Source organism: Rhinoderma darwinii, chromosome 8, assembly GCF_050947455.1.
Source record: "Rhinoderma darwinii isolate aRhiDar2 chromosome 8, aRhiDar2.hap1, whole genome shotgun sequence".
Lineage (NCBI taxonomy): Eukaryota > Metazoa > Chordata > Amphibia > Anura > Rhinodermatidae > Rhinoderma > Rhinoderma darwinii.
Genome location: NC_134694.1, coordinates 22,059,522 through 22,203,700, shown reverse-complemented (window position 1 = coordinate 22,203,700; position 144,179 = coordinate 22,059,522). Strand labels below are relative to the sequence as shown.

At 44.2% G+C, this 144,179-nt stretch overlaps 2 protein-coding genes across 10 annotated transcripts in view; one reads left to right on the top strand and one right to left on the bottom strand.

The window, feature by feature from the left end:
• HSPA5 (heat shock protein family A (Hsp70) member 5) overlaps positions 1 to 34,055 on the bottom strand; it is a 39,311-nt gene extending 5,256 nt beyond the window's left edge. The window contains exon 1 of one of the 2 annotated variants that reach the window (XM_075835490.1): positions 33,992 to 34,055. In XM_075835490.1, the coding sequence (XP_075691605.1) occupies positions 33,992 to 34,003 (12 nt within the window). In that variant the 5' untranslated portion in view covers positions 34,004 to 34,055. Of the gene's footprint in view, positions 1 to 647; positions 756 to 33,991 lie in introns of those variants that run through there. The other variant, XM_075835491.1, reaches the window with a different exon arrangement.
• Positions 34,056 to 48,760: 14,705 nt separating this feature from the next.
• GAPVD1 (GTPase activating protein and VPS9 domains 1) lies at positions 48,761 to 123,231 on the top strand. 8 transcript variants are annotated; one of them, XM_075835482.1, is made up of 27 exons: positions 48,761 to 48,866; positions 72,323 to 72,534; positions 75,667 to 76,510; positions 78,296 to 78,382; positions 82,065 to 82,199; positions 82,562 to 82,751; positions 85,094 to 85,174; positions 86,813 to 86,964; positions 88,386 to 88,515; positions 90,650 to 90,775; positions 90,858 to 91,031; positions 96,076 to 96,216; positions 96,710 to 96,841; positions 96,937 to 97,056; positions 100,293 to 100,445; positions 100,923 to 101,284; positions 102,373 to 102,460; positions 102,541 to 102,618; positions 102,707 to 102,829; positions 105,854 to 105,983; positions 106,123 to 106,232; positions 106,790 to 106,949; positions 107,507 to 107,694; positions 110,487 to 110,700; positions 115,669 to 115,741; positions 116,843 to 117,040; positions 117,588 to 123,231. In XM_075835482.1, the coding sequence occupies exons 2-27, from the start codon at positions 72,350 to 72,352 to the stop codon at positions 117,726 to 117,728; spliced, it is 4,515 nt and encodes a 1,504-aa protein (XP_075691597.1). In that variant the 5' UTR covers positions 48,761 to 48,866; positions 72,323 to 72,349; the 3' UTR covers positions 117,729 to 123,231. The 8 variants fall into 8 exon arrangements, with proteins under 8 accessions (XP_075691597.1, XP_075691596.1, XP_075691598.1 ...); XM_075835481.1 differs by having other exon boundaries at positions 96,707 to 96,841; XM_075835483.1 differs by having other exon boundaries at positions 90,626 to 90,775; positions 96,707 to 96,841; positions 100,362 to 100,445.
• Positions 123,232 to 144,179: the final 20,948 nt, after the last annotated feature.

The following is a 144,179-nucleotide window of genomic DNA, read 5'->3' as shown; positions in this document are numbered from 1 at the left end:
TGTACATGCAGATCATCAGAGAACCTCAGAAAAACAATAACGTTCCAAGACAATCCAGCAAACATCTCAGCTTGGAAACATGATGAGCAATAGCAACAGTGTCACTGTACATCAAGTATCTGATGACATCACTTGTAAGGATTTCTAATTGGAGTAGAAGAATTAGAGCTGTAGTCAACGAAATATCAAACCGACTGAACAGGATTTCATTCATCCCATTGATCCTTCATACAACATCACTAATAATAATGGCTTCCAATTTAAAGAGCCCATGTCAAAACAAGACTAAATGTAACGTACAATGAAAGGACTTTATGCACAATCAATGACCCCCATCTTGTTTCGCTACACAAAGGGGGTAAAAGTAATCACTCATCGTACGACACCATGCTTCACCATAGCAACCACAAAATAATACTATGTATAGAACCTATACGTGCTATGCCAATGAATGAGATGCAGTATGACAACCTATGATCACCCCAGAACTAGAATACATTAAAACAGTCAACAGAACCCGCATAAAACCCACCCGAGGGCGTCAACAATGAAATTCCCCCATAGAAAACCAGCATTATCCATTATTATCAGCAGTTTGACCAGTGCTGATGTCCCAGAAACCCCCTCCAGACATTGCAGGCACATACCGATCGGAGGCCGCTCCTAGCTCTATGACTTTCCGTATCTCCTCTATTCACCGGTTGCTGTCAGACTGACGTACCATGCGTCGCTAGCGTTCTTTTATACCTTTCCGGCCGGCCAAAGTCGTGGAGCGCCGCGATTGGTCAGAGCACCACGCGTTGGACTTCTCTGATTTGACGGCTGATTCTAAGCTGTCGGCATCGGATTCGCACACGTCCCGATGACGTCACACCCCGCCCTGGATCTCCTTCGAACTATTCTGACGAATAACCCTGCCTCCACCCATCTGATGCAGCCAATAAAAAATCCCGTAGTGGCACCTCGTCCGGCAGCGATTGGTTGGCTGGATTGTCAGTCTAGTGCGAATACTTTCTGGAAAATTCAACCTCCTGTCAGTTTCGTCAGAATGTCGTCAGATTGCCGCCCGCAAGTGTATGCAACATGGGTGTAATTTTTATGGGCGCCGTAGTATGAGCGTACAGGGAATTACATAGTCCTCTCCTTATTTGCATGTGACTACTAGAATGATTCACACAACTATCCATATTCATTCATTATACTGTGTATGGCCTTGTATCAATAATAATAATAATGGGACATATCCGTCATTATCTCAGACCACAATGAAAACGGTAAAATTGTCTAATACGTGACATGACTAATGGCGAACACAAGTGGCATATCCCGTCTATATATATATATACACATTACATAACCTGTGACTACTGAGTAAACAGACGAATCTGCGAGAAATTATCGCACTAAAGCTTCGTTCACATCCGCGTTGCAGTTCCGTTCGTAGATTCTGTCAGAGGAACCCACGAACGGAAACCATAGCTTTCCCTTTACACTACCATTGATTTCAATGGTAACGTTTCTCCCTGTTCCGTAAGGTTTATTGGCGGAATCAATCAATAGCGTAGTCCACCGCGCTATTGTTTCAGTCAAAAAAACGGAAACCTCATGAAACAAAGACAAACGGAAACCATTAGCAACAGAAGCATCACCATTGAAATCAATGGTAGTGTAAAGGGAAAGCTATGGTTTCCGTTCGTGGGTTCCCCTGACGGAAAGGTCCGACAGAACCTACGAACGGAAACCGCAACGCAGATGTGAACGAAGCCTAATGCACGCTTTATCGCACTGCAATATTAGTCTTCATGTCTGTCTCACAGAATGTCCAGGAGACTCCCGGAAAAAGGGAGGACACCCCCGTCTTCTATAAAGTTATACTCGCCTCTCACCGTTCCTAGAGTCCTCCTCACTCCCTGGCATCACCACCGCAGACAACGCAGGAACAGTATATGGATGTCTGGGCTGGGGTCTTTATTGAGGGGAGTCTGATTTGGGGTCAATATTAAGGGTATGTTCACTCAGCCTATGTCCAGGCTGAAAATTACAAGACTGATTTCAAGAGAAGGCCGCCTCTACCAAGCGTTTTCAAAATGTTTAAATAGTTTTTGAGGCGTATTCTCGAAGCGTTTTTTTGTATCAATGGAAAGTCAGCAAATCAGCTTGTAAAACACTTCAGGAAGTGACGTCACTTATTTTTTAACAAAGCGTATTTTTATGAAGTGTTTTTTAATTCAGCCACGTAAAATACGCCTCATATGAACTACACAGTGTATTTCCCATTGAAATCAACGAGAATCTGTTTGCAGGGGTATTTCAGAACGTAATACAAGTGTTTTACACTTCAAACTACACCTGAAAATAAGCTGTGTGAACACGCCCTAAGGTGTGCGTAAAAACTGCAGATTTTCCAAAATAGATTTCATTGTGGAAAATCCGCAGCGTATTACAGTAGCATCAGAGTGGATAAGATTTGAACAAATATCCCATACATGATGCGTAAAAAAAACACGCAGAAAAAACATTCATTAATTGACCTGCAGTGCGGAAATGCTGCTTTTCGGTTGCGGGTTTTTCCGCAATGGGTAGGTAAAACTCGCAACAAAAAGCAGATGTTGGGATTTTTGCAGCTGCAAAAATCGCAACTCCGAAAAAAAAAAAAAAAAAAGTCTATACTTCGTCCAGCCCGGCCTCCAGGGATGAAGCTTCATTCCATGTGACTGCTACAGCCAATCACAAGCTGCTGCGGTCACAGGGGGTGAAACATCATCCCAGGAGACCAGGCTGCAGGACGTCAGAGGGACAAGTCGCCATGGCTATAGGCAAGTATAGATTTTTTTTACATGCTGTTTTCCGCGGCAGATATTCCGGCTGAAAAACTGCACCACAATTTGGTGCCTTTTTTAAGCCGGAATTCCCAGCGGTGTCCAGGGCAAATACGCTGTGTACCTTTACGCCTTGTGTGAACCCCTAGTGGGAAGGTCTGGTCTGAAATCTGTATTAACTGGTTGACGACACATGACGTGTATTCTCGTCATGAGCAGTAGGACGTTGCGGCGTCAGGTCAAGTATACTCGTAATGTGTACTATCAGTATACAGCCTAATGTACTGGAATATAGATATATGCCAGTACATTACAGTTAAATAGTCTAAATGAAAAAAAAACCTCCTTTGGGATAAAAAAGGTAAAAAAGAATTTAAAAAAAGTTAATAAAAATACATACAAATTTTTGAAAATAAAAAACTTTAACCCCTTCAGGACACAGCCTGTTTTGGCCTTAAAGAGGCTCTGTCACCACATTATAAGGCCTCATTCCCACGACAGGGTTTCCCGGCCGGGTGCCGGCCGTTCATAAATCGGTCGGCACCCGGCTGCATTAGGAATAATAGACCCCTAATGGGGCTATTCACACGACCGATTTTTTTGACGGCCTGGAAAACCGGCCGTCAAAAAATAGGACATTCTCTATCTTCGGCCGGGTACCCGGCCCCCATAGAAGTCTATGGGGCCGGGTAATACACGGCCATCACCGGGATGTGTCCCGAGTGATGGCCGGGTTTTCCGGCGCTGGCGCTCTATCTCCTCCTCACAGCGCAGAGTGCATGTGAGGAGGAGGAGTTGATGCCATTCTGACGAATGGCATCGCTGTACACTGTGTTGAAGGGCCGGGGTGTACAGCAGATGGAGGGAGCGCTGCGCTGGCTCCCTTCCCCTGCTTGTTTTAAAAGCGCCCTGGCCCGGCGACACCTTCGATGGCGCCGCTAGCAGCTGCTGCTGCTGCTGCTGCTGCGGCGGCTGCTACTACTGCAGCGACGCCACTATAGCAGAGCAGGGAGGTATCTCCCCGCTCTGCTATGTGCTAGCCCCACTTTAGCTCCTTGAAGGAGCGGAATCCCCGTGTTTTCGGGGATTCCGCTCCTGGACAGAGCGCTTGATGTCTCTGTCCATATCTGGGCAGTGACATCAGGGGAAACTCCTGAAGCGGAATCCTCGAACACATGGGGATTCCCCTTCAGGAGTTGCCGCTGATGTCACTGTCCAGATCTGCCCGGCCCGACACGGATGCAAAACTTTAAGAAAACCGGCCGGGCAAAATGGGCGATTTTACCGGCCGGCACTCGGGCTCGGGCGGGACCCGGTCGTGTGAATCCCGCCTTAGTGCCCTATCTCCTATACAAGGAGATCGGCGCTATAATGTAGGTGACAGTAATGCTTTTTATTTAGAAAAACTATCTATTTTAAACCACGTTATGAGCAATTTTTATCTTTATGCGAATGAGTTTCTTAATGCCCAAGTGGGCGTGTTTTACTTTAGACCAAGTGGGCGTTGTACAGAGGAGTGTATGACGCTGACCAATCAGTGACCAATCAGCGTCATGCACTTCTCCCCATTCATTTACACAGCACTAGCGATATAGTTATATCGTTATGTGCAGCCACATACACAAACACTAACATTACTGCAGTGTCCTGATAATGAATATACATCACTACCAGCCTGGACGTGATGTGTATTCAGAATCCTGACACGTCTGTAGCGTCTCTGTGAGATTTACAGCAAGGCAAGCGTAATCTCGTGAGATTACGGTAACCTGTCATTTCAAACGAGATTACGCTTGCATTGCTGGAATCTCACAGAAAAGATTCAGAAGTGTCAGGATTCTGAATAAACATCACGTCCAGGCTGGTAGTGATGTATATTCATTGTCAGGACACTACAGTAATGTTAGTGTTTGTGTATGTAGCTGCACATAACGATATAAATATATCACTAGTGCAGTGTAAATGAATGGAGAGAAGTGCATGATGCTGATTGGTCAGCGTCATACACTCCTCTGTACAACGCCCACTTGGTCTAAAGTAAAAACACGCCCACCTGGGTATTAAGAAACTAATTAGCATGAAGCTAAAAATCGCTCATAAAGTGGTAAAAATAGATCGTTTTTCGAAATAAAAAGCATTATTGTCAACTACGTTACAGCGCCGATCTTCTTATATAGGAGATAGGGCACTTATATTGTGGTGACAGAGTCTCTTTAAGGGCAGAATTTTTTTTTCCAAATCTGACACTTGTCCCTTTATGTGGTAATAACTCTGGAATGCTTTTATGTATCCAAGCGATTCTGAGAGATTGTTTTCTCGTGACACATTGGACTTTATGTTACTGGCAAAATTTGCTCGATACATTCAGTATTTAATTGTGAAAAACACAAACATTTTGCGAAAAATTAGCATTTTTCTAAATTTAAATGTGTCTGCTTGTAAGACAGATCGTAACACCACACAAAATTGTTGCTAATTAACATCCCCCATATGTCTACTTAAGATTTGCATCATTTTTGAACATCCTTTTTTTTTTCTAGGACGTTACAAGGCTTAGAACTTTAGCAGCAATATCTCACATTTTCAAGAAAATTTCAGAAGGCTATTTTTACAGGGGCCAGTTCCGGTGTGAAGTGACTTTTAGGGCCTTATATATTAGAAACCCCCGATAAGTCACCCCATTTTAAAAACGTCACCCCTCAACGTATTCAAAACAGCATTTAGAAAGTTTCTTAACCCTTTAGACGTTTCACAGGAATTAAAGCAAAGTAGAGGTGAAATTTACACATTTCATATTTTTTTGCAGAAATTCATTTTTAATCTATTTTTTTTATAACACAGATGATTTTACCAGAGAAACGCAACTCAATATTTATTACCCAGGTTCTGCAGTTTTTAGAAATATCCCACATGCGGCCCTAGTGCATTTAGGCCTCATGCACACTTCCGTTTTTTCCTTCAGGGTGCTATCCGTTTTTGTGACTGATAGCACCCTGAACCCATTCATTTCAATGGGGCCATGCACACTTCAGTTGTTTTGACGGTCCGTTGCTCCTTTCCGATCCAAAGTAGAGCATGTCCTACTTTGGTCCGAGATTCCGTGACCGTGAGGCCCATGCAAGTCAATGGGGCCGTCAAAAAAACTGAAGGCACACGGAAGGCATCCGTGTGCCGTCCGTGTGTGATGGAGCCGTTGCCTAGCAACCTCCGGGCGGGCAGAAAAACATTAGAAAAATATTACACTAATCGGCAGCCACTTGTCTTTATCAATAACTGATAGAGAAAAGAGGCTGCTGATTAAAAATAAAATAAAAAGCATTTCATACATACTCGGTCGTTGTGTTGGTGACGAGTCCCTCTTCTTCCTCCAGTCCGACCTTCTTTTGTGACACGGCACCCTGTGATTGGCTTCAGAGGCCGCGGCAGCCTGTGATTGGCTGCAGCGGCCGCGGCAGCCTGTGATTGGCTGCAGCGGCCGCGGCAGCCTGTGATTGGCTGCAGCGGCCGCGGCAGCCTGTGATTGGCTGCAGCGGCGACATGGATTGAACGTTATCGCTGGAGGCCGGACAGGAGGAATGTAAGTATGAACTTTTTATTTTTTTTATTACATTAAAGTTGTATTTTCCGCTCGCCGAGCATGGTACTGTCACCCTGGACAGTACCATGCTCGGCGCACGGAAACACGGAGTGCACACGGAAACCACACGGCCGCTAAAACGGGTTCACGGACCCGTCAAAAGCGGCCGTGAAAACGGTAACGTAAGTGTGCACGAGGCCTTATAGACTGAAGCACCGGCCTCAGAAGCAAAGGAATCACCTAGATGATTTGGGGGCCTCCTTTTTATTAGAAAATATTTTAGGCACCATGTCAGGTTTGAAGGGCTCTTGCGGTGCCAAAACAGTGGAAATCCCCCAAAAGTTACCCCATTTTGGAAACTACACCCCTTGAGGAAATTATCTAGGGGTATAGTGAGCATTTTGACCCCGCAGGTTTTTTGCAAAAAAGGCCGTGAAAATGAAAATCTACATTCTTTCAAAGAAAATGTAGGTTTAGCTAATTTTTTTTAATTTCCACAAGTACTAAAGGAGAAAAAGTACCACAACATTTGGTCATAAACGGCTGTTTGGACACACAGCAGGGCTCAAAAGGGAAAGAGCGCCATTTGGCTTTTGGAGCTCAAATTTAGCAGGAATGGTTTTCCGTGGCCATGTCACATTTGCAAAGCCCCTGAGGGACCAAAACAGTAAAAACGCCAAAAAAGTGACTCCAACCCTTGAAGAATCCATCTAGGGGTGTGGTAAGCATTTTGACCCCACAGGTGTTTCATAGAATTTATTAGAATTGGGCAGTGAAAATAAAAAAAATCCTTTTTCTTCAATAAGACGTAGTTTTAGCTCAACATTTTTCATTTTCTCAACAAATAAAGGAAAAAATGAAACCCCAACATTTGTAAAGCAATTTCTCCCGAGTACGGTAATACCACATATGTGGTCATAAACTGCTGTTTGGGCACAGAGCAGGGCTCAGAAGGGAAGGAGCGCCATTTGGCTTTTAGAGTACAGATTTTGCTGGATTGGTTTCTGGGCGCTATGTCGCATTTGCAAAGTCCCTGTGGGACCAAAACAGTGGATCCCCCCCAGAAGTGACACCATTTTAGAAACAACACCCCTCAAGGTATTCACCTAGGGGTGTAGTGAGCATGTTAACCCCGCAGGTGATTGGCGGAAATTAGTGCGCACTCGATGTTGCAGAGTGAAAATGGGATTTTTTCCATAGAAATGCCAATATGTGGTGCCCAGCTTGTGCCACCATAACAAGACAGCTCTCTAATTATTATACGGTTTCTCCCGGTTTTAGAAACACTCTACGTGTGGCCCTAATCTTTTTCCTGGACATTCGACAGGGCTCAGGAGTGAAAGAGTACCATGCAAAATTGAGGTCTAATTTGGCAATTTACAAAGTATGGGTTCACAATTGCAGAGGCTCAGATGTGAAGTAATAAAATAAACCCCTGAGAAGTGACCCCATTTTGGAAACTGCACCCCTCAAAGCATTTATTAAGAGGTGTAGTGAGCATCTTCACCCCACAGGTCGTTTCCATGAATGATTGCGCTGCAGTAGGTGCAAAGTAAAAATTAAAAATTTTCCCTAGATATGCCATTTCAGTGGCAAATATGTGGAGCCCAGCTTGTGCCACTGGAGACACACCGCCCAAAAATTGTTAAAAGGTTTCTCCCGGGTATGGCGATGCCATATATGTGGAAGTAAACTGCTGTTTGGGCACACTGTAGGGTTCAGAAGGGAGGCAGCGCCATTTGGCTTTTGGAGCGCAGATTTTGCTTGGTAGTAGTTTTATTTGGCATTTTACAGGTGTTTCCGTTTATAATGTGGGGGTACATGTAAGTTGGGCAGAGTACATCAGGGGCATAGTCAGGTGGTATAATAATAGGGTAAATAAAATGATCCATAGATGTGTGTTACGCTGTGAAGTAATCCTTTCTGCACAGGCCGGTGTCGCGCTGATAAATGTCCTTTCTTATCCCCCTGTTGGTCCACACTCCACAACTTTGCAGTTTGGGGAATTCTGCAGGGAAGTGTTGTCCTGGTAGAATACGGATGCTCTCGCTTCCAGCAGATGATATGTTTGGGCCCTCCCCTTCCTGGTTCCCTAATTTTAGGGGCCTTGATAAATCGCCTCGTGAAACAGAAGAAATGGAAATGTTCCCCTCTGATCTGCACAACTGCATATTTTTTCTTTCCTGACTTATTGGAGCCTTAAGGGCTGTTTTTTTGCGGGATGAGATTTAGTTTTTATTGGTACCATTTTGGGGTACATGCGAGTTTTTGATCACTTGTTATCCTTTTTTTTTTGGGGAGGCCAGGTGACAAAAAAACAGCAATTCTGACATACTTTTTTAGTTCTTTTTATACAACGTTCACCATGCGTTATAAATTACGTTATCTTTATTCTGCAGGTCCGTCCGATTTCGGTGATACCTAATTTATGTCACTTTTTTATGTTTTACAACTTTTTCCACAATAAAATTACTTTTGTAAACAGAATGTATTTTTTCTGTCACCAAGTTGTGAGAGCCATAACTTTTTAATTTTTTAGTCGACGGAGCTTTAGGAGGGCTTGTTTTGCGAGACGAGTTATAGTTTTTATAGGCACCATTTTTGGATACATGTGACTTTTTGATCACTTTTTATTTCCATTTTTGAAAGACAAAGTGACCAAAAAAACAGCAATTATGGCAGTATTGTTTAGTTGTTTTTTTTACGGCGTTCACTGTGCGGGATAAATAATATAATATTTTTATAGTTCAGGTCATTACGGTCGCAGCCATACCAAATATGTATGGTTTAGTATTTTTTTCAATAATAAAGGACTTGATGAGGGAAAAAGGGCGATTGTGTTTTATTTTATTACTTGAAACTTTTATTGTATTTTTTACAACTTTTATTTTTACACTTTTCTTTAGTCCCACTAGGGGACTTGAAGCTCCAACTGTTTGATTGATGTTCTAATACATGTGTAGTGCAATGTATTAGAATTGTCAGTTGTTCACTGACAGCAAGCCGATCAGGCTCTGCCTCCGGACGGGGCCTAATCAGCTTCCGTAATGGCAGACAGGAAGCCATTGTTAGGCCTCCTGTTGCCATAGTAGCAGTCGCCAGCCTTGCCATCGCATGGCAGGCTGCCGATTTACTACATACCGCTAAGATGCAGCGATCGCATTGGATCGCTGCATCGAAGGGATTAATGGCAGGAATCGGAGCTAGCTGATACATCGGTGTGTCCGCTGTAACATACAGCAGACACCCACTGCTGATGACGCCAGCGCCAAGCTGAATCGGCGCCATCTTGACGATGGTACCGGAAGCCTTTCAGGCCCCGCCGCCGAGCGGGGCATAGGAGGCTTTCATTGCTGGCAGACCGGGAGGTAAGTATTAGGCCTCTGATCGCCTTTGCAGCCACCGGCAACCCAGCGATCATGTTGCTGGGGTGCCAGTGGCTAAAAACTCCTCACATGCTGCGATCTCTATTGAACGCAGCATGTGAGGGGTTAATCGGCCAGATCGGAGGCTAACTCCGGGCCTGGCCGATACCTCAGGGTGCCAGCTGCAGCATACAGCTGTCACCCGGCGGTGATGGTGCTGGCTCAGTTCCTGAGCCAGCTCCATCTCCTACATGTACAGTTACGTGGAATTGCGTTAAAACACCAGTTCCCATCACGTAACTGTACGTGAAAATGCGGGAAGGGGTTAATAAATATAAGTTCCAAAACATTAAATAATATACACGTTTGGTATCGTCACAACCGTAACACATGTACAACAAATTTATAGCATCACTTTTGGACGATTGGTGAATACTGTAAAAAAACAAAAACAAAACTGCAGAACTTTTTTCTGCATTTTTGTCAAAATTCAAATTTATATAAACGATAATGTATATGCATAATAAATGGCATACAACTCATCCCGCAAAAAAGTCTCATACAGCTACGTCAAACAAAAAATAAGAAAAAGCTATGAGCGCTGGTATGCAAATAGGAAAAAGAAAAAAAAAAAAAGTTCTGGTCCTTTAAAGGAGTTTTCCCACTATCAGACATCTGATGAACTATCAAACGTATAGGCCATCGGTGTATGATTGGTGGGGGTCTGACACCCGCACCCCGCACCCCGCACCGATCAGCTGCTCCCGCTGCCTGCGGGCACCGGATGTAATTGCACAGTATGCAGTGTACGGAGCTGGAAGCAGTTGGTGAACTACAGCTCTGCTCCTATTTTCTTGAATAGGAGCAGATCTGCAGCTCGGTGGCTATTTTGTGACTGGAGCCATCTGCTTCCAGCATGGACGTCAGGTGCCCAGAGACAGCCAGAGCAGCTGATCGTAGCGGGGTCCAGGTGTCGGACCCCCACCAATCATACACTGATTACCTGTCCGGTGGATAGGTCATCCGTTGTCTGGTAGTGGACAACCCCTTTAAAGGAGTTGTCTCGAGGGAAAAAAAAACCAACATGGCTGCTTTCTTCCTAAAACTATGCCAGACCTGGCCATGGGTTGTCTCTGGTATTTTAGCTCAGGTCCATTTAGTAACTGGGGTAAGCTACAATATCACACACAACCTTTGGTGCCGTTTTTGGGGAGGTGATAAATGTCATATTGCTAGGGGCCCCAACTATCACTAGAACGGGCATACCAAGCACACTGTGCCTCCTAACTACATAATCACAGTGAGGAAAAGAAGCGTGTCCGACCTGGAACCCGCAGTACATTCCGTCCGAAAAATCGCACCACATTGTGTTTTTTTCTAATTGAATATCCGCAGCGGAAGAAAGCCATTCATACTTACCCCCTCCCTCCTCTGACGTCCGCTCCGGCATCCCTTGTGATTGGCTGCAGTGGTCACATGGGATGCAACCTCATCCCAGGAGGCTGAACTGCAGGAAGAAGTATGGGTATGATTTTTTTTCCGTAGTTGCGATTTTTGCATCGTAATCGCTGCGAATACGCTGCAAAAGCTGCAAAACACATGGCTTTCTGTTGCAGGTTTTCCATCCCCATTGAATTAAATAGGGAAAACTTGCAACGTAAACTCAATTAAAACAGCATAAATTGACATGCTGCAGAATTAAATTCCGCACCGCAGGTCAATTTATTAACGTTTACGCTGCATTTTTTCCCCGCAGCATGGCCATTAAATTTTCTAAATCTCATACACTTCGCTGCTACTGTAAATGCCGCGGAATTTCCGCACAGAATTGCGTTGCGGAAATTCCGCACCGTTTATGCTACTTGGGAACCCAGCCTAAGGCTTCTTCACATGGATATATTTTCAGCCTGTGTAGCATCCGTATATTGAAGTAGGAAAACCATTGCTACTATCCCCTGACCACACAATTGTTGTCCGGTAAAAAAATAAAAAAATGGCATGTGTGCATGGGAAATTCAGTTTCTCTGTCTGGCAGTGTTCACATATATTGGTTTTGTCAGGTTTTGGGCACAGCAGACAGATTTAACATTGTAGTGAGTGGGATTCTTCCATAAGATTGAATAAAACAAGCATGTCACCACCAGCAATCCATGCTTAAAAAATAAATAAAAACTTTTGCCCACAGTCCAGGTCAGTATGTTACTCTAATGCGTGAGAATACAGTACACTGCACAGAATTAGGCTAGGGCTACTAGGTGACATTGGCCACGACACAGGTTACACGGCCAAAGATCGAAGTGTCTCGCTGCCTGCATCACAGGTAATAGAAGTGAGTGTGGTCGCTCTGCAACCTGCACGTTGTCACGATTGTGCCGCTACAGCGACGCCACAGTCCAAATAAATGCGAACCAGTTGGACTTTTTCCGACTGTGGTGTTGCAGTTACTTGCAGGTTGCAAAATTACCACATTTAGGGCTTATTTAGACGACTGTGTAATACGTCCGTGCAACGCGCGTGATTTTCACGTGCCTCGCACGGACCTATGTTAGTCTATGGGGCAGTGCAGACTGTGCGTGAGTTTCACGCAGCGTGTGTCCGCTGCATAAACCTCACGACATGTCCTATATTTGTGCGTTGTTCGCGCATCACGCACAGCACACTGAAGCACTTGCGTGTGACGCGCGTGATTCGCGCAACAGCAGTAAAAAGTATGAATGAAAACAGAAAAGCGCCACGTGCTTTTCGGTTTACAAACATACAGAGTGTCATAATGATGCCGGCTGCGCGAAAATCACGCAGCCACGCATCATATGGTGACACACGGAGCGGTTAAGTACCTTTTGCGCGTGCAAAACGCACTCGCTCGTGTAAATCCAGCCTTACTTTTATTACCTGCGATGAAGGCAGTGCGACAGCATTCTTTGGCTGGTGACCTTTGTCACTGCCAGAGCCGGCATGTAAAGAGATTTATGCTTACATAACACAATGTCAGAATGACCAATCACCAGAATGATTATTTTTATGTTTGCATAAAAGATTATTTGTGTGATTGAGGGTTTTTTGCTAGTTTTTGCAGGTGCTACACCAACAAAGCTATTATTGTGTATGCTCATTTGTTAGCATTCGAATCTGACCGATTATCTGCCTGTGTAAATGGGCCTTGAGTTTTTTGCAGGAGGAAAATTCTGCCTCAAAATTCCATTTGGGATTTTGAGGCAGATTTTGTCCTTCCTGCACGTCGTTTGCCACGTTTTTCGCTCGCGCCCATTGAGTGCTACGGGCAAAAAACTCAGCAAAATACGCTTTCTCTGCCTCCCATTGATGTCAATGGGAGGTCAGAGGCGTAAACGCGCAAAGATAGGGCATGTCCCTTTCTCCCGCGAGGCGGTTTTACCGCTCACGGGGGAAAACCGCCCCTACCTCCCATTGAAATCAATGGGAGGCATTTTCGGCCAGTTTTTGACTAGTTTTGCGGAGCGGTTTCCGCGCCAAAATACTCTGTGTGAACAGGGCCTTAATAGGGACGGTCACCAGTTTATCAATTCCCTATGTCCTAACTAATCTAATAGGCGCTTTGCTGCTGATAACTACACCATGTTCCAAATTATTATGCACATTGGATTTAAGTGTCAAACATTTAATTATTAGTTTTTCAATTAAACTCATGGATGGTATTGTGTCTTAGGGCTCTTTGGATCATTGTAATCAATCTCAGACACCTGTGATAATTAGTTTGCCAGGTGTGCCCAATCAAAGGAAAACTACTTAAGAAGGACGTTCCACATTATTAAGCAGGCCACAGGTTTCAAGCAATATGGGAAAGAAAAAGGATCTCTCTGCTGCCGAAAAGCGTGAAATAGTGCAATACCTTGGACAAGGTATGAAAACATTGGATATTGCAAGAAAACTTAAGCATGATCATCGTACTGTGAAAAGATTTGTGGCTGATTCAGAGCACAGACGGGTTCGCTCAGATAAAGACATAATGAGGAAGGTTTCTGCCAGACAAATTAATAGGATTAGGAGAGCAGCTGCTAAAAATGCCATTGCAAAGCAGCAAACCGGTATTTGAAGCCGCTGGTGCCTCTGGAGTCCCGCGAACCTCAAGGTGTAGGATCCTCCAGAGGTTTGCAAGTATGCATAAAGCTATTATTCGGCCACCCCTAAACAATGCTCACAAGCAGAAACGGTTGCAGTGGGCTCAGAAATACATGAAGACTAATTTTCAAACCGTGTTGTTTACTGATGAGTGCCGTGCAACCCTGGATGGTCCAGATGGATGGAGTAGTGGATGGTTGGTGAATGGCTAACATGTCCCAACAAGGCTGCGACGTCAGCAAGGAGGTGACGGAGTCATGTTTTGGGCTGGAATTATGGGGAGAGAGCTGGTAGGCCCCTTTAGGGTCCCTGACGGTGTGAAAATGACATCTGCAAAGTACGTAGAGTTTATGACTGACCACTTTCTTCCGTGGTACAAAAAGAAGAACCGTACCTTCCGCAGCAAAATTATCTTCACGCATGACAATGCACCATCTCATGCTGCAAAGAATACCTCTGTGTCATTGGCTGCTATGGGCATAAAAGGAGAGAAACTCATGGTGTGGCCCCCATGTTCCCCTGACCTCAACCCTATTGAGAACCTTTGGAGCATCCTCAAGCAAAATATCTATGAGGGTGGGAGGCAGTTCACATCATCAAAACTGAAGCTCTGGGAGGCTATTCTGACATCCTGCAAAGATATTCAAGCAGAAACTGTCCAAATACTCACAAATTCAATGGAAGCAAGAATTGTGAAGGTGATATCAAAGAAGGGGTCCTATGTTAACATGTAACTTGGCCTGCTAAGTTTTTTTTGATTGAAAGAGCTTTTGATTTCTGTAAATATGACCTCCTGATGCTGCAAATTCAACAAATTACCATTTTACTTCTCTTTACAACCTTTAAAATGTTTTGATCTCTGTTGTGCATAATAATTTGAAACAGTGCATTTTGAGTTTTTTACTTCTAAAAAAAAATCTGTTATCATTAGGAGATTTGTTCAATAAAATTTGCATTATACCCCAACGGTTGATGGCTTGAAGATTATACTGACTGTCATTTGCATCGACTATTTAGGAAAATCAGCGAAAAATAACATTTGCATAATAATTTGGAACGCGGTGTACAGCGTGATTTGTTTTTAAACAAAAAATGTTAATTATTTGCAAAGTTATGAGCATTTTTCTAAATATGTAAATGAGCCTTTATTAGACAAGTGGGCGGTAACAGTAGCGATTCTCCTGAGGTGGAGCAGGCTGTCTGTCCTATCAGCATCAAGCTGCTTCACACAGTTTGAGTGACTGAGGCTGGAAGGAAGGGGGGAGGATCACTTCAAATACCCATATCTCTCTGTTTTGGTGGTATATGAAAGAGAAGAGTCTAATCATTCATATGACACCAGTATCACAGCTGTGACACAACCAGCGATATAGCCAGTTGAAAACAGTCGGGAATGGAAGCTGTATACTATATGATCACAATGTGTTGCTGGGCAGGGAAGAGGGAGAAGCTGTGTGCTAATTGGACAGAGTCATACAGAAAACATTGCATAGCTCAGAGTGAAAAGAAAGAAAGAGTCCCCTCATATTTGGTTATTAGAAGCTCATTAGCATATTTAGAAATATGCTCAGAACTTTGCAAATAATAAAAGTATTTTTAAACAAGTCACACTGTAGTTATCAGCATCAAAGCGCCTATTAGATTAGTTAGGAGAAAGGGCATTGATAAACTGGTGACAGAGTCCCTTTAAGGCTGTCACGTAGGGTTTGTGGACGCACTGGACCGTACCGCTTTGGCGATAAGGCAGCTTGCCAACAGGGAGCAGATGAGTGTCTATAGTTCTATAGGTACCTGTGGCAGCTCAGACAGCAGCAGGGCAGGTTCGGCTGGGACGTCAGGCGAGGTGAAGCAGGTCAGACGTGGATGCAGCACGGCACGACCTTGGCACAGCTTAGTGCTAGACCAGGAGGGTATGGATTGCTAGGAACAGGAACTGGAAACAGGTATAGGTACAGGGACTGGAACAGGAAACACACTAGGAGGCCATCACATAGACAAACTATAGGGAGCACAACAACGCTCAGGCATAGAACTAGGGGGCTGGACTCCACTTATAGTCCAGGGTACTCACGGGTCAAAGTTCATCCATGAGGTCTGGTGCGCGCGCTGCCCCTTTAAGAGCGGGCACGAGCGTGCACGAGCACCCTACATGATCCGGCAGAGGTGAGTGGACGCGGGCGCTGGCATCTCCTGAGGAGGAGGCTGGGGCCAGCGCTTGCCGACTCATGGCTGCGGCTGTCAGGGGGAGGTTGGAGCTGACAGCCTGCAGCCACGGACATTACAGTATTCCCCCTCTTACGCCCCCTCTTCTTGGGACCAGAGCAAGAGAGAAACTTCTTCAGAAGAGCAGGAGCATTGATGTTCTCCTCTGGCTCCCAGGACCTCTCTTCAGGACCAAACCCCCTCCAATCCACCAAATAAAAAGACTTTCCTCTTACTCTCTTGGTGTTCAAGATCTCCTTGACCTCAAAGATGTCTTGAGGGGCTGCTGGAAGCAACCAAAGGGCTGGGGGTCTTGGAATAGCGGTTCAGGATCACTGGTTTCAGGAGGGAGACATGGAAGGAGTTGGGAATCCTGAGGGCAGGAGGCAGCCAAAGCTTGTAGGCGACAGGGTTGATCTGCTGCACGACCTCGAATGGTCAGAGGAACCTGGGGGCAAATTTACATGACGGCACCCTCAGTCGGATATTCCTGGACGACAGCCAGACCTTAGTACCAGGAAGAAATCGTGGAGGCTCTCTTCTGCTTGTGTCAGCTTTCCGTTTCATGCGGTTCACTGCCATTAGGATGGAGGATCGAGTCTGCTGCCAGATCTGCAAAAAGTCTCTAAACGTGGAGTCAGCTGCAGGTACCTCGGAAGTATCAGGCACCGGGAGAGGAATTCGTAGGTGCTGGCCGTAGACAATGCAGAACGGTGTATTCCTAGTAGACTCGCTGGTGTGATTATTGTAGGAGAACTCCGCCCATGGGAGCAGCTGCACCCAGTCATCATGCTGCTTGGAGATGAATTGCCGTAGGTAGTTCTCCAAAATCTGGTTGATCCTCTCGACCTGACCATTAGACTGAGGGCTCTCCAGAACCTCGAGGTAAACTGAACCCCCGATCAGACACAATATGCTGCGGAAAGCCGTGCAGGCGGAAGATGTGTTGGATAAATAACTTGGCCAACTGAGGAGCAGAAGGAAGACCGGTCAGAGGAACGAAGTGGGCCATCTTCGAAAATCAGTCCACCACCACCCAGACAGCACTGCATCCAATAGAGAGAGGCAGGTCCGTGATAAAGTCCATCGCTATATGCTGCCAGGGAGCATTGGGCACAGGCAATGGCTGGAGCAGACCAGCAGGTCTGGAGTGGGTGGCCTTGTTGGCTACAAATACAGCACAGGAAGAAACGAAGTCCACAATATCCTTGGGCAGAGTGGGCCACCAGAAATGACGAGCAATCAAATCCCGGGTCTTGCGTAACCCCGCGGGACCTGCCAGTCTAGAGCAGTGTCCCCAGTGGAGGATTCTTCCACGATCAGCCAGGCGCACAAAAGTCCTCCCTGGTGGAATGTCCCCAATTTGCAGGGGATTGACCGAGACAATGCAAGATGGATCGATAATATTCTGTGGAGTCTCAATGGTGTCTTCTGTCTCGAAAGACCTGGACAAGGCATCGGCCCTCACATTCTTGTTGGTCGGGCGATAATGAAGCTCAAACTGAAACCTTGCAAAGAACAGTGACCACCTGGCCTGACAAGGGTTCAGCCATTGGGCCATCTGGAGGTAGGTTAGATTCTTGTGGTAAAAACCAAGATCGGATGAGCTGCGCCCTCCAGTAGATGTCTCCACTCCTCCAGAGCCAATTTGATGGCCAATAACTCTCAATCCCCAATCGAGTAGTTGCGTTCTGCGGTAGAGAAGAGCTTGGAAAAGTATCCACATACCCTTGACTTGCCCTTGGGACCTCTCTGGAACAGGAGTGCACCAGCACCAACAGAGGATGCGTCCACCTCCAACGAGAACTGCAGAGAGGCATCCGGATGATAGAGGCTGACGTGAAGGCACTCTTCAGGCTATTGAATGCGGACTCTGCCTCGGGAGTCCACACCTTGCCGTTCATACCCTTCTTAGTAAGGTTAGAGATGGGAGAAGTCAGTGAGGAGAAGTTCGGAATAAACTGCCTGTAAAAATTAGCAAATCCCAAAAAGCGCTGTATGGCCCTCAAGCCTTGAGGACGTGGCCACTCCAGGACAGACTTTACCTTCTCAGGATCCATCTCGAGACCTCGATTAGCGACGATGTAGCCCAGGAAGGGTAGTGCATCCTTGTCAAATACGCACTTCTCCAACTTGGCGTACAGACGATTCTCCCTTAACCGTAGCAGAACCTGACGGACATGTCTCTGGTGCGTCATAGGATCTGGGGAGAAAATCAAGAGGTCATCAAGGTAGATTACAACACAAACATAGAGGAGGTCACGGAAAATGTCATTCACAAACTCCTGGAAGACCGCGGGAGCATTACACAGGCCGAAGGGCATTACTAGATACCCATAGTGTCCATCACGGGTGTTAAATGCAGTCTTCTATTCATCACCCTGGTGAATCCGGACTAGGTTGTAAGCCCCACGCAGGTCTGGTTTAGAAAAAAAATTTGCACCACGTATACGATCAAACAGTTCGGAGATCAGTGGCAACGGATATTTATTCTTCGTCGTGATCTGGTTGAGACCACGGTAGTCGATGCAAGGACGAGAGAGACATCTTTCTTTTTGACGAAGAAGAACCTGGCTCCTGCCGGGGAGGAAGACTTTCCTATGAAGCCCCTTTCTAAGTTTTCTTTCATATAGGAAGACATGGACAGAGTCTCTGGCAAGGAAATAGGATATACCCTACCACGGGGAAGGGATGCACCAGGAATCAATTCAATAGGGCAGTCATACGCCCGATGTGGGTGTAATGTCTCCACCTCCCTCTTCCTGAAGACGTCCGCAAAGGAAGCATAATGACCTGGCAATCCTGCCAACGACCGAGGCAGCGAAGGCTGAGCCGAACGAATCTGCACCAGGCAACGACCTTGACACTCAGGTTCCCACTGGAGAACCCCTCCAGAATTCCAGTCCAGAACTGGGGCATGAAGTCTGAGCCAAGGCAGGCCCAGCAACAGAGGGTTAACAGCTTTGGGCAGGACATAGAAAGACAGAAGTTCGGAGTGAACGGCCCCCACTTGGTGCCTCAGCGGCTTGGTCACAGCTATAACAGGATCTGGCAGAGGTAGTCCATTTACTGAAGCAACTGTCAACGGGCTCTCCAGAGGGATGGTGGGAAATTGCAGAAGGTCCACCAGATCTCTGTGGATGAAATTAGTAGCGGATCCAGAGTCCAGATACGCAGAGACCTGATGCGTTTTCTCAATGGACACTATGGTCACAGGTATGGAATATTTAGACGGAAGTCCATCTTTACCGAAGGTTGTCACTCCTAGCAACCCTAGGTCTTGGGATTTTTGGGGGCACAGGCGCACCAGATGGCCATCGAGACCGCAATAAAGGCAGTGTCCAGATGTGCGTCTGCGTTGTCTCTCTTGGGTAGATAACTTATACTGGTCCATTATTACCAACTTCTTAGGAGGATCGACATCGGAGGACAGCAGGGGTTGCTGCAAAGTAGGGACCAGACTAGGAAGGGCTCCCTCCCATTGAACCTCTTGGAGGCGTTCACGGATCTGTATATCAATCCGGGCAGACAGAAGGATGAGGTCATCCAGGGTAGACGGCAGATCCCAGGCGGCAAGTTCGTCTTTGATTCTGGAAGATAGTCCATACCAGAATGCAGCCACCAGAGCCTCATTGTTCCAGAAGAGCTCTCCCGCCAGGGTGCGGAAGTGGATGGCGTACTCACTCACGGAGGTGTCTCCTTGGCGCAGGTTAATCAAAGATGCCGCTGGTGATGAGACCCGTCCAGGCTCCTCAAACACCATGCGAAAAAGTCCGGAGGAAGGCAGAGAAGTCACGGGTCTCTGATCCTTGTCTCTCCCAGATAGGGTTTGCCCATGCAAGAGCCTTGCCGGTGAGGAGAGAAATGATGAAAGCGACCCTGGCACCATCAGACGAAAATGTCCTAGCATACAGGCTGAAGTGGATCTGGCATTGATTAAGAAATCCACGACAGGTACTTGCTTCTCCATCATAGCGGTCAGGAAGTGGGTCAATACTGCCAAGAGGTGTAGACTGGGGATCCACATTGCCAGGAGGTGTAGTAGGAGGAACGGCAGCTTGAGCCTCCTGCTGACGTGCAAGAATGTTCAACGCCTGGAGGAGTTGGTCCTGTCGAGACCGGAGGTCCAGCATATCCGCTCTCATCTCCTGTGTCGTCGTCATAGTCTTGAAACGACCAGTGGGGTCCATGGCCTGAGCGTACGGTCACGTAGGGTTTGTGAACCCAGTGGGCCGTACCGCCTTGGCGGTAATGCAGCTAGCCAACAGGGAGCAGGTGAGGGTCTATAGTTCTATAGGTACCTGTGGCAGCTCAGACAGCAGCAGGGCAGGCTCGGCTGGGACTTAGGTAGCAGGAGGACGTCAGGCGAGGTGAAGCTGGTCAGACGTGGTTGCAGCACGGCACGACCTTGGCACAGCTCAGTGCTAGACCAGGAAGGTATGGATTGCTAGGAACAGGAACTGTACACAGGTATAGGTACAGGGACTGGAACAGGAAACACACTAGGAGGCCATCACATAGACAAACTATAGGGAACACAACAACGCTCAGGCATAGAACTAGGGGGCTGGACTCCACTTATAGTCCAGGGTACTCACGGGTCAAAGTTCGTCTGACTCGTGGCTGCGGCTGTCAGGGGGAGGTTGGAGCTGAGAACCCGCAGCCACGGACATTACAGTGGCTCTATTCACATCTGCGTTGGGGTCCCGTTCTGACGTTCTGTCAGAGGTTTCCGTCAGAACGGGACCCTGAGAAGACACAAACTGACACAGTTTTCATCACCACTGATTTCAATAGTGACGGAGCCGGTGCCCGTGGTTTCCGTTTGCCTCTTTTGTGCACCGGAACCCGTCGTTTTGCTGGAAGCAATAGCGTAGTAGACTACGCTATTACTTCTGGAAAAACGACTGATCCGGTGCACAAAAGACACAAACGGAAGACGGGCACAGTCTCCGTCACCATTGAAATCAATGGTAATGAAAACGGTGTCAGTTTGTGTCTGCTCAGGGTCCCGTTCTGACGGAGCCTAAGCCGGTTTATACCACATTTTTAGCGTCAGTATGTCTGTGTACCAAAATAACCTATACAGATATATTCTGTAGAATACCCATAGGCGTCTTTGTGGAAAAGTATGCCTAAAGTGTGTCTTTTGGCATACACATAATGCACGGTCCTAACCAGCACTAACTACATATGAATATTGCAGTCAGTGTACCACAACCTCTTAGGGCCTGTGCACATCACGTTTTGGCCCTATGTTTAACATATAGCCCAGTAAAGCTCCCGACGTATACATGAAAGTCTACTGCACTCTTCCATCCTCAAAAAAAAAAAAAAAAAAGGTATTCTGACGTATCACAGCCCGACAGAGGCCCAAAAACTTTTTTGCCTCCGTTGGACTAATGGAGCCCTATGGGCCTGTGTAAACATAGGGCATAAATGTGATTGTTCTAAGGGCATGTGGACAAACGCCTTTGTGTATTAACCCCTTTCCGACATTTGACGTATGCCTACGACATAGCCGGGTAGGGAAAGTATGGAGCGGGCTCACGGGTTGACCCCGCTCCATACAACGCGGGTGTCGGCTGTATGTTACAGCCGACACTTCACAGTAACCAGCGGGATCGTGCTCGAGTGCGATCCTGCAAGTTTACCCCATCAAATGCTGCGGTCAATAGCGATCGTGGCATCTAAAGCAAGAAAGGGGAGGTTGACCCCCTCTAACAGTTCATCGGCCCCCCTGCGATGCGATGGCAGGGTGCCGATGGTTGCTATGGCAGCCTGGGGTCCTAATGAAGCCCTATAGTTCTGCCATCTTTGTGCTTAATAGAAGCCCATCAGAAAGACGACATACTGCAATACATTTTTAAAGCAGTATATAGTGCAAGAGATCTAACGATTGCATGTACCCCTAAATTGTACCAGTAAAAACTACAGCTTATCCCGCAAAAAATATGCCCTCATGCCGCTTAATCGACAGAAATATAAAAAAGTTATGGCTCCCAGAATTTGGAGACACAAATTAAATTTAAATTTTTCAGTTCGTTTTTTCCATGTCAAAGTAGTAAAATATAGAAAAATAAAACTATATAAATTTGGTATCACCGTAATCGTATTGACACGCAGAATAAAGTTAACATGTTGTTTTAATTGCACGGTGAATTCCATAAAAAGGAAGCGCAAAAAACAATAGAGGAATCGCTGTTTTTTTCATTTTCTACCCAACAAATATTTTTCCTAGTACATTAAATGGTACAATAAATGGTTACATTAAAAACTACAACTCATCCCGCAAAAACCAAGCCCTCATAGGACTATATCGACGGACAAATAAAAAATGTATGGCTTTTGGAAGGTGGGTAAGAAAAAATGAAAATCTGAGAAATGCCTGCGGTGGGAAGGGGTGGACTTCATAGAGGGGCCAGGGCATTGAGCTCTGGCAGACTCCACCCACTATGAATTACATAGTTGCCCATTCGTTTGAATGGGCACCATGTAATACTTCATATTTCCTATAGTAGTTGTTGCAGGAAAAATGAGCGGACGCGGAGAGCTTCCCGCGAAAATAACAGCTAATCGCTGGGTGCGAAAGCCCCTAAGAATCTCATATGTAAAACTATTGTAAAGATGCAGCAATTTTCTACATGTCTGTTCATCTATAGAAAGTCCACGACCAGTATATAAAATGTATGTATGTATTCAATTATTCTTCATGACTCAAAGGGTTGTCAAATACACATCATAATTACATAATTAACATGAATAATATTTCATATGCATTTGGCTTTGTGTACACGACTTTCTAAATAGATTGCCTGTGCCTGCTGTATACGGGTGTGTTACATAAAGGGTGGATATAGTTTAGATCACTGTGCATACAAACTATGTAAGGCAAATATTCTTTCTTAGGGCTTATTCACACAAACATTGTATACGTCTATGTGACGGCCGTTAAAAAAACCAACGGCCGTCACACGGACGCATGTATTTCAATGGGGCCGATGTTTTAACAGACCATGTGAAGGGTCCGTTGAAAAACAGAACAGGTCCCATGGGTGCAACTCGGACGTGAAAAACTTGCACTCGGTTGTGTGAATTTGGCCTTAATCACTCGGGCAGCGGATAAGCTATGAAAGCGCCTACAATGGTAAATATAAAAAGAGTTTGGTTAATTACCGATTCTCAACAGTTCCTACGCTGCTGTGCGGACACGGTGGTCTGCGTAGTCATGTGATGTGCCGACACAACTTCAAGCAAGATTGTAAAATTTTTATATTTTACAATTCAATTTTTATTGTGCGCACGGCATTGTCATATACAGTGTCCCTATAGTTCTATAGTATGGAACGTATCCTTGTAGCAGCATGCAATGGCGCAATTCTTCTAACTTCTAAAACGTTTTTTTTCAGACTTTTACGAATGCGGCGATACCAGTTATGCAAAAAAAAAAATCACACTGCTTTTTGGGGAAAAAGTGTAAAAGGTTGTTTTTTTTTTATTTTTAACTTTTAATATATATTTTTTTAAAGTGTTAAAAAAAAACTATATTTATATTTTTTATTAGTCAATTCAAGGACTAATAAATAGTAATGCAAAAGTAATATTTTTCAGTATATCGTACTACAGGCTCCTATTAAGCCGTGCCTCTGCAGCAACGCAAGTGAATGAGGTGGCATTGCGACCTGCAAGTTACAGCAACTGCGACTTGACAATCACAAGAAACCCAAAGTCGCCGTGTAGCCATAGCCTGAAGAGCATGGTAGAGCCGTGTACACAGAGTCCATACACTCCCCAACAAGCAGCCGGACGGCCTCCACGTGCTGCAGTACAGGCTCCATTGGAAAGCGGACGTACGGAGACATTCTCCCCTAGTACAATGGAGAATTCCATTATTTTTTTTTTCTGTTGCATGCGCATGGATTTCAAATTAGGAAGCCTCTGTATGATCTCGTATGAAATAGACATTAATATAAGCACAGGTTTATTCTTACTTATTAAGCTTTAATGTAGATGGCAACCAGCAGGTGGTGCTTGTACACCAGGCACCAAAATCATAGCAGGGGAATGCTGCAGCAAAACTTTCCTATAGTTCCGTCAGTGCCATGTGCTATAGAGGGATATATAAATAACTAAGTAATGATGTCCTTGCACAGTACAAGGTCAGGAGGTAAATCCTTCCTTTTTAGGGGTCATTCACAGAGCATTGACGCATACAGAATCAGTACAGACTTGTGGACACTACCTGCGAGGCAATATGGTGCCTAGAAGCATTGGATACCTTTATAATACAGCCTGCAATGAAACATGGCACAAATTTGTTCTTCGCAGATTCCTTATTAATGAAATTAGAAGCCCATGGAGTTACAGTATGGGTCCATAGCAGGCTAAGGTCGTTGTATTACAAATCCGTACAACACTGATCTGTAGCATATGCATTAAGATGGAAACTTGAAGCCGGCTTTTTATGAATATTTCCTAACCGGAATATACTAGTCAATGGTAGAAGCACATTAAGAGGAAACACTGTGGATTTTCCGCAACAGAATTCATTGCGGAAAATCCACAGTGTAGAATGGATGCGATTTGAAAAAAAATCTCATCCACACACCGCGGAAAATATCCCCTGAAAAAAAAGTTCATAAATGAACCCCCGATGCAGGTTTTTAAGCCGCAGCATGTCAATTTATGTTGCGGATTCACTGATCTTCTGTTGCAGGTTTTCCCCATTGAATTCAATGGGGAGGTAAAACCCCGCCACAAAAAGAGGCATGTATTGCGACTTTTGCAGCGGAAACGCAAATGAATTAAAGAAAAATAAAGATTTTTAATTAGAAATTATTTAAAAAAAGCTCACACTTTCCCCCCTGCCGTAATCCTAGCGTTGCGATCCTCTCTTCTGAGCGCAGCCTGGCCTCCTGGGATGACGTTTCTGTTACTGCTGCAGCAAATCAAAGGCTGCAGCGATCACATGGACTACGTCATCCCAGGAGGCCAGGCTCCTCTCAGAAGATAGCGATGCGTCACCATGACTACGGCCGAGGAAGTATAAAGTTTTTCTTTTTTTTATTGCTGCAGGATTTCCAAAGCGGACATTCCGCTCGAAAAACTGCACCACAATTTGGTGCGGTTTTTAGGGCGGAATGCTCTGCAACTGCTTGGGCATATAAACTGTGGAGTTTTACGCAGTGTATCCGCCTAGTGTGTTTCTACCCTAAATATATATATTTTTTAACTCTTTCCTTATTCCATATATACATTTTTAAAATAGAACATCCATATCATGTATATTCCTAATTATATATATATATATATATATACATACATACATACATACATACATACACACACACACTCATTAACTATCTACTCCTCAAACACCCTACTCCCCCTTCCCACAGAAGGTAAAAAAAAAACTAAAAAAAACGAACCCCCCCCCCCACAGAATCACCCATGCTTATTTTGCCATGGAGACCATCTCTTATTAAATTTACCCCTTGATATTTCCGTTATTCTTAGTTAATTCCTTACACCAGCACTCTGAAACTTCAGTTGGAATCCCACCTTTTACTTTGTGCCCATATTTACAGTGAGCTGCAAGTTCTGCTGACAAACTATTCTCCCTGCTTTCCCATTAACCAAGATTCCCTTCTGCCACCTCACTGATTGCCCCGTCATTCCCTACAGAGCTGCACATACTAGTCCTTCTCAATGAATTAGAGTATCATCAAAAAGTTAATTAAGTAATTCAATTTAAAAAAGTGAAACTCGGGGGCGTGGCTTGGACATGGCGGTGTAGAGACGTTTCTCCTCGGAGCTCCGGACCCACGATATAGAAATCGCCCATTAAGGGCATACTCACCGATCCCCGGCGCAGCATGACGAAGGGGAGAAGCCGTAAGAACCCGCCGGATACCTCGGGAACTCCCTCCGGTCCTCGTTGGACGGAACTCCGCCGCGCTCCTCATCTTTGCCTCCTGTAGGCCGCACTCAGCCTCCGTCACCGCGTGGGGCCTTGCCGCCTCCCCCTCACACAGATCTGGATCTGCCCGGTGGCCTTTCGTGCCTTCCTGGAGGAGAGATGTCGTCCCCAGCAGGAGGTCAGTGTTCAGCAGGGGGTATCGGGTCGGCTCCCCCACTCCAACCCGCAGCTCTTCTCCCTATACTGTCTCAGGCAGCCGTCGGTCAGGGACCGTCAGGGACGCCATTACACGCGACAGCGCAGCAGCAGCATCTACCACAGCAGGGTGCACGGAGCCAGGACACGCCAGCCATCTTTAGGGGGTCACTGGCCACACCAACATGCGCAAGGGAACCCCAGTCAGCCTCTTCCCAGGGTCCCCCGTTATCCATGGAGCGAACCCTGGCTGAATTATGGGAGATGGTCAAGGTACTCCCCACCAAAACCGACCTCGATCACCGTCTTGCCCGGCTGGAAGAGAAACACGATCGGGCCATTGGCGCGGTCACGCAGGAGGTACGTGCATTGACCGAGAGGGTTGAAACTTTGGAGCGGCAGCATTCCATATCCTCACTAGATATCTCCGTCCTATCACAGTCCCAGGCCACCCAAGCTACGCAAATACGGGACTTCTCTTTACACCTGGATGATGTAGAAAACAGGGGGAGACGGAACAATCTGAAATTACGAGGCATTCCGGAGTCAGTCCCCCCAGATGGCCTTTATGACACTGTCCCAAATCTTTAACACCCTCCTTGGCTGACCGCGTGATATGACCATCGAAATGGACAGAGTCCACAGATTAGCGGGCCCCCGGAATAGAGACGGTAATCAACCCAGGGACGTGATTTGTAGAGTGCATTTCTACAAGCAAAAAGAAGAAATCGCCAGGAGAGAATGGGAGAAGGGGTCTGTTCCCTTTGAAGGCGCTGATATTACCATTCTGCCAGATGTCTCGAGGCTGACGCTATCCATGCGCCGATTAGTCCGACCCTTGCTGGAAGCGACAAAGGCTGTGGGCGCAACCTACAGATGGGGACACCCCTTCCACATTATTCTTCGCAGGTTGGGACAATCCTTTGCAGTCCGGTCCCTAGATGACCTAGGAGGAAGCGTTCCGGTTTTTGGAGATCTCACCGGTACGGGTACCCGACTGGACCGAACCTCCGACTTCGTTTGCACTCAGAGGGGGTCCGTTTCCAGAGTTCGTGTCCCGCTTTCCGCCTCGTCGTGGAGCAGAGCAACCCGTGACCCGACCTCCAGAGCGACGATCCCCACATGGAGACCGCCGATACGGGCCCATGGATTCCCGGCCCCCCAGGACGCCGCTCTCCTCGAAGAGACTGATAGCCCCCATTATGTCTATATATGTGGACAGATAAATGCAAATCCCTTGTTTCCCCCCCTTTCTCTCATGCAGGGTTCTCATCAAGCTGTGAATGATGGTGTTGAAGGCAGAACTCTAACGGAGGGTCTGGTGTTCAGGTTAATGGTGGCTTGGGAGATTACTATGGATATTTAGTCTGAAGGGATGGGTGGGTCCAGTTTACTTGATAAGTTGACCTGATGGGTTCGGGGCTTCGATACTAGTTATTTTGGATTTTTTTACTGTTGATTGCTGTGTTTGTGAGACACTGTTTTTCTGCACTCCTGTTCTTTCACGTTCCCCATTGGGTTCCGAGATCTGCGCTAAGGCGGGAGGCTTCCTCTGGGAAGGCGTAGCTCTCGTAGAGTATTGGAGGTCTTAGCACTCTATCTTTAGAGTGTTTGTGTCATTTGCTTCTCTTTTTTTTTTTTCCTTTCCTTTCCTTCCTCCCCTCTCCCCCGTCTGTCCGTACATCTGTCAGTCACCATGTCTGACATAACTGTTATCTCTCTGAACGCACAGGGGCTGAATATTCCCGAGTAAAGAGGTCCTCCATTCTCCGCCTCCTATGGAAACGGAAAGCACAAGTGGCGTTCCTGCAGGAGACGCACTTTCGGGCGGACGGTATACAGAGGCTCACAGATTCCAACTACCCGGACGTGTACCACAGTTCCTTACCTAACCCAATGGCGGAACTAAATAGATATTCGCAACTGTCCAACTTTAAGTCCAAAGCTCTCAACATTTCGTTGCCGCACAATCTGGTCGACGATCTGCCAGAGTCCTTTCCATTCAAATGGGCAAGAGACTCCCTCAAATATCTAGGGGTGCAGCTCCCCGGGGACTTGTCGCGCCTTTACGCGGTGAACTTCCCTCCGTTGCTTCAACGGGTAAAAGGGGACTTGGACTCGTGGACTTCTGGTACCTTCACCTGGTTTGGGAGGTGCGCAATGTTCAAAATGAATATTTTGCCGCGGATCCTATACCTTTTTCAGGCCCTCCCGATACACATCCCACGCCCGTTTTTTCAATCTTTGTTGTCTCTCCTACACAAATTTATCTGGGCCGGGAAACCTGCGCGTATTGCCCGCTCCATGCTCTTTCGTACAAAGTGGGAAGGGGGTGTGGGTCTTCCAGACTTTATTTCCTACCATCATGCCTCCCACCTGGCACGAATCCTAGACTGGTGCAGACATAATGAGATTAAGGAATGGGTGTCTATGGAACAAGCATTCTTAACAGTCCCCCTGCAGACTTTACCATGGTTGGGTACCCAAATTCCCCTGGCAGCAAGGACACACCCGACGATCGGGCCCACCCTAACAGTTGCGGCACGGATATTCCCTAGGGCAGAGATCTCCCCGTCCCCCTCTCCCCGATCTTGGGTAACTCTGCCTTTCCGCCGGGGCGGGAAGGAGGCCCCCTTCCTGCAACGGCGGAGGGCAGGTCAGGGACGTGCTACACACTTCTTGCAGGAGGAGAGTTGGATGTCGGGAGCGCAGCTACAGTCCCTGACAGATCCTGTCTCCTTTTCTACATGGCAGGTCACCCAGCTACGACACTTCCTGGTGAGCTTACCCAACCCAGCGGCGTATGCACGTGATAACTCCCCGTTTGAACTACTTTGCACAGGCACGGGCACGGTGCGACACTCGCTGTCCAAACTATACAGGCTACTGTTTTCGCCCTCTAACCAGTGCATCCCTTCCTATCTGCTTAGCTGGGAACAGGATTTGGGGCTCTCATTCACTCCTGAACAGCGGGATCGTCTGTTCACTATGACACACAAGTCCTCAATGGCCAGTAGATATCAAGAGGCAGGGTTTAAAATTCTGTCACGCTGGTATAGAGTGCCTTCCAGATTGTATGCTATGTTCCCGGCGGTCTCACCTCTGTGCTGGAGATGTGGGAACCATGTGGGTACAATCTTACATTTTTTTGGGACTGTCCACTCTTGGCTGAATTTTGGTCTGAGGTGTGGCGCATTTCCTCTAAATTTACGGATTTTCCCCTTCCAAGATCACCAGACTTATTTCTGCTCCATCTGTGTGAGATACCTCTGTCCATGTATAAGCGCTCAGTCGTGCGCCACTTGGTGAACGGAGCGAGAGCGTGCGTACCGGCGTTGTGGAGACAGACCTGTCCCCCGTCGGTTGGCATGTGGTGTCACAAGATCCAGGAGATTATGAGAATGGAGGACCTCACAGCATCGATGAAATGGTCCCATTCATCCTTCCTCAAAACGTGGCGGGAATGGATCAGGTTTCAATCCCCCGAGGAATACAAGGTCATCATGGCCCCGGGTTCCCCTCCCTAGGCACAAGTAGGTCAGCTCCATGTCTATCCTTCCCCCTCCTTTCTCTTCTGTCCTTGTAATATTCTTTCCTTCCTCATTATTTCTCAGTACTACAAATGGAGTCTTATGCACCGCTGCCGGTACAGGGTGCATAGCTGCAGGTTTTGCACGACCATCCCGAGAGATAATGCACTTGTTTTTGTTCTCACTGAATTTCTGCACTTTATGTAACAGGCCTGAGGCCGATGTCAATACCATATTGATGTGTGTTCTGAAGATTTTTGTATGACTGCCTGTACATCTGTATACTACAAAATCAAAATAAAAGAATTTATAAAAAAAAAAAAGTGAAACGCGTATATTGTATAGATTCATTACACACAGAGTGATCTATTTCCAACATTTTTTTTATTTTAAATGTTAATGATTATGGCTAACAGTTAGTTAATGAAAACCCAAAATTTAGACTTTCAGAAAATTAGAATATTGGGTAAAAGTTGAAGATTGTAGCCTCATGGTGTCACACTCTAATCAGCGAATCAACACAAAACACCCGCAAAGGTTTCCTTAGGCTGGGTTCACACGAGCATGTTACGTCCGTAATGGACGGAACGTATTTCGGCCGCAGATCCCGGACCGAACACAGTGCAGGGAGCCGGGCTCCTAGCATCATAGTTATGTACGACGCTAGGAGTCCCTGCCTCTCCGTGGAACTACTGTCCCGTACTGAAAACATGATTACAGTACGGGACAGTTGTCCTGCAGCGAGGCAGGGACTCCTAGCGTCGTACATAACTATGATGCAAGGAGCCCGGCTCCCTGCAGTGTGTTCGTTCCGGGATCTGCGGCCGAAATACGTTCCATCCATTACGGACGTAACGTGCTCGTGTGAACCCAGCCTAAGGCTTTACAAGGACTGGTCTGTTGCTCAGTGGTCCAGTCGTGTTTTCAGAAGAAAGTAAATTTTGCATTTCATTTGGAAATCTCGGTCCCAGACTCTGAAGGAAGAGAGGAGAGGAGTCAATCCAAGTGTCTTGCGGTCCAGTGTGAAGTTTCCACAGTCAGTGATGGTTTGGGGGCCGTGTCATCTGCTGGTGTTGGTCCACTGTGTTATATCAAGTCCAGAGTCAGCGCAGCGTCTAGCAGGAAATTTTCGAGCACTTCATGCTTCCCTCTGCTGACAGCGTTATGGAGATGCTGATTTCATTTTCCAGCACTGCCAAAAGTACCAATACCTGGTGTAATAACCACAGTATCACTGCGCTTGATTGGCCAGCAATTTCGCCTGACCTAAACCCCATAGAGAATCTATGGGGTATTGTCAAGAGGAAGATGAGAGACACCAGACCCAACAATGCAGACGAGCTGAAGACCGCTATCAAAGCAACCTGGGCTTCCATAACACCTCAGCAGTGCCACAGGCTGATCACCTCCATGCCACGCCGCATTGATAACCCCTCAGCAGTGCCACAGGCTGATCGCCTCCATGCCACACCGCATTGATGCAGTAATTCATGCAAAAGGAGCCCCGACCAAATATTGAGGGCATATACTGGACATGCTTTTCAGTAGGCCAACATTTCAGTATTAAAAATCATTTTTGGAATTGGGCTTATATAATATTCTAATTTTCTGAGACAGTAAATTTTGAGTTTTCTTTAATTGTTAGGGTATGTTCACACGACCTATTTTCAGCCGTTTTTCGAGCTGTAAACGCCCCGAAAAACGGCTAAAAATACGGGGGCTGAATGCCTCCAAACATCTGCCCATTGATTTCAATGGGAAAAACGGCATTCCGTTCCAACGAGTTTTTTTTTTACGCGACTGTTTTTAAAAACACGCCTCGTAAAAACAATAACTTGTCACTCCTTGAGCCGTTTTTGGAGCCATCTCAATAGAAAAACAGCTCCAAAACGGCCATAAAAAACGCATCAAAAAACACCCAATGCTTTCAAAATGGCTGGAAATCAGAGGCTGTTTTCCCTTGAAAACAGCTCCGTATTTTACAGCCGTTTTTCGTTTGCCATGTGAACATAGCCATAATTTTGAACGTTGAAATAAAAAAAATGCTGGAAATAGATCAGTGTGTGTAATGAATCTATAGAATATATGAGTTTCACTTTTTGAATTGAATTACTGAAATAAATTAACTTTTTGATGATATTCTAATTCATTGAGAAGGACTAGTATGGTAAGTCCCCCCACCCACCAGTTGTCATGCCACATAGAGTAAACCAAATCACACGATATATGTATGACCAACTATCAGTGATATGCATATAGATGGCAGGTGTTTATTTATCATTTGTGTGGCTCATTACCAGCTCATGTACTTTACAACTGATCAGTGATATAGTGAAGGGGGAGGGCATTGTAAACATACCTTTTGTCTCGGCCACGCAAGTTCACTGACCGAGAAAACGATGTTTAATTCTCCTGGCACCGCGATTGCAAGTGCCAATAAGACAGGCACATGATGCGCAAGTGCTTCTGCACTGCACGCTGCCAACCCCGTCCCTCTGAATGATAGCTATAGGGGTGTCCTGATTGGCTGCTAGACAGAAGGTACATTTACAATGCCCTCCCCCTCCCCTATATAGTCTTGTCAGCAATTTTGATGCCTCAAGACTGCTGACAGATTCCCTTTGACAATTATATCAGGACAGTAAACAGATTAGACAGCAGAAACATATTTCCGATACAAATTACCCTGGTATCTGGCAGCTCCTCCAAATTAGGGATGTCACGATACCAGAATTTGGACTTCGATACCGATACTTCGTTTAGTATTGCGATTTCGATACCAAAACGATACTTTGCCAACAGTAATAAAAAAAAAGTTCTTCCATTTTCTGATGTGAAGCGCGAGGTGTGATGATGAATTTAACCTCCATGTGCCTCACATTAATAGTAATTAACCCTATTATTTTTCTCAGTCATAATGGGGTTAATTACTATTAATGTGAGGCACATGGAGGTTAAATTCATCACACCTCGTGCCTCACAATAAGTGAAAGAAGTTTTTATTTTATTTTTTTACAGCGTACATATCATAAATGATGCAAAAAAATAGTTGTGCAGGTTATTACGGCCGCGCCAATACCGAATATGTGCATGTTTTATGTTTTGAGACTTATTTTAAAGAGGCTCTGTCACCACATTATAAGTGGCCTATCTCCTAAATAATCTGATCGGCGCTGTAATGTAGATTACAGCCGTGTTTTTTATTTATAAAAACTATCATTTTTGATGGAGTTATGACCCATTTTAGATTTATGCTAATGAGTTTCTTAATGGACATCTGGACGTGTTTTACTTTTTGACCAAGTGGGCGTTGTGGAGAGAAGTGTATGACGCTGACCAATCAGTGTCATACACTGCTCTCCATTCATTTACACAGCACATAGTAATCTTATTACATCACTATGTGCAGCCACATACACACACTATAACGTTACTGCAGTGTCCTGACAGTGAATATACATCACCTCCGGTCAGGACGTGATGTCTATTCACAATCCTGACATTTCTGTAGCGTCTGTGTGATATTTACAGCAAGGCAAGAAAAATCATGCGAGATTACGATGTAACCTGTCATTTAAAACGAGATTACGCTTGCCTTGCTGTAAATATCACACAGACGCTACAGAAGTGTCAGGATTGTGAATAGACATCACGTACTGGTCCGTGAGTTCCCCCGCAAAGGGGCCCACTAAGTCTGTCGCCCAAGGGCCCACATAAACCTGGAGTCGGCCCTGTTCCAATCAATACACAGGTCAGCTACCAGCCGACGAACGTGCAAACGCTCATTCATCAACTGATCGCATCTTTTATGCGACCTAAAAAACTATCGCTAGTCGGCAGCACATCACTCTGTGTAAACAGGGGATGTGCTGCTGACATGATACAAATGCACGGGGACGAACGATCATAGTAACAATCGTTCGTCCCCAGACATTACCAACGATTGCTCCTTGTGAATGGAGCGAACAAGCGCTGATCTATATGCTGTATCGGCAATCGTTTTCACGGCCAGTATCGGGCCGTCTAAAAGGACCTTTACTCCTAATACAGAATAACATTCTCTAAAGCTGCACAAAACATTTGTTTCCTATCACCAATCTGTTCGTTCTTGATTTTCAGGAAATCCTTTCCTTATTATCAGTGATTATTGGCAGACTGCCTATAAAAAGTTTCAACTATTCAGTAAACACTTATTCTTAAAGAAGCACGCTGCTTTATTTTTTTTTATTGCACCCTCCAATTGTACATTGGTGTTTCAGTGGGGGGCTGTGTGCAGAAATACTTACCGATCCCCGCATCTTGTCATTTTTCGGGTCCAGCGCCGCTCACGTGATCACATTCTGACCTGGTCTGGAATCTCTGCTTTTCATAAAACCGGAAGTCAGGCTCTCAATGCATTCCTATGGTGCCTCGTTCTGGCTCCCAAAGGAATGCATTGAGAGCCTGACTTCCGGTTTATTCAAAAGCACAGTGACTCCAGACGAGTCAGGGGGGAGATCAAGTGAGCGGCGCTGGAACCGAAAAATACAAGATGCGGGGATCAATAAATATTTTTGCACACAGCACCCCACTGAAACACCAATGTACAAATGGAGGGTGCAATAAAAACAATAATGTGGAGTGCTCCTTTAACCCCTTCCCGTGATTGGGCGTAACTGTACGTCCGAAATCAAAGTGATTTCCCGCAGACGGGCGTACAGTTACGCCCTGCAGATAAAGCGAGCACAGGAGCTGTGCGCGCTTTATCTTCAGCGGCTGTCAGCTGTTATACACAGCTGACATGCCGCTGCGATGGCTGTTACCGCCGATCGCAGCCATTTAACCCCTTCAATGCGGCTGTCAATGACGTCCGCCGCATTGAAGTGGTTTACAGAGGGAGGGAGCTCCCTCTGTAACCCCCGGCCCCCCCCCCCGCGGTGGATCGCAGGTGGCGATTGTTGCTATGGCAACCAGGAAGCCGTTACTAGGCTTCCTGGTTGCCCAGGTACGGTAGCCTATTAGGTCCTGCCCGAGGCAGGACCTAATACGCTAACTGTCAAATGAAAAATGACAGTTGCGATGCACTGCACTACATAAGTAGTGCAGTGCATCGTACCGGGGGGGCACGACGGCAGAAGTCATCTCTGTCTAAGTGTCATACTGTCAAAGTGTCCTGGCAGTTATACATGGCACAGATCTAACATCCATCTCTCTTCTCTTCATACAGGTATATAATCCATTTCATTCCTGCATGAACCTCATCCCTGCTGTAGCTGCATTTCAAAAAGCTGAAACTTTTTTTTTATGGTATATAATCCATTTCATTCCTGCATGAACCTCATCCCTGCTGTAGCTGCATTTCAAAAAGCTGAAACTTTTATTTTATGGTATATAATCCATTTCATTCCTGCATGAACCTCATCCCTGCTGTAGCTGCATTTCAAAAAGCTGAAACTTTTATTTTATGGTATATAACTCTGCTTTCCTGTCTTGCTATATAGTCTAATGTTATCTCAAAGTTTTGTCAAAGTGTTTGATCGTCGTTAAGTTTTATGAGCATCCAGACCTGCTAGTTTGTTTGTTTATCTCTGCAGAGCTTTTCACCTCATGTGTCTAGTTGATTTGATTAATAGCTGAACGAGCTTAATTAGGCCTAGATCTGAGCATCTACTCCCCTATAAATTTAGATGTAGCATATGGGGAAGGCACTCGTGCAGGGGGGCACGACGGCAGAAGTCATCTCTGTCTAAGTGTCATACTGTCAAAGTGTCCTGGCAGTTATACATGGCAGTTAAGTGTCATACTGTCAAAGTGTCCTGGCAGTTATACATGGCAGTTAAGTGTCATACTGTCAAAGTGTCCTGGCAGTTATACATGGCAGTTAAGTGTCATACTGTCAAAGTGTCCTGGCAGTTATACATGGCAGTTAAGTGTCATACTGTCAAAGTGTCCTGGCAGTTATACATGGCAGTTAAGTGTCATACTGTCAAAGTGTCCTGGCAGTTATACATGGCAGTTAAGTGTCATACTGTCAAAGTGTCCTGGCAGTTATACATGGCAGTTGGACAGGGTCAGTGACAGGTAAGCTGCATTACCAAACCAGACAAACTAGCCCACGCTCTCAATATTAGATTTCTAACTATCTGTAAACAAACATGTTTGCCACCGCTCTCATCATTATAGCTGCACTTGGTTTTCAATCCTATCGCCCATTTAAGACTTGCCCAAAAACAGTCCACATCAGTCCCTCTCTCCTTGCCTCGCCTATGTACAGCTCCCATTCACTATTCACTTTCCTCAGTCAACTTAACCCATCTCATCCCACTGCCCAACATAAAAAACGCTCTCATAAATCACAGAACCATCTACTGTCTCTCTCCATTCTCCTGCTACTAGCTGCAGGGGACATCTCTCCCAACCCTGGCCCTCCCTTTTCTTCTGCCAAGCTCATCAAGATCAACCACTTACCTGCCACACATAGAAACCCTGCAAATCTTCTTGCCATTCCTTGTGTGTCTTCTCCTGTCTCTTTTAACTGTGCTCTCTGGAACTCTCGGTCCGTGTGCAACAAACTCACCTTTATTCATGACTTATTCCTTTCTAACTCTCTCAACCTTCTGGCTCTTACAGAAACATGGCTACACCTGTCTGACACTGCTTCCCCTGCTGCTCTATCTTATGGTGGTCTCCAGTTCTCTCATGCCCCCAGAACTGAGAACAGGCAGGGTGGAGGAGTAGGTATACTTCTTTCCCCACACTGCACTTTCCAGGTCATTCCCCCGGTCCCCTCACTCACATTTCCCTCTTTTGAAGTCCACACCCTCAGACTCTTTCACCCTTTTCCCCTCCGAGTGGCAGTTGTCTACCGCCCACCGGGCTCACCCCGCCAATTCCTGGATCATTTTGCTGCCTGGCTTCCACAATTTCTATCCTCTGAAACACCCACTCTCATCATGGGTGACTTCAACATCCCCATTGATAACCCAATCTCCTCATCTGCCTCCCAGTTTCTATCTTTAACCTCGTCCCTCGGTCTGTCACAACTTACTAACTCTCCTACACATGAAGACGGGCATTCACTTGACCTGGTCTTCTTCCGGCTCTGCTCAGTTTCTGACTTTATTAACTCTCCTCTCCCACTTTCTGACCACAATCTTCTCTCCTTTACTATCAAATATTCTCTGCCTCCTCAGGTCATCCCTACGTATCAGACATACAGAAATCTACATGCCATTAACACTGTGAAATTCATAGACAGTCTACAGTCCTCATTGTCCCCTATCTCTTCCCTCTCCTGTCCCAATCTGGCTGCCAAACTTTATAATAACACTCTCAAAAATGCATTGGATGAAGCAGCCCCCACTACACTCCGAACCACCCGACAAAGACGACGACAACCCTGGCACACGCCTCAATCCCGCTTTCTTCACCGGTGCTTGAGATGTGCCGAACGACTGTGGAGAAAATCGCATTTGGATGCAGATTTCCTCCATTACAAATTTATGCTCAAAACTTACAACTCTGCCCTTCACCGCGCCAAACAAGTCTACTTCACTTCTCTCATCTCCACACTATCTAATAATCCAAAACGCCTCTTTGATACTTTTCACTCCCTCCTTAGTCCTAAAGTGCAGACGCCAATCACAGATCTCAGTGCTGAAGACCTGGCCAATTATTTGAAAGTTAAAATTGACAACATCCGGCATGATATTATCTCCCAGTCCCCTAGTAACATCGATCCCCTTCCCCACCGCACTCCCTCTTCTTCACTCTCAGCATTTGACCCAATAACTGAAGAAGAAGTCTCGAGGCTCCTCTCTTCTTCTCGTCCTACTACCTGCCCTAGTGATCCTGTCCCCTCACACCTCCTCCAGTCCCTCTCCCCGGCTGTCACTAGTCACCTCACTAAAATATTTAACCTCTCTCTTTCCTCTGGTATCTTTCCCTCCGCTTTTAAACATGCCATTATAAACCCATTATTGAAAAAACCAAAACTTGACCCATCCAGCGCTGCCAACTACCGACCAGTCTCTAATCTGCCCTTCATCTCTAAACTCCTGGAACGCTTGGTCTACTCTCGCCTTATCCGCTATCTCTCTGCTAACTCCATTCTTGACCCCTTACAATCTGGTTTCCGCACTCTACACTCCACAGAAACTGCCCTTACTAAAGTCTCAAATGATCTCTTGGCGGCTAAATCGGACGGTAAATCCTCTCTCCTGATTCTTTTGGATCTCTCTGCAGCCTTTGACACTGTAGACCACAAACTCCTACTTAACATGCTCCACTCTATTGGCCTCAAGGACGCGGCTCTCTCTTGGTTTTCCTCCTATCTCTCTGACCGCTCATTCAGTGTGTCATTTGCTGGTTCCACCTCTTCTCCTCTTCCCCTTGATATCGGGGTTCCTCAGGGATCAGTCCTAGGTCCGCTCCTCTTTTCTCTCTACACAGCTCCTATTGGACAAACCATCAGCAGATTTGGCTTCCAGTACCATCTCTACGCTGATGACACCCAATTATATACCTCTTCCCGTGACATCACCCCTGCTCTAATACAGAACACCAGTGATTGTCTGTCCGCTGTCTCTAACATCATGTCCTCTCTCTATCTGAAACTGAATCTTTCTAAAACTGAGCTCCTTGTGTTCCCACCATCTACTAACCTCCCTAAACCTGATGTCTCCATCTCTGTGTGTGGCACTATCATCACTCCTAAGCAGCACGCCCGCTGTCTCGGGGTTATTTTTGACTCAGATCTTTCCTTTACTCCTCACATACAATCACTTTCACGCTCCTGTCATTTTCACCTCAAAAACATCTCCAGAATCCGCTCTTTTCTTACGGAGGAAACTGCCAAAACTCTCATTGTTGCTCTGATTCACTCTCGTCTTGACTACTGTAACTCATTACTAGTCGGTCTTCCCCTCACTAAACTCTCCCCTCTCCAATCTATCCTCAATGCAGCAGCCAGGCTCATCTTTATGACCAACCGCTACACCAACGCCTCTAATCTGTGCCAGTCACTGCACTGGTTGCCCATCCCCTTCCGAATAAAATTCAAACTTATTACTCTCACCCACAAAGCTCTCCACAGTGCTGCACCTCCTTACATCTCCTCCCTCATCTCTGTCTACCACCCTACTCGGACTCTACGTTCTGCCAACGACCTTAGATTAAAATCCTCCATAATCCGAACCTTCCACTACCGTCTCCAGGATTTCTCTCGTGCTGCACCCGTCCTCTGGAATGTGCTACCCCAGACAATCAGATTAATTCCCAATATCCACAGTTTTAAACGTGCCCTGAAAACACATCTATTTAGACAGGCCTATAACATTCCCTAATCTGACTCCTTTCCATGGCCCTCCATTTAGATTAGTCATCAGAATAAGATTCCCTCACACTCCTTCTCTTCATGTCCGTCATACACGGATACTGGCTGGTGACCGGCTCATGCAGCTTTATGTTACCACCGCATGTGTATAAAAATGGCCGGACTATTGTACAGAACAAACACTGTTACACTTTGTGTCTCCCTTATGTCCTCATAGATTGTAAGCTCTTGCGAGCAGGGTCCTCACTCCCCAGGTTTGAATTGTAAATGATCTTTGTCACTATGTAATGTCTGATATTGTTTGTTTCATGTTCCCTCTAAATTGTAAAGTGCTGCGTAATATGTTGGCGCTATATAAATAAAGATTATTATTATTATTATCAGAAGACCAGATCTTCAAGTCCCCAGGTCAGTGTAAAAAAAAAAGTAAAAAAAAAAATGTGAAAGAAAAATAAATAAATAAAAGTTAATAAATAATAAAAACAACTTGCCCTGTTTCCCTGATCAACTCCTTTATTATTAAAAAAACCTGAAAATATGAAAAAAAACTATACATAATAGGTATCGCCGCGTTCGGAACGGCCTGATCTATAAAAATATATCATTATTTTTACCACACGGTGAACACCGTAAATTTTTTTTATAAAAAACAATGACCGCATTTTTTTTTTTGGTCATCTTGTCTCAAAAAAAATGTAATAAAAAGTGATCAAAAACTAGCTGCCTGAGTTGGTGAACTGCTTCACGAAGCTCCAATTGTTATGTATGCTCCAATTTCTTATTTGTTCTGTGTATTGTTTAGTTATGTAAGTTAGGCAGATATGCAAAGTTATGTAACAATGTTTACAGGAATACCCGACAGGTGGGGTTAAAGGAAGGGAAGGATAGAGGAGATAGAGGAGATGAAGGAGGGCTGATAGCCCATGGGGAATAACTTCCAAGATCAAACCTAGTTTGCTGGGAAGCATTCACTATCACATGTTCATTTATACATTTTTTGTAATGTTTATTATTATGGCAATGCATTACTGTATGATTTGTGTTTTTTTTGTGTGGTGAAAAAATTCAATAAAAATATGTTTAAAAAAAAAAAGTGATCAAAAAGTCGCAAGTAACGCAAAATGGTACAAATAGAAACTACAGTTCGCCACGCATAAAACAAGCCCTCCCGCAGCGATATGAACGAAAAAATAAAAAAGTTACGGCTCTCAGAAAATGGCGACACTAAAACATGATTTTTTTAGAAAAGAGTATTATTATTGTGGGAACGTAGTGAAACGTAAAAAAACGATATCAATTTGGTGTCGCTGTAATCGTATCGCCCCGCAGAATAAAGTTAACATGTTGTTTATACTGCACGGTGACCACTGTAAAAAAAAAAAAAAAAAAAGAAACGTGCTGGAATGGCTGTTTTTTGGTTTCCTCATCTCCCAAAAAATCGAATAAATAGTGATAAAAAAAAATTGCATGTACCCCAAAATGGAACCAATAAAAATTACAGCTCGTTCCACAAAAAACACGCCCTCACACAGCTCCGTCAACGGAAAAATAACTTGTTATGACTCTCAAAACGCAATGATGCTAAATGACGGCCCAGACTCATTTTACGGTCCAGTAGAATTTCACTAAATACCCCACATCGTCATCTGCTGGACCCCACAGGTGGACCCCGTAGATGCAGCGGAGATGAGGAAACTTTAGGGCCTTGTGCGGCTTATAGGGCTAATGAAGAAGTCAAATATAAGGCAATACTGGAGCGCAGATATTTTGTATAATACCCTGTGCATAAAGGATTGGTTCAAAGCGTACCACACCAATCCATGGATTATTCATTCACCCCATTATTACATCATCCTATTATGACCTGATGTACTCCGCCCAGTTTACATATACCCTGATGTACTCCGCCCAGTTTACATATACCCTGATGTACTCCTCACATATTACATATACCATGATGTACTCCTCACAGCTTACATATACCCTGATGTACTCCGCACAGCTTACATATACCCTGATGTACTCCGCACAGCTTACATATACCCTGATGTACTCCGCACAGCTTACATATACCCTGATGTACTCCGCACAGATTACATATACCCTGATGTACTCCGCACAGATTACATATACCCTGATGTACTCCGCACAGATTACATACACCCTGATGTACTCCGCCCAGCTTACATATACCCTGATGTACCCGCACATATTACATATATCCTGATGTACTCCGCACAGCTTACATATACCCTGATGTACTCCGCCCAGCTTACATATACCCTGATGTACTCCGCCCAGCTTACATATACCCTGATGTACTCCGCCCAGCTTACATATACCCTGATGTACCCGCACATATTACATATACCCTGATGTACTCCGCCCAGCTTACATATATACCCTTGATGTACTCCGCCCAGCTCACATATGCCCCCACATTATAAGCTGAAATACCACTAATACACCAAGCAAAATCTGCGCTTCAAAAGCCAAATGGTGGTCCAACTGAGCCTGGCAGTGAGCCCAAACGGCAATTTATGACCACATATGGGGTATTCTGGAGAACCCGCTTAACAATTTATGGGATGTGTGTGGTACAAGCTGGGCACAACACATTGGGCACTGAAATGGCATATTTGTTGAAAACAGCCATTTTCAATCTGCAATATCTATTGTTTACTCATTTTTGCAAAACACTTGTGCGGTCAAAATGCTCACTACACCCCTAGATCAATTCTTTGAGGTATCTAGTTTCCAAAATGGGGTAATTTTTCGGGGGGTACCACTGTACTGGTACTATAGCTCAATGCAACATGGTGTCAAAAAACAAATCTTATAAAATCTCCACTCCAAATACTAAATGGCGCTCCTTCCCTTTAGACCCTTGCTGTATGTCCAAATAGCAGTTTATGACCACGTGTGGGGTATTTCCCTACTCTGAAGAAGTTGCTTTACAAATGTTACGGTGCTTTTTCTCCTTTATTTGTTGAGAAAATGAAAAATGTTTAACTAATGCTACGTCTTATTGGAAAATAATGTAATTTTTCATTTTCACTGCCCATTTCTAATAAAATCTATGAGACACCTGTGGGGTCAAAATGCTCACTACACCCCTAGATGAATTCCTCAAAGGGTGTAGTTTGCCAATTGGAGTCACTTTTGGGGAGTTTCCACTCTACTGCTACCTAAGGGGCTTTGCAAAAGCGACATGGCGCAGAAAAACCAATCCAGCAAAATCTGCTCTCCAAAAGCCAAATGGCGCTCCTTCCCTTCTGAGCCCTGATGTGTATTCATACAGTACTTTATTACCACATATCGGGTATTTCCGTACTCTGGAGAAGTTGCTTTACAAATGATATGGTGATTTTTCTCCTTTATTTGATGAGAAAATGAAAATTTTTTACCTAAAGCTACGTCTTAGTGGAAAAAAATGAAATTGTTCATGTTTACTGCCCAAATCTAATGAAATCTATGAAACACCTGGGGGGGTCAAAATGCTCACTACACCCCTAGTTGAATTCCTCTAGGGGTGTAGTTTCCCAAATGGAGTCACTTTTGGGGGGTTTCCTCTGTACTGGTACCTTAGGGGCTTTACAAATGCGGCATTGTGCCGAGAAATCAAACCAGCAAAATCTGTACTTCAAAAGCTAAATGGCGTGCCTTCCCTTCTGAGTCCTGCCGCTTCCCCAAACAGCTGTTTATGACCACATGTTGGGTATTTCCGTACTCTGGAGAAGTTGCTTTACAAATGTTGGGGTGCTTTTCATCATTTATTTGTTGAAAAAAATAAAAATGTTGAGGTAAAGCTACATCTTATTGGAAAATAATGTAATTTTTAAATTTCACTGCCCAATTCTAATGAAATCTATGAAACACCTGTGGGGTCAAAATGCTCATTACACCCCTAGATGAATTCCTCAAGGGGTGTAGTTTCCTAAATGGAGTCACTTTTGGGGGGTTTCCACTGTACTGGTACCTTAGGAGCTTTACAAATGCGACATGGTGCAGAGAAATGAATCCCGCAAAATCAGCGCTCCAAAAGCTAAATGGCATGCCTTCCCTTCGGAGTCCTGCCGCTTCCCCAAACAGCCGTTTATGACCACATGTTGGGTATTTCCGTATTCTGGAGAAGTTGCTTTACAAATGGTGGGGTGCTTTTTATCATTTATTTGTTGAAAAAATTAAAAATTTTGAGGTAAAGCTACATGGTATTGGAAAATAATGTAATTTTTCATTTTCACTGCCCAATTCTAATGAAATCTATGAAACACCTGTAGGGTCAAAATGCTCACTACACCCCTAGATGAATTCCTCAAGGCGTGTAATTTCCAAAATGGGGTATTTTTTGGGGTGTTTCCTTTGTTTCGGCACTACAAGACCTCTTCTAACCTGACATGGTGCCTGAAATATAATCTAAGAAAAGGAAGGCCCTAAAAATCCTCTAGGTGCTCCTTTGCTTCTGAGGCCGGTATTTCAGTCCAGTAGCGCACTAGGGCCACATGTGGAATATTTCTAAAAACTGCAGAATCAGGGCAATAAATATTCAGTTGTGCTTCTCCGGTAAAAACTTTCAGTATTACAGGAAAAATGGATTAAAATGGAATTTCTGCAAAAAAAAAAAATGAAATTTGTAAATTTCCCCGCTACTTTGCTTTAATTCCTGTGAAACGCCTAAAGGGTTAAAAAAACTTTCTGAATGCTGTTTTGAATACTTTGAGGGGTGCAGTTTTTAAAGTGGGGTGATTTGTGGGGGTTTCTAATATATAAGGCCCTCAAAGCCACTTGACAACTGAACTGTTCCCTAAAAAAATGGGTTTTTGAAATGTTCTTGAAAATGTGAGAAATTGCTGCTAACTTATAAGCCTTGTAACGCCCTAGAAAAATAAAACCATGTTCAAAAAATGATGCCAATCTAAAGTAGACATGTGGGAAATGTTAGCTAGTGACTATTTTGTGTGCTATAACTATCTGTCTTACAAGCAGATACATTTGAATTTAGAAAATGCTAATTTTTTGCAAATTTTCACTAAATTTTGGTGTTTTTCACACAAAAATATTGAATATATCGACCAAATTTTTCCACTAACATAAAGTACAATATGTCACGAGAAAACAATCTCAGAATCGCTTGGATAGGTAAAAGTATTCCCGAGTTATTACCACATAAAGTAACACACGTCAGATTTAAAAAATGAGGCTCTCCCATTTGGTCCAAAAGTGGCTCAGTCCTGAAGGGGTTAATAGCTAAAATAAAACAGAAAGGCATACAGTAGCTTCCACCACCATACTAAAAGGTGACATATCGCTAAGATTTGTCATCATGATCTGATCAATGGGTGTACGACCGGTAGGACCACCACAGCACCCTCTAAACCAGGCGCTGTGTAAAAGCTGCAACTCGGCCCCCTTGCATTTCTCTACACACTGTCATGGTCACTTCAGTCCCAGCTGTGAGGGTATGTTTACACGGCTTAGCAAAATATGTCTGAAAATACGGAGCTGTTTTCAGGCGAAAACAGCTCCTAATTTTCAGACGTTTTTTTATAGCAACTTGCGTTTTTCGTGGCGTATTTTAGACGTTATTGGAGCTGTTTTTCAATGGAGTCAATGAAAAACAGCTCCAAAAACGTCCCAAGAAGTGACATGCACTTTTTTTTTGCGGGCGTCTTTTGACAGCGACGCGTAAAATAACACCTTGTGGGAACAGAACATCGTAAAACCCATTGAAAGCAATGGGCAGATGTTTGTAGGCGTAATGGAGCAGTTTTTGTCAGGCGTAATTCGAGGCGTAAAACGCCCAAATTACGTCTGAAAACAGTGCGTGTGAACATACCCTTAGACTCCCATCAGAATTTGACCAACCCTTCCTTGTCTTATTCTCATTCAGTAGGAAACGTATGACTTAATTTTGCTTTAAATGATATAGCTAAGAATTATGTATGCCATATTGCTTAAGAAAGGTGGTATTTGGTTTATCCCTGCCCACCTTACCTTACCCAGATTAGTGCTCCCCAAGCGCCTTGGAGCCATGGTCTCCATATCTTTCACTAATGAAAGCTAATAGGCCTGAAAGAGCTGTATGCAAGTTGGAATAAATTGCTTTGTACTTATTAGGCTGTGCTCACACTGCAGTTTCAACAGGCTTTTTTTGTTTTGGTTGATGTAATCTTATTGAAAAAAAAAAAAAAAGCCACAAAAACGCAGTGTGTTAGGAGGTATCCGCGCTACACACCAGTGGTTCGGGATGAACAGTTAGCCACCTGGGAGAGAATGGAACAATTTGCATGTCACCACCCACAATCTCAGAATAAGGATTAAAGAGGATATCCGGTTGTTAAAAAAAAAAAAAAAGTCACAAATGCTATAAAATAAAAAAAGAATCACTAGTGATCCACCAGCTCCGGAGGCCCCCCCCCGCCAGTCTTGGTTTACAAGCTGCCAGCAATAACATGACGTACCGGCACGTGACTGTTGCAGTCAATCAGTGCCATACTTACTGGCATCACCATATTGATGCATGATGTACAATACCAGTCAAAAGTTTGGACACACCTTTTCATTCCATGGTTTTTCTTGCGTGTTTTTTTTTCCTACATTGTATTATCATATTGAAGACATGATAACTCTGAAGGAACATATGGAATTAAGTAGCAAACAAAAAGTGTTAAACAAACCAGAATGTTTTAAATTCTTCAATGTAGCCCCCTTTTGCTTTGATGACAGCTTTGCACACTTGGCATTTTCTGAGGTTGTCACCTGAAATGGTTTGCCAACAGTCTTGAAGGAGTTACCAGAGATGCTCAGCAGTTTTTGGCTGCTTTTCCTTCACCACAGTCCAACTTATCCCAAACCATTTTAATTGGGTTTAGGTCGGGTGATTGTGGAGGCCATGTCACCTGACACAGCACTCCATCACTCTCCCGCTTGGTCAAATGCCCCTTACATAGCCTGAAGGTGTGTTTAGGGTCATTGTCCTGTTGAAAAACAAATGATGAACCCACTAAGCGCAAACCAGATGGGATGGCAAGTCATTGCGGAATGCTTTGGTAGCCATGCTGGTTACATGTTCCTTGAATTTTGAATAAATCCTTAACAGTATCACCAACAAAGAACCCTCACACTATCACACCTCCTCCTCCATGCTTCACGGTGGGAACCACACTTGTAGAAACCAACCATGCGCTCACCTTTTCTGCATCTCACATGGCGGTTGGGACCAAAAATCTCAAATTTTGACTCTTTAGACCAAAGTACAGATTTCCACTGGTCCATTCCATTCCTTGTGTTTCTTGGCCCAAACAATTCTCTTCTTTCTCAGTAGTGGTTTCTTTGCATCAATTTGACCATAAAGGCCTGATTCTTGCAGGCTCCTCTGAACAGTTGATGATGAGATGTGTCTGGTACTTGATCTCTGAAGTATTTTTGTGGGCTCTAACCTGAGGTGCTGTTAATGTGCGAATTCTGAGGCTGGTAACTCTAATGAACTTATCCTCTGCAGGTAATTCTTGGTCTTCCCTTCGTGGGGCGGTCCTCATGGGAGCGAGTTTCATCATAGCGTTTGATGGTTTTCATGAATGCACTTGAGGATACCTTCAGTTTTCCTGAAATGACCTTCATGTCTTAGGGTATGTTCACACGGCAGCGTCCGTAACGGCTGAAATTACGGTGCTGTTTTCAGGAGAAAACAGCTCCGTAATTTCAGCCGTAATGGTATGTTGAGGCGCTTTTTGCTGCGTCCATTATGGACGTTAAATGGAGCTGGTTTTCCATGGAGTCCATGGAAAACGGCTCCATTCACGTCTGAAGAAGTGACAGGCACTTCTTTGACGCAGGCGTCTTTTTTACGCCCCGCCTTTTGACAGCGGGGCGTAAAAAAAATGACCGTGTGCACAGAACATCGTAAGACCCATTCTAATGAATGGGCAGATGTTTGCCAACGTTATCGAGGCACATTTTCGGACGTAAATCGAGGCGTAAAACGCCAGAATTACGTCCGTAAATAAGCCATGTTAACATACCCTTAAAGTAATGGACTGTCCATTTTCTTTACTTAGTTGAGCGGTTCTTGCCATAGCGTGGATTAGAACAGTGGTTGAATAGGACTAAACACTGTATGGAAGTGTGTACCAATCCTACCTCTGCACGACACAACTGATGGTCTCAAACACATTATGAAGGCAAGAAACTCAACACATTAAGGCTTTGTTCACATCTGTGCTACGGCTCCATTCCGATGGAACGGAGCCATGACAGACACAAACGGAAATGGTTTCCGTTTGTGTCTGTCAGCGCTCCGTCCCTATGGAAAGCTCAGATGAAAGGAAGCCCTAGCGCAGGTGTGAACGAAGCCTAACTCTTGACAATGCATACCTGTTAAATTGAAAACCATTCCAGGTGACAACCTCATGAAGCTGATTCAGAGACTTCCAAGTGTGTGCAAAGCGGTCATCAAAGCAAAAGGGGGCTACATTGAAGAATCTAAAATAAAAACAAATTCTGGTTTGTGTAACACTTTGTTTACTACTTAATTCCATGTGTTCCTTCAAATTTTTTATGTCTTCAATATGAATCTACAATCTAGAAAAAAAAACATGGAATGAAATGGTGTCCAAAGTTTTGACTGCCACTCTGTCAAATTGCTTGAGGAAGGTGGTGTTTGGTTGCTTTCAGCCCTGCCCTAAGGTACAATCATGGAAATATTTCCACGGCCTTGCATGGCAGAACATGGCCAGTAATATGGTCCTATAGGCACGGAGCATACACACAATAAATAATGTGCTAGAATGGGAGCTCTAATAAGACCTAGTAAATGGAGCATGGGTATGAGAATCTATTCATATTGAATTTGCAGGCATACACCGAACGAATCTTTGGGGCCTCATTGGCCTGACATATGCCAAAAGAGTGTCCTTTTGACGTACTGGTGAAGTTATGTGGGGCATTCTGACGAAAGACTCGCAGTGTGAATACAGGCCAGGATCACACAGTTTTGATGCAGTTTTTGGCTCCGTTTTTTGTGTCAAAGTCAGAAGCGGATCCAAAAGGAAGAAAAACTAAAGAAAGGACGCTTGCAAAATACGAAGCATCGAAAAAATATGCTGCATATCACCTTCCAATTTTTGGAATCCTCTGACATTCACGCAACATTGTCACTACAACTGTCGCGTTGCGACAAAACCGAGGCAAAAAGATGTTATAATAATGGCAAGTCTTATCAAAGGGATATGTCATCGCTTCATGCCACAAGTACGGTACACCTAAACATCGAGCTGGATCAGTCCTAGCCAGCTCATTTTTATATAAAAACACAGCAGCCCACACTAGAGTGCAGTGGTCTCCAACCTGTGGCTCCACTGCCATTGCAAAACTACAACTCCCAGCATGCCCTGTGGAGACCACTGTGTGTTATGCTACATTTTGACGCGTCGCACACACATTTGTACAGTAACCAGGTCTTACAATGTATATTAAAATATAACAATCTCATAGTGAATATAGTAACATCGTCTCTACCGCCTCCGACCTAATACGCATGCGCTTACCATTTGCCAAGCCCTGTCAAGCGATTACTTCCGGGTTATTAGCGTCCAATATGAGTTTCCTGTGAGTTAGCCTTTGCACGCCTGCGTACTCACATAAACAAGCCTTTAGACTGCGCATGCTCAAAGGGTCTACGTATATCATGCACATGCACTTTGAAAGTACGGCGCTTCTCATCTCGCGCATGCGCCATGAGGTCTTTGCCTTGCGTTCCCGCGCATGCGTGGAGCTCTGTGACTGTGAGGTTGCGGCTGACAAGGCGTCCGGCAGCACAGGAGGGCGGAGATCGGGCCAGAGAGATCCGTGTAAGCACATCTTGGGGTCGGGTGAGGGTCTTGGAAGTATCTTCTCGTGCTTCATAAATACCGCTTGTGTGCCTATGTGCGGTTTTACGGGTAGCAGTGGATTTGTTGCCTTGTCATTTTTTGGTAGTGAAGGGTCTGTGTATACGGTGAGGGCAGGGGTGGGACAGGACAAGTGTCCATGCTTTATATATGTGAGAGTGCCCGGTACATCAGATGTAATTGCTTAGTAGGAGACTTTGTGTCTTCTTTTCTTTCAGTCTCAATTCACGTTCAGTAGAAAAAAAATACTCAAAATCGACCCTCTATTGCTTTACCTCATGACCTGCAGGGGCTGGCGGGGCTAGTTGTGAGTATCGATATTTGCCACCAGCAATTCCTTCTGTATACTGAGTGACTCCGCTTCATCTTCACAGGAGCATGAAGAGAAGCGTTGTCATCGACTGGGGGCGCCGCTTGTTTCTAGCTAGAAGTTTGTTTGGTTCTGTCTAAAAATCTGAAATGTCAACTTTGGTAGTCTGACTCCTTAATAAATAATTACTATGAAAAACTCCATGTTTTCCTTTTAAATACCGTGTCTGTGGTTTGTCAGGACACTTGTTCTCTTCTGGGATATACCGGACGGACGTAGAGATGGGCTGAGCCCTATAACAGGTGGTTGGAATTATTATCGCCGTATTTATTCCCGGTCCTGTACTCGTATTCCCGGTCCTGTACTCGTATTCCCGGTCCTGTACTCGTATTCCCGGTCCTGTACTCGTATTCCAGTGCTGTACAGAGATTGTCAGCGACGACAAAACGATATTTATCGGAACAGCGATAACGTTATTTTTATTTATTTTCTTCATTTATATAGCGCCAACATAAACCGCCGTGCTGTAGAGATATTGTCATCGCTCACGATGTCCCCATTGGGGTTTGACCATCTCGTTGCAGATAGAACCATATTGTTTATTACCAAAAAATCTGAATAATCATAGCAAAATATTTTTGCCTAATCTTTTGTATAAACATTAGACTCTGGAGGATTGTGGCCGAGCCTGGGGCTTCAATTATACCTCTAGCATAGATAAATGTGTGCCAATGGGGGGGCCGTACGCTGTTGAACACAATGCAAGCATAATAGACCGTCCTCATGACAACAATCCCTGGCAATATCCCTCGTAGAGGGGGCTTCACTGCTCAGGACGTCCTTCTGTCAGACGCTGCGGGGAAATGGTAAGAAATATCACCCCTATTACTTGGTCGGTCATTGGTGGTAAGAGGCTCCATGTAATACTTCACCTTCAGTGGTCGCCACAGCGCCCCCGGTGATATCTGCTCATTGCCGAGGGTTGCAGGGTCAGAGATCAGCTGGTCATTGGGGGTTTTTAGGAGTCAGACCGGAGCAGCTTTCTTCAGGGGCGACCCGTTTTTTGATAATCGTTACGTCATTGACATTGCTGCTGGCCCATTCAGGTTGTTTTGTAGACTGTCCATGGAACGTCTTCTTGCTTGGTGACTAAGGCCCTATTCAGACGTTGCAGTTGAGGTGCGATTACTTATTGCGCGGCAGAATCGGACAACAAATACCACACACGGGTTTAGCGCAAATTGCCACGGTTCTGCAGCTATCACAGATCGTTAAAACTGTAAAACCGCATGTGATTTTTTTTTTTTAGCTGCGTGGCAATAAGTGCACCTCCAACTGTAACGTCTGAAAACAGTCAAATTGGCTCCAACTGGCCATCAAAATCGACAGAATTTTTTTGGTGCGATCATTTCCGTTTACTCATTGTGAGGCGTACTGAAGTGATTGGTTTTGGATTTGTTGTATCGTTACTGTTTCCATTTTTTTTTTTTTTTTTTTCTGAAACGCTCAACAATTTGTTACTTCCACCTGAAGTTTACAGCAAGTGTATCAGATAAGGCTCTGTTCACATTTGCGGTGTGAATTCTAGTTTTACAGTTCTGTCATGGGAGCAGGAAAACTGAATTCAAACTCTGACGGAACAGTCACACGATGGACACAAACAGTGCCCGACGGACCCCATTGTCTTATTATGACTTCCGCCGCGGTGTCCGTCATTTTGACGGAAAAAATAGTCTTTCCGGCAAATGTGACAGGGCCTCCTCGCTGGTGTGAACAGAGCTTTAGTGTACTACTTGCTGCTTTTTGAGTGTGGGGTCCATTATCCTGGAACTTTCCAAATGAAAGAACACCGAGCATTCCTGATCCCGAAATACAAGTCTTCACTTTTCCATCTCATATTTTATTTATTATGCGCACGTTAAGCGCCGATGTTTCCATGTTGCGCTCGGCCGTTATGTTCGCTTCACTGGAAATGCTGCATGTTGTTTAGTCGTTATTCGGGCGCGGAGCTTCGGATTCTATGATCAAGAATGATTTGCCTTTTTCATTTGTGATTTCTAAAATTGAACGTGTGACTGGGAATGCTGTGGCGAGCACTGGTGACTGTTTTTTTTTTTCTGTTTTTTCCTAAGTCCATTAGATGGGACTTGTTTCATAAAAGTATGGGCGGCTGTGTTGAGCAATTTCAGTTTCTTGGAAGAAAAAAAAATCGTTGCAGCTTCGCATTTCTCTGTACTGCTGATGCACTACAGAAAAGGTCGTAGGCCAGGGCTGGCCGATTATGACCTAAATCACGATTAATTTAACATGTAACCTCGATTACGATTAATGAATGATTATTTTGACCACACCTCTTTTTGGATGCCGCACCCCCTATTTGCATGTAATGCCATTGAATTAATATTCCCCGAGCCTGCTGTATACGCCTAGTATATAATCTGCCCCCACACAGTATATTGCCCCCATAGTGTTAACCACAGTGTAATGCCCCCATAAGTGCCCTCCACGCAGTGTAATGCCCCCATAACTGCCCTCCACGCAGTGTAATGCCCCCATAACTGCCCTCCACGCAGTGTAATGCCCCCATAACTGCCCTCCACGCAGTGTAATGCCCCCATAACTGCCCTCCACGCAGTGTAATGCCCCCATAACTGCCCTCCACGCAGTGTAATGCCCCCATAACTGCCCTCCACGCAGTGTAATGCCCCCATAACTGCCCTCCACGCAGTGTAATGCCCCCATAACTGCCCTCCACGCAGTGTAATGCCCCCATAACTGCCCTCCACGCAGTGTAATGCCCCCATAACTGCCCTCCACGCAGTGTAATGCCCCCATAACTGCCCTCCACGCAGTGTAATGCCCCCATAACTGCCCTCCACGCAGTGTAATGCCCCCATAACTGCCTTCCACGCAGTATAATGCCCTCCACACAGTATAATATCCCCATAGCTGCCTCTACATGGTATAATGCCCCCATAACTGCCCTCCACACAGTATAAAGTCCACCATAGCTGCCCCCACTCTGTATAATGCCCCCCAATAGTGCCTGATAAAAATAATACACATACTCGCCTAACCCCGTTCCAACGACGAGTGGAGACCCGTCTGCTCCTCTGGTCTGTGCGGCGTGGATCAGACAGGCGCGATGTTGTCACTGCCTCGTGTCCGGCGATACATAGTGAATGGCAGAGCAGGGACCCTACGGTCCCCTGCTCTACCATTGGATTCAACTGTATCTGCGTCCTCAACATGCAGATACAGTTTAAACCAGGAAAACATAATTGATAAAACCTAAATTTGCAAGGTGACGTCGCTGAATTTCGATTATTTTTAGATTAATTGCCCAGACCTAGTCGTAGCAGTATTATATTATTTTAGAGGGTAAGGCCAAACATTTGCCTTCACAACTTGCTGTACAGTAAAGCTGCCCATACACATAAGACATTTTGGACAGATGCCGCAAACGTAGACCGGATCAACGACTATAGCCGACGTCTCCAGGTTAGGAAAAACTAGGATGGTGGACATAGTTTGCCAGAACGATGATTTATTTGTATTTATTTTTTTGACATGCACCTACTGGATCCTTCTTTTCCTCGACATCTACCATTTGGCGAGTGTCAGGCGACCCCATATACATTAGTCGTCTGATCCAGCTAACATTTACCTAATGGGCCCGTCCATCTTTAGTGCAGCCCTCAATGGATGAAAGTCCTGATTATGGGACTGAACGGACACCTAAAACCTGCAGATATGGGGCCAGCGAGGACTTTAATTGAGAAGAATATAGTAGAATCTGTAAAAATGATCCACACGAGACAATAACAGGAACTAGAGGTGCCTTTCCAGGAAGCGCGTCCTCCGAACATTGATAATTTTAACACATTTCTGAGGGGGACACGCATGAAAGTTTCAGTTTCAAGGGGAGAAATCTTCTTAGTTGGGCTGATATTTCGTTCTAACATATGTAAGGGGGTGCTGACCTGATGTGACTAAGTTCTCGTGGTCTGGGACCTATAAGATTTGGTGACAACCCCAAGGGCAAGACAAACTGAGCCTGTACCTGTCTCTAATAGGAGCTTATGGGAAAACTGAGCTCTTAGCTGGATGTAACTAGTTTCGAGTTGTTCATATTGTAATACTGGTTGCGTGTAATTTTTTTTTAAAATATATCCCCACGTGGTGGATGTGCCACGACACTTTACAGCACAATGCATGCAGAACATTTCTGAGTGGAGTTCGGGGCTTGATCCTTGTCCGCAGCGTGTCAATTCTGTCATGGGTGACAACCTTTGCAATGTGGATATTGCAGTGGATTTCATTGCCAGTTATGGCTCTCCTGAGGAATGGACTATGCTGTTGATCAGGCTGCGTAGCCACTCTGCGGCAGCCACGTTTGGATGAATTCATGCACACGTGCAGTGGCCAATGGCCACACGACAATACTACAGTGTTACCAGCAAAATCGCGAGACCATTGACCCCCACATGTGACGGCCGTAACTTATATCCTCAGGATATGCTATAAATGTCTAACAGATCCAGGTTTCACCTCTGGGATCGGCCCTACGGTGGTCCCACATCCAGACGGAGAGTCAGTTTAGAGGTGGCTGGAAATTCTGGATAAACAGCTGAGCTACGCTGTTTCCATAACTCCTGTACAAGTGAATGATTTACGGTAACGGCGTTACACAGTGAATCTCTCATGCTACTCCTTGCTCAGAGTGGAGGCATAATGAGGATCGGGGACAATTTTAGAAAGTTGCACCCTGTCCTGATTCCAGCCTTTAGGCTAGGTTCACACAGAGTTCTTTGCAGGCGGAAATTCTGCCTCAAGATTTTCCTCTCCCTGCACGCCGATTTTCACTGCGTATTTCGCCCGCGGCCATTGAGCGCCGTGGGCATAAAATGCAGCGAAATATGCTTTCTCTGTCTCCCATTGATGTCAATGGGAGGTTAGAGGCGTAAACGCCCGAAGATAGGGCATGTCCCTTTCTCCCGCGAGACGGTTTTACCGCTCGCGGGAAAAAGACGCCTCCGCCTCCCATTGAAATCAGTGGGAGGCATTTTCGGGCCGTTTTTGACGAGTTTTGCGGTGCAGTTTCCGCGTAAAGAAACTAGTCATAGAACTCTGTGTGAACATAGCCTAAACCATGTTTTTTAGGATTTTAGAACTGCTTTATTATGTATTTTATTCATTGCTATAGATGATGGTATTAGAGGAATTTGTTTATGAACAGAGGATTAGCTAGAGGCTGTCACTTGGGTTGGGTCACATAGTGAGCTGCTTGGGGATGCTGCTTTATCATTATTGCTGTGTGAGTAGCTCCGGCATTTATATCGCTTTGTCATTTCTTGTTAGGGACGTGGTCCTGCTCACCAATCCCATTGTAAAGCCTCGCGCACACATGTCTGCATTTAGGCCTGTAATAGGGTCCTCAATATGTCACGCTGTAAAACGTATCACGTGGGATAACCAGCGTCGCCACTGAGGTGTTAGGCTGGATTCACACGAGCATGTTCGGTCCGTAAAGGACGGAACGTATTTCGGCCGCAAGTCCCGGACCGAACACACTGCAGGGAGCCGGGCTCCTAGCATCATAGTTATGTACGACGCTAGGAGTCCCTTCCTCGCTACGGGACAACTGTCCCGTACTGTAATCATGTTTTCAGTACGGGACAGTTGTCCCGCAGCGAGGCAGGAACTCCTAGTGTCGTACATAACTATAATGCTAGGAGCCCGGCTCCCTGCACTGTGTTCGGTCCCGTACTTGCGGCCGAAATACGTTCCGTCCTTTACGGACCGAACATGCTCATGTGAACCCAGCCTTAGGCAGCCTCTTCTCTCTCTCGTACACCGTAGACGTAGAATTGACTTGCTCCGTCTAACCAAATCTGACATTTTAGATGTCCATTGATAGTTTGTCTGGTGCCAGCTTTATTTTGCAATTTTAAGGCCCCAGTAGGGACTTGAACGGTCTGTTTAGACATTGAAATGCAGTTAAAAGTGCTCTGAAAAAATAAGCATTTTCACCGCGATTTGGTGTGTTTTTCAATGCACTTGCCTTCTTTTTACCCTGGAGTTCATTTAAATGTTGGGGTTTTCGGATGCAATTGTAACAACATCTGAATAGACCCTAAGGCTGGTGCTAAATGATCGCAGATTGCAAGGTACGCGTATCTTTGCCTGCATAGACTTTAAAGAGGTTGTCCGAAATAAAATGACTTTGTGTTAATGCTTGTAATTTTATGAATGTAAATACATTTGTAATATACTTACGTTTTCCAAAGTGGCCCCATTTCCAGATCCTGCCATGGGGTACTTGACGGTTGACGTCACTCTCTGCACTGGCTGCTGTGTTGATCTTCAACTCTCTTCCGGTTTTACGACACTTCACTTGTGACGTGCCAAGGGCTATGTTCACACGGAGTATTTTGGGGGAGGAATATCTGCCTCAAAATTCCGTTTGGAACTTTGAGGCAGATATTCCTCTCCCTGCACGCCGATTTTCGCGGCAATTATCGCGCCGTTTTTCGCCCGTGGCCATTGAGCGCCACGGGCATAAAACAGCGAGATATACGCTTTCTCCTGCCTCCCATTGAAGTCAATGGGAGGTCGGAGGCGGAAGCGCCCGAAGATAGGGCATGTCGCTGCTTTTTCCCGCGAGGCAGTTTTACTGCTCGCGGGAAAAAGACGCCGACGCCTCCCATTGAAATCAATGGGAGGCATTCTCGGGCCGTTTCTGCCGAGTTTTGCGACGCGGTTTCCGCGTCAAAAAACTCGGCAAAATACCCCGTGTGAACATAGCCTAAGGCCCTGTTCACACAGAGTTTTTTGACGCGTTTTTTGACGCGGAAAACGCGTCGGAAAACGCGCCAAAAACGACCCAAAATGACTCCCATTGATTTCAATGGGAGACGGAGGCGTTTTTTTACCGCGAGTAAAAAAAACGCCTCGCGGCAAAAATGGCCCTGTTCACACGGAGTTTTTTGACGAGTTTTTTGGGGCAGAAACCACACCAAAAAACTCCTCAAAAACCGCCCGAAAATGCCTCCCATTGATTTCAATGGGAGGCAGACGAGTTTTTTTTCCACGAGTAAAAAAAACTCGTCGTGGTAAAAAGAAGCAACATGACCCATCTTGAGGCGGTTTCCTCCTCCAAAACCCCATTTCAATGAGTCAGAAAGAGGAAAAAAAACCCTCGACGAGTGTTTTGACGAGTTTTTGTCAAACCACTGTGCAAAAACCTACTGGAGCAGTTTTTGCAGGAGGAATTTTCCTCCTGCAAAAAACTCAGTGTGAACACAATAGTGACTGGTAGCCAAAGGGAATACTTTTTGTTGCCTATTTGGATTGATTGGAGTTTTGCAGAAGTGTCTGCTGACTTGCAGGGTTCCTTAGGTTATGGACCGGACTACTTTCCCCTTTGACTCCTGACCATTAGGTTTAGGCCATGATCACACACGCCGTTTGGATGCAGTTTTTGGCTCAATGTTTATTCATGTTTCGTCAAACTTAGGCAGCTGATGTTCTGTTATTTGCAAATCCACAATAGTTGATTTAAAAAATAAATAAATTTAAATTGTGTGTCTTGATATAGAAAAGCTATAGAGTTCTGCTTCTCACTGTGGGTTCCCAGGCTTGTATACGGGATGTTATACTCGTGCCGGGCATACCTTCTAAACACGGTCTCATTATTAATAATCACACAGTAAAAGATGCCAGAACTGGTTGCTGCGGGCCGTACTCCAAAACCACCGCAACCACAGTTATTCAATAATACATTTTACTTGTATTTTTTTTATTTAGCTCATTGGTAGCCACCTAAAAAATCAATCTAATACAAGACAACTGGGTACGTATGTGTACAGATCGTGTATGTAATCTATAGGCGCCTGCAGTTTATAGAAAAACAAAACCCCACTCTTTTTTTACATGTGCAACATATTATAGAGTTCAGTGGCAATGTTTCTATAGCGCATTCTCAAACTCAAAAGCGTCTGAAAACAGCTCCTGATTTTCAGACGATTTTTTGTGCCACTCGCAATTTTCGCTGCATTTTTTTCGGCGTTTTTTACAGCCGTTTTTGTAGCCTTTTTCAGTAGTCTATGGAAAACGGCTCCAAAAACGTCCCAAGAAGTGTCCTGCACTTTTTCGCTGGGCAGATGTTTGGAGGCGTTCTGCTTCCGATTTTTCAGCCGTTTTTTTCAGACGTTTACGGCCAAAGATAGGCCGTGTGAACATACCCTCACACTGCAGCAAGTCCGCTTCAGACGCTAATGAGGTACGTGGACAGAGCATTTTATGTCTTGCGTTAAAATGTTCCTGGGAATATACATTGGTGGCCTATCAGTCAAACTTAGGGGCCATGCCGGTCCTTTAAATCATAGATATTTATCCAGGCACAGAGGCGCATCTGTCCGTGTGGCTGTGTCTAGTACTGCAGGTAATCCACATTCATAGCCTATGCCAAGTCCGGATTGTTCGTTCGTTCGTTCGTTCGTTCCCCGAGTAGCCTTTAATTAATTAATTAATTTATTTTTTTTGGAACTGCCCTACCAGCAAAAGTGAGGATCTACCCTGGTGCTTTAGTCTACCCACTTAGCAGATTCTTTCTGTAAAACTTTCTCACCTGAGATCTCCGTGCTGTATATGTAGATGCAGAGCAGAATTTTACTTATTCACAGCTCGGGCATAGGGTTTGCCACATGACACTGTAAGAGTATACCTGCACGAGTGGTAAGGAAAGAGGCGCTGTCAGGCAAATAAAGAGCTCAAGAGACTTTCAGATCTGAGGACTAGTCTCCTAAAATACCTATGTGGGGAGGAGAGTTTTTAGTTTTTCTACTTCTCCAATGCTTCTAAAAACGAAAAAATTACTATTTTGGTTTCTAAAGCTTTTATACAGTCCTATGTGTTTCCATGGTAATAGACGACAAACTATGTGTAGTCGTATCCTGTGGTCACACTCCCTCATATCTGTCTGCTATATACCTTCTGTAGGTGAGCTAAAAGCAGGGGACTGACAAAAGGGCGTATGACAGCAACATCAGACTACATTGTTGTCTGTTACCATGGAGACACATGTCTACATAAGAGCTGTAAACCCAAAACAAGAAATGTTATGATGACGTGTATTCCTATACATATAAGCTGCACAAGCGAAACAGTTCAAAACATTTTTAATAAATGGCAATTACAAAAATAATTTTTAGCCCATAATAAATGCCGGTTAATAAAAAAGAAAAAAAAAAATCCAAAGTTGTCCGTAGCTTTTAACAAGATGAAGATGTTTGGATCAAGTTAAATGTTTGCTCCAGAAGATCTGTGGGCAAAGGAGTATGAACAACAACATACAGTCTGACCTAAAGTAGCATTGAAAAGCTATGAAAGAACAGTGCTTGGCAAAGGCCGTGCGTAGACTGGGTGGGAAGTGTAAACTATTCAACTCCATCCTCGCTAGTTAAAGGGGTTATCCCAACTTTTTACAAATCGCTGCAAGTAATGAGAAAACAACCCGTACTCGCATATTCCTTCCCCGGGCGATATGGTGCTGATGCTCCGGTGGTGTTCCATCTCCTTGTTTACAAATGCCCAGCATGTGACCACTTTAGCCAATCAGAGGGCTCAGCACTCACATGTCATACTCCTGGCAGCACCGCTCAGCGATGATAGCCAAATGCAGGGATATGGCATGTGATCGCCGAGTCCTCTGCCTGCAATCATCACATGCTGGGCACTAAAACTAAGACCTGAATCACCGGGGGAAAGCGGTGAAGAGTGAGTTGCCGGTTCTTTGTTCTATCACATTTGAAGCTAGTTCTGTGAAATGTTTACAAGTCGGCCAACTCCTTTAACATTATGGGATGAGATTATAACTGTGTATATCGGCCGCTCAACGTGTTCTAACATGTAGGTGGGAGAGAATTAGCACAATATACACCGATCATGCCGTAACATTAGACCCATTTGCCTAATATTGTGTGGGTCCCTCTCATGCCCCCAAAAGTGCTCTGACCTGGCTGCCTGATTCTCATAATGCATCCTGGTGCCATCTCCTCTTCATATAATCAACCCCTATGCACCCGACCGTCCACATGATGTAAAAGACAATGGATTCATCAGACCATTTCTCCATGATCCAGTTCTGATCCTCACGTGCCCATTGTAAGCACTTTCGGTGGTGGACAGGGGTCGGCATGGGCACCCTGACTGGTCTGCGACTACGTAGCCCCAAATGCAGCACGCTGCGATGCTCTGTGTGTTTTGACCCCTTCATGTCATAGAAAACAGTAACTTTTTCAGCTATTTGTGCTGCAGTAGATCTTCTATGGGATCGGATTAGGGGGACTAGACTTTGCTCCTCAGTGAGTCTTGGCGACCTGATCTTGTCACTGTTACACAGATTGTACTTCCTTGGTCCACTTTTGGTAGGTTCTCCTCACCGTTTACCGGGAACACCCCCACAAAACCTGGCGTTTTGGAGATGCTCTGATCCAATCGTCTAGCCATCACAATATGACCCTTGTAAAAGTCGCTCAGATCCTTACATGTGCCCATTTTCCTGCTTCCAACACGTCAACTTCAAGAACGAACTGTTCACTTGCTGCCTAATACATCTCACCCTTTGATGGGCGCCATCGTAACCAGATAATCAATTGCATTTACTTGACCTGTCGGTTGATTCAGTGTTACGATTGAATGGTGTATGTGTCTCTAAGGCCCTGTTTACATGGCAGAAATTTTGCGGTGGAATTTTTCAGCCGCAAATTCCGCCTCCCATTAATTTTAATGGGAGTTGGAAGCTTCTTTTTCCTGCAAGATGATTTTTTTTCAGCTGGCGGGAAAAACAAGCGTCCTGCCGACGGTGGGAATAATTCCGCGGCGGGACCCGCCACGCAATATCCGCTGTGTGAACTGACCGTTATACCAACGGCTCTTATAAAACAGTTACTGTTCTGACCTGTCCTACGTGAACTCCACATTTGGAAGTCTGGTAGCCAATGTGCCTAGAGATTTGCTGCTGGCACGTGTAGTTTTTATTAGAACTGCAGACCAGGTAACTGCGGCTTTTCCAGAACCCTCCTGTGCCAGCATTACAACTACGACACATTTAGGAATCTTCCCTTGTGTATATAAGACCTATATTGGTAAGATATGAGCAATGTGTGTTGTAGTTTAGGAGAGTAACCTAGTAACGGATAGAGGAATTTCAGTTCATTCTGCCAAAAGAGAACACTGCGCGTTTCATAGCACCACAAGTGACTGTTCTTAGTTCAGCTGGTTTCCTTTTTATGCTTAAAAGCGTTGTCTCAAATAATTTTTTAGTTCTTTTTTTTACCCTAACCACTAACTAGTAGATTAAACTTTTTTATTTTATTGTATAGCAAATGCGGATACAATTCTTGCTTTTGGGACTTGCCATGTTGTAGAGGGCACGATTACTCCAAATGATAGGGCATTGTCACGGGGTTCGTTAGGTGATTACACGATTAAAAGAGCCAGTGATGACCGTGCAGCCCCAACAAGGTTTATTGCATCACATGATGACAGAACAGGTAGCCTTCCACACAGGAACAGAACAAAGTCCCCAGGAAAATCCTCAGAGCGCTGGCCTCCGCTTCAGCTCCCGTTCAGGTCTACATCCAGAACGCCTCATCATCCACAGGTGAAGCCATTATATATCCCTAAGCAGAGAGGAACGCATTCCTTAATCTGGTAAAGTGTTTCCAGCACATGGACAATCAGATGAGTCACAGTGGTGCAGTCCACAAGGCATAAAGTGTCCTCGTTGTCCAGTCTCAACAAGGGATCATCAGGAGGCACCACCATCACTCAGCTAGAGTGCAGATGAGCAAATGAAGGCTCTGTTCACATGACCGGGCCTGAGTGTCTGCCGATAAAAACTGCCATTTTGGTCCATTTTTCTCTGCAGTTTTGCATCCGTTCCGGGTCATGTTTCCGTTTTTAGCGGCCAATTTTTGTCCCGTTTTTTGCATCAGTTTTTCATTTGTCAGTTTTTGTTTTTTTGCCACACTCTGCCCCCTGTGGACAATGCCACACTCTGCCCCCCTGTGGACAATGCCACACTCTGCCCCCCTGTGGACAATGCCACACTCTGCCCCCCTGTGGACAATGCCACACTCTGCCCCCCTGTGGACAATGCCACACTCTGCCCCCCTGTGGACAATGCCACACTCTGCCCCCCTGTGGACAATGCCACACTCTGCCCCCCTGTGGACAATGCCACACTCTGCCCCCCTGTGGACAATGCCACACTCTGCCCCCCTGTGGACAATGCCACACTCTGCCCCCCTGTGGACAATGCCACACTCTGCCCCCCTGTGGACAATGCCACGCTCTGCCCCCCTGTGGACAATGCCACGCTCTGCCCCCCTGTGGACAATGCCACGCTCTGCCCCCCTGTGGACAATGCCACGCTCTGCCCCCCTGTGGACAATGCCACGCTCTGCCCCCCCTGTGGACAATGCCACGCTCTGCCCCCCCTGTGGACAATGCCACGCTCTGCCCCCCCTGTGGACAATGCCACGCTCTGCCCCCCCTGTGGACAATGCCACGCTCTGCCCCCCCTGTGGACAATGCCACGCTCTGCCCCCCCTGTGGACAATGCCACGCTCTGCCCCCCCTGTGGACAATGCCACGCTCTGCCCCCCCTGTGGACAATGCCACGCTCTGCCCCCCCCTGTGGACAATGCCACGCTCTGCCCCCCCCTGTGGACAATGCCACGCTCTGCCCCCCCTGTGGACAATGCCACGCTCTGCCCCCCCCTGTGGACAATGCCACGCTCTGCCCCCCCCTGTGGACAATGCCACGCTCTGCCCCCCCCTGTGGACAATGCCACGCTCTGCCCCCCCCTGTGGACAATGCCACGCTCTGCCCCCCCCTGTGGACAATGCCACGCTCTGCCCCCCCCTGTGGACAATGCCACGCTCTGCCCCCCCCTGTGGACAATGCCACGCTCTGCCCCCCCTGTGGACAATGCCACGCTCTGCCCCCCCTGTGGACAATGCCACGCTCTGCCCCCCCTGTGGACAATGCCACGCTCTGCCCCCCCTGTGGACAATGCCACGCTCTGCCCCCCCCTGTGGACAATGCCACGCTCTGCCCCCCCTGTGGACAATGCCACGCTCTGCCCCCCCCCCCTGTGGACAATGCCACGCTCTGCCCCCCCCTGTGGACAATGCCACGCTCTGCCCCCCCCCCTGTGGACAATGCCACGCTCTGCCCCCCCCCTGTGGACAATGCCACGCTCTGCCCCCCCCCCTGTGGACAATGCCACGCTCTGCCCCCCCCCCTGTGGACAATGCCACGCTCTGCCCCCCCCCCCTGTGGACAATGCCACGCTCTGCCCCCCCCCCCTGTGGACAATGCCACGCTCTGCCCCCCCCTGTGGACAATGCCACGCTCTGCCCCCAGTAGCTAATGCCACACACTGCCCCCTGTAGATAGTGCCCCTTGCAGGTAGCGCCACTGTAGCTCCCTGTAGGAGGGGAATGCCTCTGGCTTGGATTCCGCTTCAGGAGTTGCTCCTGATGTCATTGTCCATATGTGGATAGTGACGTCAGGGGCTCCATCTAGGAGCTAAATCCCCATCCAGGGGGATTCCGAACCTATGGGGAGCGATAGTGGCGCTATCTACAGGAGGGTGCTGTCTACAACGAGGCTGTCTATAGACAAGGAGAGGAAAACAAACAACCGGCGCACATCGTGCATCATCTCTTGTTTAAAGTGACAAAGGGTTGGGTGTAAGCGGTTGTGTTTACCTTGTGGTGTTGTGCTAGTAGCACAACACCCAGAAGTGCCTGTATGGTCTCAGGCTGTATGGACTGCAGCTGGTAAATCCGTGCAGGGGCCGTCAGGGCTCCCTCAGTAGATCGAGATAAATGGAGAAAAAAAAAGAGGATACAATTCTCCAGCGCTGTCCAAATGTTGTGGAATTGAAGGATTCAATCCAAGGCAAGAACTTTAAATGAGATATATGTTTAATGGATAAGAATGCTACGCGTTACGAGATCGGACCGATCTCTTCATCCGGCAAATAAACATACCTGTTTCATAAATGTTTCTTTGTCTGATGAAGAAATCGGTCCGATCTCGTAACGCGTAGCATTCTTATCCATTAAACATATATCTCATTTAAAGTTCTTGCCTTGGATTGAATCCTTCAATTCCACAACATTTGGACAGCGCTGGAGAATTTTATCCTTTTTTTTTTTTCTCCATTTATCTCTACAACGAGGCTGTGGCACTACCAGCAACAAAAATTTCCTCCTTACATGCACTTCACACTGTGAGGAGGAGAGCGAGGTGGCAGAAAGCACGGCCGTCACTTGGTTCACATCCAAGTGACTGCTGTGGTTTACATGGCCCCCATAGACTTCTATTGGCAAGTTAGTGTTTTTTGTTTTTTTACCGGGCCGTCATTTTGGGGTTTATTGTTTTCACTGTGGCCGTGTGACGGCCGTTATATAAAAGGCCAACTATCCCTGGCATGTGAATGCAGCCTCAGTAGATCTAATTATCTCCCCCACTGTGTTCTCATCTGGCTGTGGAAGACTATAGTTGGGCAATACACATAACCACAAAAGGTTAAAACTCACATACAAACAGTAGAAATATAAACTAAAGTCAAAATTTGAACAAATAATGGTTTACAAAAAGCACACATAATGCACCATCACAGCGTGGTTTCTTGATTTTTCACCAATGATGTGTAGCGACTCTAAGGGTATGTGCACACACTAATTACGTCCGTAATTGACGGACTTATTTCGGCCGCAAGTACCGGACCGAACACAGTGCAGGGAGCCGGGCTCCTAGCATCATACTTATGTACGACGCTAGGAGTCCCTGCCTCGCTGCAGGAGGACAACTGTCCCGTACTGAAAACATGATTACAGTACGGGACAGTTGTCCTGCAGAGAGGCAGGGACTCCTAGCATCGTACATAAGTATGATGCTAGGAGCCCGGCTCCCTGCACTGTGTTCGGTCCGGTACTTGTGGCCGAAATACGTCCGTCAATTACGGACGTAATTAGTGTGTGTGCACATACCCTAAGTGTGACAACTGGAATGAATGGCTCTATAGGGATCTGGATACATGTAACTCATTACACCTAATGTGACTCCACCCACTATCCTACATTTTTGGATGTTTTTGGCTCTTCATCGCCCCACACCATAGCTACATTATTAGTTGTCCAAATTCTTATTATTAGTCGTGTGAATGTAGCCTGAGTCACTTTACATTAGGACAACTTATAGATGATGAGGTCTAATGTCATGAATCCGGCACAGGTTGCACCCACCAAATGGCCTAAATGCTAGAACATAATTCGCCCCTCACTGAGCCCTTTCAGATATCCCGTATTAAGGAGTAGGACGGCCCTGACTCCATGAGTGGCCCATGTTTGGGACTGCTGGCCAAGTCTAAAGGGAAATTGTTCCGTGACCAGTTCCTGTAAGATAGTATTTCCTCATTGGCCCTGATTCATGAGAACATGTGGTTTTTGTGGAAATTATGAAAATAGTTTTCATAAGGTGACCAGTTTTAGGAACATGAAACAAGTCTTTGGGCATATTTAAGTTTTCACATGTCATAGATCACTTGTATGTAGAGTTTGCAAAATTTGTCAATAATTTGTTAGCACTTTATCAAGGAAAGATCATTGTAGTAGGTAAACGCCCTAAAGGCTTTGTTCACTCTTGTTCTGCTTTTTTATTTTTATATATAAGGCCCCTTTCACACGGCAACGTATTTTCCGTGTGGATTTGCGCACCGAAACTTTCGCAGAATACAGTACTATCCATGTGGATGAGATTTGTATAAATCTCATCCACATTCTCTGAAATATTATACACTCGGAATTCAGAGCATGTTGCAGATTTTCTAATCCGCAATTTGATAACCCCTATCCTGGCTGTTTACCACTGAGATGCCGTAACCACAAGTGACTGCGCCAACTAAGCAGAGTGCCGATGCGTTGCGATGACTGTCCGCCCTCTTAGTTTTTCTAGTATTGCAGTGTATTGTACGAACGGTAGAAAGACATTTGCATTTAATAACAATATACAAAAAGTAAAATAATGTAAGCAAAAAAAGCTAATGCCGCATCCAAACTGTTACAATATAACGATATTTGTTCTTCGCGGTGAATGCTGTAAATGAAAACAAAGGCAGAATTGATGTGTTTTGGTAACCTTTCCTCTCCCCAAAATAAAACTATATTAATTTGTTACTTTTTACTGCATCCCAAAAATTATTTTCAGAACGCTAAATTGTACATTTAGGTTGAGTTCACACAAGGCAGATACGCTGCGTAAAAGCACGAAGCGTATCCGCCCTGTGCACCGCAGGGAATTCCGGGCGGAAAAATGCACTAAACTGTGTTGCGGTTTTTCATCCGTATTGTCCGCTACGGAAAACTGCAGCACGTTTCTTCCCAGGAGACCGCTGCAGCCTGCGATTTGACTGCAGCGGCTGTCACATGGGATGAAGCGTCATCCCAGGAAGCTGGCCCCCTGACATCATCAAGGCCGGCCTCTTGGGATGACGTTTCAGCCCATGTGACCGCCGCTACAGCCTGTGATTGGCTGCAGCGGTTACGTGGGATGAAACGTCATCCTAGGAGGCCGGCCTTAGGGAAAAACTCACAGACTCCTGGGTAAATATAAGATTTATTTTTTTTATTCTGAGTTGCGCTGTTTGCAGCAGAATCGCTGCAAAACCGCAACGACTGCCATTTGTTGCGGGTTTTACCTCCCCATTAAATTCAAAGGGGAAAACCTGCAACAAATAAGCAGAGTTTATGCAAATACATTTGACATTCTGCGGAATAAAATTCTGCACCGCAGGTAAATTTCTGAGCGCTTTTTATTCTGCTACTGTATTTACTGCAGATTTTCTGCAACAAATTCAGCTGCAGAAAAGCCGCAGTATTTACGCAATGAGTGAACTGACCCTTAATGGTGTAATAAAAAAAAATATACAACCTAGCAACAAGCTGTCGATGGATAAATTTAAAAAAAAAAATGTCTGTGTCCTTAAAAGCTATGTGCACATTCAAAATCATGTGGTATTATTTTTTTTTTCTTTAATAAAAATGTGTGTTTGGCGCAACTTTCTAATGACTTTTTATTAAATTATTTTTACTTTTTGAGAGGCAGCTGCTTTTATATCCTGTATACAGAGCAGCTGTATCTAGTACTGAGACCTGAATGCGGCACTGAGGGGGTCCGTGACCGCGGGAGACACGCAGGATCTTGAGCTGTTATCGATCACATCTACGTTCCTGTATTCTCAAAAAAGTACACATAATTTTGAATAAAAAGTAATTAGAAAGTTGCACCAAACACACTGATAAATATTTTTATTTTATAACCCTATTTCAAAGATGTACAGAGCCTATAAGGGGCTAAGAGACACGGATAACATTTTTAGCAATTCTGAAATGTTCAAATATTTCAGTTTCCACCTTTCCTCTTCCCAATATCCTGGTAAAATTGGAGGTTCACCTGTAATGAACCAGCCTGGATATTTTAGGGAGTGACATCGGTAGCAAATACTTAATTTATTCTGATTAGAACCGCTTCAGATAATACAGCAGGACGTCTGGGGGAGACTCTTATTCTATTTCTGCCGTTCTCTAGTATATTCCTGTAGATTCACCAAAGGTAAATGTGATCTTCATGCGAGCTTCACTGACCGCTATCAAAACCGGTGCAGAGGAAAAGTGGAGCAGTTGCCCATGGCAACCAATTAGGGTGCTGCTTTAATTTTCCAAAGGAGCTCTGAAAAGGAGGCGGAATATGGTTGCTATGGGCAACTGCTCTTTTCACTGTGCAAATCCGACCTTATCGGAACTGAAGATCGTTAAAAATGATTTGCTCTTGAGAAGATTCCGAATAAAAAGTACAGAGCGATGAACATTTGTGGGTATTATCTGACTTGAGCTATCCGATGTGGGGGCGGGGGGTTATTCTTTTACGTTTGTGAATGGCCTATAAGGAAAATTATCGTTTAGCTCCTTTATCCCTTTTGATCTTTTCCCTCCTCCTTTTTTACTGGAATTTGTAGAAGAAGAACTCGAGTACAGAACTTATTTTGCTGAGCACAATGTAGTCTTTGTAAGAGGATTGCCGGGTTTATGCTAAAATACTTCTCTTAGTTGACTAACAATCTTGCGGGAAGATATCTTTATCGGACGGCCTCCTGCACGTGAAACTTCTCTACTTACTAAGAAGAGGCACCCCCCCTCCTATAATCTTCAAAATCTGCAGTACTCTTCTTAACCATTTAAGAACCACCCGCTGTAAATTTACGACAGACGGTCCTGGTCCTTATTAGGGATGTCACGATACCATAATTTGGACTTCGATACCGATACTTTGTTTAGTATTGCGATTTCGATACCAATTTCGATACTTTTGCCAACAGTAATAACAAAAAAAAATTCTTCCGTTTTCTGATGTGAGGCGCGACGTGTGATGAATTTTGAACGCGCCTCACATTAATAGTAATTAATCCCATCATGTTTCTCAGTCATAATGGGTTAATGTGCGAGGTACATGATGGGGTTAATTACTATTAATGTGAGGAACATGGAGGTTAAATTCATCGCACCTCGCGCCTCACATTAATAAGTGAATGAAAGCCGTGTTTATTTCATTTTTTTACAGCGTACACATCATAAATGATGCAAAAAAATTGTTGTGCAGGTTATTACGGCCGCGCCAATACTGAATGTGTGAATATTTTATGTATTGAGACTTATTTTAATGTTTATTGTAAAAAAAGGTGAAGGTGTATTTTTTAAAAATTTTAACAATACTTTGTTTTTACTTTATTTTTAAACTTTAATGTACTGACATATATCAGATATGTGCCAGTACATTAGCCTGTGGACGGATAGCACACAGGCAGTTGTTAGGACATACTTGGGTAAGACAGCCCTGGGGTCCGTCAATAGACCCTGGGCTGTCTGCCCATATATGGTATGGCCCTCGATCGCGTCATAGGAATTCCCTGTGACGCGATCCAGGGGCATCCCCCCTCCTCATTTTCTCCTGAATGCTGCAGTCAGCTGTGATCGCAGCATTCAGGGGAATAACGGCGGAGATGAGAGGTTTCTCTGGTCTCCGCCGTTATAGAGCGGGGCTGCGGCTGTGTAATACAGCCATTGCCCCGCTCCTGACAGGAAGTGTGCGCGCGGTCAGCATGAGGTGATGCGGCCGGCGCTGCACTAATGAGCGGCAGTTCAGGCAGGGCCGCCATCAGGAATTTCAGGGCCCCCTACAGCAAAATTTTCTTGGCCCCCCTACCGTGGCACCGCCTGTTAACGGTGTTCCGTCCAGCACTATATCATGGTACCCAGGGCCGCCATCAGGGGGGGTATTAGGGGTACTGATGTGAGAGGCCCGGCCAAACCTAATTGAAAGGGGGGCCCGGCAAACTGCCGCGACTTGCCTTTTGGTAGAAAAAAAAACAGGCCCCTGCAATGGGGCCCGTTTTTTTCACCAAAAGAATGTCATGAGCTGCGGGTCCCCCTTTCAATTAGGTTTGGCCGGGCCTCTCACATCAGTACCCCTAATACCCCCCCTGATATCGGCCCTGGGTGGCATGGGGGCCGTCAAACACCGCCGCCCGTGCGACCGATCGCGCACACCCGCAAACTCCCGCGCATGCGCACCGGCGACCGCCTGGAACCGTGCACCGAATTTTGAGGCAGATTTTGACTTGCCCACACTATATTGCCGCGTTTGTTGCCCGCGCCGATTGAGGACAGCAGACAGAAAACGCAGCGAAAAATGCATTTTCTGCCTCCCATTGATTTCGATGGGAGGTCAGAGGCGGAACCGCGGCAAGAAAGGACGTGCTGCTTTTTCTTTTTTCCGCGACTGGCTCCCATTGATTTCAGATTAAATCAATGGGAGGCGGTTTTGGAAGTTGTTTGGTGCTGATTCTGACGCAGTGTCCGAGTCAATATCAAGGGCCAAAAACTCTGTGAACTGGGCCTTGTTGTTAGGAGGGCTTATTCAGACGAACGTGTAATACGTTCGTGCAACGTGCGTGATTTTCACGCGCCTCGCACGGACCTGTGTTACTCTATGGGGTCGTGCAGACTGTCAGTGATTTTCACGCAGCGTGTGTCCGTGTGTCCGCTGCGTAAAACTGACGACATGTCCGATATTTGTGCATTGTTCGCGCATCACGCACCCATTGAAGTCAATGGGTGCGTGAAAATCACGGCCAGCACTTCCGCAGCCTTATAAACTATGAATGAAAACAGAAAAGCACCACGTGCTACAAACATACAAACAGAGTGTCATAATGATGGCGGCTGCGCGAAAATCACGCAGCCGCGCATCATACGCTGCTGACACACGGAGCTGTTATGGACCTTTTGCATGCGCAAAATGCCACATTTTTGCGCGCGCAAAAAGCACATGCTCGTGTAAATCCGGCCTTAGGGTAGGAACACACTAGGCATGAACACTGCGGATTTTATGCAACACATTTTATTGTGGAAAATCCGTAGCGTATTATAGTCGCAGCAGAGAGTATGAGATATGAACAAATCTCATCCACACGCTGCGGAAATGCTGCGGTTCTGCCGCAAAAATCACAAATGAGAAAAAAAAAAAGGCACTTTTTTAAATTTATAAAAAAGTCTAGACTTGCCCCGGCCGTAGTTTAGGTGACGCGATCCTCTATTCTTAGTGCAGCTCGGCCTCCTGTCATGACGTTTCATACCATGTGACTGCTGCTGCGGTCACATGGTCTACAGCGTCATCCCAGGAGGCGGGGCTACGTTCAGAAGAGAGAGACGCGTCGCCCTAAACTACGGCCGGGGCAAGTCTAAAATTTTTTTTCCCTGCAGGATTCCCGCAGCGGACACGCCTCCCGAAACCTGCGCGGGTGCGCGCGCAGGCGTTCGTGGGTGCGCGCACGCGCGGGAGCTTCCTTGTGCGCGCGATCGGGTGCGCGGGCGGACTGTTTGACGGCCCCCCATGACAAGGGGAGGGGGCCCACAGCAGCTCACGACATTCTTTTGGTGAAAAAAATGGGCCCCATTGCAGGGGCCCGTTTTTTCCTACCAAAAGAATGTCGCGGCAGTTGCCGGGCCCCCCTTTCAATTAGGTTTGGCCGGGCCCCTCACACCAGTACCCCTAATACCCCCCTGATGGCGGCCCTGAGTTCAGGCACTGGAGTCAGAACATGGGGGTGTTTTGTAGTGCGCCCGCCATGTTCTGTCTCCAGTGCCGCCGCTCATTAGTGCAGCGCTGGCCGCATCGCATCATCCTGACCCCGCGAACTTATCATGACTCAGGAGCGGGGCTGTGGCTGAATTACACAGCCGCGCTCCCATACATTCATGTATTACTATACTGAGCTGTGCGGCTGCGCAGCTTCGTATCGAAATACAGGAAATAGTGGTATCGAACCGTTTAGGGATGCAGAGTATCGAAACAGTATCGAAGTTTCGATGCATCGTGCATCCCTAGTCCTTATACCCGTGCCAGTGTATATCTATAGGAGTAAAACAACATAAAAGAAATACCAACCCAATATCCCCTCCCCCCAATGATCACACCGCTAGTCCCAACCCAATTACCCTAAATTAGACGTGTAATATCTAAAAATAAACTGTAGACGACGCCAAATATGGATAAAGTCGATTTTAGGGTTACACTATTTGCAGAAAGATTTGCTAAGCAAAAAAAAACAACACAAACCCTGGATTATCACTAAAAAACACAGCAAAAATACATTGATCACCGAACAAATAACTGTGTGAACGGCCCGGGAAACAATAGGTGTCCTATTAGTGGCAGTTTTCACGGATCCCTCAGTAGACTCAAGTCTGTGAGGGATCCGAGAAAACAGGTCCCGCACGGGTTTTTCATGGTCGATTTGACACCCAGTCGTTTGAATAAATCCTAAAGTACAAATGGGGGAGCGGGGGACATTTTTTCAGAATCTGTGCTCCAACGTTGGGGACAGGCAGGCTGCTTCATCCTGCGACATTCAGGGCGGGGGGTGTATGCAGCGTTTAGGCCTATACTGAATAAAAAGTATTCTTTCTGCATTCCACATAAATGTATGCTAAAAGGCTGCAAAATAAAGTTTCCAAAAACATGGTGGGAAATAGGCCTTGGGGGCAATTTCTCATACTCCACAATCTTAGGCTACATTCAGACGAGCGAGTCCGATTTGCATGTGTAAAAAAACGCAGTGTTTTTTCTACACTTCATATCCGTGTGATTTGCGTGTGGCATGTGTTTTTTTTTCTCCTCCGCGCAAGCACTTATTTTTTTATTCCTCTGCATTTCTTTGTAACTGATATCGTCCGTGTGCTGTCCGTGGTTTGCACGCACCCATAAACTTCAATGGGCGACTAGGTGCGCAAAAACGCACCAATATAGGACGTACAGTAAGTTTCACACAACGGACCCTCGCTGTGTGAAAACTCGCGCATGTCTGAATAGCCCCGTTGAAATGAATGGGTCCGTGTGCTGTCCGTTATTTCAACGGCACGTGGACGAGGAGCACGCTCGTCTGAATGATCCCTTAGTTGGAGTCCTACACTGGGGAGATTTTGGGGTTTCTGCTTGCCTGCTACCTCCATAGCTTGACGCTTTTTCTGCCTGCTTGGAGTAGTGTCATAAATTGACTGCTAAAAACTCATTCAAATGAATCCTGTAATACATATAGTAGATGGGGTATTTATTTGTAGGGAGCACAGGATAGATGCGAGTGGCGGTACCCAAGGCAAATATGATTTTATTGGGAATTTAGATCAACCGTAAATGGTAAGATAAAATATATATTTATATTTTTATTAGGAATGTCGTTTGTTGCATCTGTTAATTTGCAACCTTTGGCACTCCAGCTGTTGGGAAACTACAACTTCCAGCGTGCCCCGACAGCCAAAGGCTTTATTATTCCAGCCGACAGCTGCCAGGGCATGCAGGGATTTGTAGTTTTACAATAGCTGGAGTGCCAAAGGTTGCTGACCCCAGGTCTACATAGACTAAAATATTTGTGCTGATTTGATACGTGGTCTGTCTGTATGTATTTTATAGGTCAAACGGTTCTCATTGTGTCCCAAGATGGTAAAGCCAGATATCCACACCCTTGCCCGCCACCTCAAGCAAGAACGCCTCTATGTTAACTCTGAAAAACAGCTCATCCAAAGGCTGAACGCTGATGTCTTGAAAACGGCAGAAAAACTGTACCACACATCTTGGATTTCTAAACAACAGAGAATAAATTTGGACAGACTTATTCTTACCAGGTACAGAATCTCAGATAATGGCGATCTGGACTATATTATATCCAAGGTCTTTGATATCAAAGGCTTCTGTGTATACGTATAATATCAATACATCATAACCACATAGAAACAAATGGTTGGAAGTAAGCACAAAATGAAATCAATGAGTTAAATTAAGTAGTTATGTGATGTTCTCCCATTGACTTTAATGTGTTCTGTTTGGTTTCCGTCAGGGTATCCATTGTTTTACCGGAAAAAATTGTGCAGCACAATGCACTATTTCTTCCTGCGTTTTTACCTCATTTGTGACTGAGATTCCCAATGGAGCCTCTTGCGCAGATCTGAGCTTAGCCGAACATTTATAGACTATCCATAGGACATGCCATAAATGTTTGATTAGTCGGTGTCCCATCTCTGGGGCCACTACTAATCACGAGAGATGTCCCAGTTTGCTGAGGTCGTACTTGTGTGGATGCGCTCTATTCTAGTTTTTGGGAGTTTTGAAATCGCTGTCTGATCGTTGTTGCCTGTTTCTGTAACAGCCATAAACTATAATGAAGAGTATTCACATATGAGCGGCCAACTCTTTAGTCCAATTCTCAGCAAACGGGGACACAGAAACTCTGTTCTCATTAACCGTTAAAGAGGCTCTGTCACCACATTGTAAGTGGCCTATCTGGTACATGATGTGATTGGCGCTGTAATGTAGATTACAGCAGTGTTTTTTATTTAGAAAAACAATAATTTTTGACGGAGTTATGACCTATATTAGCTTTATACTAATGAGTTTCTCAATGGCCAAGTGGGCGTTGTACAGAGGAGTGTATGATGCTGACCAATCGGTGACCAATCGGCGTCATACACTTCTTCCCATTCATTTACACTGCACATAGCGATATAGCTATATCACTATGTGCAGTCACATACACACACTATACTATACTAGTGTGTTTATGTGGCAGAACATAGCCATATAGCTATATCGCTATGTGTAGTGTAAATGAATGGAGAGAAGTGTATGATGCTGATTGGTCACTGATTGGTCAGCGTCACACACTCCTCTGTACAACGCCCACTTGGCCATTTGTAAAACACGCCCAGTTGTCCACTGAGAAACTCATTAGCATAAAGCTAAAATAGGTCACAACTCCGTCAAAAATGATCGGTTTTCTAAATAAAAACACTGCTGTAATCTACATTACAGCGCCGATCACATCATGTACAATATATATACACTTATAATGTGGTGACAGAGCCCCTTTTAAGGTCACAGGTTTTGTATCCCATGTGATCAAACGTTTCGGGCATATCCTTGTGGGTGCCCTATACATCTCTTTGATGTGAAAACACCTTTCAATTTGTATATCTCATAACATTAAAGGGCTCCTGCACACAAGCATGGATTATGTACTACAGTGCAAGGAGGTCATACAGCTCCTTAGCACGGAGCATCTCGCCCTCCGTGCACTGCCGTACAGTCTCTGTCGGGTGTCATGCTTTCTTCTAGGGGAGAAAAGTTCCATACATCGAAGGGAACATGAAATAATTCATACGTAATCCGACAGTAAAAAAAAAAAAAAGTCAGAGTGATATGGAGGTACAGTTGAGGCGCTGTGTAAATGGGTGGCAGCCCTATTACATCTATGCTCAAAATGGGAAGATAATAAGTCTCCCAAGCAGCCCTCTCATGAAAAATGTAGTGCTCATGGTATAAGGTATTCCGAAAAGTGCCCTCTAAGATGAAGCTTTACACGGTATTCTTCCCTGCCAAACGAAAATCAATATTTCTCTAATCTGAAAGAGCTTGCCTTCAGGTTATGTGCAGAATTTGAAGGGCTGCTCCACTGAGTATTACTCCTATTTACCAGTTGTATGTGGCTGCACAGTTCATTGTGTCCATTGTGTATCCTGGACTTTCTCCTTTGTTAAACTACATATAATGATGGTGTTGGTCTACAACACCTGCATCGTTCTGCTTGTAGACCTCACCATTTGTGCATATCAAACATTGTAGGAGACTGTTCATGCATGCGGTCTTTTTTTATTTATTTTTTAATTAACTCTTTTATTTAAAAGATAAGTAAAATGCAGCATAACAAATATATAAAAGCGTCCCATTAAATGTGACAGAACACATACAAAGATTAGAAGAGAAAAAGCCGCACGGGTTCCGAGTTTAATGGATGGTGACATGCTGTCAAATCGGACGAGCCCAATCCGATGTTATAAATGCCAAAAAATGAAAAGTATGGAAGTAGCAGCAAAAAGGTGAAGTTTATGGTCAATGCATCAGCGTAGCAGAAGCAACGTTTCGACCCATGTTAGATGAAGTCTTTCTTAAGGCTTCAGAAAGACCCTTCATATAACACGGGTCGAAATGTTGCTTTTGCTACGCTGATGCATGGACCATAAACTTCACCTTTTTGCTGCCACTTTTGCAGATGCGTGCTGCTGTCCATACTTTTTCATTTTTCAGAACGCAAACAAGTGTCAATTGTAACAAGATGATATAACGAAAAAATTCTCTTTCGTTTTGTACATATCATGCAAGAGGTCCGGGAGGACAACGACAGGTGACCATGAGAACGGGCTGTAATCGTATATCACCACTAAGGTCATCTATGGCCGAATTGAGATTCTGAGAGGAGTAGGCAGTACTTGGGGAGCTACACCACAAACCCCAAACTTTGAGGAATTTGTCTGGGCAATTTCTGGGTTTAAATATGTGTTCGTATGAGACAGTAGCGTTAACCATTCGCTTCCAAATCGAAACATGGGGAGGTTGTCTATCCATCTACCTTATTGCACTTAGGACATGAAGGTTCAGACATGTGATTAGTTTTGAATAGCCCAAGAGGAGTCCGGTATGCTTGATGTATAAAGTACATTTGGATGGTCTTGTTACCTGCTGGTGTAATGTGTAAATGTAGTAGTTCTTTGGTGGTATCTTCTGATACAGTTTTTTTTTTTATTTGGATGAATCGTTGGGAATTCTGAACTCTCAATTCCTTGTAGAGATTACTAGATTACTCTCCATGACTTGCACGCGTTCTACTTTTCTTCTCGTCTTTCGGGCTGATAGTTTAAACGTACGCAGGGCTGAGAGATATGTAACCTGTGACAAAAGTTCATCAAATGATTTATTTTTCCTAGTGCTGAAGCATCACCTGCAGAATGTTGCCAACATGCCAAGATCCTGGAGGATACCCAGTTTGTGGATGGCTACAAGCAGCTAGGATTTCAGGAGACCGCCTATGGCGAGTTTCTGAATCGACTTCGGGAAAACCCAAGGTTAATTGCCTCTTGTCTTGTGGCTGGGGAGAAGCTCAGCCTAGAAAATGCTCAGAGTGTTATACAGATGGTCTTCACCTCTCTGTATGGAAACTGTATAATGCAGGAGGATGAAAGCTATTTGCTCCAGGTGTTGCGCTACCTTATTGAGTTTGAGCTAAAGGAAAGTGACAACCCTCGTCGGCTGCTCCGGAAAGGTACTTGTGCTTTCAGCATCATCTTTAAACTTTTTTCCGAGGGACTCTTCTCAGCCAAGCTCTTCCTAACAGCAACTTTACACGAACCCATCATGCAGCTATTAGTTGAGGATGAAGATCATCTGGAGATCGATCCAAGCAAGGTGACCGAGCGGTTCTCTCCAGCTCAGCAAGAGAAATTATTTGGGGAGAAGGGCAGTGATCGCTTCAGACAGAAGGTCCAGGAGATGGTCGAGTCCAATGAAGCCAAGCTGGTTACACTGGTCAACAAATTTATTGGTTATTTAAAGCAAAACACCTACTGCTTTCCACACAGCCTGAGATGGATTGTATCTCAAATGTACAAAACGCTCTCTTGTGTGGAAGGTCTGGATGTAGGTGAAGTGAGGTCGATGTGCACCGACCTCCTCCTGACCTGTTTCATCTGCCCAGCCATAGTGAACCCAGAGCAGTATGGGATTATATCTGATGCTCCAATCAACGAAGTGGCTCGATTCAACTTGATGCAGGTATGTAAACCAAGCTGGGTCTCCTCACTATGTTCTACCCGATTTTGACGTAGTTGGAATATCTCCACTGATTTTCACAAAATATCTCTGCTAAAAAAAAAATTGCCAATTTTTGATAGCTCAAACTGATATCAGGTCGGAATAATTCTAAGCCCAGCTCCAAAAAGATGGGAGTTTGTAGGAACATTCATCTAATGTTAGTATCATATCGTGTGACTAGACTCAAAGAGCATATTCCACTTGATGAATTAAAGGGATTCTGTCACTACCGAAAACCCCCTAAACGACCTTGCACTGCCTGCTGATGAATGGAGAGGACTACTAAGCTCGGCAATATAATGCCGTCGTTCGCATGCAGTGCCTGGCCGGTTTGGTGGTTCATACCGTGGGAATGCAAGTAGAAAGATAAAATGTACAGATTTGAAATCCGCATCTCTTTAAAGGGATTGTCCAGTTTGGGGGCTGTTTTTTTTTTATACTGATGTCCTATCCTGTGAGTAGGTCATCGTTATATGATAGGTAGGAGACAACACCCTCACCCTGCACAGGCCAGCGGTGTCAGTGGCAGGAAGTAGAATGCCCCGTACACTGTATAGTGGCCGTGCTGGGTTACTGCATCTCCTCATATTCACTTGAATAGGAGTAGATCTGCAGCACGGCAGCTGTACAGTGGTCGGAGCCTTCTGCTTCTGTCACCGACCCCTGCATAGCAGCCAAACAGCTGATCAGTGCAGGGCCTGGGTGACGGACCCCCACCGATCATGGACTGATAAACTATCCTATGGATTGGTCATCGGTATATAAAAAACAGCCTCCAAGCCCTTTTAAGCTATTTACTGAGCACTGTAGATTAGGGGGGTTTTCGAAGTCCCTTTTAATGACATTGGCCTTTCATTATTAGTTGATATGTTGATATATTTAAGTTTACAACTTGCCAACTTCCCTATATGGGGCTCCTGTGGACATAGGGCAGTACCCACACTCAAGCAGCAGACAGTCGCTCAATGGGAGCGCACTGTCACAGGCCTGAATCAATCACTCCCAATAGAAATTGATTTTGCTGACCTTTAACATGGACACTGCTGGGGCCTATAACCTTGGAAGTCACCGCCTGGTTCCAAGCATCAAATAGTTTAAACGAATGTCGACCCTTGAACACAAAGGAAATCCATGCCCCGATCCAAAGGAAATCCATGCCCGATACTACTTTTCCCTGACATCGTCTGTAGTGGGAGAGTCTGGACACCCCCATAGATTGTCACAGTCCTGCCAAAAGTGGCGGGTTCAGCCGATCTTAATCTAATTTGTATGTGCACCTTTAATGTACACACATTAAGCTCAATAATAACCGTATGCAGTAAGCTACCCCTAGTGGTGGCTGCAGTTTATCTCTGTGTGGGGGATTTGGAGCTCTGTATCAGCGAAACCTTTCACAAAATGGTAGTCATTCACTTTAGGGCAAGAAAGTGTTTGAAAATAGAGACAAACCGAACAAATTGGTAATGTGACTTGGTTTATATCAGAGATACTTCTGCTCGAATCTACACATACCTTACAGGGATTGTCTAGTGTGCAGCCACTGTGTTCAAAATCTCCATTAGATCTGAGCAAGCCTGAAGATCCCGGCTAATAACTCTAATCCTCAGTCACTGTTTCCCTTTGATAAAGCGTCAAAGAAAGCATTATAGGCCAGAAAGGCTGGATGTGATTACTGCTGGCAGCGTCCAGACCAGTCCATGAATGTAACAAACCGGTCATTCAGGTCCTTCTCTCTCTCTGCTGTAGGTTGGCCGCCTCTTGCAGCAGTTGGCTCTGACAGGATTTGAGGAAGCGGATTCCCGCAGCAGGAACAATCTCAGTAAATTTGACAAAGTAAGTAATGTCGTGTATAGACAATAATTGGAGAACGGAGTCAGTTCTCCGTAGCTAATTGCACATTTTTCTTGGGTTTAGACCTAAAAAGTCATTAAAGAGGCTCTGTCACCAGATTTTCAAACCCCTATCTCGTATTGCAGCAGATCGGCGCTGCAAAGTAGATTACAGTAAAGTTTTTTTTTTTTTTTCAAAAACGAGCATTTTTGGCCAAGTTATGACCATTTTTATATTTATGCAAATGAGCCTTTCTTAAGTACAACTGGGCGTTTTTACTTCTTTTACTAGCTGGGCGTTGTGAATAGAAGTGTATGATGCTGACGAATCAGCATCATCCACTTCTCTTCGTTAACACCCAGCTTCTGGCAGTGCACAGACACACAGCGTGTTCTCGAGAGATCACGCTGTGACGTCACTTTATGCCCCAGGTCCTGCATCGTGTCGGACGAGCTAAGACACATCGGCACCAGGCGACAGAGGCTACATCGACTTATGCAGGACCTGGGGCAGGAAGTGAGCGACGTCACAGCGTGATCTCTCGAGAACACGCTGTTTGTCTGTGCACTGCCAGAAGCTGGGTGGTAACGAAGAGAAGTGGATGATGCTGATTCGTCAGCATCATACACTTCCATTCACAACGCCCAGCTAGTAAAACAAGTAAAAACACCCAGATGTACACACACAATACACGCCCAGTTGGACATAACTTTAAACACGCCCAGTTGTACTTAAGAAAGGCTCATTTGCATAAATATAAAAATGCTCATAACTTGGCCAAAAATGCTCGTTTTTGAAAAAAAAACAAAAACGTTACTCTTATCTACATTGCAGCGCCGATCTGCTGCAATAGGAGATAGGGGTTTGAAAATCTGGTGACAGAGCCTCTTTAAAGTGACATTCTACCTTAGAGGATCTGTCATTGTTTTAGTAATGCTCTATCGCCTAACTAATCTAATAGGCGCTGTGATACTGATCACTACAGTGTATTTTTTTTTTTCCCAAAACCTTTTTATTATTTGCAAAGTTATGAGCATTTTTCTAAATATGCTAATTTGGATATACTTGCCAAATGGGAGGTTACTCGTTTTTTTCACTCTGGGCGGTGTAATGTTTTCTTTATGATTCTGTCCAATCGTCAGAGTTCTCCCCCTTCGCCGCCAAGCAACACAGTGCGATCATATAGTATACAGCTTCCATTACCAACTGTGTTTTCAACTGGTGATACTTCTGGTTGTGTCACATCTAGAACTGTGATCCTGGTGCCATATGAAAGGTTAGAATCTCATCTTTCATGTGCCACTCTTCTAGGTGGTCCACAGCCAGAGATATGGCTATTTGAAGTGATCCCCCTTCCCTCCAGCCTCAGTCTCTCATACTGTGTGAAGCAGCTTCATGCTGATAGGACGGTGTCAGAGGCTGTGAGGAGGCTCCACCTCAGGGGAATCGCTGGTGATGACACCCACTTGTCTAGTATAAACTCATTTGCTGATTTAGAAGAAAAAAAAGCTCATAACTTAATAAATAAACTTTTTGGGACAATTTTCACTGTCATTATCAATGTGACCGCGCCTGTTGGATTAGCTAGGAGATTGGGCATTACTAAACTAGTGGCAGATCCTCTTTAAAGAAATCCTAAACCTTGAAGTAAGGTAAACATAGGGGAAAATCTCTCGGATTCTTCTATATTCTCCTGAAACAGTCTTGTAGAAATCTTACAGAGAACACGGGTTAATTTGACGGAACTGTCAAATAGATCACAGCGGTCTAGGCCTATCCGTCATCTATAGGGTAAAAATGGAAAAACATGATGCCAGGGTGAAAAGAGCCTGAAGGCTCTTTTACATGGGCCAACGATCGGGCAAACAAGCGTTTATATGAACGCTCGTTCCTGATCGTTGTCCTGTGTAAACAGGGCAACGATTAGCCGATGAACGGGGGAATGCTCATTCATCGGCTGATCGTATAGATTATGCAGCAATGAATTTTATCGTGATCGGCAGCATCTCTCCCTTTTGTAAACGGAGACGTGCTGCCGACATGATAGAAATGCACGAGCGATCGGAGTAACGAGTGCTCTTCCTCCTACATAACCAATCATTGCTCCTTGAGAAAGGCGATCATGAGCGCTTGTTTCAAAGCCCATATTGGCCGGTGTAAAAGGACATTTTAGTCTTTCTGAAGTTTTGAGTCGCTACTTAGTGGCCACACGAAGTTGTCACTCACCTACAGATGGAGGGCAAGAGCAGCTAATACTCCAGCACTCCCGGGCCCAGCTGCAAAGAATATGAAGATGGTGTCTGGCGCTGAACCGCACATTAATTCATAAGTCGCTGTTATTTTTTTTTTTCTGGATGGGGTGGTATCAGTCACTCTGCTTTGTTTAGAAGACTATTTGAAGGAGTGCTATCAAAGCTGTTGCAAAGAAAAAGTGCAGTAGTCCTCCATGATAACCAATCTGGTCGCTGCTTTCTTTTCCAAAGGGCCTCTGAAAAATTAGAGGTGGAATCTGATTGGTTGCCATGGGCAACGGCTCCACTTTTCATTGGTTTTAAAAATTACCCCCATAGAGTTTTTATAGTATCTCTAAAGTCACTAAAATGTGCTGCAATGTTCTCCTGTATCACTTCTCTGATTCGGCTGCTTAGTTTATACGTTCCAGGGTTATATACGCTCTAAGCATGTCGAAACTGTCCCTACATTTCCCCCCTCTATCAATTTTTTAAATATTTGAATGTGAGATGACGTAGAGACACGTAGATTAGATGTAAATTTATGAGAATTACGAGGTCCCTGAGAAAACAGAGTGATCGATACAATGGGAAAAGATTCCCACATTCAAAGGAAGGAGAGATACGTTATGAACAAATATCCTGTTTCTACGTCCCCTCACGTTCAAATATTTAATTGTTAGAGGGGGGAAATGTAGGGACGGTTTCGACATGCTTACCCACTACACCTTATGCCTTCATAGAATTGATCTAGTGCAAGGTCTTGGTTGGTGCAGGTCCCGATGACGCTACTGGAGTAGGCGGGGCTAAGACTTATTAGGCTCTAGGGTTTCCCCGGCGTGCGCTAGACCAGTCATCAGCGCGTCGTGCACGGCGGTAAACAAAAAAAAACGCATAATATGTGCTGACCGGCATTTAGGAATATTTAGGCAATTTATACCCCTGAGGACGCTCCCTTATGTTATAGGGGCGCAGAAACGCGTAGGGAATGCTGCTTCTCTTTGGCAAACCGACCAGCATTACATTTGTTACTGCCTTGGTGGAGTGTCATAGCGATACGTGAGCGATACGATGATATTTTAGACACTTTATCAAAGGCTTGGGAATTTTGCATCGCTTTGGCAAACAGACCAGCAATAAAATGGACTACTCTTGTATAGTGTCGCGTTGATGTATGAGCCTAGCGAACTTCTAACCAATATATCTCAGACACTTTATCAAGGACTTATGATGTGTTGCCAACGCCTTCACTCAGATCCTTTTGGCATTCGTTCCCAACTTTTTAGAATTCTACAATTAAAATGATTTTAAACGTTTACACAGGCAGTGAATTTGTATTTACAATATTAAACGTGCACTTTATACACCGACTTTTTGGAATCGAGTAAAATAAATTATAAAATGCTGTATCTCCTCCGTGTATCTATAGGTGACCTTGTTCTCTCTCTCCATAGGCCTGTGTTGCTGCTTTCCTGGATGTAGTTATCGGTGGCAGAGCGGTGGAAACGCCGCCGTTATCTTCTGTAAATCTCCTGGAAGGGTTAAGTCGCACGGTTGTGTATATGACCTACAGCCAACTTGTCACTTTGGTGAGCTCCTGAATATTGTGTTCCTGCTTTATTACATCACACACAAGCTTTTAATTACCATGTAAACGTTATTCTTCATCTAATGCCACGGTAGTCGACTTGAGGTATAAAAAAACCAAAACGCGTTGTGTTTAGCTGGTGGTGCAATGTGCTCAAACATTAGTTCATGATGACTACATTTTGGTTTATTGGCCGCCACAATTGAAGGGGGACGGTGACCATAACCCATAGTGATTGTTAGCTCTTGGGTCCAGGATGTTGGTGTGGCATATACTACAGTTTTCCTATCTACATGACGATCTCTACTCAATCTTTGTCAATTACTATGGTTAAGAGGGTCTCTTGTTGCTTCTGCCTTACAGCTTGGATTCTTGCGTAGTGTCATATCTGGTGACCAGCTGCGAGAAGAGGATCGAATGGCCCTGGAAAACATTCTGGCTACAGTCCCGCAAACCAAGCCAGGCAAACACCACCATGACAGTACTCCTTACAGCACCCCCCAGCTGTCCCCTGCTACCACACCTGCCTGCAGAAAGAACCGGCTCCCTATAGGTAAGAGGGAAAATCCACGACTGGAGCAGCAATGTTTCCATGTGTGATATGTAAACGCAATACAGGTTACTTAACCCCTTAATGACCAGGCTATTTTTTTGCGTTTTTCCATCGTCTCATTCAAAGAGCTATAACTTTTTTTATTTTTTTATACTTGTGTCGACATAGCTGTATAAGGTCTTGTTTTTTGCGGGACAAGTTGTATCTTTTAATAGCACCATTTTGGGGTACATAGAATTTATTGATTAACTTTTTTCTTGGGGGGGATAGAAAATAAACAGCAATTTTTTTTTTTTTCGTACCAAATTTACACCGTTTACCGCGTGGTATAAATAACACTAACTTTACTTAGCGGGTTGTTACGATTGCAACAATTACCAAATTTATATAGAATTTGTAGTAACATACACTTAGAAAAAAAAAAAAGTTAATTGGTTTTGTGTCTCTATTTTAAGAGCCGTAACTTTTTTTTTTATTTCTCCGCCGATGCGGTTGTATGAGGGCTTTTTTTTTGTGGGACGACTTCTAGTTTTTATTGGTATCATTTTGGAGTAGATGCGACTTTTTGATCACTTTTTATCCCAAAAATTTTTGAGACAGGATTCACAGATTATTTTTGCATTGTTTTTTATTTTATTTTTTACGGCGTTCACCGTGCGGGTTATATAATGGAATAACTTTTATAGTTGGCGTCGTTACAGAAGCAGCAACACCAAATGTGTAACTTTTTTAAAATAATAAAGCATTTTGTAGGGGGAAAAAGTGGCTTTTTCATTATTTTTTTTTACACTTCTTCTTTATTTGTAATTAACTTAAGTTTTTTTTGTTTTTTTTTACTAGTCCCACTAGGGGACTTCACTATGCGATCCTCCGATGGCTTTTATAATACACTGCAATACTTCTGTATTACTTCCTGTCCGTGTAAAACGGGCAGGCATTACTAGTGGCAGACCTGGGGGGCTTTATTAGGCCCCCTGGCTGCCATAGCAACCACCGACACCCTGCGATCTTACTCGGGGTGCTGGTTGGGTTAGAGAGGGAGCTATTGAGTGCCGCATCTGAGGGGATAAACTGGCAAGATGCATACTAATATCGATCTCGCCCGTTCGAGCAGGGCTGCTCCCACCGAAGGTTGCTGAGCGCAGGGAGACTTAACGGCTCCCTTCTCTGTTTATTCCGATGCAGCGCCGTGAAAAGGCATATGCATCAGAATAAAGCCCATTAGTGGCCGCTGTGAAAAGGTTTATTGGCGGTCACTGACGAGTTAGAGACTGTCCCCTGTGAACCCCCGCCCTGACCCCCCTAAACTACAGTAACCCATACGCTGATTCCAAATCTTCAACTTGAAGTATTCTACTCATCTGCATTCCCCCGCTGTAAGCCCATTAACTAGCGATCCGCTGCGTGCTAATGCATAAAGGGGACTTCTAAGCTCACCGTTATAATATTGAGGACTCTTAGGACTCGTCATCAACCTGCAGCGCGCAGCCAGTTTATGGGCTTGGGAATGCAAGTGAATAGAAAGATCTAAAAAGGAATCTACATCTCTTTAATCTACTTACGGATTACTGTAGGTTTAGAGGGGTTTCGGACGCGACCGATTCACTTTTCAGACTGTATTAGCCGGTGCTGTACCTGTGAGCCCAGTGGTCACTGATTGGTCTGGAGCCATCCGATATCAGCTGGTGACCTGAACTGGCTTTAGATCTGGTTATACACGAAGATTACCAATGTTTCTTTACAGAATATGATTGGTTGTTCGGCTTGATATCTGAATAGGCTTAATCTCAGTTATTATAACCATAGTTATTGGCATGAGCACTAGTTAGTAGTTGTATCCGCTATTATGTCTATGGTCAGATGAAAAAGAGAAGTTCACAATGAGCCCTCTTGTGTGCTTACGGTTGGACCCCCACCAATCTAACTTTTGGTTTAGTGATAAATGTTTTTGGCCGGAATAACCCTTTAAAGGGCTAATTGTGCGGTTCATAATCTAAATAATATCTATGTACGAACTGTCGTCAGTATGAACGTTGGTGAGGATTTTTATATATCCACATTGCCCGTATGATCACGCTGATCTGCATGATCTCGGTGCTATATGTCACGGGCACACAACGGTATTTGGGATCAGTATCACACGGATCCAGAATACAGTAGGGCCATGCATACCACGCTAACCAAATACAGCGACATTCAGAACTGCTTGAGCGATGTGGTTTCAATAACTTGTTCTCTGTCCGGTTGTGTTCCCCCTGACAGGTATTTTTGCACGTGAGATGTTCTATTCATGATCTAACTACATTCTTTCTTTTGCAAACTTGAACTGATTTACTTCTTAGGGCAGCAGCTGGCAGCCATGACAGTCTGGGACACGTCCGCGTCAAACCTCTCCGCTCACATAAACCTGGTGACTCCTTTTGGTGTGTAACTAGGATATCCTTCTGTCATGAGGAGCGCTTCAGCCATTTTTGTCACGTGACTAAGCTTGGCGGAAAAGCTGTCATTAGTATTTATTCTCACGCATGTGCCGTGTGGTAATCGCTATAAAGTTGTGATCCAATGCTTCTGTTTGTATGCATGTCCCCTCCACCATCCATGGTATCGTACTGTATACACCAGCACTTACTTTTATTTTTTTTTATTGGATCGAATCAAAAAGCTTTTCCGTTTCGACACATTTCACCCAAGTGGCTTTTTTTCTGTCTGGATCAGATTGCGTACTTGACAAAAATATACTGTTTCAACACAGCCCTATTAGGGTATGTACGGCTTATTTTCAGCCGTTTTTCGGGCTTTAAACGCCAAGAAAAACGGCTGAAAAAACAGAAGCTGAACGCCTCCAAACGTCTGCCTATTGATTTCAATGGGAAAGACGGCGTTTCGTTCCGACGGGGCGTCTATGAAAAGACTGTGACTGGGGGAAAAAAAAAAAATGCCCCGTAAAAAGAAGTGCATGTCACTTCTTGAGCTGTTTTTCGTTGTCAATAGAAAAACCGCTCAAAAAAACGGCTGCAAAAAACACATCACAATACGTTTTGATGCTTTAAAATAACGGCTGAAAATCAGAGGCTGTTTTCCCTTGAAACCAGCTCCGTATTTTACAGCCGTTTTTTTTTGTTTTGCGTGTGAACATACCCTTACGGTTTGTCTGAACAGCTGCCTAGGGCTGGGTTCACACGTGGTATATTTGTTGCAGAAATCGACAACAGAAGACGGGACAGTGAAAGTGAATGGAGTTTTAGAAAACCCCAACTACAAGCAGTGTATTTTTGCAGTCACTTTTTATGAGGAGGGGTATGGTGTAGGCCCACCACTCTGCCTGGCGTGTTTCTTGGCATTATTATAGTGATCTGGAATGCCAGAAGTTTATTGTTCTTCCCAGATCTTGTAACGTTATTTCTGGCAGGCTTAGTTTACATCTGGTTTCTCTCTTCTGATCCCATCATCACGGCAGCAGAGGCCGGAGTTATTCATCACGTGCATGTGTCTGTAATGATGTGTCGTTTATGTATATATTCAAGGCTGTCAATCTGCCAGTAGCCGGATAAGTATTTATCGTCTCCATGGGTTAGATGATCAGTTCTTGCTTCTTGCCCTTTAGTCGATACTCATCAGTCATCATGTTTTTATTGCATTGATGTGTATGTGAATGCTGCTTTTTTCATAGGTTTGTATATGTCACTGACGGCTTCTCTACAGTCCTCTCTGTTCCTCTCGCGACACTTATAATCATTGCTGAGAAATGATTTATAAAATGGATCCATTACCAGATCCGCCATATCCCTCGTGGATCCTGTAATAATGAAGCCATGATTAGAATAGATTTTTCTGTGGGACCGTTGTTTAATCCACCACAAATGGTTCCTCTAAAATGTCTTTTTCTGATTCATCCAGAGGTCTCGTTCTCGTAATTTCTTCATCAAATGAAGAAATGGTTTTCCTATGTCTGGGGTATTGAGAAGTGAACAGAGTGGACTGTTGTGTACGACTCATTTCACCATTTTTACCTCTTAAACTACAAATGATGAAGTAACACTCATTCTGGTCTTTGAAAACAGTGACTCGCAGCAGGAGCAAGTCGAGCCTTCTGGATGTCGAACACGAGGGGTCACTGCAAGATGCTGGGCCTCAAGATCAACCCGAGGAAGTGCTCGTAATTTCACTGGGAACAGGGCCGCAGCTTACGCCTGGCATGATGTCCGAGAATGAGGTAATCACAATTACCCTTATATTCTTAACCCTTTACAGCTACGTCATAGATGGGAAGGGGAAGTATGGAGCAGGCTCGGCGGGTGTCGGCTCTGTAACAGCAAACACCTCACTTTGACAATAACTGAGATCCTGGCCATTCAAACACTAAGGGTATGTTCACACTGGCTATTATTCGGGCTGAAAAATCGGAAACAAAACTCCTCCAAACATCTGCCCATTGATTTCAATGGGAAAAACGGCGTTCTGTTCCAACGGGGTGTTTTTTTTACGCAGCCGTTTCTGAAAACGGGCGTGTAAAAAAAAAAAACTGGCGCGAAAAAGAAGTGCATGTCACTTCTTCAGCTATTTTTGGAGCCGTTTTTCATGCTCTATAGAAAAACCCGCTCCAAAGACGGCCGTGAAAAAATGCAACTTTGAATAAAAAACCGTCTGAAAACAGCTCCGTATTTTGAGACGTTGTTTTTATTTTGTGTGCGCACATACCCTTAGATGCTGTGGTTGATGGCGACTGCGACGTTACAAAAAAAAAAAAAAGGTCCTGCTGAAGGCCGGCAGGTCTTCCACCTTTGCGTAATAGGAAAAAACACAACAAGGGGAGGGATAATGCAAAACGTAAAAAAAATAAAGTTAAAGTTAAATCAATCACACAAAAAAAAAAATGTCCTTTTTTTCCTCTAAAGTAATGTAGCAAAAATATCATATTCGGTGCACAGTGAATACCGGAAATTACAAACGCCAGAATGTATTAAAAGCTCACATGTACCCCCAAATGGTACCAATAAAAACTACAGCTCACCCCATGAAAAACAAAAAAAAGGCCACTCAATTGATATAAAAAGTTGTGGGCCTCAGAATGTGGTGACATAAAACAAATTATTGAGTTTTTTTTTCCTTTGTAAAACATGAAAAACGATCTAACTTTGGTTTCGCCTAAATCGTATTGTCCCGCAGAGTAAAGGGAACATGACGTTTTTACCGCACGGTGAACGCCGGCAGAAACTCAACCCAAAAAAACAATGGAGAAATCGCTGGGTTCTCTTTTTTTTGCCGTTTCACCCCACAAAGATTTTTTTTTTTTTCCGTTTCCCAGTACATTATATGGTACAATAAATGGTGGTGTAAAAAAAAAAAAAATACAACAAATCCCACAAAAAAACAAGTCCTCGTAAGGCTATATCGATGGTCAAAATAAAGTTATGGCTGCAGGTACAAGGGGTTAAACTAACTTTTTGGTTGTGAACGCAGTAAATTTGTGTATGAATTGGAGAATTGTTCTGGAAAGTTGGGGCTTCACGTTACCTTTACCACACCGGCTATGGTAAGACTTTGGCGTGGGAGTTTGTACGCGTCCACGCGTTGCGGCACGTGGCCCTGTGCTTTATTACAGATAAATGCAGCTTCTGTTTTGGATGGTTTCAGGTTCTGAATATGCAGCTGGTGGACGGTGGACAAGCCGATGTTCCTGCGGACGACACAAAGCTTCATGGGAAGCCGGACAAGACCCTGCGCTTTTCTCTCTGCAGTGATAACTTAGAAGGCATTTCAGAAGGTGAGGGATTGGTTTTTAGGTTATTCATCAAATATCTCCCCTCTGGTTTTGTCTTTTCCATAAACTCTTCCTTCTGCATTTTTAAAAGGGTTTTTCTCCCAGGGCTTTTCTATTGAAGGCTTATCCTTAGGACAGGCCATCAATGAATGGTCGGACCCCCAGGATCTCCACAATCCACATGAAGGAGCACAGTACCTGGCACGGCGGTGCCCACATTTAATGGTCGCTGTGCCTGGTAATGCAGCGCAATTCCGCTGGGGGAGGGGGGGATCTGCTCTACGGGCTCAGTCACACTCCTATGGACATCATTACCGGGCACTGCAGTAAAGGGGCTGCGGCTGCTGCCTCTTCTTTCTGCTACACGGTTGCCGAGTCCTAGGGTTTGGCCCTTGTCGTTAATACATTATTGGCATATCCTAATGATAGCCGGAAACCCCTTTAAACGATATAAACCAGCGGTGTTGCACTTAGAGAAGTTAGTTATTAAGTATATCTGGCACCTTTAACGTAATAGAAATAGGCATGTGGTGAAAATGTAGTCCCTAAGATCTCCGCTGGGTGGGATGCTGTTAGTTTATTCACGCATGTCCTAGAGTTTAAAGGGGTTCTCCCCACTTTTAACACTTATGGTATATCCACCTATCATGAGAACGTGCAGTCTCCCATTAATCTATGTGAGGTATGAAAACAGCCGAGCGTGCTCACTGTCAGACCGCACTGCTCATATTCAATAAATGTTACTACTGGTGAAATGCCTCCGGCTCTGTTCACACTTTTCTATGACGTTCAGCATATGCAACAAGAAAGCTCCCAGCACATATGCCAAATGTATCTATAGGGCCCCTTGCACCCAGGGTATGCCCAAAGAGTGTACTTTTGGCATTCGCCAGGCTTACAGTAAAGACTTACATATTCTATGATGTTTCCCTACGCTTCATTAAAAAAATGTAAATGTAAGTTAGGCCTCGTTCACAGTTTTTTTTGCAGGAGGAAAATTCTGCTTCAAAATTCCGTTTGGGATTTTGAGGTAGATTTTGTCCTTCCTGCACGTCGTTTGCCGTGATTTTCGCTGCGTTTTCCGCGGCCATTGAGTGCTACGGGCAAAAAAAACTGCGAAGATCTTTGAAATCAATGGGAGGCATTTTCGGTCGGTTTTTGACCGAGTTTTGTGGATCGGTTTCCGCTCCTAAAAAGCTTGTCAAAATACTCAGTGTGAACAGGGTCTTACCCGTTTGCTACACGGGTTGTTTTTTTTTTGTTTTGTTTTTTACAACAGGAGCCTATTGACAATATTTCACGCTGTTTGCCTGTACATAAGTTGAAAAAGTCACATCACTGAATACTCCCAATGTATGCGTTTGACAGAAGGGAAAAATGAAGTGTGAACCGTACCTTAAATATACACGGTGTCTGTAGAGACGTGTGTGTAACGCACAACACACCCATATAGCTCCTATTCGCTATGTACAGTGAGAGATAAGTGGTTACGTGGAGCCCTGTTTTAGTTCCTGTTTCTGTAGATTTACCCACTAACATCTTGGCAGAGTTAGGCTTCGTTCGGAACCTTGACTGAGACAAACGGAAACCATAGTTTTCCGTTTGCATCACCATTGATTTCAATGGTGATGGATGCGGTGCAAATGGCTTCCGTTTGTCTCAGTTGTGTAAGGGTTCCGTCGTTTTGACAATGAATAGCGCAGTGGACTACGTCATTGATTCCGTCAAAACGACGGAACCCTTGCACAATTGAGAAACGGAAGCCATTTGCATCGGATCCATCACCATTGAAATCAAGGGTGCTGCAAACGGGAAAACGATGGTTTCCGTTTGTCTCAGTCCAGGTTCCGTTCTGACGGGAAGCTCCGACGTAACATCAGAGCCCTGGCGCAGATGTGAATGAAGCCCAAGTGACCTGATGTTAATTTTGTCCATTTGTGAAAGTGAGTCCTATTGTTAGATGTGCTGACGTCCATGACATGATGTAATTAGTAATTTTTGCCCCTTTGATGGACAATAAAGATGTGTGTGTTTCTGTACTTCTTATATGTTGTGATTTAAAACCCAGAGGTTAACATTTACCATGATTTGGCTGTCAATTCAAATAACATAGAAGAAGGAAATCTGTCTACACCAGGTCCCTCTAACCGATCCAACTCGGTCTCCTCCCTGGATCTGGAAGGGGAGTCTGTGTCGGAGCTGGGAGCTGGACCGTCGGGCAGCAATGGGGTGGAAGCGCTGCAGCTACTGGAGCATGAACAAGGTGAGCCTCTGTCTTTTACCTGTGTCCTCTTCAAAACAAAAAAAGTTGGACATGGTTCTGAGAATTATTACCTTGCCCGCAGCTACCACGCAGGACAATCTTGATGACAAGCTGCGCAAGTTTGAAATTCGGGATATGATGGGATTGACAGAAGACCGAGATATCTCGGAGACTGTTAGCGAGACGTGGAGCACAGACGTTCTTGGTAGCGACTTTGACCCCAACATTGATGAAGACCGGCTGCAAGAGATTGTTGGTAAGTGGGACTGAGGACTGCCTGTAGTTTTCAAGTCTTAAAGATGTTGTCGGTTTTATGCCATTTTAGGACATATTTTTAGCAAATAAAGGGTTTCTGGATCAGGACACTATGGCGTGAACCACCCATTGATGACTGCCTCTCCCGTCTACCTGAAAATAGTTAGAGGCTCTGTCACCAGATTTTGCAACCCCTATCTGCTATTGCAGCAGATAGGCGCTGCAATGTAGATTACAGTAACGTTTTTATTTTTAAAAAAACGAGCATTTTTGGCCAAGTTATGACCATTTTTGTAATTATGCAAATGAGGCTTGCAAAAGTCCAAGTGGGCGTGTTTAAAAGTAAAAGTCCAACTGGGCGTGTATTATGTGCGTACATCGGGGCGTTTTTAATACTTTTACTAGCTGGGCGCTCTGATAAGTATCATCCACTTCTCTTCAGAACGCCCAGCTTCTGGCAGTGCAGACACAGCCGTGTTCTCGAGAGATCACGCTGTGTCGTCACTCACAGGTCCTGCATCGTGTCAGACGAGCGAGGACACATCGGCACCAGAGGCTACAGATGATTCTGCAGCAGCATCGGCGTTAGCAGGTAAGTCGATGTAGCTACTTACCTGCAAACGCTGATGCTGCTGCAGAATCAACTGTAGCCTCTGGTGCCGATGTGGCCGACACGATGCAGGACCTGGGGCAGGAAGTGAGTGACGTCACAGCGTGATCTCTCGAGAACACGCTGTGTGTCTGCACTGCCAGAAGCTGGGCGTTCTGAAGAGAAGTGGATGTTACTTCTCATCAGAGCGCCCAGCTAGTAAAAGTATTAAAACCGCCCCGATGTACGCACATAATACACGCCCACTTGGACTTTTACTTTTAAACACGCCCACTTGGACTTTTGCAAGCCTCATTTGCATAACTACAAAAATGGTCATAACTTGGCCAAAAATGCTCGTTTTTTAAAAATAAAAACGTTACTGTTATCTACATTGCAGCCCCTATAGCAGATATGGGCTGCAAAATCTGGTGACAGAGCCTCTTTAAGCAATTGGTTCAGTAAGAAAAAAATCTGCACGCAATTGTGTGAACGCAAAAATATTCAACATGGTGGTTTGCGATTTTACTGAAACTCACGTGCGGCCGTTAATTGTTGTAGGGCCCCGTGCCATCAGCTGACTTCTGGTAGAACACTGTCAATCTTCATCTTAAACTGATGTCCAAATCACCTCTTTCATAGCATCCGAGATGAGAGGAATTTCTGGTCTCTGCCGTTTAATCCCTTGGAGGAGAGGGAAGTGGGTTCAAAATATTAAAAAAATGTATTAAGCAACGAAAAAGAAATCCTACTAAGGCCTTGTTCACACCTGTGTCGGTGTGTTCTGTTCTGCTCCATCAGAAGAGCAGAACAAGGGAATGCCGGACGCAACGCAGATACCACTGGCGGCCACCAGAAACCATTGACATTAATGGGTTCCGCCTGTGTGTCTCGTTTTACTGAAGTAATTCCTAGTGATCTGTGATAGAGGCCCCTAACGGAGCCTCGGATGTGTTTGTGAACAACCCCTAAATACAATAAACATGATTAAATTAAAGTTTACTAAATATACATCCCATGGCGGTAAATATATACGTATTCGGCATAACCATAACAATCCATAGAATAAATTTAGAATGGTAGAATAAACAAAAACTAACTACTTTAAAAATGTACCCATCAAAGATGGTTTAAAAAAAAAAGTTTTTACCCCCAAAAAACAAAGTTTAAACAGTAACTTCACTTTCAAAAACCTTCTGCCATGTCATAGTGAGGCAGAGACACACCCACAGATGCTTCTGAATTTTCCTAGTAAGAGTTCTATGTCAACCTAGTCTCCTGTGTCCGCCGCTGCTCATGACTGATGTATAATGTCCTCCATGCTGCTGCAGCTTTTGTATCTGTGATGGATAGAGATGGGAGAGCAGGATTCTCCTCTTGTGTGCTGTGTATAGAAGACATAATAGCAGAGGCTGAGAAAACCAGGAATTGGAGACGTATCCTGTATTTAGCCGTTTTCTCCTCTGCGGGCTCGAAGTCCTATAATGGCCAGAATTGGTGTTATTCCTCATGTGCACATATCACGGCTTATTCTGAAAAGTATCCTACAAGGCTAGATACGTTTTTAATAATTTTTGGAAATTAGCCGAATTGTATACACAAGACCAGAGTTCCCCAACCTGCACCAGACTGTTCCTCTGGAATGAGCGTCCAGTACATACGTTAGATGTTTATGGTCTATTTGCTGATGGGATCGAAGTTCTCCATATCCTTTCGCCCAACATGTCATGCTGTATTGTACAGCGGGGTCGGGGGTCAGAGATATGAACATTACGGCGTATCTTCAGCGTCAGTCCGTGTAGAACACTAACCTAATGCAACAAGTTCAGAGGGGCTCAGTGATGGGAGCTGCCCCGCTCTTCTACATTGTCTGAGTACAGGGGCTGTATTGGGAATTTGATGTTTCCATGGAGTGTCTTGCCTTTTAATCCTTTTAGGAGTACGGTATATTATTTTACAAGTAAAAGGTGAGCATTCACTTTTCATAAATTAAAGGGGTTTTACGTGGTTTTACAGTGATGGCTTCACCACAAGACAGTCTTTCACCGTTCAGCAAAAAAAAAAAAAAGCAGCAGTCTTGTCAGAGCAGCAAGGACGTGCGTCGTTATTGCAAAGTCTTGTCATTCTCGGCCCCGTTTTCTTGCACGTGAACATCACTGATTGATCAATCCCTTGTTGATGGCCTATTCTAAGGATATTCTATCAGTGTAAGGGTATGTGCACACACACTAATTACGTCCGTAATTGACGGACGTATTTCGGCCGCAAGTCCCGGACCGAACACAGTGCAGGGAGCTGGGCTCCTAGCATCATACTTATGTACGATGCTAGGAGTCCCTGCCTCGCTGCAGGACAACTGTCCCGTACTGTAATCATGTTTTCAGTACGGGTCAGTAGTTCCACGGAGAGGCAGGGACTCCTAGCATCGTACATAAGTATGATGCTAGGAGCCCAGCTCCCTGCACTGTGTTCGGTCCGGGACTTGCGGCCGAAATACGTCCGTCAATTACGGACGTAATTAGTGTGTGTGCACATACCCTAAGATTTCAGAAAACCCCATAAACACACATACCTGAATAATTTTCTGACTTGCGTACATGTTGAGGAACCTGTTAAGATATTGTCTTTCCAGCTGCGGTTTATTGTTGTTTCCCTCTTAGTCTTGGCAGCTTTACTAGGCTGAGCGTGATTTTTTTTATTGACGTCACAAGGGATTTCTCAGCTGATGTTCTGCAAGGTCCCTGATGATATGTACTGATCGCTATATATTCTTTAGAGAAGTGCTGAAGAGAATAATGCTTGTGCTGCTCTCTGTGTATGCGATAGCGGTGACTGGACGGCTCCCTCTAGTGGTTATTTTACATTATTGCTCATATAGGCTAAAATTATTTTTGCAAAAAAAATGTTTACATTTAAGACAAGTGCTTGTCTTTTGCAGGAAGAACTGTAATTTTCAATGGTACCGTTTGACATATAAGTTAGTTTGGAAGGGGGTGGTGCAAAAAAATAGAAATTCTGACAATTTTTTACTGTCACATCTTGAGTGCCACCAATTCGGTGACAAAGGGAGCCACTTTTATCTGCTTATACTCTTGGGTAACCGTGGTCGCTAACCATAACATTTAAAATAATTAAACTACCGGGATTGGAGTAACCTCCAATTAGGGCTTTTCCTGCAAGATCGCTGCTATTTTCATCAGAAGCTGCGCCTGTGCTGTCACTACGACATACATGTGCTGTGCAGGACGAGATCAAAGGAGTTTTGGCAGAAGAAAATTTTTAAAGGACTTATTGAAGGACAAGATAACTTTTATTTTAATTTGTTTCTTCCTTTGCCGAATTGTGATCACTTACAGGCCCAAAACTTGAGGCTGCACTACTGAGAAAATCTGATATCAAGAATTGGTTGTTCTATTTTGTGGTAACCTATATCAGGAAGCCGTGTTGTATAACAATCTAGTATAGAAGACTACGTGCCTGAATTACAGACTAGGAATGACATATGGTCAATACTGAACTTTGATAAGTAACTGGGGATAGGGACCGGAGTAAGCGTTCTCTATCCAGCTCTGCAGAATATAACCGTTCTGTAGGAGTAACTAGAAATAATTCATGCGGAGTCCAGGAGCGACGTTGTCTTGTTGAAGAGCGGTTCAATTATGTGACCTGACTCAGAGAATCACAAAGATTTTTTATTTTTTTTGTCAATCCAAATGAGTAATGTGATCTGAAACGCTAATATACAAGGGTGGACATACCATTGATGCAACCTGTGCGGCTGCACAGGGGCCCACTGTCACCTTAAAGCCCCCTTCCTCCATCTATTAGATTGCACGTAAATGCCTGAGCTAATAGGCTTTATGGTTAACAATTGGAGAGACTGAATTGCTGGAGAGATATTGGAGAGCTAGGGGCCCATATACTCTACTTGCACAGGGGCCATCAGCTATCTGTGTCCACCCCTGCTTATACATATACGTTTCTTAAAGTGGTGGTATCATGAAGACAAGCCCTGTCTATATTCCCTATTGGGGACATAGAGGGAGGTTCCGCGCTCAGGACCACCCTCTGAGCCAGAACAGAGAGCCACTCAGTCTAGTCCGGGGGAAATGCCTGTCTGGCCGCAACTTTCCCTAGCAAAATTAGCTGGACCACAGGAGTGGGACCTGCGTTTTGAAAGTGTTTTTTACCCACATGGCATATCAACTGGTAATGCCATGATAGTGGGATCAGTAGGGGTCTGCAGGGACACGCAATGATGTTGGGAACAAGTGGTTGGCGGAGAGAGATCCTCATGGGCGCGGTCATTCTACTTAAAAAAAATAAAAAAATCATGAGTATGATTGTTGGCTATCCGAGCAGTCAAACCCTCAGCTATCACACTTGTGACCTGTCTAATTGAGAAAATACCTTTTTAATATTTTAATAATGACAGTAAATTTCCATGTTCTTCTAGGTGCAGCTGCAGAAAATATGTTGGGTAGTCTGCTTTGTCTGCCAGGGTCAGGCTCCATACTACTTGACCCTTGTACTGGATCCACCATATCCGAGACCACCAGTGAAGCGTGGAGCGTAGAGGTACTTCCCAGTGATTCGGGTGAGTCTGTTTATAGTGAATCTGTCATGGAGGTAAATGCTGCAATAATCACGCAGCGTGCACGGACTTGGGAACTCCTGCTCCCGTTAACACCTGTTGAGCTACGGACATTTTTGCTCCATTTATGCAAATGTAGCCTCAATTGCAAAGGTCTTTGCATGTTTGTCGCTGCACTTGCGCACTAAGAACTGCTGTTTCTGTGTACAAGTGCAGTGGGCAAATATAACAGCCTTTACAATGGTGCTGCAACATGGATACAGGGGGCAAAAATGCCCGGAGCTTGAGGCCAGCCGCGGTTCTTAGCCGGTGTCAATGAGACGCGCACACGTGATTATTGCAGCAATTGCCTATTGGAGTAAGATCCTAACGTTTGACATCAGGGGTTAATGGTGTCCGTCTATAGCCAGCTGCAGGGACTCATTATTTTGGTATCTTGATATGTCTATGGATCCGGTAAATGTCTTGATGACTCCGCATCCTTTTTCCCCAGAAGCACCAGACTTGAAACAGGAAGAGCGGCTGCAGGAGCTGGAGAGCTGCTCAGGTTTGGGGAGTACATCCGATGACACGGAGGTGCGAGAGGTCAGCTCCAGACCCAGTACTCCAGGCCTGAGTGTAGTGTCAGGTAAGATGCAATGTTACTTTTCATATTTGCGGTTTACATGCCCCAAAGTTAGAGGGCCCGAATACTCATCTGACCCGGTCGTCTTCTTTTTAAAGGCGTCAGTGCAACTTCTGAAGATATCCCCAACAAGATAGAAGACCTTCGCTCTGAGTGCAGTTCTGACTTTGGAGGAAAGGATTCAGTAACAAGTCCTGAAGTGGAGGATTGTGTCCACAGTAAGTTACATACTTCAAAGATTTTTCGACTCACTTTGGTGTTGACCGCTATTGGGGAATGGATATTGTAACGTGCGTGACATATTTAGGTCTTAGTGTGGTCAATTGCTTGGCTAATGAGTAGGCAGTAAAGTATTTTCATGTAGCAAAACAATATGATTTATTCCGTCTTCATGATCTCGTACATAACGTAGCACTGGAGGAGGAGAATTGTATAGGTGACGAGGCTTGGCATTACTAGCATCTGTTCTATAAGGCATCATGGTAGTTTGAGGAAAAAATGGATTTTCCCTGGCGCTGCTACCATTTACCACTGGACCCTTTGGATCCGGGTCAGATCCCAGGCTGCAGCAATATTTTAAAACACGCTTTCAAGGATGATGTGCTCCCGGCACAACCAACCAGATCAGCAGAACTCATCACCTAGCTGTGGCTTTTTTACTATATCATTTGATGCACTATGTGCGCTGTGTGTTTTTGTTTTCTTCTCCTCTACTGTTTAGCGGCTATAAGGCACCGTGGCACTTTATGTATAAAATCTCTTCTCCACTATCCTCTCCTTTTAAACTTGATACAGCATACAAGAAAATGGTGACCGCACTCTGTGAACCCTAATGCCACCTAAGCCACTAAATCTAAATAAATATGCATTACTGCTAAATCTACCTTCGTGCACATTTTAAAGAAATTGTGTGAGCCCACCTGCCACGACAAGGCGACCTCTGAGGTGGGAAATATATAAATTCACCGTCCAGCAGCACCAGTAACAAATGTGGATGGGTGCGCGTCTCAGGGATCCGACCAAAGCTCCCAGATCAATCCATATGTATACAAGAAAAGACCGCACTCCAATTCAAAGTGAAAAAAGTAGTTTCCATCATGAAAAAGGCTCCAGCAATAGAGCCGAAACTTTGCACGAGGGCGATTTAAAAAACAACTTTATTTCACTTTGAATTGGAGTGCTGCTTATTCTTGCGAGTGTGTGTGTGTATATATATATATCTCCTATCTACTCTTATGCCTATATTAAACATTTCTATACATGAATGCTATCCTTTGATCTCTGGGCGTTGTAGCGATTGTGTCATTGTGGCAACGTGCCCATGTTTGGTATCTTTATACATAGAGTACGGGGATTATTTTGTGACAAATTTGTCTGGTTAAACTAATCCTGTTAATATACAACAGAAAAAAAGTAAGGAAATTTGCATCCCCCCGCCCCCCCCCCCACCTATTTTTCCAAATAAAGCGTTAAAAATAAAAAGATACTGGTTCGGCCTTTGTGACACATTAAAGGGCTTGAACCAGAATCGACCATTTTTACCTATCCACCGTATAGGTGATAATTGTCTGATCGCTGGGGACCCCACAGTTGGTGAGAATTGGGGTCTCTAAGCCCTCTGTTTCTCCTCACAGTTCAACCGCAGTGAAGAGTACATGGAGTGGAGTGGCGGTCGAGTATATGCACTGCTGCTCCATTCTCTCATTCGGTGGGGCCCTCGGGGAGAAGACTATTATCACCTATTGCTGATTCTGGCAATAGCCCTGTAAAGCTCCATCTGTGCCACAAAAAATATGTTTTTTTATAGTCTTTTTTTTTTTTTTTTTACCAATGTGTAAAATAAAGAAAAAAAATATATTCACCCTTATTCTACATTCACCCAAGGCGTATACGCTGTGTAAAGGTACACAGCGTATCCGCCCTGTCGCCCGCTGGGATTTCCGGCCTAAAAACCGCACCAAATTGTGGTGCGGATTTTGAGCCAGAATGTCCGCTGCGGAAAACTGCACATTAAAATAATAAAGACCTACTTACCCTCTGACATCCTGCCGGCCGGCCTCCTGGAATGATGTTTTATCCTATGTGACCGCTGCAGTCTGTGATTTAGATGCCACGGTCACATGGGATGAAATGTCAAACCATGAGGCCGGCCTGGACGAAGAAGCACAGAATTCTGGGTAAGTATATGATTTTGTCTTTCCTTCTGAGTTGCCTTTTTTTTGCAGCGGATTCGCAGCTTTTCTGCCACAAAAAAAGCAACTTCTGCTATTTGTTGCGGATTTTACCTCCCCATTGAATTCCATGGGGAAAACCTGCAACAAATAAGCAGCGATTACGCCAATACAATTGACATGTTGCGGATTAAAAACTTATTTTAAACTCAATTTTTTTTTTTTTGTCTGCATGCCAACGTTTTGTAGAGGTTTTAAAGGGAACCTGTCCGTAGATTATCGGATGTTAAACCTCCAGCTTGTCGTTATACTGCTGGGGTTTAGTCGTCTTAACATTCCCCTCCCAAAACTGTCCCGTTTTATCATCTTCTCTGAGAAGTTATAATACATTGTGCGCTGCCTATAAATTACCAGAGAAGAATCTAGAGAGGAGTCCAATGCCGTCCTGCGCAGTGTTCAGATGGTCTCCTCTCATGACTCTTCTCTGCTAATTTACACGCTGTATTAGAACTACTTTTTAGAGAAAATACAAGAACAGATCGTTTTGATAGGTACATGTTTAGGGCGCTAAACCCCAGCAGTACAATGACATGCAGATGATTGAGTGCCCTATAATCGAGTGACAAGTTCCCTTTTAATATCTAGCCCTAAATGTAAAGTGGATCTGTCCGGTCTCCTATGCTGCCCCATCTAATAGGAGATGCTAGTCTCCTAAATATATAGATTTCTATGATTTTGATTCAGTAGTTTCATAAAAGCTTGTGAGTCCTGCTCTCCCCGCCCACGCAGAGTGATTGACAGCTCTATAAAAGCTTGTGAGTCCTGCTCTCCCCGCCCACGCAGAGTGATTGACAGCTCTATAAAAGCTTGTGAGTCCTGCTCTCCCCGCCCACGCAGAGTGATTGACAGCTCTATAAAAGCTTGTGAGTCCTGCTTTCCCCGCCCACGCAGAGTGATTGACAGCTCTACCCGTATAACAAGAAAAACTGTCAATTACTGGGTTTGGTTGAGGGACTCGTGCTCTCTCGGAGTCCTGGCAGCATGGAAAAAGTTTAGTTGTGGGTTTTTTTTCGTTTTTTTAAAAATACTGAAATCTATAAAAAGCTAAATATTAATCCCCCAAACTCCGCATCTCCCCCTTTATCCTATGTTGACTCCAGATAGAAGACCTGACAGATCCACATTAATATTCTAGTCTCATTAGCGGTGGCCGCTTGTCTATGATAAAATAACTTACTCCAGTTTTGTGTCTGTTTCTCGTCTTATTTTCCACTGTTCTTCAGTGTTTTCACAGAGACCAACCCTGGACCCCATGCTGAAAAAGACAAGTAATATGCCTTGTTTATTTCCAGACGGTCACCACACCACGTCTCCTCCATCCCAGACCGAGTCCTTGTTAGCCATGTTTGATCCTTTAGCACCAGCATCTAATGAAGGTAATTTAGCAGAGTGGTGTTGGTTATTAGTCAAATGTTGTAAGGTGGAATACTGCTGAAGTGATTCCTGAGGGTAACTTCATACGTGAAGATTTTACATAGTCGTGCATGGGATTTTCCCCATTGATTATTACAGGGAAAAAAATACCTCTGTAAAAACGGCAACTCTGATAATGTCAGAACCACTATTGCTGCAGTGGTGCAGTTCGCTGCTGCACTACTACAACCACATGTTTATTGCATAGATTTTTTTATTCGGAAAACCACCTGATAGTTCAGATATAGATTTTGATATATTTAATAGTTTTTTTGATTGAGAAACGGTTAAGTGTAATGAGCCCCATGTGGGAAATTTATAATGCTAGAGTTGATGCTTTGATATTTGTCATTAATGTGATTTACGTTTCACCTCTTTGTCCTGTAATGAATATGCTTCCACTATTTACTGGTATTGCTATTATTATTGTAACTTTTCAGTGGTCCGTCCTAAAGTACACTATGCGAGACCCTCTCACCCTCCTCCTGATCCACCCATTCTAGAAGGAACTTTAGGAGGCAATGAAGCCCGATTGCCCACATTTGGCTCACATGTCTTTGTTCCCATGGACTCTGACGCCTATAGACAAAGGCACTCCTGCCCAGATAGACTGGTGCGCAGTCGAAGCTCTGACATAGCCACATCCATACGGCGGCCTATGAGTGATCCCGGCTGGGCAAGAAGAACAGGAAATGAAGAGCGAGAGTTGCCACATGGTGGAATGGCACTAGGCGCATCTGCAGCGATCAACGCCTCGCAGTCCTCATCCTCCTCACCTAGCAAGGATTCCTCAAGGGGGGAGGTGTGTTCATCTTCAATTTTTTTAATCAATGTCTTGACATTTTGTGTTGTACCATAAATTCTGGGTCGGTGAAACTTCAACTCTCCAAATGGTTATTGATTCCATCATAAGCTGTACTTATGAATGTTTCTTTTCTTTTTATCCCTCTGGAGTATATACATCCATATATAATTTTTCCTGAAATATACATGCAAGTGATACAATTCTATCAACAGGTGTATTGTTTTATTAACAATGGGGTCTATACTCCTTGCAAGGGTTGCCCATATGCCCTATTAGATCATATGGATGTCATCGAGGAGTTTCCCCCTGCTTGGGTCCTGGAGAGCTGCGGTAAATGGCAGCTCCTGCTCTAGAGGATCTGTATTATTATATGGTTGTCCATTTTTTTTTAATGGGTGCCGCGTAATACCACCGCTCCCTTGCAGTGGGCACCCACGGCCTGCTCTTATTGACAGTGGTTAAATAAGCCAGGACTACCAACTGATTGCTTGGCGAGTCCTAACTTAGGAGAAGTGTTGTCCAGATGAGACAACCCTTTTAAAGGAATATACTGTGGGAGGCTGCCTAGCGACCTGAGTAGGTGACTTTGCTACATCAGCATGGCTTAGTCACCTATGTAGAGTAGAAATGCAGGTAAGAAAATAATCTGACAATGAGCATGTTCATTATTCTCACGGATTCCGCTCCGGACTAGCCCCATTATCATTCAGTTGTTAATCCTGGCGCGGATCCAGCAAATCAGAGTGTCCGCATGGGATCTCTGCCGCCGATTCTTTGTAAAGTTTAAGTCCGGATTTGCCATAGGTAAATCCTGAACGTGTGAATGCAGCCTTAGAAGGGGTGGGGGTTTAACCTGTCGTTTCAGATTGAGAGGCAGTGGAGCTGCACCCACTTCTGACCTCAAGTGACACAATGTAAAATGAAGACACTCCTCTTTAGTTGAGGCTCGCCACTTTCTGACTAATCATGGTGAATGACCCCAGCGTCCGATTTCTACAAGAGCTTGCAGAAGTTCCTGCAGACTTTCAATTACACAACTTCTTGCTTTAGCGTGTTAGGGAAATTCTAAAATGTATGTTTTATAGCCAGAAGAAAGGAAAGACAGTGATGACGAGCGTTCAGACCGCAACAGACCTTGGTGGAGGAAACGCTTTGTGTCGGCAATGCCTAAAGGTAAATTGTTATTCTGCTGGACACTTTACTGTAAGGTAGATGGCATGTGGCACTCATTCTAAGTCGCTCCTTTTTGCCAGCCCCTATTGCCTTTCGGAAGAAGGAAAAGCAGGAAAAGGAGAAGGAAGAACTGGGGCAGGACAGATTCTCCATTCCAGGTGCAGGTTCAGTTTCTGATTTCTGTACAGTAATGTTCACTGGAGGAGTCCCGGAGAAGTTGACTGGATGATGGTTTTTAACTTTTAGATGATGCAACATCAAGACTTGGTCCCCATTCTCAGGCCGCAGAAGACATTCTCGACAAGTATAGGAATGCCATCAAGAGGACCAGCCCAAGTGATGGAGCTGCAGGCTCATATGAGGGAGCAGGTAAAACCATTCATTCCAGATAAGCCATTGAATACCAAGTGTCTATTAAATCCATTTTACATCACTAGAGAAAAGATGCAAGTATCAGCATGTCACATTATATAGGGAATAATGCCCCCCCCCTTCCTTCAGATGATAAGAATATTAGAAGTCACCATGGAGTTCAATGACAATATAAAACACATTTATACAGGTAACCGAACAGGGGTGACTCCTTTATAGTATAGGGTACAATATTTCTTATAATACACCCCTCAACTGCTGCAGAACACCTTGAGTAACCTGAAAAGCACGTACTATTAGGCAGCTGACAATGAATGGACAAAAACAGAATCGGGAGTGCGGCTGCCAATCAAAATTCTGAACTCTGCTGTGTACAACCCGTTCCTTGCTGCGCCTTTGTGAAAGTTATGGGGATCCCGGTGATGCATGAAAGGACTTTGTTTTAGGGCAGCCAGTCTAGGCTAGGGCATACTTTATGATTGTGCTAGTTTATTGCAATGTAAAAAAAAAAAAAGCTCAATAAAGACAATCCCTTTGTGGAATAGAAGAAAAAAATGTAAATTAAAAAAAATAATATCCATGAAGGTGTTCATTTTTATTTATTTTTTACAAATGTTTTTATTAAATATTGGAAGATACAAAACCATATATACAAATTTGGTATCCACATAAATGAGGTGTACAATAAATATATTGGCTCTATTCACACGACGGGGTCCGATAAAAACGGTTGTTTTGGTCAGTTTTTCTCAGCCGTTTTGCATCCGTTCCTGGCTGTTTTTTTCCGTTTTTAACGGCCAATTTTGACCCGTTTTGTATCCGTTTTTTTTCCCTGTCCATTTTAAAAACTGATGTATTTCATTTGTTAAGTTTTTGCCACGCACTTCCATCTGTAAATAATGCCACATACTGCCACACAGCCCCCCTTGTAGGTAGTGCCACAAAGCCCCCCTTGTAGGTAGTGCCACAAAGCCCCCCTTGTAGGTAGTGCCACACAGCCCCCCTTTACATAGAACCCCCACCATAGATGGCACTCCCCTACCTTCCTGTAGATAGCGCCACTGTAGGGGACCGTTCCATGAGAAGTCCCTGACTTCAATGTCCATATATGTACAGTGAAGTCAGGGACTTCTCCTGGAGAGGGAACACCGGCCACAGCGCCGGGGATTCCGCTTCAGGAGTAGGGGACCGCTCCAGGAAAAGTCCCTGATGTGACTGTCCATATATGGACAGTGAAGTTAAGGACTTCTCCTGGAGCGGAATCTCCGGCCACAGCTTCGGCAACGCTGTGGCCAGGGATTAGGGATTCCACTCCTACAGGGAGCAAAAAAAATATGCACTTCGTACTGTGAAGAGGGGAAGCGAGCGAGCGGCAGAAAGCTCGGCCGTCACTAGGATCACATAGACTTTACACAGACCCATAGACTTCCATGGGGGCCGGGAGAACGGCCGAAAATAAGGCCTCATGCACACGACCGTGTTCGGTCCGTGATATACGGTCCGCATGTCGGCCGCATGTCCCGGACCGAACACAGTGCAGGGAGTCGGGCTCCTAGCATCACACTTATCTATGACGATAGGGGTCACTGCCTGTCCGCGGAACTACTGTCCCGTACTGTAATCATGTTTTAGTGTGTGACAGTAGTTACGTGGATAGGCAGTGACACCTAGCGTCATAGATAAGTATGATGCTAGGAGCCCGGCTCCCTGTACTTTGTACGGTCCGGGACAAGCGGCCGACATGCGGACCGTATATCACGGACCGAACACGGTCGTGTGCATCAGGCCTAAGGCATGCTCCAGTCTTTTGACGGCCCGGTTTCCAGTTCAAACAAATCGGCCGCGTGAATCCCTGTCGTGTGAATAGGGCCTTTAGGCTACATTCACACGACCGTGAAAAAAAATGGCCATTAAAAACTGATCAACTGTCAGTTTTTCATGGCCATTTTGCATCAGTGTCTCCAAATTTTCATCCATTTCCAGTCCGTCTGTCCGTTTCATCAGTCTTTCATGGCCGTTAAAAAAAAAAAAAAACTGATGGATTTAATTTGTTGGTTTTATTGTCTAAACCCCCTGTAAACACAAAGGTGCCTATTGAGATAGTGCTGCAATGACCCTGTAGACAGTGCCACCGTGCCCACATATAAAGTGCCAGTGCCCACGTAGATAGCACAAGTGTCCCCTGTAGTATCACATCCCCATATAGTGCCCCTGTAGATAGTGCCGCACCCCCCCCCCCACAAATGACACCTCCCCCTGTAGATGGCACGCCCACATGCAGATAGCACCCCTTGTAGAGAGCGGTGATTTGATATGAAGATCTCTGCATCGGAGGTGTGTATTATATGGTTTAGCAACATCTGCAGTTTGTCATGTTTTGGGGCAGCGTACTGTACTAGACCGGTTGTAGCTGCTGAAGGAGCTTTACATGTCTGTTAATGAGGTGTTGGCACAGGAGATGGAAAATCCTTCAAATGCGATCTGTGATGTTCTACTTCTACAGAGAGATAAGCAGCGCCTATGTAGCACCACTCTTTGTATAATCATCAGGTGCCGACGTATTCAAATACCATGCAAAATATTTAGCATTATTTTTTCCCAGTTGTCCTGAAGACTCTTTACCAGCGGGGAGCACTTTTTAAGAACTTGTAATACCATAAAATGTTTATCAAGTAAGCATTATTATTAGACTGCTTGATACTTAAAGGGGACATGTCAACATTTATCCCAATGAAATACCCATGGCGTGTACATGTGCTATAGACACCCCGTTCCGTTTACTAAATTGCTGTATAGAGGAGCGCAGAGACCCAAAGTCTTTCCTGCTGCAAATATAAATGCTGCTTACAGGTCCCGGGATGAGCCGCTTCTTGCAATGTAGCTTTTGTTTTGTGAAGTTGACTGAATGTTCCTCCATTTTCATCTTTACATATAAATACAGACTTGAGAGGAGATTGAGATCTGTGTGTTATGTGATTATTGCCAGTGCTGTTCTCTCATCTGTATTGTGATGTGTTGCAGATGTGGTTGGTGATGGAGAAAGTCTTCACGATTCCCCTAGAGATGAAGCCTTGCAGAATATGACCTCTGACGATCTGCCAGATTCTGCCAGCCAAACGGCTCACCCGCCAGACTCCTCCTACTCCTACAGGTAGGTGTTTATAGGGATGGTGTCGTCTGTCCACCCCGTATAACACCGTTCTTGTATAAATGTGAAGACTTGCATATTCACAGGTTGCTGTGCGCTCTATACTTTGCTGTATTCTAAAGTCCTATTTTTATTTCTATAGGGACGCAAAAAAGAAGTTGCGATTAGCTTTATGCTCTGCAGATTCAGTTGCATTCCCGATGCTCTCCCACTCTACGCGGAATGGTCTGCCCGATCATACCGACCCTGATGGTAACCATTTAATATTTACATTTTCTTACTACTGGACCCTGGATGAGATTCCGAAACAACTAGAATGTAGCCTTATAGGTGTATGGATCAGATGCGCAGTCATTCTTTATAGTCCCAGGTTGTCCGACTCATGCCGACCGTTGTAGTTTCAATTCAGCTGGAGACCATTGATTTAGAGGCTGATGGATAAATCTCTAAATAAGTTTCCAGTCCGAATACAGTGACCTAATATATTTAAACTTTGCCAATTACTCTGCACAAGGGTTGGGGGGTTGGGGGGGGGGGGTGTTATTATTTTAGCGCCGTTTTACTTGAATTTTTATTTTGGTTCTGTTCACACTGGCGTCATGGCTTCTCGTTGCGGTTTCCATAGTTTTGACTGCAAGAACAACGCTGTAAGCTGTGCTGTTCTTGCTGTCAAAAGTGACCGTATCCCTGGGTGAGGCTCTTGACACAGATTGGGACAGTTTTTCTATTTTTATTTTTATTTTTAAATTTAGTTTTAACTTGTTTTTGTTTTTTGTTTTTTAATTCATATATTTATTTGTTTTTTTCAGACAATGAGATTGTATGCTTTTTAAAAGTACAGCTGGCCGAGGCTATTAATCTACAGGACAAGAACCTCATGGCCCAGATTCAGGAGACCATGCGCTGTGTGAGCAGGTTCGACAGCCGTACTTGCAGCAAGATCCTTGCATCCATAGCAGAGGATTACAGGTATGGAAAGATGTGTAGAGGTGCGGGTGTGAGGGCACAGTCCACCCACTTGAAGAAGCTAGCCGTCTATACAGCTGTAAAAGATGGTGAAAGAGATGGCTTAAAGAGGCTCTGTCACCACATTATAAGTGCCCGATCTCCTATATAAGGAGATCGGCGCTATAATGTAGATGACAGTAATGCTTTTTATTTTAAAAAAAAGATCTGTTTTCACCACTTTATGAGCAATTTTAGATTTATGCTAATGAGTTGCTTAATGCCCAAGTGGGCGTATTTTTACTTTAGACCCAGTGAGCGGTGTACATCCTCTACATGTGGCTCTGCCTCCTGGAACACGTGGTAAATAGCCGTTATTGCTGGGGACGCTTCGGCTAACAGGGAAAACGTAATATTACATTCGTCCGCCAAAGTAGAAGCCTCTCCTACTTGCTCTGGCACATGAGCGCAGAACTCCACTGTATAAAGTCCATATGCCCCGATAGAGTATATTGACAGGCGTTGTCTTTATTAGACAGGAATATTATTTCATATACTTGCTTTTCTGCTGGTTATTGTAGGAAAAGAGCCTCATATATTGCGTATTTAACAAGATGTCGCCAGGGGTTACAAGGCACACAGGCTCACCTTGAACGACTGCTGCAGAGAGTTCTGCGTGATAAGGAGGTCTCTACGCGTTACTTCACTACTGTTTGTGTTCGGCTGTTATTAGAGAGTAAAGAGAAAAATATCCAGGAGTTTATTCAAGGTAAATCTAGTTCTTTGTCAAATCTCAACGTTTCCCTCTGTGTAACGGGTAGGAAGGCAAATGTAAAAAGGATTTTCCATAAAATGGAGCATTGTAAGAAAAGCTTACATATATTTATAAAGACCGCACAATAAGGGTATATTCACACGGTGCGGTCGTATTGTTTTTCCTGCGATGTTCACACACCCTAAAGATGGCCGGCGTTTACAATTCATATTAACACTTGTGGCTTTATCTACATTTATGTTGGGTTTATACGGACACTGGGTTTATTTATTACTAGAATACAGACTTATTTTAAGATAAGTTTATATCCAATTACTTACAGTATCTGATGTTACATTTACCATTCAAACCTATTCTGTGTAATGGGAAGCTTTAGTAGGATTGCATGCTTTATGCCAGATGTCCCCAACCATTTCTATCTTGAATGTTTATTATGAAAGAGTCTACTAAAGATACACTACCGTTCAAAAGTTTAGGGTCACTTAGAAATTTCCTTATTTTTGCAAGAAAAGCACAGTTTTTTTTCAATGAAGATAACATTAAATTAATCAGAAATACACTCTATACATTGTTAATGTGCTAAATGACTATTCTAGCTGCAAACGTCTGGTTTTTAATGCAATATCTACATAGGTGTATAGAGGCCCATTTCCAGCAACCATCACTCCAGTGTTCTAATGGTACATTGTGTTTGCTAACTGTGTTAGAAGGCTAATGGATGATTTGAAAACCCTTGTGCAATTATGTTAGCACCGCTGTAAACAGTTTTGCTGTTTAGAGGAGCTATAAAACTGACCTTCCTTTGAGCTAGTTGAGAATCTGGAGCATTACATTTGTGGGTGCGATTAAACTCTCAAAATGACTAGAAAAAGAGAGCTTTCATGTGAAACTCGACAGTCTATTCTTGTTCTTTGAAATGAAGGCTATTCCATGCGAGAAATTGCCAAGAAACTGCAGATTTCCTACAACGGTGTGTACTACTCCCTTCAGAGGACAGCACAAACCGGCTCTAACCAGAGTAGAAAGAGAAGTGGGACGCCCCGCTGCACAACTGAGCAACAAGACAAGTACATTAGAGTCTCTAGTTTGAGAAATAGACGCCTCACAGGTCCTCAACTGGCAGCTTCATTAAATAGTACCCGCAAAACGCCAGTGTCAACGTCTACAGTGAAGAGGTGACTCCGGGATGCTGGCCTCCAGGGCAGAGTGGCAAATAAAAAGCCATATCTGAGACTGGCCAATAAAAGGAAAAGATTAATATGGGCAAAAGCACACAGACATTGGAGAGAGGAAGATTGGAAAAAAGTGTTATGAACAGACGAATCGAAGTTTGAGGTGTTTGGATCACACAGAAGAACATTTGTGAGACGCAGAACAACTGAAGAGATGCTGGAAGAGTGCCTGACGCCATCTGTCAAGCATGGTGGAGGTAATGTGATGGTCTGGGGTTGCTTTGGTGCTGGTAAAGTGGGAGATTTGTACAAGGTAAAAGGGATTTTGAATAAGGAAGGCTATCACTCCATTTTGCAACGCCATGCCATACCCTGTGGACAGTGCTTGATTGGAGCCAATTTCATCCTACAACAGGACAATGACCCAAAGCACACCTCCAAATTATGCAAGAACTATTTAGGGAAGAAGCAGGCAGCTGGTATTCTATCTGTAATGGAGTGGCCAGCGCAGTCACCAGATCTCAACCCCATAGAGCTGTTGTGGGAGCAGCTTGACCATATGGTACGCAAGAAGTGCCCATCAAGCCAATCCAACTTGTGGGAGGGGCTTCTGGAAGCATGGGGTGAAATTTCTCCCGATTACCTCAGCAAATTAACAGCTAGAACGCCAAAGGTCTGCAATGCTGTAATTGCTGCAAATGGAGCATTCTTTGCCGAAAGCAAAGTTTGAAGGAGAAAAATATTATTTCAAATAAAAATCATCATTTCTAACCTTGTCAATGTCTTGACTATATTTTCTAGTCATTTTGCAACTCATTTGATAAATATAAGTGTGAGTTTTCATGGAAAACACAATTGTCTGGGTGACCCTAAACTTTTGAACGGTAGTGTATGACCTTGTGGTATGGCCCTTACCTTAGCGTTAAATGCCAGCGATAAGTTGTCCTGGAGATGACCTCCCTGGTGTCACTAGTGCACAATAGTATCTATATCTACCGACCGCTGGAGAGCAATGAGGTTGGGGTACAGTCCTGAAATGTGGGAAAGGTAGTACTCCTATTACATTGCTACGGTAGATGATGCTTCTCCAGTGTGCGTGGATTTCACACAGTGGCCCAGACTTATTGTGAAGTTTACCTGGGCACCTTCTAATGTGGCGCATATCACACCATGTCTTTCCTTTACTAAGACTGGCATAAGATACGACGGTCTTAGTAAATGTGGGCCAATGTATGAATTTGGATGTTAATGGATGAGGTAAAATCACATTAAATCCAGTGTCCATTAAAATGTACCAGATGTAACATTAACATGGCTCGTATTTGCAGGATGCAGTGGTTTTCATTTAAGTGGAGCAGTTTTTTGGTCTGCACTAGGTTGTATACATCACACGCAGAGGCGGAAACTTATTAAAGATAGTGAAAAGAAAATTTGGAGCAGTTTCCCAGAGCAACCAATCAGATTCTATTTTTTTAGGGAATCTTTGGAAAATGAAAGCAGCAATGTGATTGGTTGCTATGGGCAACTTGTGCCGCTTGTTTTTGCGCTAGTTTTGATATCTCCAATTTTCAGGTACATTTCTAAGATTTACTTTGTGTCCTTCTTTGTCAATAGACTTTCAGAAATTAACGGCAGCCGATGACAAAACTGCGCAAGTAGAGGAATTCCTGCAGTCTCTGTACGGAGCGATGGCCCAAGATGTCATTTGGCAAAATGCCAGCGAGGAGCAGCTGCAGGATGCGCAAACTGCAATTGAGAGAAGCGTGATGAACCGTATTTTCAAGCTGGCCTTCTACCCCAACCAGGATGGCGATGTACTACGTGATCAGTGAGTTGGAGGGAAAAGAGGCAGATAGGAGAAGTGAGTGACAGATGGGAAGGCAGAAGACTTAAAGTGCACCTCTGGTTTTAAGGCCTATTACATAAAAGATCATTGGACTTTGTAAACAGCATTTTCCTTACATATTGTTATTAGTGGGAGTTATTAACATAAGTGCCCCAGAGCCACGGGGAATTTAAAGGGGAAATCCAGTCCTAATAATAATCCGGCATGTCATCCATAGGCACATGTGAAAAGATCACATCGGTAAAGTTTCTATTGGATGCTCAACCCTCCTTGGCACTGCTCATAGATTACTGCTCCTGAAAATCTGACAACATTTTAAGCTCACGGTCATTGGTTTTAATGGACCTTTCCTTGTATCAGATTTCCAGTAATTGAAAGTTCTGAGCAGGGCCAAGGGGGTTTAAAGGCGTTCTCCTATTAGGACATATGGACGACAGAGGCCGGTCCCCCGCTTGGGAACGTCTGTGTGCTATATGGACGACCGTTCGTTTGAATGGCCAGGATGTAATGACACATGTATGACTGGCGATGGCTTCCCCCGCAATAACAGCTGTTTGCCACCAAAACTGGTTAGTACAGATTGTCCTATATGAGCCATCATGACTGGTCTGTTAACAATATATGAGAATTTGTTTGACAATGAATTTAACAAAATGCCATTGAAAAGAGACCTCAAAACCAGAGGTATACTTTAAAAGGGTTTTACAGTCTTATGTAAATAAAGCTTAATCATTTTATAATTCTGGATCTTCAACTTTCTAATATACATTGTTTTTCACAATCTCTGCTTACTGTCAGTTAATGGGAAACCATGCTTCTATCCAAAGGCTAAAACCATGTCCTGAACTAGTCCCCATAGCACAGTTGATTAGTTTTACAGTATAAGTCCGCATTCAACCAGCTGTGATATACAGACTGCGTGTCGGCCGTATTTCCCGGACCAACCACGTCTAGGGAGCCGGGCTCCTAGCGTTCTAATTATCTATATACTCCAAGACGGAAAGGTGCGGCTGCTGTGTTTAGCGACAGAGTATTGCGTATGTGGATACATAAATCAAACCCACAGTTGTGTAAGCAGGACAAGGTCACGGTAAATGGGAACAGTCTTTAGGCCTGATTCACATGAGCGTATTTTACGTCCGTGGGGCCGTTGTTTCATCGGACCGTTGAAAAATAGAACATGTCCTATTTTGTTCCATTTTCACGGATCCCTGCACAGACTGAAGTCTATGGATCAACCCCCCCCCCCCCCCAGCACTGATCTGAGACCCCCACCGTTCGCTAAAACGAAACGGCAGACTTTCTATTGAGCCCGTACCCCACACACTCCGGCTTTCCGAGGAAGTTTCTAAAGTTTTGTTTTAAAAAAAAGTTTAGACACCCTTTAACATGATTCCACGAGCTAAGCTCAGCTCTTTTATATTCTAGTTCTGGCAAGCGTGTAAAGTCATGGCGTATCACATGTAATGGTTAAGCTTTATTTTCATAAAATCCCTAAAAATAAACAAAAAAAGCTTTAAATGTAAGTGAGTAAATGATAGATGAGAAATGAAATACATGATTTACTTTTACAGTGTCAAGCAGAAAGTTTTATACTGCGTCATAATAATATAAGAAGGGTAAACCATTTCTGTGGGTGCTGATACGTGATTGTGCCACGCTGCCGGCCTTCATGTGTGTCCTGTCAATGCGCGGTGGTCTGTGGCGAGATTTCATGAGGCAGAATAGGTTTGCACTATAATTGACTCCTTTTTTTTTTTTTATGCTTCAGAGCTGATTCACGAACATTAACCAATACAAAGGGGAGAGATTTATCAAAACTGGCGCAAAAGAAAATTGCAGTGGTTTCCCGTGGCAACCAATTAGATTCTACCTCAAACTTTTTCGACTCTGGAAAATGAAAGCAGAAACTTTTGTGCCAGATTTTGATACATCTCCCCCAATGTTTGCAATTCAAAATGGCCATAACGGAGGGCAAGTTAACTGTGATATCACCTCTGGGACCGCTGTGGGTTGTCCCTCTGCAGGACAATGTCACGATCTGCTGCGAGGAAGCAGTCATTTGCCCTCTGGTACTGGCTTTTGGTTGGATCTTTCAGTATTAAATCATCGCTTTTTGTGCTCCTTTTTAAAGGGGTTTTCCAATTTTATGTTAATAAAGCTTTATTATATGGATCAAGAGTCCGCAAACAAAACTTTGAGGAAGGAAGTTGTATGTCAGTGAATGGCAACATTCTTGTTTACATTCGGAGGCAGAAAACCTACATACCTAGTCCTGCTCTGAGAAGTGTATACAGTCTAGACAATACATCAGCAGCAGCTGCACAAATCTCTAATAGTTTGCTACAATGTATCAGTCAGGAGTCCAGGCTGTTGACTGCGCGTGAAGCAGAAGCGCGCTCAGGAGACGACCGGGTCCAGGCGTGAGCTGTACTGTGAAAAGTCCAGGGTGTACTGCGCATGTGCCCATTATGAAGCAGAGCTGCGCGCGATCAGGAGACTATGGGGTCAGTCGTGAACTATTCGGGTATGTTCACACACCGTGACCAAAACGTCTGAAAAAACGGAGCTAATTTCAGGCGAAAACAGCTCCTGATTTTTTTCTAACTTGCGTTTTTCGCTGCGTTTTTTACGCCCGTTATTGGAGCTGTTTTTCAATGGAGTCAATGGAAAAAAGCCTCCAAAAACGTCCCAAGAAGTGACATGCACTTCTTTTGACGAGCCGTCATTTTACGCGCCGTATTTTGACAGCGACGCTTAAAATAAAGGCTTGTGGGAACAGAATATCGTAATTCCCATTGAAAGCAGTGGCCGGATGTTTGTAGGCGTATTAGGGGCGCCTGAATTACGTCTGAAACCACTGCGTGTGAACATACCCTTACATTCCCTGGCCCGTCAATGAATCAATCAATGAAAGAAGGCAGAGAATTTTGGAGCAACGGTAACGCCCTCGTTGCTCAAATACTCATTTGCATATACTGAATAAGGGTATGTGCACACGCAAACTCAAACGTCTGAAAATACGGAGCGGTTTTCAAGGTTTTTAATCATACTCGCATTTTTTGCTGTGTTTTTTACCGCCGTTTTTTTAGCTGTTTTTTTATAGCGTCCATGAAAAACGGCTGAAGAAGTGACATGCACTTTTTACATTTTATTTAATTGTGTTCTCATGTTTTACTATTTCATGTATTCTTAGGCTGGGTTCACACGACCACATTAACGTCCGTAATGGACGGACGTATTTCGGCCGGAAGTCCCGGACCGAACACAGTGCAGGGAGCCGGGCTCCTAGCATCATAGTTATGTACGACACTAGGAGTCCCTGCCTCACTGCGGGACAACTGTCCCGTACTGTAATCATGTTTTCAATACGGGACAGTAGTTCCACGGAGAGGCAGGGACTCCTAGCATCGTACATAACTATGATGCTAGGAGCCCGGCTCCCTGCACTGAGTTCGGTCCGGGACTTCCGGCTGAAATACGTCCGTCCATTACGGACGTTAATGTGCTCGTGTGAACCCAGCCTTGCTTTTACTTCTCTATGGGGGCTGTCATTTTTTTTTCTCATTTCTGTATGTGTCGATTAACGACACATACAGAAATGCTCTACGACACATACAACCTCATAGAGCATGCGAACGGGAGCAGTTCCATTCTCAGTTGCGTGCGCCGTCTGTGTGGGAACAACGCATGCGCCGCTCCCAAATGGACCAAAACAAAGCTCGTTCGGAGAGCGAAATCCGGTGCCATTTTCATGTGGACCGGAAGCTGTTGCCGGACAGTAAGATGACGACTTACGGCCGCGGCCATATGTTCAACGAAGCGAAGGCGCAAGGAAGAGCAGCGTAGACCAGCGGAGGCGGCGGCAGGAGCAGGTAATTTATGTTTGTGTATGATGTGTGTATTATGTTCGTGTGATACTTTCTGCCGAGCCCTGTATCTAATCCTCATACACTGTGCAGTTGCTCAGAAAATGGCGGCACACAGTGTAGGAGGTTTGAAGACATTGAAACCCTTCCTTCTCCTGGCACTAGCCAGAAGAAGGGAGGGGGGATTGTGTGAGTACACTAGAGGAGAGTGTGTCCACCCCAAATTTGCAGCATAAATCAATGAGGTTGCTTAAAGAGGCTCTGTCACCAGATTTTGCAACCCCTATCTGCTATTGCAGCAGATAGGCGCTGCAATGTAGATTACAGTAACGTTTTTATTTTTAAAAAACGAGCATTTTTGGCCAAGTTATGACCATTTTTGTAGTTATGCAAATGAGGCTTGCAAAAGTACAACTGGGCGTGTTGAAAAGTAAAAGTCCAAGTGGGCGTATATTATGTGCGTACATCGGGGCGTTTTTAATACTTTTACTAGCTGGCAGAAGCTGGGCGTTCTGAAGAGAAGTGGATGATACTTCTCATCAGAACGCCCAGCTAGTAAAAGTATTAAAAACGCCCCGATGTACGCACATAATACACGCCCAGTTGTACTTTTACTTTAAACACACCCACTTGGACTTTTGCAAGCCTCATTTGCATAACTACAAAAATGGTCATAACTTGGCCAAAAATGCTCGTTTTTAAAAAATAAAAACGTTACTGTAATCTACATTGCAGCGCCTATCTGCTGCAATAGCAGATCGGGGTTGCAAAATCTGGTGACAGAGCCTCTTTAACCACAGTGACCATGCTGCAATTTTGGGAACTGCTCCCTCTAGTGGCCAGCACATGGAAATGTTATAAATTAGAATCTAATTTATAATATTTCCTGACTTGTGAAAAAAATTAAAACAATATGTAATCACTTAAATACTAATTGTTTAACTGAAAAAGGAAATGTATCGCTAGAAATTATTATTATTTTTTTTTAAGGAAGGTAACAGGAGGGTTTGGTCTATTTAGTCTATAATTACTTGTCTTGTGCAGAATTTATTGGGGGTTTTTTTTTTTTTCCTCCAAACAGAGTGCTATACGAACACATTCAAAGATTGTCCAAAGTGGTAACAGCTAATCACAGAGCTCTACAAATACCTGAGGTCAGTTTACAAGCTTCAAGAATTGCATGGTTTTAATAATTCGTATAATCCCTAATTTGTGCTTGGACTTTTATAGGAGTCTGACAGGGGCAGATAAAACCTTTGTCCCAGTCTACCCTTTTAATGTGTCTGGCCAAATCATATGACCATATGATATCCTACTCTATAGTAACAAAGTTGTTAACTTAATTGTAGTGAACTTTATCTGCAGCCACCACTAGAGAGGGCTTACTGTGTTATGGAGTTTAGTGTATAAACATTATGCAACGCACTCCTAAGCTCCCCCCAGTGGTGGCTGCAGGCAGCCAGAATGTTACTACTTGGTGTACGGGTTCAATAGAAAGTCTAAGTCCGTACACCAATTGTTCAACTTTCCCAGAAAAGCAGATCCGAATAGAAGCGCTCAGGTCTCGGTGCTTCGACCCCCACCTATCAAAACTTATCGCATGTCATTATGACATGTCAGAAATTTTCTGAAAGTTTATTTACCCTTTAAGGGTATGTTCACACAGTGTTTTCAGACTAAATTCGGGCGTTTTACGCCTCGAATTACGCCTGAAAAAACGGCTCCATTACGCCTACAAACATCTGCCCATTGCTTTCAATGGGTTTTATGATGTTCTGTTCACACGAGGTGTTATATTACGCGTCGCTGTCAAAATACGGCGCGTAAAAAGACGCCTGCGAAAAATAAGTGCATGTCACATCTTGGGACGTTTTTGGAGCCGTTTTTCATTGGCTCCATTGAAAAACAACTCCAAGAACATCCGTAAAATACGCCGCGAAAAACAGGAATTGCTACAAAAACGTCTGAAAATCAGGAGCTGTTTTCGTATTTTCAGACGTATTTTGCTAAGCCGTGTGAACATACCCTAACTCTGTCTGCAGGTGATTTGGAGCTCTGACGTAGGTTAAAAAGCATAAAATGAAATGGTGATCAAGGGTGGACATTCAATTTAAGGATATTTCCACCAAAACCTAAAACTTCAGTACCTTAAATATTTCAACATCCACCAGAAAAATGTATGGGCTGGAGGAAGCGTAGAGGTTCCTGCAGATGTGCTGAATAATAACATCCTTGCTTGTGTTGGCTTCTATTAGGTTTATTTGAGGGAAGCTCCATGGCCTTCTGCACAGGCTGAAATCCGTACCATTAGTGCATACAAAACCCCCAGGGACAAGGTGCAGTGTATCCTGCGCATGTGTTCTACCATTATGAACCTTCTAAGTCTGGCCAACGAGTATTCCGTCCCAGGAGCCGATGATTTTGTCCCTGTGCTGGTGTTTGTCCTTATTAAGGTAACCATTTAAAATCTTATAACTGTAACACTCTCTTTTTATTATGAGGTTATAAGCTGCTTTTGGTTTTTACCAATTGTCCGTTTTTGTATTGTTCTATCACCCTTGCCACCACTTTCACAGTTCCATCCCCCTTTTTGAAAAAAAAATTGGGGGTTGGCTCAAGAGGGGAATGGGTGTGACAAAATATCCATTAAAAAAATTCCATGATGGAAGAAAATAGAAAATTACTCCGCTAGCCTCTTTTCTTATGCCCACATAAAAGTTAGAGGGCTTTTACAGGATATGACATTGATGGCCTTTCTTAGGGTGGGTCATCATTGTATTATAGGTGGTGTCCCACCCCCTGGCCCGCCACCAATCAGTAGGACTGCGCCGCTCTCTTTACTGTAGTACCAAGTGAACAGGTCTGAGTTGCAGTTCCAGTAATGGGACTGTGGCGCTCCCCTTGAACGGTGTATGACTGGATGTATGTATAGTATGAAGCAATCACTTCTCATTTTTGAAGAGGTCTTTATAACAGGTTATTACTGTTCACTTTTTTTAGGCCAACCCACCGTGCCTCCTGTCCACTGTACAATACATCAATCATTTCTATTCAAACCGTCTAACTGGAGAGGAGTCGTACTGGTGGATGCAGTTTACAGCTGCGGTGGAGTTCATTAAAACCATTGATGAGCGCAAGTAAAGTTCGCCAGCTGCTTTAAAGAAAAAAAAAAGTGCCGCCTGCCTGCCAGCAGTGGGCAGCAGAGACCAGCTTCTTGTATCATAACTGTACAGAGAGGAGTTGGTGTAACCTTTCTGGGGTATTCGAGGCCTGCGGTGCGTTGTTTTCTCCTTCTTGAAGTCCCCCTCCCCCTTTCTAATACTGCTTTCTTTTAAACAAACTTAATACTAAATAGAAATTACATTTACTTTGCAGGCTTGGATTTTTATTTATTGTGGTTTTTTTTTTGGTTTAGAAAAAGGGACCACATTTTCAAGCGTTTTAGATACAGATACAATTGAAACTGTTACCGCAGTGTGGCAATAATAAGAATATATGAAATCTCACTTTACTGCCTGTTGGGAGTGAAGTGCCTCACCGCTTAATCATGGACACTCTGTTTTAGGCCTCATTTACACGAGCGTGTGCGTTTTGCGCGCGCAAAAAACGCTGCGTTTTGCGCGCGCAAAAGGCACTTGGCAGCTCCGTGTATGATGCGCGGCTGCGTGATTTTCGCGCAGCCGCCATCATAGAGATGAGGCTAGTCGACGTCTGTCACTGTCCAAGGTGCTGAAAGAGCTAACTGATCGGCAGTAACTCTTTCAGCACCCTCGACAGTGAATGCCGAACACAATATACACCAACCTGTGAATAAAAAAAGACTTTCATACTTACCCAGAACTTCCTGCTTCCCCCAGTCCGGGCTCCCGGCCGTTGCCTTGGTGACGCGTCCCTCTCGTCATCCGGCCCCACCTCCCAGGATGACGCGGCAGGCCATGAGACCGCTGCAGCCTGTGATTGGCTGCAGCCTGTGCTTGGCCTGTGATTGGCTGCAGCTGTCACTTGGCCTGAATTGTCATCCCGGGAGGTCGGACTGGAGGAAGGAGCCGGGACTTATCGGTAAGTCAGAACTTCTGTTTTTTTTTACACGTATATGTATATTGTGATCGAAAGTCACTGTCCATGGTGCTGAACCAGTTTAAGTCTTTGAGCACCGTGGGCAGTGACTGTCTCCTGACGTCGCGTACCCGAACATTTTTTGCCGGGTTCGGTTAAAACGAGTTCTGCCGAACCCGGTGAAGTTCGGTGCGCTCATCTCTAATTTGACACTCCGTTTGGATGTTTGTAACCAGAAAAGCACGTGGTGCTTTTCTGTTTACATTCATCCTTTTGACAGCTCTTGCGTGATTTTCGCGCATGCAACGCAGGACCGTCAGTGTGGCATGCGTTGTTTTCACGCACCCATTGAAGTCAATGGGTGCGTGTTGCGTGAAAAACGCAAGAATATAGAACATGTCGTGAGTTTTACGCAACGCACTCACGCAGCGCAAAATTCACGCATCGTCTAAACAGCCCCATAGACTATTATAGGTGCGTACGACACGCGTGAAAAGCACGCGCGTCGCACGCGCGTATAATACGCTCGTGTAAATGAGGCCTTAAAGCGATGCGGTTTACAGTTACAATTTTTTTTTTCTTGACTTGCCAAAAGTAGATCGTGTATGAGATTTTTTTTAAATCCAATTCCGCTATAATTTTGGAAATATAAAATGGCAGGATTTTAGTTTTGGCTCCATAATCAAATTACCAGCCATCCAACTAGAGTAGGAGCCGTCATTTTGTAATTGAGTATAGTTTAACGTTAATTATTGATATCTCTGAGGCACAATCTATGTATAAAGGCTACTGGTTACTAAATGGCTGACTAGATGCCTGCTGGGAGATTTTAATCAGCACTTTTTGCTGTGATAGAAATATCATAGTCTTCGCTTTATTGTACATGTACTAAAGATAAAACTGTCAAGTCAATCGCTCCTATACAAAATCCTGTAACATAGGTGGCTGAGTAGTATGTATACGTATACATATGGTCAAATTCATTTAATCCGGCGTTACTGGGACGTTACTCACTGGGTTCCGTATCTGCAGAATGTTTAAAAACAGCAAAGTCCCACATAAAATAAACCGTCCGTCTTCCAACTCTGGTTTGTAAGATTCTGGATTATTAGACCAGACTATTGAATCGCGGATTATAGGAATTTAACTTTATATGTGTGCATATCTATACGCATAAATGGCACAATACGTGTAACTTTTTTCTATATTATTACAGAATTTAACATGTATGATCTGCTCACGTAAGCCTGAGATAGCGGAGGACAGATGGTGGTCTTCTGTAATATTTTCTAGGCAGCTACTAGTGTCTCTGCTTCTATTCTAAACTTTCTGTAGGAAACCTGTTCTGTTACACACTATTATTTTCTCAGATTTCTTGAATTGTTTGCTTCTTCCGTTTTAGGTATGTATGATAAAGGGGTTTTCCAGGATCCGTTTATCATGCCCCCCCCCCCCCCCCCTAGAGACAGTGCCGCTCTCATCCATGGGTGGTCTGGTATTGCAACTCATCCCTATTGAAGTGAATTGGGCTGAATCTACCACACCAGATATATGGAAAGAGGCAGAGTTTCTAATAAACAAGCAAACACCATTTAATCCTGAACAACCAGTTTTAAAAGGGAACTTGTCACCAGGAGAGGCCTCTCTTCATTTATCACATTGTATGATGGTCTAATACAATTCTGTTACACTAAACAACAACGATCCCATTGTGGGACTGGAAATTATTTATCATGTCCCCCGTCCCGTCCCCCATTTAAATCCCTGCTCACTGTGGGCCTAAGAGTCCAGTGGGCGGTGCTACTCCGTGCACACTCATACAGGGCAGGCTGTCAATCATTGAGTCACTCCTCCTACTGGACATAAGCACACGGAGCAGGGATTTAAATGAATAAAATACAACTTGTGCTGAATCTTCTCACAAAACAATATCAATCCACTCCTCCTGCTCGCTGCATTGCTGCCATCATATAGAGCAGGGTGTTTGAGGTGACAGGTTCCCTTTATATGGGCATGTCTAACTATTTGTAGCCTCTGATTTAGTATTTAATTGTACAGGTGTCTTAATACAAAGCAAGTCGATCCTGGTGTTAGGTTCTTATAGGCCCAGTTCACACAGTCTTTTGGTGCTGATTTTGAGGTGGGAATAGAGTTTGAATCCGCGCCCAAAAACTTCCGAAACTGCCTTATTGATTTCAATGGAGGGTGGAGGTGTTTGGGTTTTTTTCCCCTTTTTTTTTTTTTTTTTTCCTCCAGTGGCTTCTGGGCTCTCGCAAAAAAAAAAAAAAAAAAAGGGCAACCTGCTCTACCCACGTTTCAGTTTCTGACCTCCCGTTGACATCGATGGGAGGCAGAGAAAGGGTTTTCGCTGTGTTTTTTGGCCACTGTGCTTAATGGCCGCAAAGCAAGTGCAGGCAGATTTTTCTTCCTTCAAAAGAACTCTGTGTGAACAGGGCCTTTAAAGTGAACTAGCAGAACCGGTGTAACACCCCCTTGCACACGAGAGAGTTCGGGCCGTGAAAAACGGTCTGCGTGTCATTCGCATTTCCCGGCCTGAACGGTACAGGTGAACAGGACTCCTGGCATGATAGACATTTTATGATGCAAGGAGTCCCTGCCTCCCCACGGAACTGCTGTTGCATACTGAACAAAATTATACAGTACGTTCCGCGGGGAGGCAGAGACTCCTGGCATCAGATGGTTTATGATGCTTGGAGTCCCGTTCACCTGTACTGTGTTCGGACCTCGAAATACGGCCGACACTGACCGTTTTTTCACTGCCCAAACTCTGTCGTGTGCAAGGGGCAGAAGGCCAGGATAACACAGTTTTGACGCAATTTTTTTGTGTATAAAGAAAAGACTGATGCATTTTTTCTTTTGCGTTGACTCCTGTGTTTGGATAAAAAAAATATTGAGCCAAAAATTGCATCGACTGTGATCCTGGCCTAAATAAAATGTTTGGCTTCTAAAGAAAATGTATATATTTTTTTTTTTACATGTTTCTGGCATTGAGTTAACATTACTTCATTTCCTGATTCATCTCGGGTGTATAAGTTATAATTTTATCACTAAAGAGGCCTCTTACTTGGAAACTTAGCGTTATAAGGTCTAGTTTCGTGAAATGGGTATAGGGGGCTGATGCCGTATAAAAGGGGTCCAAAAATAATACCCCACAAAGCCACAGTATTTAAGTAAAGCATACAACAAACAAAGCTATATATTTAAGGTCTATATATTATATAAATTTTATTCCAAGACTTGAAACATAGAAAACTGGAGTCTAATTTATTATTTTAATGGTGCTGTCCATTGCAAAGCTTGCTTCATTATTGCTGAGACCTACTAGATCCCAACACTGCATGAAACAGCAGGGCTCACACTTCAACGCTGTACAATACATAAAGAAAAACTCCACCTATATATAAAAAAAAATCTATAACCTTTCACTGGTTAAATCTTAAAAAATGCATAAATATGCAAGCACTTGAGTTATTTCCTTCTCCCTTTACATCCAAAGTAAAAGTAAATTTCTGCTGTCACATGTAAACAATGGTCAGCTGTCATACAAATGTCTATTTCTCATTACTCCACCATAAACATGCAGGCTGAACTAAGTGTGCATGTTTCTTTAATGGGGAGCTGGTAACAAGCGGCTGCCCGGCCCTCTTTGGCAGCGGCTGCCCGGCCCGCTTTGGCGGCGGCTTATGTTCTGTGGGAACCGGAGATTGGGTATGTTGAAATCAAACCTGCCTCTGACCCTCATAAACCTAAATTGGCCGAACCCAACATTGAGCCTTTGTGTATGGCCAACTTTAGATCTCACTGTGTCATCTATGCTCCCACAGACACACTGGGAAGCACCAGATGTAGCTTTGAATGTGAATGGAGAATACTTTCCGCTATCCGTAGAAGGAAAGCAAAGTCTTTAAAATCAGCCTAAACGTTGAGCAAATTTGCAAAGTTTATCAAGTTTGTGGACTAAACCAGTTCATGCCTTTTTTATTTGTATCTGAGGCAATACTGTACTAAAACTCCGCAGGTCATGTATTCATGTGGTTGCCTTACTTGCTTCATTATCATGCTCACTGTTGAATGTTACTTTAGGCCACAGTCCATGTAACTGGACAAGTGTGTACTCCTATAAACAGAAAAGGCAAGAGTTTGTGTGGATTTATGAGATCACAGGTTACCAATTCTTTAGAAACCAGTAGAATGGTTGGGCGCATTATTCCATGGGCAGCGCCCCTGCCAAAACACATTGATGTCGAGTTTGCGAGAGTTCTCCTTTTAAATATCATGGTTAATCCGTCTTATAAAGGGATTTGAAGCTTTTATATTTACTTGTTAATAACTGGATACCATTTACAATTTTCTTGCTTTTTTCCTTTAGACCTCTTGAACAGTCATAAGTAGTCCCTGTATGGTTAATGTTTCCCATAATCCTTTCTAAAGAGAACCTTTAAGTATTTTCAGGGTGACTAAACACTGGCCTGAAAAAGATTCCCCTGCTATGCTGTAAAATATATATATTTTTAATGATTCACATGAAATAAAAACTGACAGGGATGCACGGTGTCATTTATTTCAAGAGTCTGATTTTTATTTGTCCTATATGGGGAAAATCCTACAGTTTGTAAAAGAAAAAAAGCTTTATTATAATGAACGTTCTGTACTTGTGTAACTATACGTCACCAGTGTCCGCACATCAAGTACTGCCTGTCCTGGTGAGCTGCCGCAGGTACTAGCCGAGTTGTATTGCGTTTCATTGAAGCCAGCACAGACCTGCCGCCGCTCTGACAGCTCCCTGCTCCCCTGTACATGATGTAGCTGCTTTGCACAGGCAGAATTTTAAGTGAGGGATTTGTATCAAAATGAATACAAGGAAAAATTGAGTAATTTTCCAAATCAACCAACCAGATACAGCCTAATTTTTCAGAAGGTGCAGCAATCTAATTGGCTCCCAGGCAACTACTCTACTTTTCCTTTGCACCAGTATAAATCCGTCAACCGCAGTGTATATTACGAAGTGTTAACACTTAAAGTGTAGCTAAACGTTGGACAAACTTCTGACACGTCATAGTGACGTCAGAAGTTTGGAGTGGTGGGGGTCTGCGCACGGAGACCCCCAGCAATCGCTAGAACGAAGCATCTGAAGCACTCGTGTGAGCGCTCAGCTGCTTCGTGTCTGTTCGGCTGTTTCCAGAAATAAATGTATCGGTGTACGGACTCAATAGAAAGTCTATGAGCCCGTACTCCGATATATCAGCTTTCCAGAAAAAGCCGAACAGACACGAAGCAGCTGAGCGCTCACACGAGTGCTTCAGATGCTTCGTTCTAGCGATTGGTGGTTGTCGCCGTGCGCAGACCCCCACCAATCCACACTTCTGACATGTCACACGTTTGTTGAACATTTAGCTACACTTTAACATATTTACCTTTGTAAGGACCCCCACTGATCAGATATTGGTGGCCTATCCTGCATCAAATTAGTTATGACAGGGCAATATCACCTGACCAGCCTCATGACATCTTTACAGGAAAAATGCTGTAGAGTAGCCAATCGGCTTTACATACAAAACATTTCTCCTTATGGGCAACTAATCAAAAGTTCAAGAGGTTGTTTAGTGGTTGCAATTAAACCAGCCCGCTTAGTGTTAAGGGTACCTGATTGATGCCTAAAGATGTTGGCCAGATACCGGTGCTGTGTAAGGCCTAATTCACATGAGTGTTCGATCCGTGATATACGGTCCACATGTCGGCTGCATTTCCCAGACTGAACACAGTGCAGGGAGCCGGGCTCCTAGCATCATACTTATCTATGACGCTAGGAGTCCCTGCCTCGCTGTGGGAAAACTGTCCCGTACTGTAATCATGGTTTCAGTACGGGACAGTAGATCCGCGGGGAGGCAGTGACACCTATCGTCATATAACTATGACGCTAGGAGCCCGGCTCCCGGCAGTGTCTTCGGTCTGGGAAATGCGGCCGACATGTGGATCGTATATAACGGACCGAACACGCTCATGTGTATTAGGCCTAATGGTATGTGCACACGATAACGGCAATTACGTCTGAAAACAGCTCCTGAATTTCAGACTTTTTTACAAGTGCACGCGTTTTTCGCGCTGTCTTTTACGGACGTAATTGGAGCTGGTTTTCATTGGAGTCCATGAAAAACGGCTCCAATTACGTCCGAAGTGTCCGATACTTATTTGAAGCGGCCGTAATTTTACGTGCGGTCTTGACAGCGACGTGTAAAATGACAGCTCGTCCGCACAGAAGATCTTAAGACCCATTGCAAGCGATGGGCAGATGTTTGCCGACGTATTGGAGCCGTCTTTTCAGCTGTAATTCGGCTGAAAAGAGGTCGTGTGCACATACCCTAAGAGTGTCGTGTACATTGCACAGGCTGGGAGGCCGGCCGCATTACACAGACCGTGCCGCTGCAATGTTTACATGCAGCAGTGCTCAGCTCTGTGGGATGCAGCAGGGAGGGATTTTATATTTAAAACGCCTCTTCTTAATAAAAGTGGACTAGAAAAAAAATATCATCCATCTCAGATCTAGGTAAAGGTTCCAGCTCTGGGAGAACGAGGGTACCCTGTATGTTATCTGCCAGGCAGCAACTGCAGATGACATGGAGAGCTGGCTGTGCTTGACTTTTTATTCAATTCTATGGGGAGTATGAAAAGAGCCTAAGGTGGGACCCCAACCGATCAGACATTTATGGCAGATGTTTATGGCCTATCGAGTAAATTTGAGACTAAAAACCCCTTTAAAGCGTTGTCCCTAATTATAGAACCACGCTACATATGGTATATATTATATAATACACACACACACACACACAACATGGTTAATTATTCAGTGGTTGTAACACTGTCCTATTTTAGGTCAGTTTTACACTAATCCATCCAGACAAAACTGGTTTTATGACCTTGAGTAGATGATGTCTGATTGGTGTGTAAACATTTGTTGGGTGCACTCTGAATATACTGACCTCTTACCAGGACTATCCTTAGAACATGGCCCGGTCCACAGAAGGACTTTCTTACAGGGACATGTGCTACCATTGGGAGGAATTCATTAGGTCATTTTTTTAAAAATATTAGAAAATGACATGACTAGCTCGGAGCTGTAGCAGTTGGGACGGTTTGGTTCCTGTGTTGTCACGGTCTTACAGTTACAGCATATTTAACGTTATTGTCAGGTAGTGTGTCCCATACGACAAAGTTACAGCAGCTTCGATCATTTAAAATGTTGGTGAAATGGGGGCAGAGAAGGAGCAAAGGGGAATGTCTTTCCCTTACTGCTATATTAATCAGATCTGTGTTTTTATTTGGATGGAACCACAGTCCGTTTTCACAGTGGTTTATTGAGCCAAACACAGGAGTAAATACAAAAGTGAAGTATCAGTCTTTACTTTGTACTTTTTTTTTGGATCCAAAACTGACTTTGGCACAAAAAAAATTGCCATGAGAACTGCATGTGTGAGTCCAGCCTAAACGTCAAGGAATATCTGATGTTTTCACCCTCCGTTAGGCTGTGACCGTAACACTGGGTAATCTGGCAATAGACCTAAGGGTATGGTCACATGGGCTATTTTCAGCCATTTTTCAAGCCGTAAACACCCTGAAAAACTGCTTAAAAATGCGGGGGTTGAACGCCTCCAAACATCTGCCCATTGATTTCAACGGGAAAAGTGGCGTTCTGTTCCCACGGGGCGTTTTTTACGTGGCCATTTTTAAAAAAATGCCTTGTAAAGAAGTGCATGTCTCTTCTCGAGCTGGTTTTCATTGACTCAATAGAAAAACGGCAGTAAAAAACGAAAGTTGCTTGAAAAACGGCTGAAAATACGGAGCTGTTTTCAAGGGAAAACCGCCTCTGATTTTCAGACGTTTTTGTAGCGTGTGATTATACCCTAAGATAACCTTCAGCTTAATTGTTTTTAGGCTGACCGCTCTTTCCCAATGTTCCCCAGACTCGAATGGGCATTTTTATTTCTAGCAAAGAGGAAGATAAGTGGCTGCCAGATAGATCTGCCACTGGTTTTCACAGTAAAAACTATAGCTTTAGAAAATTTGAAAGCGAAGTCTGTTACTCACAATTGGGGGATGGTTGGCTTAGGCTGGGTTCACACGACCTATTTTCAGACGTATACGAGGCGTTCTTTGCCTCGGTTTACGTCTGAAAATACGTCTCAAATACGTTGTCAAACATCTGCCCATTACTTTCTATGGGTATAACGCTGTATTGTTCCCACGACGCGTAATTTTACGCGTCGTACGGCAATTACGACGCGTAAAATTACGCCTCGTAAAAAGAAGTGCAGGACACTTCTTTGGACGTTTTTGGAGCTGTTTTCTCATAGACTCCAATGAAAACAGCTCCAAAAACGGACGTAAAAAAAACGCAGCGAAAAATGCGAGTTGCTCAAAAAACGTCTGAAAAGCAGGGGCTGTTTTCCCTTTAAAACAGCTCTGGATTTTCAGACGTTTTTGGTCACTACGTGTGCACATACCCTTACTCAGAGACCGATTCTGACACATCTAGGGTCAGTTTCTGTGTTTAGGAACACTGAAAGGGCAATGAGACATGTTACTTGAAAGAAATGAGGTTTTATTGACCTCTACAACTGTATCATATGGTTATTTATATTCCCTTTAATGGTTGCGTTTCTGGATCACCTTTCATACATTTCATTGTGGGTTTTGTAGGTTTTTCCGTCTTCACCAGGAACAGATCCTCCATTGTCACCTTTACAACCTTTCCAGAAGACAAAAGTAGGGAAATGTTATGGGGTTGGTTACATATATAGTCTGTGCCAACAGTTCTATATAGCTATATATACACACTATGTGTTGTATGGAAAGGTGGAGCATGCTCACTGGGGGGGGGGGTTTGTCTGTCAGACAGTCCTGTCCTGATCTAATCTTGCAGTCAAATTGCCATCTATCGCCTTCCTGCTAACCTATCAAATCTGTTTGTAAAACGTAGGGGGCAGTTGGAAAAGCATGTGTTTGTAGTCTGTTACCATGGAGATACCTAGGTCTGCATGGGAACTGTAGACAAAACAAGATGTTTTCTTATTAATTTTTCCAAAAAATGCAAAGTCTGTGTTTATTACCTGTTTGCCAAGCGCTATTACTTTCTTGTAGGTGGTTGGCAAACGTGTTTGTGGCATAACCCCAAATTACAAATTCTGGCATCTCCTGCTACCAATCCCTCCCTGCCTAAACCCCTCTCATGGTCGTCTAGGACGAGGTAAAGCCCGATTTAACGAATTAAGAAAAAAATAATTATTATTATGAGTTAGGACGCAAGCGCAATACAGACTACTGTTAAAGTACACGTTCACTTGCATTGATGCACTTGACTTCTGCGGTCTGTCTCCATTGGGAAAGAAGGTGTATGTTAGTAATTATTAAAGCTATTCACTTTTGCAAGAAGTTATTATGCATTTTTCTGATCCTAGAAAATGGCTATAAGACTATTTACTTTCTTTTATTTTAAATCAGAAGCTTTAAAATCCTACATGACCCATTTACAAATCCAGATTTACACAAAAAAAAAAAAACACCTATGTGCAGGAGTTTATATACACTTCCAATAAATGGTGTACTATTTATTTACATCGGCCTCTCAAGTAAATTAATAAAGGGGTTGTCCACTCACATTGGGCAGATCAGAAGCAACAAGTCCTCTGCTTTCATTTCTTTTACACCATGCATGGACTTCTAGGAAGAGGGAGGCAGTGACGTGGCTGTGTGTACTGTCTCCTACCACTTTGTCTAGCAGAAGATGCAGTCACGCAAGGCTATGTATGACATGATCAAACAAAAGCTCAGAAATGTAAGGGTATGTTCGCACAGGCAAGTTGCAGGTGTATTTTGGAGCGCAATATACCTCGAAATACGCCTAGAAACGACTCCCATTGAATTAAGTGGGAAATACACTGTAGTTCAGACAAGATGTATTTTTACACCCCTATATTTAAATACGCTACGTAAAAATACGCCTCGTTAAAAGAAATGGCGTCTCTGGGATTTTCAAAACTATTTTCTATCGTGACTACAAAAAAAACAAAACAAAACACCTCAAAATATACTTGCAAACACAAAAAACACTGAAAATCCGTTCCAAAATATGCCTTGGATGCAGAGGCTGTTTTCTCTTGAAATCAGCATTGCATTTTTCTGCCTCAAACCTATGCCGTGTGGACATAGCCTGATAAACAATGGATCTCATTTGTGGGAAGGGTAAGAAACGAATGTATCCACTGTTCACGTCAAGAAGGGGTTTTCTAGCTGGATGAACTTGCGCTACAGCAAAAAAATAAAACCATCTGTTTTAGGGACATGCAGAAAAGATTCTTTTGTATCACATATGTACATCTAGTCTGATACTTACATGATATTGGATTCTGGTCTACATTTCATCGTTAGTAGAAATTCTGCACTGCTCACATATTTCAGGCCAAGCGTAAGGTACTGATTAGTACTCATTTAGTAGTGGCATAGCTCAGTAGTGGTTAATCCACCATAGTCTTGGTGCCTCCGATGCCCTGTCACTTTATTTTCCCCTTATAGATGGCACTAGCTACAAGGGGAAAATGAAGTGACTATCACTGCACCTAATACAGGGATAGCCAAAGCACTCCCAAATATTGTACCATTTATATACAGCAAGGGGTGCATAACCTTTATTTGGTCCCAGTGCCACATCCCAGTTTGTACTGCTTCCAACGGCAAAAAAAAACTACTATAATTTGAGAACACTTCTGACATTTCATAAGTTTTGATCAGTAGGGGGTCTAAGTGCCCAAACTCCCACGATCGCTGGAACGGCAAATGTGCTCAGCTGAGTATGTGTCACTTAGGCTTTATTCGGATGAACCGGGCAGAATGGTGTACAAGCTCATAGAAAGGCTATGGCCCTTATATCGTTAACTCCGGCTCATCGATGATTTGCTAAATTTAGACGATCAATGCTGAAGGAAGCACTTATGCTCTTTAGTTCTGGTGATCGTGGGGGATTGGACATCGGCACACCACCAATCAAAACTTATGTCAGAAGGTTTTTCAAGACATTAGTGTATCAAATGTACTCAAAGCACTCCGTTAAAGTGTGCGTGTTAGGTCTAGCACATGTTCTTAAGAGCGATGCACGACACAGGCTCAAAAAGCACCAGAGATTCCCTGTTATGTGCCACCACCTCTCCGCACCTGCACTAGGGATCTCACAGGATCAGTTTTGCTGAGAACGACATTTAAGTTACTTAATATAGAACAGTCACAGTGAGTGACCTCCATAGCAGTGACAACCACAGTGCCCCAATTAGTGTCATCAGCCACATGGCACCTCCATTTACATGCAGCTCCTATGGCTGCTCATATGCATCTTCCACGTCCTGTAGTATAGGGAGGAGCGATAAAAAAATAATAATGGCACTCTGCATCAGAAAGATGCGGCTGGTTTATGACAAGCAAATCTCTCTATGGGCTGCAGGTTTTGCACCTCTAATATACAGCATCAGAAACATACCCCCTATATACAGTGCAGCCACAGTGCCATCCACATGCCCCATCCCAATTATGTTTAGTACTCCTTTTCTTCTGCTCTGGGGTGTAGTTGCCTATTCACTCCTTTGCTCTCCTCCCACTTGGTGATATCACTGCCACCTGCTGGCCGTTATTAACTATGTCTCCTCTAAATAATAATCTTGATATAGCTACACATTCCGCAGCCAATTCAGAGAGGGACCATCTACAAACAAAATCAGACATTACATAGTGACAAACTAACAATTCAAACAAGAGGAGGGAGATCCCAGCTCGCAAGCGCTTACAATCTATGAGGGAAAAGTTGGTGACACGATGCTTAATTTTTATATTCATTTTAAACCTTCCTCTGGATCAATGGGCGTAAAACAAAGTTCTATCATTTCTCCAATTCTTTGGTTGAGCTTGATGGACATATGACTTGCTTTGCAGCCATTTTTTTTATACAAAAAAGTGTAGTACTCGTAGAGTAGCCAGTCACCCCTGCCAGTATCTGTGTATGCTCAGATATAAAGTGCAATAGGGTGCAAGGCAAGTAGGGAATATTGTTAAAGGAGCTAAAAGTCAATTAATGGAATGTGCTAGGCTTGCTTAAAAAGATGTGTTTTCTGGGCACACCTAAAACGGAATACTGGGAGCTAATCCGATTATCTGGGGGGGGGGGGGTGTTGCACATTTTAGAGAACTGGTGCAGAATGGGAAGAATCTTGGAGACGGGAGTGGGAGGTTCAGATTATGGAGGATGTCAGTCATAGATTGTTGGCAGAACGTAGAGCGCGGGTAGGGTGGTAGACAGAGATGAGGGAGGAGATGTAAGGAGGAGCAGCACGGTGGAGAGCTTTGTGGCTTAAAGGCTCCATGCACGCGACCAGGGTTTTATGTCCACGTGCTATCCATACACTGACCCATTTATTTCTAATGGCCCCATGCACAGCATGGTTTCCAATGATTCGTGTGCGGGACATTGGACAGAGCCGCAAAACTTGAATCAGGTTCTATTCCGGTCTGTGCTTGCTGCTCTCTTTCTCGCCCATTGAAGTCAAACCTATGTTTTCCGTATCCGTTCCACACTGACCGCAAAAAAACGACAAAAGATCCGTTGTTTACATGCCGCAAGATACCAACAGCCGTGTGCATGTAGCCAAAGTGAATGGGCAGCCAGTGTGGTGATTGGCACAGGGTAGAGGCATTGGTGTTGGGGCTGGTCAGGAAGTTGAGCCTGGCTGCTGCATTCAGGATAGGTTGGAGAGGAGAAAGTTTAGCGAGGGGAAGACCGATTAGTAATGAGTTACAGTAGTCAAGATGAGAATAAATCAGAGAGACAATAAGGGTAAATTCACACGGGTCAGTTTTGATGCAGAAATGTTTTCAGCAAATCCGACCCAGATTCAGCAGAGAATTCCAGCCAAAAGTCTGAACCAAATAGTGTTTCATATGGTGCAGATTTTCGACCAAATTAACCACTGCATAGAACAGCAGAGGGGATAAAAGAAAGAAGAAAAAAAACACACTCCCCTCGCGCTCCTACAGCAACATGGGCCAGGTACATTTTTGAATGGAAATTTTATGCAGCGTGTGGATGAGATTTATTAAAAGCTGCTACAATATTTCCAACCGCAAGTCCAGCCAAATTTGCAGCAACTCCGCTATGCGTGAAGAGTCTTGGCTGTTCCGGGCTCTCATAGACTTGCAGTTAGAGCCGGGCTACCAGTCCCTACAGCAAGCGCTGTAGGATACAGGGAGTCAGAATGAAGAGAACATGACCCCATAGAGGCCCATGAAATACAGCACCAGGTAAGACCAAACACTTCACTACATTACATTTATAAGCAGTGGCCAGAAAAACACAAACCCGGAGTGCTTCTTTAAGGTTTATGCGTAGGAAAAATGGGAAATGTGTAGCGAAAGTGGGCAAGAGTAAGAATCTGAGCAACTTTTAGGGTATGAACACACAGCGTAAACACTGCAGATTTTCTCCAATTGATTAATTGCAGAAAATCCGCAGCGTATTACAGTAACAGCAGTGTGGGTGAGATTTCAACAAATCTCGTCCCCACACTGCGGAAAAATGCCACTTTAAAAAAAATGCGTATAAATTGACCTGTGGTATGGTTTCTTCAACCGCAGCATGTCAACAAATGCTGCGGAATGGCAACTCTTCTGTTGCGGGTTTTCCCATTGAATTCAATGGGGGTGATTAAACCCGCAAAAAAAATTGGTGTGACATTTCCGGCGCAAAAATCACAAGTAAGAAAAAAATAATAAAGTTATACTTACCCAGAGTTCCCTGCTTCTTCTCTAGTCCGGCCCCCTGGGATGACGTTTCATCCCGAGTGACCGCTGCAGCAGTCACATGACCTGCAACATCATCCCCCGGACTGCGTGCAGAGAATAGGGAGGGGCTATGTATGAATGTGGTGCGGTTTTTCGGACGGCACTCCCTGCGGTGTTTGGGGCGGATACGCTGCGAAGCTTGACACAGCATATCCGCCCAGAATGCGCCGTGTGTGTGTTCGTACCCTTACAAGGGCCAAATTGTGATGGTTAGACGACTGGGTCAGATCATTTCCAAAACAACAGGTCTTGTGGGATGTTCCCAGTATGTAGTGGTTAGTACATACCAAAAGTGGTCCAAGGAAGAACAATTGGTGTACCGGCGACAGATGCCCAAGGCCCATTGATGCGCATGGGTAGTGAAGGCTAGCCTGTCTGGTCTGATCTCACAGAAGAGCTACTGTAGCACAAATTGCTGTAAAAGTTAATGTTGGCTATGATAGAAAGGTGTCAGTACACACAGTGCATCACAGCTTGACTGGTCTGCGACTACACAGCCTTAAAGAGGCTCTGTCACCACATTATAAGTGCCCTATCTCCTATATAAGAAGATTGGCGCTATAATGTAGGTGACAGTAATGCTTTTTACTTCGAAAAACGATCTATTTTAAACCACTTTATGAGCGATTTTTAGCTTTATGCTAATGAGTTTCTTAATGCCCAAGTGCGCGTGTTTTACTTTAGACCAAGTGGGCGTTGTACAGGGGAGTGTATGACGCTGACCAATCAGTGACTAATCAGCATCATGCACTTCTCTCCATTCATTTATACTGCACTAGCGATATAGTTATATCGTTATGTGCAGCCACATACACTAACATTATTGTAGTGTCCTGATAATGAATATACATTACCTCCAGCCTGGACGTGATGTTTATTCAGAATCTTGACCCTTCTGAATCTTTTCTGTGAGATTCCAGCAAGTCAAGCGTAATCTCGTTTGAAATGACAGGTTACATCGTAATCTCGCGAGAATACGCTTGCCTTGCTGGAATCTCACAAAAAAGATTCAGAAGGGTCAGGATTCTGAATATACATCACGTCCAGGCTGGTAGTGATGTATATTCATTATCAGGACACTGCAGTAATGTTAGTGTTTGTGTATGTAGCTGCACATAACGATATAACTATATCGCTAGTGCAGTGTAAATGAATGGAGAGAAGTGCATGACGCTGATTGGTCAGCGTCATACACTCCTCTGTACAACGCCCACTTGGTCTAAAGTAAAAACACGCCCACTTGGACATTAAGAAACCCATTAGCATAAAGCTAAAAATCGCTCATAAAGTGGTTTAAAATAGATCGTTTTCCGAAATAAAAAGCATTACTGTCACCTACATTACAGCGCCTATCTTATTATACAGGAGATAGGGCACTTATAATGTGGTGACAGAGCCTCTTTAAACACAGCAAAGTGCCCATGCAGACTCCTGTCCACCACCGAAAGCACCTACAATGGGCACGTTAGGATCAGAACTGGATCATGGAGCAATGGAAGAAGGTGGATTTATCTGTAGAAGAGATAGCACCAGGATGCACTATGGCAAAAAGGTAAGCCAGTGGATACAGTGTGAGGCTCTGGGCAATGTTCTTCTTGGAAACCTTGCGTCCTGGCATTCGTGTGGATGTTACTATGACATTTACCTGAACATGGTTACAGACCAAGTACACCTCTTCATGGTGATGGTATTCCCTAACGGCGGTGGCCTCATTTAGCGTTATAAAGAATCCTGCCACACTGCAAAAAATTGTTCAGGAAATGATTTGAGGAACATGACAAAGAGTTCAAGGTGTTGACTTTGCCTACCAATTCCGAGCAAGTGTGGGATATGTGAGAAAAAACAGGTCAGATCCATGGAGGTCCTCCCCTCCCAACTGAAAGGATCTGCTGCTAAGGTCTTGTGTGTCACAAGGCCATCCTTCAACAGTTTTATTCTTTTTAGGCACAAGCCTAACACAGAATGCAATGGACTCCTAGTTATGAGTCCACTCGCTGTATTCATATGGAGAGCCATGTACTTACATTTATTCCCAGTGATTGGCAGTCACTTGTGATGTTCTACTAGCCAAACAGCACAATCATTTTTTATGCCATTTGGCATAATAGTACAGCAAACTCCTCATAATAAGTATCCTTAAAAAGGGCAGCATAGTATGGGGACAGATCCACTAAAGGATAAAATGCTGTGCCAACTAGGGGGTGCTTACAGCATACTGTTTATACATTGAGCTCAATAACAGTATGCAATACGCTCCTAGGCTCCCCATTCGGTGGCAGAATGTTATAATTTACCTCAGTCTATGCAGGGGGATTTGAAGCCCTCTGTCAGTAAACCAGCGTTCCCACCGGTATAAGCATTGTAGAAAGAATGAGAATTCAATCAGCACAGAATGTTTGACCCGACAACGACATGGTGTAAGAATGGCGGACATTTACTTTAAAGGCATTCCTATACAAGCTGAGAATTTCATGACTGCTTTTCCTACACCCTTGTCCAAATCTTTCCATCCACCATATTTTGTGTTTGGGTCAGGTGACTATGGATCTGATGACTCCATCACTTCCTAGTCAAATGCTCCTTAAGCCCCATCCAAACGACAGTAAATTTCTATTGGCCACGGACACCTTTCCGTAAATTTACGGATGTGTGTCCGGGCAGTAGAAATGATCTGAAAATATAGAACATGTCCTATTCTTGTCTGCAATTGCGGCACGGAGTCGCCCATAGAAGTCTATGGGCGATTCCGCAGTTGTGGATGGTTACGGATGTTTATCCATAGCCGTCTGAGACGTATTTGCGAACAGTAAAAATTAATATGGTCGTGTGCAAGAGGTCTTACAAGAAACATATAAATGTTTTGGTATGATGTGCTGTTCTAGAATGAAAAGGTATCTATGCTAGATAAGCGAGTCTTCTACAGTATCACCAGCAAAATACCTCCACACCTTCACCTCTTTGGTGGGAACCACACTTCCAGGCATTATCTACTTACTTCGCTGCATCTAAGGAACATATGGTGTTGGAATAAAAACAGTGAAGCATTTGCTTGGCATCCAATTCTGCTAAAAGGGACTTCTGAGGTTTCCACACATGTTGCAATTTTTCAGACTTACTGGCCATAGTTTTTTTAAGTGCTAAAGCTAACGTCAGATGTTAAAGCCTTACTTGAATAGCAGCTTGGCAGGTGAATCAGCTCCATTCCAACCCCTTCCCTTGACATACTATTCCTTTATGATGAGCACATCATTCGCGCTCCATGACGGAATAGTACGTCACGGGAGGAACAGCCATTTCGTCACATACAGGAGCTGTGACAATCTGACCGCAAAGTTGCTGATTGGACTGGCCGACGTTCAGATAGTGTATCTCCTAGTGTTCATATTTACATTATGAAATTTGGTAAAGAATTGGAAATTGGAAATACACGATAATCCTGACAAACAGGACTGCGGACTTAAGTTACCAGAAAACAAATAGGACACATAAGCGCGACAGTCTGTATAGAAAATTGAATTGATGCTTTACCTTTTCATGATCAGGATCAGGATAGTTGCAGATATCGTCTGGGAAAAGAGATCTGATCAAAGTCTTGAGTTTTACCGGGTAAACATAGGTTGGGAACGGAGCACATTCATGTCCTAATCCAGCATCCCACTAGCAACAGAAATAACAAACAATTAATGGCTTTATAATATCGATATCCAAATACAGAAAACTCATAAATATTCATCATCAAGAAGGCCCTTTAATTGTAGGGCATCTAATAAAATGTCATAAGAAGCTGGTGGATGCACCTCTGACTGGACAAGTCCGTGTAGCAGGATTGAGACAACATGTGAGTCCGCTCAACACTTGCGACTGGCCAGAGGTCGCCAACAAACTAATTTGAATACAGTCCATAATCTTTTCCATGCACCCATCAGCTTCCAGATGTCAAACTGCTAGGATTCTAACTATATACACAGCAATATGATTAAAGTGGGGCAGGCATGAGAAGATGCCTATATTGGTGAGACATCTTTTTGACCTCAGGAGGCCAGGCGTTGTGTGGTCCTACGCTTCCCTTTTCTCCTGGTTAATTGCCAACTTGTAGGTTGTGTCATACGAGGCCTCCTTAGGCCTCATGCACACGATTGTCGTGGTGTGCACGGACTGTGATTTGCGGCTCGGGCGGCCGCGTAGTGTCGTAGGCAATGTTAGAGTTGTAATACATTAAATAACAAAGTGACAAGGGGAAGAAATGAGCAATTCCTAATTCATAAATGAATGAATAAATGAAATAAATAAATAAATGAATAAATAAATATATAAATAAATAAATATGAGTGTAGCTATAGTGCACACAGTCCTGCACCCAGTGTAATGACCCCCAGACGAAGGCTCGAGGGCCGAAACGCGCGTCGGGGTTGATGCCAGACAGTGCCAACTGTGACATGGGTAAGACGTTTTGCTTCATTTCAGCTATTTCAGCCGTTCCTTCTATGCATGTATTCCTTTGATGGTTATACATGTGCGAGTGGACTGTTGCTCTCTCCAACTCCTGCATCTGGCTGTGATTAATATCACCGCCTGGTGTGATCCTCACCCATTACACTGGGTGCAGGACTGTGTGCACTATAGCTACACTCATATTTATTTATTTATATATTTATTTATTCATTTATTTATTTATTTCATTTATTCATTCATTTATGAATTAGGAATTGCTCATTTCTTCCCCTTGTCACTTTGTTATTTAATGTATTACAACTCTAACATTGCCTACATCACTGTCTGGCATCCTTTTCACACTGTGGCCATCATCTTTAACTTTTAAATGTCTTTTGTTATCTGTTCTAATAAAATTTGTCATTTTTAACCAAACCTTGGTGTGTCGGACTCCGTTTCTAGGTTTATAATTCATTTAGAGTGTATCCCCACCGTTACCATCATGCTCATTTAGGGCTTGTAAGTCCCGCCCCCCGCCCTTTTTTCTTTGTCCCTTTATCTTATATGCATACAATAGATATTCATCTTATTAATGTTTAACCTTTGGGACTTGGGTTTGGCTGGCGCTGCTCTTTTGGTGCTCTCCATATAGGTATAGGCCGCGTAGTGTCACCTGCGGCCGACCGCAAATCAAGGACCGTGCACATTGCCGTGTGCATTCATTTCAACGAGCCTGGACTGCAAAATGCGGCTGTAATAAGACATGTCCTATATTTTTGCGGTCCAGGCTCCCGGGCAATGCACCGGTCGTGAAAACCAGTCGTGTGCAAGGGTCAATTGAAATGAATGGTATACAAATACAAACGCAAAATACTTACCAAGTCGCCAGTGTGTGAATGAGGCTTAACATAGCACAGTCGTGTTTAGCAGACTCTAAAACCAATTTTGGATTTCTGGATAAACATTCTGCATTGTATTGCTAATGCCAGTAAACCGATCACATTATTTTTTTCAGGAAGAATTCCCCCCCCCCCCCCACCTTTTTTATTCCAGTAATCTATTTTTCTGGGGAAAAAAAGAATAGATCTAAAGTAATGGAGGCAACTAAGACACAAAAGATCATCCGAGTAATATAAAAACATTTCATGGGTCACATTTAGTTTTCCCATACAGCTGAAAATATCACAAGGAGGCTCATATTATGTGTCTTACTTTCACATACCTTCCAACCTCCCATTTATTACGGGTTTGACCTGTGAAATGGATGGACCTCAAAAGAGGCATAAAAAGTGCATTGGCCAGTTTTGTGGGCGTCAACGGGCAAGGTTTAAAATGTACCACAAATTTTGGAAGGCATGCTCTCATTTATATTGCAGTGAAGGCAGACAAAGATTAATGTGGCTACTTGGAGTTGAGAAAGCCCTTGAATTGGAAAAACCTTGTAGAGAAAAATATTTGTTTGGGAACTCTGCAAGTCAAATAATCGGAGGTCCCGGTTTTTATACCCAATATCACAGAAGCCATATGTCCTAAAAGGGGTTGTAGGAGAGGAGAAAAACCATGGCCATTTTCCTTCCAGAAACAGCGCCACAATTGTCCATGGGTGTGTGTGGTATTGCAGCTCAGCTCTATTCTCTTAAATAGGAATAAGCTGCAATATCACACACACTTATAGGCAAATGTGGCAGTGTTTCTGGAAGAAAGCAGCCATGCTTTTCTACTCATACACAACCCTTTTAAGTCAGGCATACAACTTACATTAATGTACCAGAACGGCAGGACAATGTAGACATGGTTCTTCATAACGATGGCGGCATCCAGTAACTGCAGAATGGAAGGCATACTATTTATGCTACTATTAGCCTGTGCTTTCTAAGGATATTCTATAGGATTTGTATAAGATTGGTTACTCAATGACGCAAAAGTTGGTGATATGTTCATCATCCCACACAGAAAAGGGGGTTGTATTCATTGCTTTATTGGAGGCATCATTGTGAGGCAGGAAACACAAAGGCCATGGAAATGTCAAAATGATTTAGATTATCTAAATGTTGTGGACTATGGTTAATGACCACTTAGGCTATGTTCACACGGAGTATTTTGCCGAGTTTTTTGACGCGGAAACCGCGTCGCAAAACTCTGCAAAAACGGCCCGAGAACGCCTCCCATTGATTTCAATGGGAGGCGTCGGCGTCTTTTTCCCGCGAGCAGTAAAACTGCCTCGCGGGAAAAAGAAGCGACATGCCCTATCTTCGGGCGCTTCCGCCTCTGACCTCCCATTGACTTCAATGGGAGGCAGAGAAAGCGTATTTCGCGCTGTTTTATGCCCTCGGCGCTCAATGGCCGCGGGCAAAAAGCGGCGCGAAAATCGGCGTGCAGGGAGAGGAAAATCTGCCTCAAAGTTCCAAACTGAATTTTGAGGCAGATATTCCTCCCCCAAAATACTCCGTGTGAAAGTAGTATTCTTTCAGACTCTCAGGAGAAATTTGAGAAGATATGGGACCCATGGAAAACTCATATGCCATCATAATCCTGGCTACACAAGTTTTTCTCCTATTACACGGTAACTAAGTATTTGGAGACCCCTCCCTCCGGCTTACCCTGCCACCCCCACACGGCCGTAATTGCGGATCAAAATTATGGTCATGTGCATGGGGCTTTACTTTGTCAACTACCAATGACACAATATAGATGTTTTGTTACTTTCTAAGCTTGAAGGACTATATATTTGATATGATCACATTGTAATAATGTTTCCAATACAAACTGAACTGTTATTTACTTGTTCCACCCCTATCCAATGTTTCTGGACAATTGTTCTTAATTTTGTTTTGTTCTGAAAAACGCTATAAAAAAAACCAAAAAACTGAGAATAGATTATCTGAATGTTATTGACGGACATAATTGGTAGCAAGATACTGGGGAAAAACTTTATACAAACGCTCCTGTGGCCTTGCCATCCCCATGACATACAAATACATAAATTCGCAGGAATTACTTAGTTACAATGATGTAATAATACGCCATAAAGCGGGAATGTGTTAAAGCGAATCGGTCAAGTGATTTCTGCTGCCCTGTCTGAGAGCAGCATATGATAGAGGAGGAGAAGCGGAGCTCTGTGATATACATGGAATGGCCACTTTATTAGTGACACATGCCCTTTCACTATTGGAGCTTCCCTGTATGGAGATTAGACACGTGACACGGAGTGCAGCGTAAAATCAAGTAAGCAAGTTTTCCGTGGATGAGTTTCAACGTGAATCTTCATTAAAATGGGAAAATCAGGCAAGGTAGGCAACTTCAAACGAGGCATGGTCATCAGTGCCAGACTAGTCGGGACCAGTATTTAAAGAGGCTCTGTCACCAGAATCTCAAACCCCTATCTCCTATTGCATGTGATCGGCGCTGCAATGTAGATAACAGTAAAGTTTTGATTTTTTTTAAAACGTTCATTTTTGGCCAAGTTATGAGCTATTTTATATATATGCAAATGAGCTTTGAAATGGATAACTGGACGTTTTTTTTTCGTTATGTCCAACTGGGCGTGTATTGTGTTTTTAACTGGGCGTGTTTACGTGTATGACGCTGACCAATCAGTGACCAGTCAGCGTCATACACTCCTCTCCATTCATTTACACAGCAGCGATGTGCAGCCACATACACAGAGATTAACGTTAATCAAGTGTCCTGATAATGAATACACATGATCATCCAGCCTGGACGTCATGTGTATTCAGAATCCTGACACTTCTGACTCTTTTCTGTGAGATTCCAGCAAGCCACGCGTAATCTCGCGAGATTACGGAGGTAAACGAGATTTTGTTTCCCTTGCTGGAAATCTCAAAGAAAAGAGTCAGAAGTGTCAGGATTCTGAATACACATGACGTCCAGGCTGGATTTCATGTGTATTCATTATCAGGACACTTGATTAACGTTAATCTATGTGTATGTGGCTGCACATCGCTGCTGTGTAAATGAATGGAGAGGAGTGTATGACGCTGACTGGCCACTGATTGGTCAGTGTCATACACGTAAACACGCCCAGTTAAAAACACAATACACGCCCAGTTGGACATAACGAAAAAAAAATGCCCAGTTGTCCATTTCAAAGCTCATTTGCATATATATAAAATAGCTCATAACTTGGCCAAAAATGAACGTTTTAAAAAAAACCAAAACAAAAACGTTACTGTTATCTACATTGCAGCGCCGATCACATGCAATAGGAGATAGGGATTTGAAAATCTGGTGACAGAGCCTCTTTAAATACCTGTGGGTTTTCTCATGCAACAGTGACAAGAGTATACCAAGAATGGTGTAAGGAAAGAAAAACTTCCAGCAAAAGCGGATCATGTGGACGTCAACAGCTCTCCGACAAAAGAGGCCAGAGGAGGATATCAAGAATCGTTCTGATGAACAGGCGGAGTACAGTCAAGCAAATGTCAGCCGAATACAACTCTGTTGCTCCAAGTAACGTGTCCAACGCACAACTCGTCGTTCCTTCGAATGAATGGGATAGAACAGCAGACGACCAGTTCGTGTGCAATTGCTGTCTGAAGAAAACAAAGGCATGACTCCAGTGGATAAAATGTTATCACTGAGCAGTGGTAAAACTGTGCTTGGTAAAATTAGTCTACATTTCTGTGGCACCATGGTGATGGGAGGGTCAGAATTAGGTGCAAGTAGCATGAATCGATGAACAGCTCAGGCTGATGGAGGTGGAGTAATGGTGTGGGGAATGTTTTCTTTGTACACCCTGGGTCCTCTGATACCTGTGGATTTACATTCGGACAGTAGAGCTTATCTAAGAATTGTGGTAGACCGAGTTCTTCCCTTCATGGCAAGTGTTTGCCCTATGGCAGTAGGACACCTAAGCGGCAAATGTAAGAAGCTATCCGGTCCACACGGGCCAATTTTACTACAGAACAATTTAATACATAGAATCTATTGCTTTTTACTCAGAAATCCTGCTATAAATCATATAAACCTATATATCACGGACAACAGCTTCTCTCCCTCTTTCATATGCGGCTCTGAGATAGGTCAGCATAAATCACACGAAAGGTTCTCTTTAAAGTGTAGCTAAACGTTTGACAAACTTCTGACATGTCATAGAGACATGTCAGAAGTTTGGATTGGTGGGGGTCCAAGCACTGAGACACCCACCAATCGCTAGAACGAAGCAGCTGAAGCCCTCATGTGAGCGTTCAGCCGCTTCGTGTCTGGTTTTTTTTTCCGGAAAGCCGGTGTATCGGAGTACAGGCTCGTAGACTTTATATGGAGTCCGTACACAGATACATTTATTTACGGAAATAGCCGAACAGACAATAAACGGCTAAGCGCCCACACGAGCACTTCAGCTGATTCGATCTGGCGATTGGTGGGGGTCTCAGTGCTCGGACCTCGACTAATCCAAACTTCTGACATGTCACTATGACATGTCAGAAGCTTGTTAAATGTTTAGCTAGCCTTTAAGAACAAGGGTGATCACAGGGTCTGCCAGGAGAATTCTCCATAATTTCAGAAAAATGATTAGGCACCGGGAAATATCCTCCAGCAAATGCAGGGGTAAAAGCAATGCTTTGGAAAGCCAATTTCAAATGATTTAATAAGTAAAATGGGCCAAGTTGGACCTTTGTCTGCTGTGAATTCTCTATTTTGAAATACATTATCTTCTGACTAGAGGTGCTCTAGCTAATAACCAGGCCACTCATTGCACACCTCCGTAGTACAACATATAAATAACCTTGGCAGTAGCAACTTTTACTGGAAAAATTCCTTTTGTAAACTGATGAAATTAACTTTACCTTAGAGATAAGCTTTCAAGAATATAAGCAGGTGCAGGGTTTCCAAGTGTATATGGTGATAGTGTGCAAAAGGAGGAGGTCTCCTGAATCAGTGTTATATACACACTCATCATTTCAAGAAGTTGAGTTGTCCAGAGACGGATTTTGTGAGTATATTTTTGGGTTTACTTTTGAAATATAGATGTTTTTACACATTGTTGATATATGTCATGTTATAATATTTATACACATACACAAAACATACACAGAGATGAGTTCAGAATTAAAGTACTAATGTTAATTATATGCATATCCAGAACATGCACAGGCATGTGTCCGGAATTTACACTGAATTACTAACGATGAGCAATACCTGATTTACACTTATGGATTAAATGTATGGAGACTTTTACAGATTAGCAAGTGAGGGATACTTAGTTTTGTACCACAAGCTGCACCATGAAGGGGTCCAAAGGAACCACTGTGCCACTAGAGCAGGGGTGGTATAAGGGTATGTGCACACGACCTCTTTTCAGACGTAATGGAGGCGTTTTACGCCTCGAATTACAGCTGAAAAGACGGCTCCAATACGTCGGCAAACATCTGCCCATCGCTTGCAATGGGTTTTACGATGTTCTGTGCAGACGAGGTGTAATTTTACGCATCGCTGTCAAAAGACGGCGCGTAAAATTACGGCCGCGTCAAAGATGTGCAGGACACTTCTTGGGACGGAACTGGAGCTGTTTTTCATTGACTCCAATGAAAACCAGCTCCAATTACGTCCATAAAAGACGCCGCAAAAAACGTGTGCACTTGTAAAAACGTCTGAAATTCAGGAGCTGTTTTCTCCTGAAAACAGCTCCGTAATTTCAGACGTATTTGGCGTTGTCGTGTGAACATACCCTCACAGTAGGCTGTGATCTACCTTAGAGTGGGAACTAATGTTTGTTAAAGCAGTTTTCCGGGACCGTAAGGTTATGTTCACACAGCATATGTTTGAGGCAGAAAAATACAAGGCCAATTTCAAGAGAAAACAGCTCTCTGAATCCTGGTGTTTATGGAGCGGATTTTCAAAAGTGTTTTTTGAAAGTGTTTTTGAAGCTGGAGCGTCACGGCACCCTCATGCAGCAGAACGGCAGGGGTGCCCACTGATTAGCTATTTATGGCCTATCCTAAAAGCCGACCGTCAAAACTCATCGGATTCCGTGTGCCTGTCATCACTCTTTTCTAGTGGGCTGCTCATTGGGGGAGACTCATAAGTCCATATCTGATTCACCAATGTTTTTAGCTGGAATAGGTTTACATACTACTGACCCCATAATCAAAACATTTAATGGCACTTCTATCATAGAACCACAGCCTGTCCCCTCATGGCATCTGTTCAAAGTTACAGTTTAAAGGGGTTCTCCAGTCCCTAAAAATTGAT

Bases quoted from the DNA above. Each gene is read 5' to 3' on its own strand.
- GAPVD1 (XM_075835481.1), top strand. From the start codon at position 72,350: ATGGTAAAGCCAGATATCCACACCCTTGCCCGCCACCTCAAGCAAGAA. The intron at 85,175-86,812 runs GTGTGTAACTAG...CTTTGAAAACAG, and splicing joins AAACCTGGTGACTCCTTTTG to TGACTCGCAGCAGGAGCAAG. The intron at 96,217-96,706 runs GTGAGTCTGTTT...CTTTTTCCCCAG, and splicing joins GGTACTTCCCAGTGATTCGG to AAGCACCAGACTTGAAACAG.